Consider the following 144,179-nt stretch of genomic DNA (forward strand, 5'->3'; position numbering starts at 1 on the left):
ACACAAACACGTGCGCGCGTATCCACACGAGCGCGCGCGCCCCCTACGAACAGGCGCGCGCGCATCCACAAGCACGCCCCCCACACGTGCGCGCGCGCATCCACAAGCACGCGCGCGCGCGCCCCCGCGGCCCTCCCCCCCCCCAGCAGCTGCTGCAGGAGGAGGAGGAGGAGGAGGATCCCGATCCCGGGAGTTTTCCCGCCCCGTTCCCACCCACCTGTCCCGCCCCGCCCCGCCCCGCCCCACCCCACCCCGCAGCCTCCCTCCTGCAACTTCCCTCCTCAGACCTCCGGCCCGCAACTCCCCTCCCGCAGCCTCCCTATTGCAACTTCCCTCCAACAGCCTCCCTCCTGCAACTTCCCTCCTGCGACTCCCGTCCTGCAGCCTGCCTCCTGTAACTCCCCTCCTACAGCCTCCCTATTGCAACTTCCCTCCAACAGCCTCCCTCCTGCAACTTCCCTCCTGCGACTCCCGTCCTGCAGCCTGCCTCCTGTAACTCCCCTCCTACAGCCTCCCTATTGCAACCTCCCTCCTGCAACTTCCCTCCTACAGCCTCCCCCCTGCAGCTTCCCTCCTACAGCCTCCCTATTGCAACCTCCCTCCCGCAGCCTCCCTATTGCAACCTCCCTCCGACAGCCTCCCTCCTGCAACTTCCCTCCTGCGACTCCCGTCCTGCAGCCTGCCTCCTGTAACTCCCCTCCTACAGCCTCCCTATTGCAACCTCCCCCCTGCAGCTTCCCTCCTACAGCCTCCCTCTTGCAACCTCCCCCCTGCAGCTTCCCTCCTACAGTCTCCCTATTGCAACCTCCCCCCTGCAGCTTCCCTCCTACAGCCTCCCTATTGCAACCTCCCTCCTGCAGCTCCCCTCCTACAGCCTCCCTCCCGCAACTCCCCTCCTGCAACCTCCCTCCCGCAACTCCCCTCCTGCAGCCTCCCTATTGCAACCTCCCTCCCGCAGCCTCCCTCCTGCAACTTCCCTCCTAAAGCCTCCCTCCTGCAACTTCCCTCCCGCAGCTTCCCACCTTCAACCTCCCTATTGCAACCTCCCACCTGCAGCCTCCCTCCTGCAACCTCCCCCTTGCAACCTCCCTATTGCAACTTCTCTCCCGCAACCTTCCCCCTGCAGCTCCCCTCTTGCAACCTTCCCTCCCGCAGTTTCCCTCCCGCAGCCTCCCTATTGCAACTTCTCTCCCGCAGCCTTCCCGCTGCACCTTCCCACCTGCAGCCTCCCTCCTGCGGCCTCCCTCTTGCAGCCTCCGGCATGGACTGGTTTTGGAGCTTAGTGGTCGCCTCCTCGCTCGTCCTGGAAGCTGCCGGAGACTTCGACGGCAGGTAAGCCGACCCTCATTCATTCATATCCAGTTGTATTTATTGAGCGCCTACGGTGTGCAGAGCACTCTCCTGCACATGTACATATATACTCCCTCCAGGACTGGAAGCTCCTTGCCTATTTATTGAGCGCCTACGGTGTGCGGACCACATTTCTACACCGTGAGCCCGTCGTTGGGTGAGGATCGGCTCTGCTTGTTGCCGAATTGTACTTTCCAAGCGCTCAGTCCAGTGCTCTGCACGCCGGAGGTGCTCAATAAAGAGGATTGAGTGAATGAATGTACTAAGCGCTTGGAAAGTACAATACTGCTATGAAGAGTGACCATCGCTGCCCGCAACGAGCTCGGATTCTAGACGGGGTGAGATAGGCATCAGTATAAATAAATATATATATATATATATATATACATACAGATATATGTATATACATATTATTACTACTATATATATACACATATTATATATGCATATAGAAGAAATACTCAAGGAGCTTCCAGTCCTGGAGGGAGTATATCTATATGTATCTATATCTATGCATATCTATAGATAGATAGACATATCTATATCTATCTATATAGTTATATATCTATGTATATGTATATCTATGTATGTATTATATACAGCTATATGTATGCATGTTATTATTATTATATATGCATATTATATATATTATATATAATAAATACGCAAGGAGCTTCCAGTCCTTGAGGGAGTATATCTATATGTATATATATCTTTCTATGTATCTATCTCGATCTATGTATATCTACATATAGATAGATATAGATATCTCTGTATATGTATATCTGTGTATGTATATATAGATAGATATACATATAGATATACTCCCTCCAGGACTGGAAGCTCTTTGAGTATTTCTTCTATATGCATATATAATATGTATATATAGTAGTAATAATATGTATATACATATATCTGTGTATATATATATTTATTTATTTAGCACCTACGGTGTGCAGAGCACTCTTCTACACCGTGAGCCCGTCGTTGGGTGAGGAGCGTCTCTACTTGCGGACGAATTGTACTTCCCAAGCGCTTAGTACAGTGCCCCGCACACAGTAAGCGCCCAATAGATATGATTGAATGAATGAATGAATGCTCTGCACACCGTAGGCGCTCAATAAAGAGGATTGAGTGGATGAATGTACTAAGCGCTTGGAAAGTACAATACTGCTGTAAAGAGTGACAATCTCTGCCCACAACGGGCTCGGATTGTATTTATTTATATTAATGTCCATCTCCCCCCTAGACTGTGAGTTCGTTGTGGCAGGGAATATGTCTGATGTTGTACTCTCCCAAGCGCTCAGTACAGTGTTTTGCACATGGTAAGCGCTCAATAAATACAATTAACAATAGGATGGAGCAATGTAGAGGTCAAGCCTCGCTCCTTCCCTGTTATATGAAAGGTAGACCCGTCTCAGCTGTGCGTGCTTCCACAGGTCTGAACAGGTCTGAATATGTTGCCAACTTGTACTTCCCAAGCGCTTAGTACAGTGCTCTGCACACAGTAAGCGCTCAGTAAATACGATTGATTGATTGAACAGCTTCCCTCTCCAACTCTGCAGTCACCCAGCTGCACCTGAAATGGCCAAATAGGCCCTTTCCTCATTTTTCAGGTGGGGGTTGTGTATGATACACCTAACTCACACACACGGGATTGATTTGAAGTTGAGGAGGGAAACCTTTGCACTTTTCAGATCCACCTTAATAATAATAATAATGGCATTTATTAAGGGCTTACTATGCGCAAAGCACTGTTCTAAGCACTGGGGAGGTTACAAGGTGATTGGGTTGTCCCACGGGGGGGCTCACAGTTTTAATCCCCATTTTATAGATGAGGTCACTGAGGCCCAGAGAAGTTAAGTGACTTGCCCAAAGCCACGCAGCTGACAAGTGGCAGAGTGGGATTTGAACCCATGACCTCTGACTCCAAAGCCCGGGCTCTTTCCACTGAGCCACGCTGCTTCTTTAATTAATTAATTAATTAATGATGGCATTTATTAAGCGCTTACTATGTGCAAAGCACTGTTCTAACCGCTGGTGAGGTTACAAGGTGATCAGGTTGTCCCAAGGGGGGCTCACAGTCTTTATCCCCATTTTACAGATGAGGTAACTGAGGCCCAGAGAAATGAAGTGACTTGCCCAAAGTCACATAGCTGACAATTGGTGGAGCCGGGATTTGAATCCATGACCTCTGAATCCAAAGCCCATGCTCTTTCTACTGAGCCATGCTGCTTCCCTAACAACTTCTCTGTGCCTCAGTTCCCTCATCTATAGAATGGGGATTGACTGTGAGCCCCCCGTGGGACAACCTGATCACCTTGTATCCCCCCAGCGCTGAGAACAGTGCTTTGCACATAGTAACCGCTTAATAAATGCCATCATTATTATTATTGTGTTATTTTTCAAGTGCCAGTTGTGTGCTGAGCACTTTACCGTGGAGCCGGGATTTGAATCCATGACCTCTGAATCCAAAGCCCATGCTCTTTCTACTGAGCCATGCTGCTTCCCTAACAACTTCTCTGTGCCTCAGTTCCCTCATCTATAGAATGGGGATTGACTGTGAGCCCCCCGTGGGACAACCTGATCACCTTGTATCCCCCCAGCGCTGAGAACAGTGCTTTGCACATAGTAACCGCTTAATAAATGCCATCATTATTATTATTGTGTTATTTTTCAAGTGCCAGTTGTGTGCTGAGCACTTTACCGGAGCGCTGGGGATTTGATGCAGTCCCTGGCCCTCGGGGGGGGGGTTCACAACCTAATAATTAAAAAAGGAGAGGAGTCCGGGGATTTTTCCTTAAGGAAAAATGGAACAAAAAGACGATAGCAACGTAAGATGAGGACAAGTACCCAAAATAATCCTTCTCTACCCTGCCCCCAAAGAAGAAAAAAAAAACAGGTAGTGTGGCCAGAGGAGTCTGTAAACTAATTGTGGAGCGGGAATGTGTCTGCTTATTGTTATATTGTACTCTCCCAAGCGCTTAGTACAGTGCTCTACACAGTAAGCGCTCAATAAGTACGATTGAATGAATGCCAATTTTGACCACCAAACTTGACTAAGCCCTTTATAAGTACTCTCCTTGGGCTTGACAGTGTGTGTTTACGTGTGTAATTTAAATGCAGTTATCTGAACCAGTTCATGCAGTCGTATTTATTGAGCGCTTACTGTGTGCAGAGCACTGTACTAAGCGCTTGGGAAGAACAAGTTGGCAACCTATAGAGACGGTCCCAACCCAACAGCGGACTCACAGTCTAGAAGGGGGAGACAGACAACAAAACAAAACGTGTGGACAGGTGAAAACAGTTCCATTTAAGAAGCCATCATATTCACACCTGCATAAAATGCCCAAAATTGTCTTTGTTTTCTTTTATGATCAGAAACTGACAGTTTAAATTTGAGCCAAAAAGAGGAGCTCTGCCCCCAATCAGTCTCTTTAAATCGTCAAAAAGTGGTGCGATATTTGGAATGTATTATTTCTTTATTTTCTTTGAAGAGAGAGATTTAATGGGGATTGTTTATGGCATGAGCGTACTTTAAACCACATCTTAATTTTTTTCCAGTATATAACAGATGTTTCTAGTTACATTTTGGGATTTTTTTTCCTGGTTCCAAGTTCTTAGTACTTTCGCTGGGGGCTGGGGGGGAGAATCTCTTTTAAGGAGACATGCTCTAATACTTAAGCTCCCAATTCAAATCTACTTTGTTCTACCAACCCAGAGGAAAGCTATTAACGTCCTCCCTTTCTTCTGTGCCTTTGAAAGATCCATGAAAGTCTTCTTTTACTTTGCAAGGATTCATTTCTCAATGATGTTTTTATTGTGCAGAGTGTAATATTGATATCAATATTTTGACGGCAGGTAATATCGAAATACGTATTAGGAATTTCATTCATTTCAGGCTTTCACAGCCGGCCTGCCCGTGGCGGCAGTTAGCAGCCCAGACCACCAAGCTGCCGCTTTTCCACTTTTCAAAAACATCATCTTTGTTATTTTAAGTTTTTAAAGGGATCCTCGAGTTGAGGGCATTTGTGTCTTAGGCCGTCGAGTCGTCTCCGACCCATAGCGACTCCACGGACACGTCTCTCCCAGAACGCCCCGTCTCCCTCTGCCATCATCCTGGAAGTGGATCCAGGGAGTTTTCTTAGTAAAAAATACGGAAGCGGTTTACCATTGCCTTCTTCCGCGCGGTAAACTTGAGTCTCCGCCTTCGACCCTCTCCCGTGTTATTGTTGTTGGTATTTGTTAAGCGCTTACTATGTGTCGAGCACTGTTCTAAGCGCTGGGGTGGATACAGGGTAATCAGGTTGTCCCACGTAGGGCTCACCGTCTTAATCCCCATTTTACAGATGAGGTAACTGAGGCACCAAGAAGTTACGTGACTTGCCCAGTCACACAGCTGACGAGTGGCGGAGGTGGGATTAATAATAATAATAATGGCATTTATTAAACGCTTACTATGTGCAAAGCACTGTTCTAAGCACTGGGGAAATTACAGGGTGATCAGGTTGTCCCACGGGGGGCTCACAGTCTTAATCCCCATTTGACAGATGAGGTAACTGAGGCACAGAGAAGTTAAGTGACTTGCCCCAAGTCACACAGCTGACAAGTGGCGGAGGTGGGATTAGAAACCACGACCTCTGACTCCGTAGCCCGGGCTCTTTCCACTAATCAATCAATCGTATTTATTGAGCGCTTACTGTGTGCAGAGCACTGTACTAAGCGCTTGGGAAGCACAAGTTGGCAACACATAGAGACGGTCCCTACCCAGCAGCGGGCTCACAGTCTAGAAGGGACACTAAGCCATGTCCCGGCCAGACAGGGGGTAGTAGTAGCAGCAGCACTTTATCGAACGACTGCTTTGCGTGGGACACTGTACTAGCTGCTTGGGAAGCAAAGAGTAAAGAAGCGACACGTTTCTTGCCCACAAGGAGCTTCTGTAGACCGATGGACCATTGGAAACCCTCCAGGTGCGATCCGGCGAAGGGCGAGGGCATTTACCACTTGGAAATTTCTTTTTTGTAGGTGGCCCAGGCAAATGGTGACCTCCATTGGACTCTGTCGCTATGGGAGTCGAATTGACTGCTGCTGGGGTTGGGCGCGCCAGTCGTGGGGACAGTGTCAGCGTGAGTATCACCACCGCTGAGGCTTCTAGCCACTTAGGAGACGGGGCTTGACACAGATATTAATGGCTTTCGCTCCACAAAGAGCAGGGCTACTTTTGACGGGCCCGACGTTTGAGGTGTCGTTCACAGCCTAGAACCATTAAGCACCCTGGTGAAGGGGCCAGCTTCGTGCCTTGCAAGGAGTCACCCAGGAGCGGATTTCCCTTTTCATATTTGCACCCTTTATCTCACCCCTTTGCTTTCCCATCAGACGGGTTTCTTGTTGCTCCGGGCTGTGAGGTAGAAATGGGGCGAGATAATGGGTCTAGACTGTAGGCTGTATTTACATTAAACAAACTCTAAATCCCGGGCTCTTGTAAAACCTCTGCCACTGCTGATCCGCAGGGAGGCTCATTTTGAAGGCACACTGTATGTTAACTATGGCCTGTTCTAAGAGACCACCCAGACTTAATCAAATAATTTGTTTTGGCTACAAAAAAAAATTTGGAACGAGTAGTGAACTGATGAGCGATTACCGTACAGGTGTCCAGTGCTTTTGACAGAAATTTTTCCTAATCACAGTCGAACGCTCAAAAACCCGCTGTTGGGTAGGGACCGCCTCTATATGTTGCCAACTTGTACTTCCCAAGCGCTTAGTACAGTGCTCTGCACACAGTAAGCGCTCAATCAATACGATTGAATGAATGAAAAAGGGAGATTACCGGAGCTGAGAACGTTTTTTGGCTTTCTTTGAATAGCAAAGCTTACAGCGCTATTTGGGTTTCCACACCCCATTTTCTGAGAAGGGCACGGGAGAGTGGAGACTAAAGGCATTTGACCCTGGAAGCCGCAGTTCAAAGGACCTTCAAGCCACAGACGGAAGGAACTGCTAACTCTGTGTCTGCCACTGTTAGCCCAGAGTTCAGTAGCCCATCCTTTCACTTCCCCCACCAGGATCTTAGAAACCACGTAGATTGGTGGGGAGATCGCGGGTAGGGAGCAGAGGTAAATTGTGAAGAAAGTTCAGCTGGGGAGCTAGACTATGAAATCAGTTATCGATGTATAGGGAAGCAGTGCGGTCTAGCGGTTAGAGCCAATGGCCTGGGAGCCAAAAGGACCTGGGTTCTAATTCCGGCTCTGCCACTTGTCTACTGTGTGACTTTGGATGGGTTACTTTATCTGTGCCTCAGTTATCTTATCTGTAAAGTGGGGGTTAATACTGGGAGCCCATGTGGGTCAGAGACTGTGTCCAACCCGATTAGCTTTGTGTCTGTCCAGTGCTTAATAGAGTGCCTGGCACATAGTAAGTGCTTAACAAATACCATTAAAAATTAGGGGAAAGGACTGAATATGAGCCTATGTACATAGATGCTCCAGGGACAGACTGTTGATTGTAAGCTCGATGCGGGCAAGAAACGTGTCTACCGACTTTGTTATATTGTACACTCCCAGGTGCTTAGTACAGTGCTGTGCACACAGTATGCACTCAGTAAGTATCTCTGACTGGACGGTATCCAAATGCTTAGGGAGCACAGACTTAAGTGCACAGGCAGCGCAGAAGGGAGGGATAATAGAGTGGGAAGTTGAGAGGTTAGTTGGGGAATTTATTCATTCAATCATATTTACTGAGTGCTTACTAAGCGCCTGGGAGTGTACAATATAACAGTAAACAGACACATTCCCTGCCCACAGTGAGCGTAAAGTCAGGAGCGGGAAACAAACATTGATATAAATGAGTAAATTACAGATATGTACATAAATTCTGTGGGGCTGGGAGGGGAGAGGAATAACGGGAGCAAGTCAGGGTGATGCAGAAGGGAGTGGGAGAGGAGAAAAGGAGGGCTTAGCCAGGGAAGGCCTCCTGGAGGTGATGTGCCTTCTTCATCAAGACTTGGAAATGGGGGAGAGTAATTATCTGCCACATATGAGGAGGGAGGGCGGTCCACTTGGGCGAGAGGTCGGTGGAGAGATAGACGAGACAGAGGTATAGTGAGAAGATTAGCATTAGAGAAGTGAAGTGTGTTGGCTGGGTTGTAGTAAGAGAGTAGTGAGGTGAGGTAGGAGGGGGCAAGATGACTGATTACTTTCAAGCCAATGGTGAGGAGTTTTTGTTTGAAGTGGAGGTTAATGGGCAGGGAAACATGGCCTGAACGTTTTTGCAGAAAAGTGATCCGGGCAGCAGAGTGAAGTATAGACTGGATTAGGGAGAGATAGGAGGCAGGGAGGTCAGCATATGGCTCATATGGTAATCAAGGCAGGATAGGATAAGTGATCATATTAACGTGGTAGCCATTTGGATGGAGAGTAAAGAGCAGATTTTAGCGATGTTGTGAAAGTTGAACCAACAGGATTTAATGGTGGATTTAATATGTGGGTTGAATGAGAGAGAGGAGTCAAGAATAACTCCAAGCTTATGGGTTTGTGAGGCAGGAAGGATGGTGATACCGTCTACAATAATGGGAAAGTCAAGGGGAGGTTGGGGTTTGGGTGGAAAGATAAGAAGTTGTGTTTTAGACCTATTAAGTTTGAGGTGACCGGAGGACATCAAGATCTCTTGAAGGCAGGAGGAAATGCGAGACTGCAGATTGGGAGAGAGAGAGACCAGGACTGGATATGTAGATATAAGAGAACTCCTGGAGGAGATACTCTAGACAGTAAAACTAGAGTTTTCCCCTGTCACTCAGTATTTCAGAAGAATTGGGCTCTGTTTCTCTCCTAGTCCCTGATCCTGGGTGAGTAACAGTTCGCAGGATTGAAAACTGAGAAGGAGGTGACTCTAGAGTGCTATCACATCCGACTAGAACAGGGATTGGCAAACTTTTTTTTAACTTGAAGAGTCAAACAAAACAAAGTCCTGGAGAAGCAGGGGTGCAAACACCCATGCAATGTATGTTCCCCTATGTGACATGGGACAACATTAGGAAGAGAAGGGAGAGGGCAGAGAAGAGGGAAGTTAGGGGTAGGGAAGGATGGTTGGAGTCAGGATGAGGTAGCTCCTCAGAGTACCTGTCAGCAGTAGGCAACTCAAAGGTTACTGTTCTGGTCCCCCCTGCATCTCAGAAGCCAGGAAAACTCAGGAAACCCTGGAGCAAAGACTCGTGCCCGCTCTGGTGGGAAAATCCCCTTCCAGGAAAGGAATTTAGACTCTTCTTCTCAGTTGGAGAGCAAAATTCCCCCCGGCAACACACATGTGCCCCGAATCCTCCCGTGCACCTCGATAGTTTTTCAGGCATCCCTCGTCCCTGCCCCTCCTCCCATCCTGCCTGTGCAGCCCCCCTATTTTCCCCGCCCCCTGCCTCCAAAGACGCTGTAGAGACAGGTGTTCTGGCCCCACCCTAGGCCCAGAGGAAACCCTCTGGACACCAGTAAGAGAAGCTTCATGAGGAAAGGACAGTGAGATTGATAGACTGGCATTTGTCTTTGCTGACAAGAGGACTTAGGAGAGGGAAAGAGAGACTAGGACTTATATTTGGCTGTTTTCTTCCTCCTCCCTGGTCATAGTTGCTGACCCCAAGGCTGCTACTTAACTCTCAGAGGGCCCCGCGATCAGTTCCTGGCCTGGAGGCTGGGCCACTCCCTGCCAGTTTTTTAATCCGGGCAAGGCCACTCTCAGGGCTCCCCGGTGTCCAGCGGCTGGGCCCGTGCTCCTTGCCCAGCTTTTAGCCTGGTCACGGCCACTCAGGTCGCCTTGCCTCCAGTCCCGGGCCCGGGTCTGCCGCTTGTAGTTCCTGGGGAGATGAGCAGCCTCCTTCTTGGGCTAGCGTGACTAGTTGCCGTGGCACTGCTGCTGTTGATGAGTAGTTCATGGAGGAAGAAGTGGGGAGGGACGAAGAGTGAGCGGGAGGGGCCCAAGATGATCAAGCTCATCCTGCCCCCGCCCCCCCCCCCCCCCCCCGACGGGCCATCGAGTCCCACATTTTGGCTCCCTTTTGACCCCTTAATGACTCAAAAGGGTGTTTCCTGCCCAGCCTGCTACCTAGCTTTCTGCTGTGATGGCCCAGCTAATGGTTTTCACGACCATGGTCCATGGGCTCGAGACCCATGTTTGATTTTGAGAAGAGCCACAGGTTCCTACCCTAGGACAAGTAGAGGCACGTGTGGTCACCTCTTTGAGGAGAGATGGCTAAAAGGCAAGTTGTTCGGTGACACTGACGTGCCCTCGTATCTGGCCGTGTGCTGGGCTCTAGAGGGACACTGAGGGAGTGAAGCTGGAGAGGAGATCCAGGGAAGAGAAGATCCTTAGAGGTGGAGGGCTCGGAGTGGACAGGGCATTCTCTCTGTCATTTCCCCGGCTCTCTGGTGTAACTGCCATCGGGAAAAGGGAGAGTGTTTTTGACTCTTCTCTGAAGCCGGCGTGATCTCTAGTGGTAACACAGTCCTGGGAGTCAGAGGGCATAGCTCTTCTGGCGCAAATCTATCCATTCTTCCTCAGTCCAATCTATTTCGCCGCTGACCCCTCGCTCACATCCTGCCTCTGGCCTGGAATTCCCTCCCCCTTTATACCTGACAGTCACCACCTTCAACATTTTATTACAATCCCATCTCCTGTCAGAGGCCTTCCCCGATGAAGCCCTTATTTCCTGTACTCCCTCACCATTCTGCATCACCCTTGTATTTGGGTTTGCCCCCTTTATTCACTCTACCATCAACCCCACCAAATTTATGTCCAGATCTGTAATTTATGTAAATGCCTGTCTCCTCCTCTAGACCGTAAGCTCTCTGTGGGCAGGGAACTTTTATATTTTACTCTCCCAAGTGCATAGTAGAGTGTTCTGTACACGGTAAGCGCTCAATAAATATGATTATTGATGATATCCAGCGTTCTAATCCTGGTTCCGTCACTTGCCTGCTATGTGACCTGAGGTCAGTCATTGAAACAATCCATACCTCAGTTTTCTCATTTGTAAAACGGGGATTAGATACCAGTTCTCCCTCCACCTTAGACTCTGAACAGTTGGTCAGTCAATCATTTATTTAGTGCCGACTGTGTGCAGACCACTCTCCTAGGCGCTTGGGAGAATACAGTACAACATTCATTCATTCAATCGTATTTATTGAGCGCTTGCTGTGTGCAGAGCACTGGACTAAGCGCTTGGGAAGTACAAGCTGGCAACATATAGAGACGGTCCCTACCCAACAACAGTCTAGAAAGGGGAGACAGACAACAAAACAAAACATGTAGACAGGTGTCCAAGTCGTCAGAACAAATAGAATTAAAGCTATGTGCACATCATTAACAAAATGAATAGAACCGTAAATATGTACAAGTAAAATAGAGTAATAAATCTGTACAAACATATATACAGGTGCTGTGGTGGGGGGAAGGAGGTAGGGCGGGAGGGATGGGGAGGAGGAGAGGAAAAAGGGGGCTCAGTCTGGGAAGGCCTCCCGAAGGAGGTGAGATCTCAGTAGGGCTTTGAAGGGAGGAAGAGTGCTAGCTTGGCAGATGTGCGGAGGGAGGGAATTCCAGGCCAGGGGGAGGACGTGGGCCGGGGGTCGACGTCGGGACGGGCGAGAACGAGGTACAGTGAGGAGGTTAGCGGCAGAGGAGCGGAGGGTGCAGGCTGGGCTTATCGCTGGACACTTTCCCTGCCCACATTGAGCTTACAATCTAGAGGGGGAATGGCTGGCCCAATTATCTTGTCGCTACTCCAGTTAGCACAGTGCTTGGCTTTAGTAAGTGCTATATTATTATTCTCTTCCATCATCGGGAAATTTCCCAAATGAATCGCTCCAGTGACTGCAGGCAGCCCACAGGCTGCAGTGGGGCAAACCCCCTCGCCCAGTCACTGGTTTACCAATGGAGGGCATGGCCCCCTTAGGCGAAGTGCCAGGGTGACCATGGACGAATCCTCACCCCGCTCTCCATGTGCTCTCATTGTACTTTAGCTTTCCCGAGTTGCCCTGACTCACTGGGGTCTCTAACCTTGGTATTTGTATCCTTGCAGTTCTCCTAAATCTTCAGGCCCTGGGACATTTTAAAATGTTTTCAGGTGAGCAGTTGCACGCTGCTTAAAGTCCCCAGCTGCGGAGTTAGTGTACAGTGCTCTGCACACAGTCAGCGCTCAATAAATACGATTGAATGAATGAATATACTAAAACCGTGGCCACGTCCTTGGCAGGTCTCTGCCTCCGGGACCCACAGTGTTGACAAGGAAAAGCCAGAAGGACGGCCTCTTGCAGCTCTTTCCCATGGGAGCTTATTTGTCCCAACTGTTTTCTTTTTTTTTTTTCAAACAGTATTTTTAAGTGCTTACTATGTGCCGGGACTTGTACTAAGCGCTGGGGTAGATACAAGCTAATCAGGTTGGACATGGTTTGTGTCCCACATGGGGCTTGCAGTCTTAATTCCCCATTTTATAGATGAGGTAACTGAGACAGAGAAGTGACTTGCCCAAGGTCACACAGCAGACAAGCGGTGGAGCTGGGATTAGAACCCAGGCCCACATAGTACTCTGCTTTTCCTGCCCTTCTGTAAATAGTTTATAGCAGTCCCAGATCACACGTTAACATTCATCAGTCATCTGGCTTGGGATGTGGCTGTCAAGGGAATTTGAATATAATATTGAATAAATCCCTGCTCTGCCAATTGTCAGCTGTGTGACTTTGGGCAAGTCACTTAACTTCTCTGTGCCTCAGTTACCTCATCTGTAAAATGGGGATTAAGACTGTGAGCCCCCTGTGGGACAACCTGATTGCCTTGTAACCTCCCCAGCGCTTAGAACAGTGCTTTGCACATAGTAAGCGCTTAATGCCATCATTATTATTATTAATAGTGTTTAATGAACACTAACTGTGCTGAGAACTGGAGTAAGCTCTGGGAGAGAATGCACAGTGGAAATTAGACACAGTCCCTGTCCCTCAGGGGCTCACAACCTAAGAGTTTGAGGGGAGAAGAGATTGGAGAGAGAAGCATCCAGTTTGACAACGGTAAAACACAAAACAAATACGCAAAATAGGCTCCAATTCTCTGTGGGGATGGAGGGGTCTGAGAGTGAGCGGGAGCAGTTTTTATCTCCAGCTCAGCGGGCACGGAGCCTGCTCAGAGCAGGGGCCCTCGAGGGTGGGAGGAAAGGTGAAAGCATAAAGATGTGGCATAATGGATAGAGCCCAGGCTTGGGAGTTGGAAAGTTGTGGGTTCTAATCCTGGGTCTGCCACTTGTCTGCCGTGTGGCCTTGGGTAAGTCACTTCAGCCCTCTATGCCTTGTGTGTCCCTGCTTATATCCTAGACTATATTCTAGACTGTGAGCCCATTGTTGGGTAGGGACCGTCTCTATATGCTGCCAACTTGTACTTCCCAAGCGCTAAGGACAGTGCTCTGCACACAGTAAGCGCTCAATAAATACGATTGAATGAATGAATATCCCCCCGGGGCTTAGTACAGTGCCTAGCACATAGTAAGCGCTTAACAAATACCACAGTTATTAGGTTACCACGGTGCATTTCTTGGCTACAGTGGAGAGCTTTGCAGTGATTCATTCATTCAGTTGTATTTATTGAGCACTTACTGTGTGCAAAGCACTGTACTAAGCGCTTGGGAAGTACAAATTGGCAGCATATAGAGATGGTCCCTACCTAACAATGGGCTCACAATCTAGAAGGGGGAGACAACGAAACAGGTAGACAGGTGATGAGTCTATAAGCAACCTCTCTAAGCAACCAGGCGTGGTGGGAGCCTAAAAAATGACCATTAGTAAGATCATTTCTGAGTATTAAATGTATTTTATAAATATGCGCTCATCACTATATGCCTTCACCAGCCTGTTAGGACCTTATGTCCACAGATTTCTGAGTCTCTTCTTGCCTTGCTTTGGGCCAGGCTAGCAGTGGGATGGAAAACTACCCAAACTTGGTGGGCGCCAACACCCTACCTGGAATCAGGGGACTGAACCAGATGAACTCAAGGTTACTTCCAGTTGAATGAAATTTGTGTGGAGCTTGAGAAATTAGTCTTTCTCTAAAGGGGGAAAAAGAAAATCTCTGGAAACTGAGACCAGGGACTCCAGGTCTACAGATATAGATATTTCAGAAAACAAAAACCTTTCCATCTGGATAACTGAGGCCAAAACGTTTCTTGGGGACCTGAATTGTCCAGATAATTGGCATGCAAAGACACAGCCAGGAACAGGGGGAATAAATGATCATATCTACATCTAAAATACTCTAGAAAGTATAGAATCTAACTTTTAGGCTTTTCTGGAAAAAGTTCCACAACCTCCTCCCTGCAAAGCCTCGCCTTTTTGAGCTTTCCCATTATTCATCATTTCAAATGATTTGTATTGAGACCTAATGTAACAAAGAAACTGTCCAGTCTCTTGTACGCACACATACACAAATCCACCCTCATCTCTCAGGCTGTAATGGCCGTTTTACAGTTTAATAATTCATGGCACTATGGGCAGAACCTGTTCAGGTAGAAAACAAAATTTATCACTAAATAACAAACCCAGGGGAAAAGAGCAGAATTTTTCCAGGTCACTTTTCTTTCAGCTCTCTACCTAACCTTGGAAATGGCTCTGAGATTCCCTGTGTTGCTTCCAGCGAGTGAAACCATTTCAATCCATCAGTGGTATTTATTGAACATTTATTATGTGCAGAGCACTGAGCTAAGTACATTAGAGTCGGAGTATGTAGAGTCGTAGGGAAAAAGGGAAAAATAGTCCCTGACAGGAATGAAACTGGTTCTGCTTTTAAAAATTATTTTTTTTCTTTTGGGCTTTCAGTAAGGATCTCAGGTTGCTTTGCAGGTGTTACTAGCCTGAGTACAAAACTAATGTATTTGTTGGTCAGGGTAGAACAGGGACCGAAGAAGTTTGAATTTAGTCTGGAAGGTCACCATCTAAAGAAGATTCATTCATTCAATCGTATTTATTGAGCGCTTTCTGTGTGCAGAGCACTGTACTAAGCGCTTGGGAAGTACAAGTTGGCAACATATAGAGACGGTCCCTACCCAACAACGGGCTCACAGTCTAGAAGATATCACCGAACTGGGAGCCAGAAGCCCTGGGTTCTAGCCCTAGTAGTCCTACTACCTTAGCAGTATTGAGAAATTCCCTTTCTTTTCTCTATCTGTAAAATGGGTGTATAGTAATTATTATCTATCCTCACAACTGTAGTACAAGCACTGGCCCAATGGAAAGGGCACGAACTTGGGAGTCAAAGGGCCTGGGTTCTGACTCTGCCAGATGCCTGCTGGATGACCTTGGACAAGTCACTTAACTTCTCTGTGCCTCAGTTACCTCATCTGTTAAATGGGAATAAAATGCCTGTCCCCCTTCCTACTTAGATTCTGAGCCCTGTATAGGACGAGGACTGTCTGACTTGATTATCTTCTATAGTCCCCTGTGCTTAGAACAGAACTTGGCTCGTATTGCGTGCTTCACAAGTACCACAATTAGCCAAATACCACAATTGTGAGGACACAATGCATAGTTGTTCTCTCCCAACCACTTAGATCAGTTCTCTATACACCAGAAAGCGCTCAATAAATACCATTGATTAATATCTGGAAAATCACATTTGATACTATCTCTTCTCACAGTGTTGTTATACTTGCTGATCAGTGGGTCACATTTATTGAGTGCTTCCTGGATGCAGAACACTGTACTAAGCGCTGGGGTAGATACAAGTTAATCATTTAAGCTAATTGAAAATCCCTAAAGCATCGTAAAACAATGGACTCCAGAAGTTGAAAGTTTCTAGTAGAATATTAGGAAATGGATTAAAAAGTAAAACAGATCTTGCACCAAGCTCTAAAAAATAACCAACTGTGAGGATGGGATTTGGGGCATCGGGTTTAAGTGATAAAGTCAATCTTTGGTAATCTACCCCAGACCTGTTCCTTCAAGATTCAGTCTGGACATCTTTGTGTGTGGTGCTCAACTAATTCTAACTTGTCTGCTGTGTGACCTTGGGCAAGTTACTTAATTTCTCTGTGCCTCAGTTACCTCATCTGTAAAATGGGGATTGAGACTGTGAGCCCCACCTGGGACAACCTGATTACCTTGTATCTACTCAGCGCTTAGAACATTCATTCAGTCATACTTACTGAGCGCTTACTGTGTGCAAAGCACTGTATTAAGCGCTTGGTAAGTACAAGTTGGCAACATGTAGAGATGGTCCCTACCCAACAACAGGCTCACAGTCTAGAAGGGGGAGACAGACAAAACAAAGCATGTGGACAGGTGTCAAGTCATCAGAAGTGCTTGGCACATTGTAAGGACTTAAATACCATTATTATTCATTGTCACTGTTGGTTTTAGGAGTTTGGATTCTGATGTTCTTACTGGGGTTTTTTGTTGATTTTTTTTCTTTTTAATTATATTTGTTCAACGCTTACTGTGCCATTCACTGTACTAAGCACTGGGGTGCAAGCTAATCAGGTCCCACATGGGGCCTTAATCCCCTTGTTACAGATGAGGCCTAGAGAATTAAGTGACTTGCCCACGGTCACACAGCAGACACGTGGCAGACTCGGAATTAGATCCCAGATCCTCCATCTCCCAATGCCCGTGCTCTTTCACTGAGCCAAGTCGCTTCATGTGGTTGAGCTTATGGTTGCTTTCCACAGCCCAAAAAAGCCTGTATCACCAAATTCTCACATTTCAACATGAATTCTAGTCCCCTCTCCCCTACACAGAAATGCAAGCCTGGAACCTGGTGGCCGAAACTCTCTCTCGCCAATTCTCTACTCTCTTCTGTGAACACACAGGTGCTTAACTCTCTGCCTGGCTCCTCCTTATCTCCCATTTCCTCAGAAACTGAGAAGCAGGTGAAGGAAAGGAAGGGAAAGGCTGTCTTTGTTGGCACATTGAGAGAGATGGTCAAGACTCCTGCTTCCTGCCATAATTTTTCTTTAGGATCCTGGTTTTTTTTTTCTTATTTCCTTCTTTCTCCCTTTTTCCTCTCAGGACCCACCACAGAGGGGGTAGACAGATTGTGTTCTCCCACTTTGGAAAAGCTAAAGGAACTGATCATATTTTCCCCCTCTACACTGTAAGCTTGTTGTGAGCAGGGAACGTGTCTGCCAACTCTGTTCTCTTATAGTCTCCCAAGGGCTTAGTACAGTGCTGTGCACACAGTAAGCGCCCAATAAATATGGTTTTCTCTTTTTCAGATACTTTCACATTTTATGTCTTTGATTCATATGATTCTATAATATGAGCTCATCATACAGCAAGCACTATAACTTAATTAAAATATCAAAATACTTGGAGATTTCAATTGTCATAATAATAATAATAAGGGCATTTATTAAGTGCTTACTATGTGCAAAGCACTATTGTAAGTGCTGGGGAGGTTACAAGGTGATCAGGTTGTCCCGCGTGGGGCTCACCAGTCTTAATCCCCATTTTACAGATGAGGTAACTGAGGCACAGAGAAGTTAAGTGACTTGCCCAAAGTCACAGAGCTGACAATTGACAGAGCCGGGATTTGACATGCTTCTTATTAGTTGTACATTCAAATCACAGGATATCCCTTCTGCCCGTTTAAAGCTTCTCAGGAGCATGGAAAACAATTCATTTCAATTGAAATAGTAATCTCTCCTCATCCTGCCTGCAAATGGAAACCTTGGGCAAATATCCTTGGAGATTATATTATTTATTGAACTACTAAAATATATTAACTAGAAATCTATTTTCCTTGGACAGCTTTATAAATGGGCCCTGGGAATTGAATGACTTCTGGAGTTTTTGGAAAAGTAGAGCAGAATATAATTAATACATCTATTATGATCATTTGAGAACAGGTTTGTCCTTGCTGTTTTTACTATATATCTTATTTGAGAAAGTAGTACTTCTAAGTTGAACTGCTATAAAGAAACAATTCAGAGCGAAAGGTGTTCTCAGTTCCAAGAAAGGGATCCATTTCCTGGATTTGGGTAGCAAGTGAGCAATTTGTGGTTTTCAGAGGAAGTTATGCGGAATGGAGTGGTATTTTCTACTCAAAACTAGGCATTTTATTTGCATTTCACTTGGAGATTTTAGCTAGACTTTTCATCCAAAACATGATGGAACTGTTCGATTTGAGGTTTTGCCTCACACAGCCAAATACAGAATCCACAGGAGAATGCTGTTAACGCTTAGTACAGTGCTCTGCACACAGTAAATGTTCAATAAATATGATTGAATGAATTAATGAAGTTGGGTCAGCTTTGATGCCAATAGTAGAGTACAACAGTGATACTCTTCACCCATTACTTTCTCAAACTTGCCAGACCTTTCACATTGGTGGATAGGTTGATATAGAAGTCCAACTAAGGTTTCCCCCTTTTGATTTCTCCATTTGAATTTTGCAGAATTTTAAAGAAGCATATAATGCTATTTTTAATTTCCCATAGAAATGTCACTTTTGCTAAAAGTGTAATCTTCCACCTGATTTTTTTTTATAGCAACATCATAACCCCCCAATTTTTTCTACTTCATCTATGCGCTTGGATCTGTGACCTTTGGGCATTTGATATTCTATCCACCCTCAATCCCACAGCATTTATGTACTGATATATAAATTATGTATCAGAAATTATTTACGTATATTAACGTCTCTCTCCCCCTTTAGACTGTAAGCTCGTTGTGGGCAGGGAATGTGTCTGTCAACTCTGCTGTCCATCCGTGTTCTGCACCCAGTAAGCACTCAATAAATAACATTGATGATGATGACTACTATTTTTCTAATGAAGGCAGGAAAGACTGGACCATCGTATATCAAGGAGCTGCTGGATGGTGTGTACATGTACTTCCCAAGCACTATGTACAGCGCATTGGTCCAGCTGGATGCTCATTAAATATTAACACTACTCCTCTTGAGGCTGAATGAAAGGAAAATCTCAGTGGTGGCCACCTTCTTGCTAGATCTGCCCTCAACCCCCGGCCACAAAGATGTGCTGCTTGAGAAATGCAGTAATACTGACACCAGAGGGGCATTCCTGGCCTCAGGGAGAAGGGGGAGAATGGGAAACTTTTGAAACCTTTCCCAAAATGCAGTTGTGCTGATTTTTTTTTTTTTTGGTCCTAGTGTGACGAGTGGAATGAGCAATATTTTCCTTTCATTCACTGCTGTTTATCCCCTTATTTTCCATTACACTTACTTTTGATAGATGAACCAAGACTTATAAACCATATTATTGAGAAGTAACCCTGGCAGACCGACCAACTTGGCCTGGAGGCATCAGAAATGGGGTGGATTTTCATGAACAGAAACGTCGGGCAGACTTTGAGCCTAATGACGATGTCGATCGCTTCTGTAGCTACAAACCAAAGGATAATCTGTACGTGGGCACACATAACAAAAGGGACATTTTAGAGGTCTCTGAACATAGGGATCATAGCCAGTAAAGTTATTTTTCCATACATCCATTGATTCAACAGTCATGGCTCTCTGTTGGGCTCCTTTTATGTGGCAGACACTTCAAAACATTGGATAGATACACTGGTCAGATCAGACACAGTCCCTAAGGGGCTCACACCCCAAGAAGAAGAGAGAATACGACTTTCACTTTTTCTCCTTCCCCTCCCTTCTTGACTCACTACAGTCAAGAAGTCCACTGAAAATTCACTCTCCAAGACAAGCAATTACTTTATGCTTGCCAAATCGAATGGGCTCTACCCCATGTTAATCAATGGTATTTATCAAGTGCTTACTATGTGCAGAACCCTATACTAAGTGCTTGGGAGAGTCCAGTACAACAGGGCCAGCAGACACGCTCCCTGCCCACAACGAGCTTACAGTCTCTAATCCCCTCGACTGCTCATCCACCTTTATCACTGTGCCCCCTTCTTTCTGGAAGGTCTTTCCACCCGAGGTTTACTTTCCGCGCTCTCTTCTGATTCCCGCCTCTACCTCTCTCACTTCTCAGTCTTATTTTTTGACTCTTCTTCTCACGTCCCACCTAACTTTCCCCTTCCTGTCTCTGAAATCCGCAAACTTGAGGTGATCCTTGAACTCTTGAACGAAGAAGCAGTGTGGCCTACTGGATAGAGCACGGGCCTGGGAGTTAGAAGGACCTGGGCTTCTCCACTTTTCTGCTGGGTGACTTTGGGAAAGTCACTTCACTTCTCTGTGCCTAAATTACCTCATCTGAAAAGTGGGGATTAAGACTGTGAGCCCCAACTGGGACAACCTGATTGCCTTGTATCTACCCAGTGCTTAAAACAGTACTTGGCACATAGTAAGCGCTTAACAAATACTAAAATTATTATTATTGTTATTACTTTGTATCTACCCCGGTTCTTAGAACAGTGCCTGGCATATAATAAATGCTTAACCAATACCATAAAAAAAGCCAAAAATCTTTCAGTCTTTAATCTGCCACATTCAATCTGTCTCTGCTGTTTTCCTCCACGACATTTTCCGAACCTACCGTTCCCTTTCATCCACACAACAGCCACCTAGTCCAGACAGTTATCATATCCCTGTTAGATGAATGCAGCAGTCGCTTCTCCCTTCTCTTCTTGTCCAGACTTCATTCTGCTGCTAGGATCATTTTTCTAAAATGTCATTCTATATATGTCTCTCCACTCCCCAACCATCTCTGATGGTGACCCATTCCTCTCTGCCTCAAGCCGGAACACCTGACCATTGTCTCGAAGACATATTTACTATTCTATTTATTTTGTTAATGTGCATTTAGCTTTATTTACATTTATTCTTATGACTTGACACCTGCCCACATGTTTTGTTGTCTGTCTCCCCCTTCTAGACTGTGAGCCTGTTGTTGAGTAGGGACCATCTCTATATGTTGCCAACTTGTACTTCCCAAGTGCTTAATACAGTGCTCTGCACACAGTAAGCGCTCAAATACGATTGAATGAATGAATTCCATCAGCTTTTCCACTTCATCAGCTGTCTGCCATGTTACCTCAGTTTGCCCTCTTTTTTTCCTCACAAGCCGACTTTTTCGCTGTGCCTCATTCTCGACTCTCCCACCTCTGTTTCCTTGCCTGCATCCTTCGTCCTACCTGAAACTCCCTTCCCTATTAAGTCCATCAGGCGACAGATTTCCCCATCCTCTTGAAAACACACTTCTCCAGGAGGCCTTCCCTGATCGAAACTCCATCCGTCCACTCAGGTTGCATTCAGCCTTCCTTAATTCTTATGCATAGTCTTGGCTTAGTTTAATATGCACATTTCTATTTATCCCGCCATATGTTTCCTATCAGTGGCCATAGTGTTTGTGAATAATTTGTGTTTGTCAGCGTCTTGCTTAATTTTACAGGGCATTGGATGGTAACCAATAGTGTATTTTAAAACTTTTATCCCTGTATAATCTCCTTAGTGTATGTTTCTGTTATGGCCTGCCACAAGTGGGAAGTGCTTTGTCAGGTATTTTGTCTTTCACAACCTCCCCTTTGAGGTAGGAATTATGATGCCCACAGTTGGGTGAATTGAAGCTTAGAGAGAGAACTGACTTGCAGGCCATATGGCTTAGCTGGAACTACCAAATTCATGCCTTCCGAATCCTAGACCGAGGACTGTTTCATTAGACGGTGCTACTCATCATTGTCCCTATTGGGAATCATCGGGGAATCCCCGGGTCTTGAAAACATCCTCGATGATGGCCATTTGAACTGGTTGGGAGGGAATAGATGATAGGAAGTTAAGAGGAAACAAGAGAACTAAATGCCAGAGAAATCTGGCAGTATTCTCAAACACCTGTCAGTGTTCATTGCAGAACCTCAACTGCAGCTGGGCTTCTGGGGCAGGAGAATCTCAGAAAATCTTCCAGGAATGTGGTCAAGGCCTCTGTGCCGACGGTTAATGAGTTCTTAGCAAAAACAAACTCCTTTTTACATACTTACAGAAACTAATTTAGGTTCAGCTGACTTATTACAGGCATAAAAACTTTGCCATTTTTGCCTCTACTTACAAAGTGGCAAAAATAGAGCTGAAAATTGACTTTTGCTATTTGTATTTTACTTGACTTTTGTATCCACCTTGGTGAGTATCATTTTTTCTGGCTCTGTGGTGTCCCAGGCTCAAACAGGTCGGTGTTCCCTAATTCCTTAACAATATTCAGGCCAAAACATTAGGTGAAAACATGTACTCTGGCATGTATCTGGTATTTTGATGCAATCTACCTTTTCTATCTCCATATTTAGTTAACGGACTGAAATAGATCCACACGAATACAGCCAGTTCTCCAGTAACACAGGGATTGGGTTTTTGCCGAATTCCACATTAAGCAGTATTCATGTTGTCACACTTCGTGTCCAACACTGTGTGAATGCAGCACACAAACATTTTTTTCTGGCACTGCATCATATTGAATCCAGATGAATTTTCACTAATTTTTGTCATATTCAAACCAAAATACATAGCCAAAACACATATTTTGGCAGAACATTATGGGTTATTTGATTGTGATCCAAAAAGGCAGCACAGTTGCAAGAAACACCAAAGAAGCACTAATATTTTCTGAGTATGGGTATATGGGTCTGAGAAGGTGGTAAGAGAAGTGGCAGAGCCGGGATTAGAATCCAGATCCTCCGACTCCCAAGCCCGGGCTCTTTCCACTAAGTCACGCGCACCTCGCTGGGGGGACACATCAAAATAAATTACTGGCAGGGAGAATCAACTGAGTGTTAAGATATATCCGTAAGTGCTTTTGGGGGGACAGGATGGGGTAAGTTCTTAAGTGCCTAGAGGTGTCTTTGGAGACCAGAGACTCTCCTCACCCCTAAATGTTTAACCTCCAGACATTTAAACATCCAGACATTTAACTCTCTCTTCAAATCCCCGACCATCCACTTGCCCCATCCCTTTCCCCCAGTGACCCCCCCACCTGCTTTATTAAGAAAATTGACATTATCGGGTGTGATCTCCCTAAAACCTCCCCTGCCCCTCCTCAGTCCCTCCCCATTCCTGCCCCTTTTTCAACTCTCCCATCACTCCCAGCAATATCTTAAGAGGAAATTGCCTGCTTTTTCTCAAAATCCACCCCCTCCACCTGTGCATTCATTCATTCAATCGTATTTATTGAGTGCTTACTGTGTGCAGAGCACCGTATTGAGTGCTTGGAAAGTACAATTTGACAACAGATAGAGACAGTCCCTAACCAATAATGGGCTCCCAGGAGTAGGGTTGTGCATCCAACCCCATTCCTTCATACCTTCATACCTTATCAAAGCACTTGCCCCCTCCTTTCTTCCCTCCCTAACTGCCACGTTCAACTGTTTCCTCTCCAATGGCTTCTTCCCCACTGCTTTCAAACATGCCCATGTCTCCCCATCCTAGAAAAACCCTCCCTTCACTGCACAGCTCCCTTCAGGTATCGCCCCATCTCCCTCCTACCATTCCTTTCCAAACTCCTTGAACGAGCCGTTCACACCCGCTGTCTCAAGTTCCTCTCCTCCAGTTCTCTCCTTGACCCCCTCCAATCTGGCTTCCGTCCCCTTCACTCCACAGAAACCACCCTCTCAAAGGTTACCAGTGATCTCCTTCTTGACAAATCCAATGACCTCTACTCCATCCTAATCCTCCTTGATCTCTCAGCTGCTTTTGACACTGTCGACCACCCCTTCTCTTGGAAACATTATTCAGCCTCAGCTTCATTGACACTGTCCTCTCTCAGTTCTTCTCCTATCTCTCTGGCCACTTATTCTCAGTCTCTTCGCCAGCTCCTTCTCTCCCTCCCACCCCCTAAGTGTGAGTTTTTCTCTGAGTTCAGTTCTGGGCCCCCTTCTATTCTCCATCTACACCCACGCCCTTGGAGAACTCATTTGCTCCCATGACTTCAACTACCACCTCTATAATAATAATAATAATAATAATAATAATAATGGCATTTATTAAGCGCTTACTATGTGCAGAGCACTGTTCTAAGCTCTATGTGGATGATACCCAAAACTCTCTCTCCATCCCTGATCTTTCGCCCTCTCTTTAAGTTCACATTTCCTCTTTTCCTTCAAGACATCTCTTCTTGGATGTCCTCTTGTCATCTCAAACTTAACAGATCGTTTTATCTTCCTATCTAAACCCTGTCCTCCCCCTGACTCTCCCATCACTGTAGACAGCACCACTGACCTTCCTGTCTCACAAGCCCGTGACCTTGGCGTTATCCTTCTTCTCTTCCATTCAACCCACATATTCAGCCCATCTCTAAATCTTTTCGGTTCCACCTTCCCGACACTGTTAAAATCTGTCCCTTCCTTTCCGTCCAAACGGCTACAACGTTAATCCATTGACTATATGAATATGTGAATATATGAACCCTGGGGTAGATAGAAGATAATCAAATCAAACATAGTCCCTGTCCTACATAGTGTCCCACATTTATTTATTTATATTAATGTTGGTCTCCCCCTTCGACTGTAAGCTTGTTGTGTGCAGGGAGTGTGTCTACCAACCCTGTCATACTGTACTCTGTCCCAAGCGGTTAGTACAGCGTTCTGCGCACAGAAAAGAATGTGACTGCCAGCTCTGTTGTACTGTACTCTCCCAAGATCACATTGTAAGGGCTCTTACAACCAGTGATGGCAAGTCCTCAATAAATATGATTGATTGATTGACTGACTGATGGAGTGCAGATTAATAGGGAGGGAGGGAGAAAAGGTATTTTATCCCCATTTTACAGATTCATTCATTCAGTCGTATTTATTGAGCGCTTACTGTGTGCAGGGCACCGTACTAAGTGCTTACAGATGGGGAAAGTGAGATGAGAAAAGTTAAGTGACTCGCCCAAAGTCACCCAGTAGGCAAGTAGTCATCATCATCAATCGTATTTATTGAGCGCTTACTGTGTGCAAAGCACTGTACTAAGCGCTTGGGAAGTACAAGTACAAGTAGTGAGACAAGGCTCTTTTTATTCCTACTCTGTGCTTTTTCCACGGGGCCATTCCACCTCTCAGTTCATTAATTTGTGCAGTCAGAATTGTTCGTCGAGTACTTACTGTTTGCAGACCATTGAACTGAGCACTAGGGGAGAGTAGACTAGAAAAATTAAACAGGATCCTTGGCCCACAGTGGGTTCACTATCTAAAAGCTGAGGAAGAACTAACCAAAATAAAAACAATATTAAAATACAAAAAGAGATCACTGTGGCTGAAGGAGCCATTTTCAAGTTTCTTTCTCCTTGGGCAGGACTGTCCAGAATCCAGGAGCCACAACCATCCCAATCAATCACTGATATTTATTGAGCGTTTCCTAAGTGTAGAGCACTGTACCAAGGTCTTGGGAGAGCACAATGCAACAGAATTAGCGGAAATGTGCCCAGCCCATGACGAGCCAACAGCGTACAGTGTCCTGAAGGGTGGGAGAATATATTGTGGCTCCAACTTCTCTCTGCCAGGCTAGGGCAGAGTAGGATGGTGGGAGCCGGGGGATGGAGGGGGTCGTTCAGGTGATGGGCCTCAGAGGTCCTAAGGCTATATTCACTGGAGAAGCGTCAAGGATGCAGGAGAGCTGGAAGTGGAGTTAGACAAGTGGATGTAGATATGGTGGCCTCATTTTTCAGACACCCACATGCCTGAGGGTGGCCATTCTTCCAGCTTTCTGCCTCTCTGTCCTTTGTCCGGCATCGATAGGACTGCGTCTCAGTAGGTAGATTGGCAGATGTGCCCACTAATCATCTCCTGTCTGGGGTATCCAATCAGAGGAAGCAGTCTGTGGGTGGCCAATAAAACAATGCTTTTAACTGGAGGAATACGATCAAAAAAGATCGCCAGAAATCTTAGCAAGCTCCAATACCTTGGAGTTGATTGGATTCACAAGGTTGGCGTGTACCCAGTAATAGTTATGGGGTTTATTAAGCACTTACTAAGTGCCAGGCTGGGTTGGGTACGAGCAAATCGGGTTGAAAACTGCCCCTGTCCATTGTGAGCCTCACAGCCTCAAGCCCCATTTTACAGCTGAGGGAACTGAGGCACAGAGAAGTGAAGTGATTTGCCCAGGGTTACACTGCGGAGCCAGGATTAGAACCCATGACTCCCACTGCTGTGCTCCATCCACTACGCTAGAGGAGAAGCAGCGTTGCTCAGGGGAAAGAGCCCGGGCTTTGGAGTCAGAAGTCATGGGTTCAAATCCCAGCTCCGCCAATTGTCAGCTGTGTGACTTTGGGCAAGTCACTTCTTTGTGCCTCAGTTACCTCATCTGAAAATGGGGATTAAGACTGTGAGCCCCCCGTGGGACAACCCGATCACCTTGTAACCTCCCCAGCGCTTTGAACAGTGCTTTGCACATAGCACTTAATAAATGCCATTATTATTATTATTACTATTATTATTATTATTATTATTATTATTATATTACGCCATGCTGCTTCCCAACCGGATAACTTTATAGCCGAACCTTTCCTTTTAAAGCCTCAGTCAATGTCAGTGGCATTTATTGAATGCCTACTGTGTGGAGCGCTGTACTAAGTGTTTGAAGGACAGAACAATATAAAAGAGCTGATTGACATGTTCCCTGCTCTTGAGTCTAGAAGCGGGGAGATAGATATGAAAATAAATTACAGATAGGAACATAAGTGCAGTGGAGCTGAGGGGAGGTGACTAACAAGTGCTTAAGGGGAACAGATCCAAATGCATTTAGGTGATGTCGAAGGGAGAAGGAGTAGAAGAAACGATGGCTTAGTTGGGGAAGGCTTCTTGGAGGAGGTGTGATTTTTGTGGGGCTTTGAAAGTAGGTCTGGTCTGTCGTATGGGAAGCGGGAGGGAGTCCCAGGCTGGAGGGCTAATAGGGACAAGGGGTCAGCAGTGACATCAAAGCACAATGAGTAGGTGGGCATTGGAGGAGCGAAGCATACGGGCTGAGATGTTATTGGACATCAGGGTGAGATAGGAGGGTGGCGAGCCTTTAGAGTGCTTTAAAGGCAGTGGAAAGACGTTTGTTACATCAAATGATCATTCATTCGATCGTGTTTATTGAGCGCTTACTTTGTGCAGAGCACTGTACTGAGCACTTGGAAAATACAGTACAGCAATAGAGAGAGACAGTCCCTGCCCACAACGGGCTTACAGTCTAGAAGGGGGGAGACAGACATCAATACAAATAATCAGGCATCAGTGTAAAAAAATAAAATTACAGATATGTGCTGTGGAGCGGGGAGGAGGGTAAGACCAAAAGGAGGGAGTCGTGGTGACGTGGAAGCGGGGGGGAGCTGAGGAAAAGGGGGCTTAGTCTGGGAATCTTATTCTGAGTCCTGGTGCTTGGAAGAGACTGCTGTGTTTATGAGGATCTGGGACGGGATTGCGCAGTCTCTGGAACAAGGGGGAAAGGGTTTGGGATTTTCTGAGGAGACAGCCTGTGTTTCACATATTTCCACAAAGAATCCTTTTCATGAGTCCTTATAATAATAATGATGATGATAATAATAATAATAATAATAATAATAATAATAATAATAATAATAATAAGCACTGGGGAGGTTACAAGGTGATCAGGTTGTCCCAAGGGGGGCTCACAGTCTTAATCCCCATTTTACAGATGAGGTAACTGAGGTCCAGAGAAGTTAAGTGACCTGCCCAAAGTCACACAGCTGACAATTGGCAGAGCCGGGATTTGAAACCATGACCTCTGACTCCAAATCCCGTCTCTTTTCCACTGAGCCACGGTGCCTTATGTCATTTTTATGTTGTGTGTGATATGGATGTTCCATAACACACGGCTGCCACTTCTGGGTTGGCAGTGCGATGGCCGGGTCCTCTGACTTGGGCCTTGTGGGCAAGCTACTTAACTTCGCTGTGCCTCAGTTACCTCATCTGTAAAATGAGGATTAAAACTGTGAGCCCCACGAGGGACAACCTGATTACCTTGTATCTACCCCAGTGCTTAGAACAGTGCTTTGCACATAGTAAGCACTTTAAAAAATACCATAATTATAATTATTATTATTATTGCTTGGGCCCAGACCACGTTAGCCAAGCCCTTTATAATATAATCAGTAGTTCTGCATCCAGATCTTGGCAAAAAGAGAGGCAGGATGTCCAAAATGTTCCCAAGCAATTTCCAAATGGAGCAAGAAAGTTCATGGCCAGCGGAATTATAGTAAGCTGAATTCCTTTCTCTGAATCTACTGAGTGGGTCATCATAGACAGACATTTACAGGTCTCTAAGTCAGAGGACATGGGTTCTAATCCCCGGTCTGCCACTTGCCCGCTGTGTGACCTTCGGCAAGTCACTTGACTTCTCTGGGCCTCAGCTTCCTCATCTGTAAAATGAGGATTCAGTATCTCTTCTCCTTCCCACTTAGACTCTGAGCTCCATGTGGGAAGAGACTGAGTCTAACCTTTAATTTATATCTACCCCAGCTCTTAGAACAGTGCTTGGCACGTTATAGGCACTTAGTAAATAACAAAACTATGCATTATCCTCCTGCTCCTTCTTCTGTTATTATTAGTCATAGGTTCCTGATGAAATAATTAAGGCAGGGCAAAAGTTCTCTTACCTTGGGCTCTTTTTTGCGGTTTGTGATTGGAGCAAGACCAAGAGTATTCTCTAAGGAGTCTTAACTGGGGAAGAAGTATCATACAGAGTATGTTTTACTCTCCCAAGCGCTTAGTACAGTGCTTTGCACACAGTAAGCGCTCAATACAATTTAATAAATGACACATGAACAGTTTCAGTAGGAATCCCTTTTTGAAATGTCTCCCTTTCCCATCAAAACAAGGCATTTTATTTGGTTTCTATAATTTTAAATTAAAATCTAAGTCAAGGAATGCATGATTTTCCTCTTGCAGTTGAGACCATGTCCGTAAACTTGGTCTGTAAAATACTGTTTCTGACCAGTTTGCCGTACATTTGAATATGTGTGAAAGTGTTATAATAATAATGATGATGGTGGTATTTGTTAAGCGTTATCTGCCAAGCGCTGGGGTAGATACAAGGTAATTAGGTTGCCCCACTTGGGGCTCACAGTCTTAATCCCCATTTTACAGATGAGGTAACTGAGGCACAGAGAAGTTAAGTGACTTGCCCCAAGTCACCCAGCAGACAAGTGGCAGAGCCAGGATTAGAACCCACAACCTCTGACTCCCAATCAGAAAATAGTGCAAACCAGGTGAATGCTCCGCAGCTTTGGTACGGTTGCCTCAGTTACCAGTTCATGAGTCCTCAGTTCATGAGAAACAGCATGGCTTAGTAGAAAGAGCCCGGGCTTTGGAGTCAGAGGTTGTGGGTTCTAATCCCTTCCGCCACTTTGCAGCTGTGTGACTTTGGGCAAGTCACTTAACTTCTCTGTGCTTCAGGTACCTCATCTGTAAAATGGGGATTAAGACTAGGAGCCCCATGTGGGACAACCTGATTACCTTGTATCTCCCCCAGCGCTTAGAACAGTGTTTGGCACATAGTTTGTGCTTAACAGATACCATTATTATTATTATTATTATAACTAATATTATTATTATTATTATCAGTTTAGCAGCACAGATGGGACTTTGAGTGGTGCAGCAGGGATTTGAGTGATTAGAGTTCTCTCTTCCAGCTTCGGCATTGCCAATATCAGATGATAGTGGCTGGGTGTGAGTTTTCGAGAAAAGAGAAATGACATATGTAAGGACCTAGAGTGCTTGTTTTTAGAGATGGGTGGATTGTAGAAAAGGATCTCTTTCTCGTCTCTGTGTCTGGGGAGTATTCAAGTTGTGTTTACCAATATATTTATGTCAGGAAGGGGTGTTTGAGAATCTCTGCCACTAGTAAACTGGGCAAACTTTTGTGGCCCAGAAAGGGTTGAGAAAATGTACCTTTTCAAAAGGAAAGGTTTCGTTTGCATACTTTAGTAGGGGCGTTTTTAAGATCCTGACAATGAATTCAGTCAAAAACCTCAAGACAGGTGAATTTTCAAACAGCATGGGGATGTGATGTTATACATCATTTAGCTTGGCCCGCTCTTCACTGGCTGTGAGTAGCAATAATCCCACATTTCTCCAGTTAAAAGGACAGGAGCAAAATCATCCCTGCACAAGCCATTCTCCAGAGTTTAAAAAATATGGAGCTTTGGTCACTCTTAAGAACAGGCTTGCCATTTTTAGCTGTGCCTTGCAAACTGCATGTCATTCTCGAAGACTTTTAGATCAGTAATATTGGGGTTTCCATGAGCTTTCGTAACAGTAGCCTTGCAACTAACCTAATGGCTTTACTGGCAATATTGCATGCTTCTGCCATTGTGCCATTGTAGAAAAAAAAGATGCTTCTGCTTTTGTGTTGAAACATGTATTAATGAAAGGAAATGGTTCATTTTCTTCTCTGCGTTATACTAATCATGTTTCGATCTTTAAAATGCATATAAAAGGGGTTTATGTGCCAAGAAATGCATGCAAAGGCGCTGGAAAATTCATTTGGTCGCTAGCTTCCATGCTGGAGCATAGTTACCAGCAAAAACCTCTTCATGCACTGATTGAAAATAGACCTCTCAGGTTGCCTGGAAATATTTTGGCTGTGACTGCTTTGACTTGGAATACAATTCTGTATAGTTTTAAACGCTGTAATGCCAACTATAAATAGTTACATATTTCCTATTTTTATTTGTGAAGATCTGTCGACATCGTCAGATTCACTGAACTTGCTTCTGTTGTGACTGAAGCATGTGTTCAGAAGAGTGAATATTATTCAACTTGATTAAAAAGAAAATTAGCTATACAGAATTGATAAACCACTTGGATATCGATGGGCAAAATGATCGATGTATGCTATATTTTTTGAATTGCTTTCGTTTGTTTTAAAACATATTGTATAAGTTTTCCAAAACAGATTAAGTTAACTCAAAAAGTAGTGTTGAAGAAACAGTATCCTTTTATGGTGCTGCCTCTAGCACATATAACCCCTTCCCTTTTCCTTAGCGAAGCCCATTTTCCCTAGTAATTACATTTTTCTCTTTACGCCATTCTACGACCGAGAACTGGCTTGACGTAGCCACTGATCAGTTAGGTAGTTATGGGGAACCGTGTGCCCTACGCTCTGGGAGAAGAAAATAAAGTCCTGAAGGGATTTTTCAGATTTCTCCCCTCCCGCCAGCTCTCCCTGTATAACAACCATGGTATTTGTTAAGTGCTTACTATGTGCCAGGCTCTGTGCAAAGCACTGGGGTGGATACAAGCAAATCAAGATGGACACAGCCCCATTCCCATGTGGGGCTTACGGTTTCAAATCCCCATTTTACAGATGAGGTAACTGAGGCACAGAGAAGTAAAGCAACGTGCCCAGGGTCACACGAGACAAGTGGCAGAGCCAAGATTAGGCTACGCTGTCCGTTTGCCTTCTCCTCTCCCTTTCCCTCCCTTGACCACTGCCACCCTCCCTACGGCAGTAGGGCCTGAAGGAGCTGAAGGGTTATTTTTTTGATTTGTCTCCTTTGCCAATGTCAGTCAGTCGTGTTTATTGAGCACTTACTGTGTGCAGAGCACTGTACTAAACGCTTGGGAGAATACAAGGAGAAATGGAGTGGGGAAGGGAGCTCTCCCCTCTACAGACCCCTACTATTTCTTTCATGGACCCTGCAAAGACCCCAGAAATCCTTTCCCAAATGGGATGTCTTGCCATTGTTACCAATTATCTTTAAAAAAAAAAAAAAGTTTGTTAAGCCCTTACTGTGTGCCAGGCACTGTACTAAGCGCAGGGGTAGATAGAAAATAATCAGGTTGGACACAGTCAAGGGGGATTCAAACTAGGATTGTGACCATTGCCAGGTTGGATCCCCTTTTGAACAGTGCTATTGAAAAAATCAGTGCGTCTCATCTGCTTCTTTGAATTTTCATTCGGTAGAAGCAAGAAAGATGGCTATGCATTTTTGCCTGCCAAAATGTGACTTGTTTCCCTGGGTTTCTGAAAATTGGAAATGATTTTAAAGCCATTTAAGTTTTAATCAACTACATTAAAACTGATCTGTGAGCGCAGTTCTCAAGATGCAAAAATTCTTCCCAGGGACCGAATTTTTAGAATTTTTGTCGGCTGAATTCCAGGCATCAGCAGTCCCTGGTCTGTTCAAAAGGGTAACCTAGGCAGTCCATCAGCCAGTCGTATTTATTGAGCACTTACTGTGGGCAAAGCACTGTACTAAGCGGTTGGGAGAGTACGGCAACGTTGATTCTGTGCCATTTTTGCTGCTGCACTTTTGTGTTCTACCCCCAGACCACCGCCACTAAACGACCCTTTACAGAGCAGCTCAGTGATGCTGAGATAGCTTTGGCCAAACTGTAGCCATTTTGGGATTCTCAGTCCTCCAGTTTCCCCCCTTCCTTTCTCCCGGCCTCCACCTGAAGCAGCACACCAGTAGATAAGTAAAAGGGTACTGTCTCTAAGAAAACACAGGCTGAAAATTGGACTTTAGGGCTTTCAATTGAGGAAGCTGCTAAAATGTGACACCTAATTACAGAAGAAAAGCATAACTACAATTCTTTGGTCTTGTTTATGCCACAAATTATATCTGACTCATAACAAAATAGCGACTAAGATTACCAGTTTAAAATATGTCCTAGTGTTTTTTGTTGTTGTTTCAGAGCACAGAATGTGTGTGAGAATCCGGAAATGTAGCGTGTTGACAAACACCCAAAGCCAGCCTCCTTTCAGGACAAAAAAACCAAAAATTTAAAAAGATCTGGAATTTCTTTTTTTGGACATTTGTTTTGCAGCTTTCTACGTCTTAAGGCAGAGAATAGCCAGGATAAGGTGCCAGCTCAAAGGTTAGAAGAACGTGTTTTTTCAAATAATTTTGGCAAGTATATATCTTGGAAGGCATGCCCTCTAAATAATAAGTTTACAGAACTACAAATCAATTCTTAACATTAGAAATGCTTTCCATTTTCTTGGGATAAATGCACAATCTAAAGATGCTCTCGTTTCATTCACCGTTCTTCTCTCTAAAATAAATTTAACTCAAATAATACTTACAACTTTTTCCTTCCAATCCACGCATAAATTTCATACTGTTCTGCCAATCTAATAAATTGAATTCCACCTTACCTTAAAGGACAGTTCAGATTCTCTAATGCATAAAGAAGCAAATAAATAATTTCTCAAACACGAGGTTACTAACACCAGCCTATCATTAACTTGATGATTTATAATTCAAATTCAGAAATTCTCCATGAAAATATTCAGGTAAGAAATGTCTTTGTTGTCTAAAATACAAAAGTAATATTTTATTTTGAATTAAAACTCTCTGTACTTTTTTTGTGGGTCTGTCTGTGTAGATTGAGAGGAACTATCTGTAAAAGACAATGTTTTGGAAATCATGCCTCTCTTATGGGTTACTGAAATGGGCCTAGTCTCTGAAAACAGTATAGGCGATTACCAGGTGATCAGGTTGCCCCATGGGGGGGCTCACAGTCTTCATCCCCATTTTACAGATGAGGTAACTGAGGCCCAGAGAAGTTAAATGACTTATTCATTCAATTGTATTTATTGAGCGCTTACTGTGTGCAGAGCACTGTACTAAGCACTTGGGAAGTACAGTTTGGCAACATACAGAGACAGTCCCTACCCAACAACAGGCTCACAGTCTAGAAGGGGGAAACAGACAACAAAACAAAACACGTGGACAGGTGTCAAGTCATTAGAGCAAATAGACTTGCCCAAAGTCACACAGCTGACAAGTGGCAGAGTCAGGATTTGAACCCATGACCTCTGACTCCAAAGCCTGTGCTCTTTCCACTGAGCCACACTGCTTCCCTAAAATAAAAAAAAAGAGGACCTGCAAAAATTGCCTTCAGTTTCTCCATTACTGTTCTCCACGGAAATCTTTAGTAAAAGGCGAAAGAGAGCATATGTAATTTGCATATACATTTAGAAGTTCTGAGGATATTTATAGACAAGTCCATAAATGCTAGAGATGGCTGATGAGGTCTATGAGACTATTCTCTTCATCCGAAATGGTGAACAGGAAAAAGAGGAATTAGGAGTGGTGATAATAGATCAGTCCAGTACACCTCATAGAATTAGGCATTCATTCTAGATGTGCTTACCCCGAATAGACGCATTTGCAAGTCTGCTCTAGGACACAGCTGGGAATATAAAATACGCACCCAAGACCTGACGTATCTTGACCTACAATAGTTTTCAGTCTTTCAAAGAGTATGTTAGCATTTTTGCCTGTCTTCTGTTTCTCCTCAGTAAATACTATTGATTGATTCTTCTATGTCCGTGCACTTTTTGGGTAATGTCTGTGTAAGGTAGCAGAATTTCTCCTATGTCCATGCACTTTTGGGTGATGTCTGTGTAAGGTAGCAGAATTCCGTACTAAGCTTTTGGACTGGTACAAATCAAAGAATCCACATAGAACTTGTCCGTTGGAAGTTATACTCCTATACACATAAGAAACAATGTAAATCAATGGAATAACAATAATTGTTGTATTTAATAATAATATAATAATGATGGCATTTATTAAATGCTTACTATGTGCAAACCACTGTTCTAAGCACTTGGGAGGTTACAAGGTGATTGGGTTGTCCCACGGAGGGCTCACAGTCTTAATCCTCATTTTACAGATGAGGTAACTGAGGCACAGAGAGGAGAAGTGACTTGCCCAAAGTCACACAGCTGAAGTGGCGGAGCCGGGATTTGAACCCCTGACCTCTGACTCCAAAGCCCGTGCTCTTTCCACTGAGTGCTGCTTCCCTAAGTGCTTACTATGTACCAACCACTGTACTGGATGCTGGGGAGTTGTTATGGTATAAGCAGATGTCCACAGGTCCTGTCCCACATAGGGCTCATAGTCTAAAACGGAGGGAGGACACACATTTTATCCCCATTTTTCAGATGAGGAAATTGAGGCACAGAGAACTTAAGTGACTTGCCTAAAGACATGCAGCAGGTGGCCAAGCCGGGATTGGAACAGTACTTTACACATAGTAAGCGCTTAATAAATGCCATCATTATTATTACGTGTGTCTATCACCACTACCCCTACCCCAGGATCCTTCCTCCTTGGCCCCTCTGACTTTTTATTTTTTAACAGTACTTGTTAAACCCTTACTGTGTGCCAGGCGTTGTACTAAGCGCTCGGGTAAATAAAATACAGTTAAGTTGGACTCAATCCTTTTCCCATAGGAGCTTAGCTTAGTGGAAAGAGCCCAGGTTTGGGAGTCAGAGGTCATGGGTTCTGATCCCAGCTCTGCCACTTGTCAGCTGTGTGACTTTGGGCAAGTCACTTCACTTCTCTGTGCCTCAGTTGCCTCATCTGTCAAATGGGGATTGACTGTGAGCCCCGCGTGGGACAACCTGATTACCTTGTATCTACCTCAGCGCTTAGAACAGTGCTTGACACATAGTAAGCGCTTAACAAATACCATTATTATTATTATTATTATTAGAACCCTGGACCTCTGACTCCGTGGTCTGTGCTCTCTCCTGGCTACGCTGAGTCAGAGGTCGTGGGTTCAAATCCCGGCTCCGCCAATTGTCAGCTGTGTGACTTTGGGCAAGTCACTTCACTTCTCTGGGCCTCAGTTGCCTCATCTGTAAAATGGGGCTTAAGATTGTGAGCCCCACGTGGGACAACCTGATCACCTTGTATTTCCCCCAGCGCTTAGAACAGTGCTTGGCACATAGTAAGTGCTTAACAAATACTATTATTATTATTCTGACTTCCCCAGCTTGATAGTGAGTGCTCCTAGGTGGTGTGAAGCCCTTCACAGGCTGCTACTGTTGCTCACTGTCACATGACTTCCACTCAGGGAAGGAATGTCTTGCTTCAGGGAAGTTTTAGTTGTACATGTGCACTCTGCCACACCTGGTTGGTTTCCCTGGCTACTATTAATGTTGACACCTGCCGGCTATTTCCTGTTCTTGGTAATTGTGTGGCCGTGATATCTAGGTTAATATCTTCACTTTGTAACCCAGTCTATGCGAGGAGAGTATGAGTAATTTTCATTTTGGGAGTGATGCCTGCATTTTGAATGGATACAGTAACATTTGAAGCAACTACAGGTGTGCTCAGTGAAGAAACTGCAAATATTACATATAATTTAAATGTAGGTCGTATCATTGTAAGGTATTTCGAATATGCAATAATCCTCATGGATTATTTCTACCTGACAGTGCTGCTTCTCAACGACCTGCTCAGGGAGGACTCGGGGAGAACTGCTGGCTTCCCGGCTCTCCCAAGTGCGCTATCGCAGGCCCGCGTGGCCTCGGAATTTCTTAAAGCGGGACATGTTTACATAAGCGTCCGGCATCCGAACGCAAATCTTTCTGTCTTCTGCAAAGCGGATTTACAAGGTCAGAAAGAGGGTGACTGTTCCGTTAGGTTTTTCTCCCCAGAGACCACCAGTCCCAGAATGATCTCAACAGGAAGATTTTTTTTTTTGATGCCATTTATTAAGCACTTACTATGGGCACTGTTCTAAGCACCGGGGAGGTTACAAGGTGATCAGTTTGTCCCACATGGGGCTCACAGTCTTAATCCCCATTTTACAGATGAGATAACTGAGGCGCAGAGAAGTGAAGTGACTTGCCCAAAGTCACACAGCTGACAAGTGGTGGAGCCGGGATTTGAACCCATGACCACTGACTCCAAAGCCCGTGCTTTTTCCACAGAGCCACATTGCTTCTCCCAAGTGGGTAGCCCTCCCACCCAGCTCACCCCGCATCAGCCTGGCTGGGAGCAACGGCTAGGAGAGGAAAGGAAGGCTTAGGGAAGGTCTCTAAAATACACAAGTGCTTCCCAGATTGAATTAATCCAAGGAGACATCTTGGAGGAGGGGGGGGGGGAAGTGTTCAGGAAGACTGGAGGTGGGAGAGCTGTTATCTGGATGATCGGAAGTGGGGGTTCCGGATAGGAATAATAATGCGAGTGAAGGGTTGTAGGTGGGAAAGCTGAAAGTGTGAAACAGCTTGAGAGGAGCAAAAAACTGTGAGCTGGGCAGTAGTGGGTAAGGAGGGCTAATACATAAGATGAAGAGAGCTGATGAGGAGGTTTGCAGCCAGTGGTAAGGAATTTCTGCTCGAAACAGAGAGTGATGGGTAACCATGGGAGGTTTCTGAGGAGTTAAGAGACGTGGATTCGGCAATACTGCAAGAAGTTGATTTGTGCCTCAGCATTGAGTATCTGATGGTAGAGAGTTGTATTATACTCTCCCAAGCAGTTAGTGCAGTGCTCTGCACACAGTAAATGCTCAATAAACACTGTTAATGATGATAATGATGACGACCGAGGCAGAAGACCGAGTTTCCCCATCCAAGTTTGATCCTCTCATGGACCAAAGCAGTCAGGGAGAAAAGAACAGAGGCTGATACAGCAGATAAACTTTAATATAGCAAGAGCTTGGATAATAATAATAATGGCATTTGTTAATCACTTACTATGCGCAAAGCACTGTTCTAAGCGCTGGGGAGGATACAAAGTGATCAGATTGTCCCACGTGGGGCTCACAGTCTTCATCCCCATTTTCCAAATGGACATGGTAGCTGTTTGAGCAGAGAGGATGGGATGGATCTGGGAAACGTTTTGGTGGAATAAATGGGAAGATTTAGTCATTGACTGATTCTGAGGTCCGAAAGACATTGGAGCAGTTAAAAAATGTCACCAAGATTGTAGGATCTTGAGGCAGGGAGGAGATGGGGTTATCCATAGAGTTAGGAAAGCTGGGAGGAAGACCGTGTTTATGAGGGAAGTTGAGAACTTCCGTTTGGGAAATGTTGAATTTGAGGTATAGGTGGGACGTCAGTATGGATGTGTCGTGCCCATAGTAAGCACTCCCTAAATATGATTGAAAGAATGAGTGGAAGCAAGAGGAAGTATGGGATTGTAGTAGATGGGATTTCAGAAAGATGTTGAAGATGGGGAGAACAGTGTTCTGGATGTGAAGGGACATTGAGTTCTGGGAAAAAGGGAAGGAGAAGGAGTGATCAGAAATAAGCAGCGAGAGAAATGAGAATAAAAGTTGGTTAACTTGAGAGGAACAAAGTGTGTGATCTGGGGTGTAGTGGGAGAGGAAAAAGGATGGGAAGCCGTGTGGCTTTGTGGAAAAAGTACAGGCCTGAAGTCAGAAAACTTGCTGAGCGACCATGGGCAAGTCACATCACTTCTCGGTTTCCTCAACTTTAAAATGGGGATTCAGAACCTGTTCTCCCTCCTACTTAGACTGCTGCTTCCAAGTGGGACAGGGACTGTGTCCGACGTGATTAACTTGTATCCACTCCAGCGCTTAGAACAATGCTTGACACATACTAAGTGCTTAACAAATCCATTTTTTTAAAAAAAGGATAAGCAGGGGTGGGGGAGACCTGATGGAGTGTCTTAAGTAATACCTTGATTTTTATATGGTGCTTTTGTTCCCCAAGTGCTCTCATCTTGCTGTTTCATTTTTGCCCTCACAATAATTCTGTGAAGTAGGGAGAAAGGCAGATATTATTATCCCCATTTGACAGATAATAATAATAATAATAATGGCATTTATTTAGCGCTTACTATGTGCAAAGCACTGTTCTAAGCGCTGGGGGTATACAAGGTGATCAGGTTGTCTCACTTGGGGCTCACAGTCTTAATCCCCATTTTACAGATGAGGTAACTGAGGCACAGAGAAGTTAAGTGACAGATGAGGAAACTGCTCAAGGTCACCCAGAAGACTCATAGCAGAGGATGGACGCAAACCTGGTATCTCCCACTTCCATCCGACGATCTTCCCACTACACCCCAAAGCCTTCCCTGAAAGCCAGTGGTCGCGGGTTAATGCTTAATGCAGACCGTGATGAGCAATCACTGGAGGTTTTTGAGGATGGGGGAGACATGCACAGAATGATGTTTTAGATTAATTATCCAGGCAGAAAATGAATTATGGACTGGAGTGGGAAGAGACAGGAGGCTGGGAGGTCAGCAAGGAAGCTGGTATAATAGTCAAGTCAGGATAGGGTAAGTGCTTGGATTAACGTGGTAGTAGTTTGGATGGAAAGGAAAGGGTGGATTTTAGCAAGATTGTGCAGGGTGAACCAACAAGGTTTTGTGACATTGAATGAGCCCCATGTGGGACAACCTGATTACCTTGTATCACCCCCAGGGCTTAGAACAGTGCTTGGCAAATAGCACTTAACAAATACCATCGTCATTATTATTATTATTATTATTATTATATATGGGTTGAATGAAAGAAATGAATAAGGTTACAGGCTTATGAGACAGGAAGGGGTGGTAGTGCTGTCTACAGTGACGGGAAAGTCAAGGGGAGGACAGGGTTTGGTTGGAAAGATGAGGGGCACTGTTTTGGACCTGTTAGGTTTGAGGTGTCGGTGGGACATCGATGTAGAGATGTCTGGAAGACGGGAAGAAATGCTAGACTGCCGAGAAGGAGAGAGATCAGGGCTGGAGATGTAGATTTGGGAATCATTAGCATAGAGGAGGTCGTTGAAGCCATGTGAGCGAATGAGTTCTCCAAGGGATTTGATGGAGATGGAGAATAGAAGGAGACTCAGAACATCTCCATATGGCTCATGAATTTCTCACCAGCCCCGTAAGTTCAATATGTCTAAAACTGAACTCCTCATCATCCTTCGCAAATCTACTCCACCTCGTTTTCTCATCACAGTTGACAGTATCACCATCCTCCCTGATTCTGAAACCCACAGTTCTTGAATTCAAACTTTCAACACGCACAACCAATCTGTTGCTAAATCCTGATGGGTTTTCCTCCACAACATTCTCTGGATTCTCCTCTTTGTCCCTGTCCCCCTTTCTCCCCGCCCCCACAAACAGCCACTACTAGTTCAGGGGGCTCATCACATCCTGGCAAGATTAGTAGATGTTTTTTCACTGGTCTCCCTGTCTCTGGTACCAAATTTTTCGCTCCCCAGCTCATTTTTGAAAAACATCATTCTGCACACTTCTTCCCACACACCTCAAAAACCTCCAGTGATTACCCATTCCTCTCCATATTAATCAGAAACTCCTGACCACTGGCTTTCAGTCTTTCATTCGACCTCTCTTCACCTTATTTATCCACTCTTCTCCATCGCTATGCTTGTACAGTCTTCTTTCCTCCCAAGCAGTGGAATATACCGAGTGTTTACTATGTGCAGAACACTCTGCAAAGCTGTAGGAAAAGGTTGTGTCATTGGAGTGTGCCGTTCTCCGTTTTATCTTTCAGTTTCTACCCAAAGACCCCTCTAGTCCAATTTTTAGCTATTTTTCTCATTGGCCAAGCTGTAGTCATTGAATGTTTGAAAATAGCCTCCACCTCATCTCCTCCCCTTTAAATGAGCTCTTCAAAGTCTATTTTCATTGACATGTATTACCTGCAGTGATATTTTTATTTTGGTCTGTTTCCTTTCAAGAGTCCTCTCTTCTTCCCCTCCTCTCCCTCACTCTGAGCCTGTAGAACTCTTGACTATAGTAAATGGTTTGGAGTTTTTTAATGGTATTTGTTAAGCAATTACTATGTGCCAGGCACTGTGCTAAGCGCTGGTGTAGATACAAGCTAATCAGGTTCATTCATTCATTCAGTTGTATTTATTGAGTGCTTACTGTGTGCAGAGCACTGTACTAAGCGCTTGGGAAGTACAAATTGGCAACATCTAGAGACAGTCCCTACCCAACATTGGGCTCACAGGCTAGAAGGGGGAGACAGAGAACAAAACAAAACATGTAGACAGGTGTCAAGTTGTCAGAACAAAGAGAATTAAAGCTAAATGCACAGCTGAACACAGTCCCTGTCCCACATGGGTTCATAGTCTCAATCCTTATTTTACAGATGAAATAACTGAGGCGGAGGGAAGTTAAGTTACTTTCCCAATATCACACAGCAGATAAGTGGGGGATTCAGAATTAGAACCCGGGTCTTTTGACTCTCAGGCCCCGTGCTGTTTCAGCTAGGCCACACTGCTTCCCATTGGCCTTTGGTAAAGTGCCAGACCAAGATGCAATAATGTGCGGAGTATGAAAGTTGAAATGATCATCACAACTCCAAGAATAATATTTTTTGGAATGAAGTCGTTTCTGTTTGTTGCAGTGAACTCTTGGGCCCGTGTAGTATTTTTCTCTATCTCTTTCCTATCAATCCTTTTAAGCATCGTGTTTTAGTTTGAGGTTTCCAATACGTTAACATTTGACTTGTAGGGCACATAGAGTCATAAAGCTGACTTTATAGATCCAGTGGATTTTTCCCCTTTATCAGAGAGATCAGTATTTGGCTTTTCAGAAGCAGAAATCTGTCCAAGTCTGTTCACCCCAGCTATGTCGGCTTGGCTGCTCTCACAGAAGTAAACGTTTGGGGAGCAAACTAGCCTGAAGTGGTCCAGAAATGTGTCACGTTAAAGAGCTGCGTTTGTTTTTTGCCTTAGTATTGTTGAAACTCTATCTTTTTCCCAATGAAAAAGGAATACTTTTCAGTAGAGAGAGGGGCACCAGATAGCTTCTAGAATAATAATTCCACATAAGATATGTGTGAAATCAACAGTCATCAAATGGGTTCCATGTGATACCAAGTGTGATGCCAATGGAATAAGTCAAATTGTGATTTAGGGAAAGACCTCAAAACATCAGCGTTTAGTTGGCGTGGGCTGGTCACACCACTGTATTCATTCATTCAATCGTATTTATCAAATGCTTACTGTGTGCAGAGCACTCTATTAAGCAGTATGGCTTAGTGGAAAGAGCACAGGAGTCCAAGGTCGTGGGTTCTAATTCCGGCTCCTCCACTTGTCAGCTGTGTGACTTGGGCGAGCTACTTAACTTCTCTGGGCCTAAGTTACCTCATCTGTAAAATGGGGATTAAGACTGTGAGCCCCACCTGGGACAACCTGATCGCCTTGTATCTACCCCTGCACATAGAACAGTGCTTGGCACATAGTAAGTGCTTAACAGATACCACTGCATTGTACGTGATGTCACTGCTAACGATGAAGGGGTCTCCTGTCGGGAACAATGGAGGAACCTCAGTCCTGAGATTTCAGGACCAGGATTTCTAGACTGTGAGCCCACTGTTGGGTAGGGACCATCTCTATATGTTGCCAACTTGTACTTCCCAAGCGCTTAGTACAGTGCTCTGCACACAGTAAGTGCTCAATAAATACGATTGAATGAATGAATGAATGAAAAGCCTGTTTGAAGAAATTGATTCTAGGGGTAGGGATTTATCCGGTACCCCATTCTCACTCTCTGTGTCTTGCCAGTCATATCCCCACTGGCACGGGGAATGCCCTTGAGGAGCCTTAAGGCCAGAGAATCAACAGTTGGTATTCCCAGGTTTCTAGACAAGAGAGACAGCCCCTCCCTCCCTTTCCTGTCGGATGCGTTGGAGCAGTCTCCCTGACTCCATGACTAGCGATAGAATGGTGGCAAGTCTGATAACCTTCTCCACTCTAGCTTTCGTGTCATCTGGTTCTTCTCCTAGTCTTTCTATTTACTCTTCTTTTTTAAAAATGACATTTAAGCACTTTCTGTGTGTCAAGCTCGGTTCTAAGCTCTACACAGATACAAGTTAATCAGGCTGGACATAGTCCCTGTCCCTCATGGAGCTTCTAGTCTAAGTAGGAGGGAGAACAAGCGTTGACTCCTCATTTTACTGAACTGTAGAGTAGCTCAGTGGAAAGAGCTCGGGCTTTGGAGTCGACAATCGGCTCCACCGATTGTCAGCTGTGTGACTTTGGGCAAGTCACTTAACTTATCTGTGACTCAGTTACCTCATCTGGAAAATGGGGATGAAGACTGTGAGCCCCAGGTGGGACAACCTGATCACCTTGTAACCTCTCCAGCGTTTAGAACAGTGCTTTGCACAGAGTAAGTGCTTAATAAATGCCATTATTGTTATTATTAATTATTTTACAGTTAAGGAAATTGAGGCACAGAGAATGTTAATAATAATGATAATTGCGGTATTTAAGCACTTACTATGTACCAGGCACTTCACTAAATTGATGCAGATAATTGAGTTGGACACAGTCCCTATCCCACGTTGGGCCCTGAGTCTTAATCCCCATTTTACCGATGAGGAAACTGAGGCACAGAGAAGTTAATTGCCTTGCCCAAGGTCTCACAGCAGGCGAGTGGTGGAGCTTAGATTAGAACCCAGGTCCTCTGACTCCCAAGCCTCTGTGTCTTCCACTAGGCCGCGCTTCTTCCCCTTTATGGGTAGAGACTAGAGTTGGGAGAGGTACTGCTCTACTTTGGTGTTATTATAACTATAGTGGACCAAAAGAGTATTTTTTTCCTCTTAATGACTTGTTTTCAGTAATAATAATAATGGTGGTATTTGTTAAGCCCTTACTATATGTGTAGCACTACTCTAAGCACCAGGATAGATACAAGGTTATCAGATTGTTTCAAGTGAGTCTTAATCCCCATTTTCCAGATGCGGTAACTGAGGCACAGAGAAGTTAAGTGACGTGCATTAGAGCCCACGACCTCTGACCCCCAAGCTCTTTCATACTAAGCCATGCTTTTTTTCCCCATAAGCAATGGTGGAAACTGAAAAACCCCATAAAATGACATGGAATCCCATTTAGAAATGCTGTAACAGGCTGGCAGCTACAGAGGGTTCTTTGTGGAACCCTTTTCCCTAAATTGTACTAAATACTTGACGCCACAACACATTAGTTAAAAATGGATCTTACTCTTTGCTTGTGTCAAATCATAACTACAAGTTGCTGCTTTATAGTGGTTATAAGGAGAAAGCCTTGGAACAAAAAACATTAGAGTGGGTTTTCGTGGTGTTGGTTATCCATCAAAATAACAACAATCAATGCTCAAGGGGAAAGATCCTGAATTTATTTCACTTCTGCCCTAACACCATCCAGGAGGGCTGGGAGGTTGAAGAGCTAAACAACGTCCTTATTCTCTTCCTCCAGTTGTGGAAAGTAGGGAGGAGACATAAAAGAACCCAAATGTGGGATTATGTAAGAACAGGCTATTCTTTGATAATCTTTCATACCAATGTTTTTTTTCTTTTTATGCTGACAACTTAAAAAAACAAACATAACAGTTCGTATTAATAGAATTCCTTTTTTCCCCACTTTCCTCTTTATCGTATCTCTCTGCTTTCTCTGTCTCCCTCCCCTCCCTGCAATTTGCTATCATTTTTAATAGCAAAAGTGAAATTGTCCCTATCCAACCTTTTTTAGTTAAAATGCCAGCCTGTTTATGGATTTAAGCAGTTGAGTGGGTTATTTCATTCGTTATGTTTTTGGTGAATGTCAGTCGAAGCATACTATTTTAATTCATGAATACTGAAGAAAACTTGGCCAAATCAAGTTTGTCTGACAAATGACACAAACAAAATAAACCAAGGAGGTCTCAGAACTTTAGGTGCAAATCATATGGGTGAGTCAGTCAGTCGTATTTATTGAGCGCTTACTGTGTGCAGAGCACTGTACTAAGCGCTTGGGAGAGTCCAGTACAATATAGCAGATACATTCCCTACCCACAATGAGCTTACAGTCTAGAGGGGGAGACAGACATTAATATAAATGAATAAAATTACAGCTATGTACAATGCTGTGGGGCTGGGAAGGGGATTGAATAAAAGGAGCAAGTCAAGGTGTTGCACAAGCTAGGAGGAAAGAGGAAAGGAGGGCTTAATCAGAGTATTTATTAAACGCTTTTTATGGGCTTACTATACTAAGCACTTCAGTGTATTTTTCTACCTTGCAAAGGTGAGCTAGATCCCAAACCAGTTAAAGGTGCATTCTTATGGGGAAGCACATGTTATACATGATTCAGAAAGGCGTTTGGAAACTTGGCTGTTAATTTTAAACTAAAGTGGCTACTTTCACATCCAGGAACAGTGCCCATTTAAAAGGATTTAATCCAATGAGTGTTCCTGATTTCTTTTCTCAAGGGACCCCTTCAGAGAATTCGTATTACCTGGTAACGTGAGCTGTAGCGCTTAGAAAATCAGGAAAATCCAGTGGTTGAAATTGACTGGGGAGTGTGCTTCTGGGAACTACAGTTTCCATCATTCAACAGTAAGAGCAATTGCGTATTAATATAGTTTGAGTTCCTGGAGTGACTCACTACTTGTCCAGACCTGACCAAGTTCCATTCATACGACTTCAGTTTGGTTTGGGTTTCACATATTGCTTCAACTGACAGTTCCAAATCTAAGTATCTTAAACACATGCAATTTGAAGTTAACAGTGGGTATGTTTAATATTAAAACATTAAACCATTAACTTTAGGAGCCATCTGTTATCTTTTGAAGGCCCCCGAGGGATCTCTCAACCTTTTTAATTATAACAGGAAATTGTATTCGGCAAGGTGAAATGAGCTTAATTTAACTCTACTTTTGGATTATGTTGACAGTTCATTCAGTTGTGTTTACTGAGTGCTTACTGTGTGCAGAGCACTGTACTAAGCGCTTAGCAGCATCATCCTCCAAATCCTAGAAGAAGGCAATCTTGGTGTCATCCTCAATTCTACGTTGAAATTCTACCTATATTTTTGAGCTCCTACCGAGTACTTAAACGTATGGATAAGTTCAACAAAATGACATATTCCGTGTCCACCAGGAACTTATAGTCTAATGAGGGTGACAGACAAAGATGATATATAGTAGTGGCACAAGAGAAGAACAACATATAATAAATAGGCAGCAGTATGGAATATGTCAGGATGAAATACCAGAATAAGTGAAGACTGTACAGCTGAATAAACATACGTAAGTGCTACTTATGTACACTCCCAAGTGCTTAATATAGTACTCAGGACTCAGGTGCTAAGTAAATACCATTAATTGATGTTTAAAAGGATATTGAAATCATTCTATATTTAAACATCAGATAGCACTTTTACTCAACTTTAACAGGATTCTAGACAGAGTTAGGAGGCGAAGGAATGCACCTTTTGTGGGTCAGATAATAACTAACGTGGTGCATCTTATACATTGTTTATTCACATTGAAGTCTGTCTCCCCTTTAGACTGTATGCTCGTTGTGGGCAGGGAAAGCGTCTGCCAACTCAGTTGAACTGTACTCTCCCAAGCGCTTAGTACAGTGCTCTGCACACAGGAAGCACCCAATAGATACTATTGATGATGACGATTGAGGATCCAAAAAGTTGGATACCTTCCCAAGTGCTTAGTACAGTGCTAGGCACACAGCGCTCAATAAATACGATTGAATGAATCGATTGCCACTTCAACAGCCTTGGTGCTTGGTGGTATTTCTGTCTGCCGATTGTGACTTCTTAGTTTTTTAACCTACAACACGGTGTTTGTCATCCAAAACCGTCTCCCTGTAGCCAGTTTTGCAACTTTTTGTTTTACTTTTTAACAACAATTTTCAAATACTGGGGAGGATTCACATTTGTTTTAGGGGAAAACAACTGAAAAGAATTGTAATATTTCAGCCACACTCTTCAAGTACTTAACTTGCATTAGAGAGGAACTTCTGTTGTTGGTTTCTGACACTGCCTCTAAAGTTTAGGAAAGCCAGGTTGACGTACTATATATGGATGAAACATAAACTCCCCAGAAAATTACCAGTGTTTGAATTTATATGTGTATTTTCCTGAAGACAAGTGTATGCTTTGTAAGTCAGTGCTGCATTTGGACACAAAGCTCTGAAAAAAAGCACTTCAGCTCCCCAGTACCCCATGCATATATATATTCATGAAGTTAGTGGGGAGTTCACAAATGCTGATTTCGCGAATATTCTTTCTTAAGAACGCCTCAGTACGAACTAGAGAGTCTTGTTATTTTCCCTGAAATAATGTTTCATGTGCTCATTGACTTACAAATAACACATATTCTTTTTTCACAGCCATATGCCAACCTAGATGTAAACATGGTGAATGTATAGGACCAAATAAATGCAAGTGTCACCCTGGTTACACGGGAAAAACCTGCAACCAAGGTAAGCGAACCATCTTAAATAGGTAAATCAATAATACAAACTACCTCATGCCTCAGCCAAGATATCCCAATTTTCATCCAGCCATAAAACTGTAGGAATTCATTGCTACTGTGGCAGCAACTTTTGGGTTTTGATTATTGCAAGGTGTCTGTCTTGTTGACTTGATGAAAGTGTGAATATTACCTTACAATGGGACTGTTTCAAGTTTATAACAGGCCAATGAACCAATTCCATTTGTTCCCTGTTTCCTTCTTTTCTGAAGCTAACTTTGAAACATTCTTTGGAAGGCTTGCTCTAAAGGACTTAGACTTGGTGCTCCTGACTACCTGAAATGGAAGCGTAAGAAATGAGATGCTGAACTTTGGGCCCCTGGAGAGTCTCCACTTGCCCATAAAGTCGTTTGGTAGCTCTCAGCTGGCTGAACATCTTGTTCCATATCCCAAACTCAAGGTGTCCTTAGGTAGGAACCAAAAACAGGTCTCGAAGACCACCTTATATATGAAGTCAAGTTGAGGGTGAGAGGAGAAAGCAGACAGGATCATTTCATGGGTCTAGAGATATTCCAGGAGGATGAGACAGAATTCCTTGAAGACCCTGCACAGAAGATCGGAGTCCTCAAAAAGACTCCAGTTTAAACCCATTTCTCCAGGATCCCCAAGCGGAGAGAAAACTTGTTTCTAGACTGTGGCAGGGAATGTGTCTCTCCCAAGCGCTTTGCAGCACACAGTAAGAGCTCTAAACGCCATTGTTCAATTGATTGATTGATTGAGAATCAGCTCATCTTAGACCCCCGAATAACTATGTGGCTCCTATCTAAAACCCCCTGGTAGTGCTAAGTGCACCTGAAAGACTCTGAGGCAGTGGACGGGAGGGAATCCTCTCAGCTCTAGCCGTGGACCTTGGTAAGCTCCTTCTTTCCTTTATATTTCTCTGTGATTAACACAAAGAAATACAGTCGGGACACAAATGGCCTCTGAGGATGATCCTTTTTGGCAGTAATGAACCCAGTTTACTTCGCTGGCAGGTTATAGACTCATTGGAGAAAATATTTCCAGAATACGGTCACCTTTTCGATATTGGGAAACTTGTTGAAAAGAGTGACGAAGCCTTTGTTGTGGGCTTAACGTTTTGCGTAAACGGTTCATTGGATACAAGAATCTTAATGGAGCTCATTTAGATGTTGTCAAAAGCAGTAGCTAAGACATAGAGAATCAGTGAGTCCATTTTCCCTCTATTGTATTGTAGTATTGGGTAATATTTCGTGTTTCCGTGATCTTGTTGGAACTTACTTTGGGAAGAGGCTGATTTGGTCGGTTTTGCAGCAGTGATCACTTACCTCTGTCCCAGATCCTTCATTTCTGTGATACTTAATGAAATTAGTGATTTCAGTTCACAGTGGCCACCACCACTGCGGTCATTGCATTCAAAGGTGATGTTTAATCAGGGCAGCGTTTACTGAAAAGCCAGATGAAGGTATTGTAGGAAATCTGACAGTTTCAGGATCAGTGCAACATGCTGAACTCCCAGAATAATAATAATAAAATTGATGGTATATGTTTACTGTGTGCCAAACACTGTTCTAAATGCTGGGGTAGATGCAAGGCAATCAGGTTGTCCCATTTGGGGCTCACAGTCTTAATCCCTATTTTACATATGAGGTAACTGAGGCACAGAGAAGTTACCCAAAGTCACACAGCTGATAAGTGGCGGAGCAGGGATTAGAACTCATGACCTCTGATTCCCAAGCTCGGGCTATTTCCACTAAGGCAAGCTGCTTCTCTGATGATTCCTTTGGGATTGATTTTCAAATACATTCAAGTTCTGCCAGAGTATGGATTTTCGTTATGCATTTTGAATAGAAGGGAATAGCAGAATTCTTCCAGCAGTTTGCATCTGGCTTGCTACAACACAACATGGTATTGGACGAAGTGGTTGTGTAGAGGTTGTGAGAAGCAGTGTGGCCTAGAAGATAGAGCACAGGCCTGGGTGACAGAAGGACCTGGGTTCTAATCCTGGCTCCTCCACTTGTCTGCTGTGTGTGAAGTTGGAATTCTCTGTGCCTCAGTTACCTCATTTTTGAAAATGGGGATTAAGACTGTGAGCCCCATGAGGAACAGGGACTGTGTCCAACCTGATTAGCTCATATGCTAAGACCAGCGCTTGACACATAGAAAGTGCTTAACGAATATTATTATTATTATTATTATTATTATTATCGTCGTCATTGCAGGCACATGGTGTCACCCAGTGTGAATGCTACAGGGTGAGTTTTCCTTAACCTAGGTCTCTAAAATAACCAAGTCGCTATGCTGTAGGAGAGCTGGGTGTGTAAATATATATATATGTATTATTATTATTGTTATCACAGGCACATGATGTCACCCAGGGTGAATGCTACAGGGTGAGTTTTCCTTAACCTAGGTCTCTAAAAGAACCAAGTTGCTATGCTGTAGGAGAGCTGGGTGTATACATATATATATATATATATATATATATATATATATATATATATATATATATATATATATATATATATATGTATGTATATATTTTAAGTCTTATAAAAGCATTCTCTATTGCTAGTCTTTTCTGGGCAGAATCAGGGGAAAAAGTTATTTTGGATCTTAATTTTTTTTTTCCTCTATAAATCTGTCTAGCACTGGTGTTGGTCAGTCAATCAGTATTTATTGAGCACTCATTCTGGTTGAAACAGCTCTTGGAGTCAGGAAACGTGAGTTCTGATCCTGGCTCCACAAGCAAGGGATTGCTTTCTTGGACTTTACCTTCAGGAATGAGAATTTCCAGCCCAAAAGTTGTCCATGGCTTCTGTCTGTGAAGTGGAGAGGTCCAGTGGACATTCTAATAAATAGTAATAATTATGGTACTTGTTTAGTGCTTACTATGTGCCAAGCCCTGTTCTTAGTGCTGGGGTGGATACAAGGTTATTGAGCTGGACACAATCCCTGTCCCACATCGAGCTCATAGTCTTAATCCCCATTTTACGGACAAAGAAACTGAGGCCCAGAGAAGTGAAGCGACTTGCCCAAGGCCACGCAGCAGACAAGTGGTGGAGCCAGGATTAGAACTCAGGTCCTTCTGACTCCAGACTTATGTTCTATCCACTTAGCCATGCTGCTTCTCAAATAGTAGACCCATGGGGATGGTGAAGACTGCAGCAATGATCAAGGCAACTGTCTGTGGGGCTGTGGCACTAGGGAAAAGCCTTGGCATTGTGCTGAGGTCACTTGGACTGGAAATGAACCCTGCTGACCCCTGCTCACCCATTTCTCTGAGCTTCTTGGCTTGACACATGCCTGGCTGGGTTTCCCAAGGCTCAGAACAGTTGTTCTACTGCATCAATGGTAATCCACCCCTGGGACACATACAGCTAATGCTAAAGCAAGTGCTTAAGAAGTACCATAATTATTATTATTGTTAACTACCAAGCAGGGTATTGAATTAGTTGGTGATGGTGTTTGTTAAGTGCTTACTAAATGTCAAGCACTGTTCTAAGTGCTGGATTAGATACAGTTGAATCAGATTGGACACAGCCCCTGTCCCACATGGGGCTCACACTCTTAATCCCCATTTTCCCAATGAGGTAACTGAGGCACAGAGAAAAGTGACTTGCTCAAGGTTCTTCTGACTCTCACGCTGGTGCTCTCTCCACTAAGCCATACTTCCCTTGAAAGTGTTTTCAAATTTGCTTGGAAGTCAACCCTGAACATTTAAAAAAGGTACTTTCAAATTGCCCAGGGGCTTTGTATTGCCAAAGCACACTTCTTCCTGTCTATATTCATAGAAATAAATGTGTAAAAGGCTTTGTGACTAAGCGATTCTTGTTTTACTTCATATGCTATTAGAAGGGCTAGTTCTAATCACTGCCGCTTGTCTGCTGTGTGGACCTGGGCAAGTCACTTAATTTCTTTGTGCCTCAGTTACCTCATCTGTCAAATGGGGATGAAGACTGTGAGCCCCATGTGGGACAGGGACTTTGTCCAACCTGATTTGTTTGTATCCACCCCAGCACTTTAGTACAATGCCTGTCACATAGTAAGAGCTTATCATATACCACAGTTAATTAATTAATCACTGCACCTTTTGGGCTGGGAGAGGAAAAGTTCACATACCTCAACCGCTTAATGCTAGTGTAGAGTGCTGGGGTCAATTACTTGTTGAAGTGGTGAATGTCTTTACTCTTAGGGCTGGCCCCCAGTTTTTTTCAGTAGTATTCAAGTGCTTACTATGTGCCGGGCACTGTACTAAGCGCTGGTTGGACACAGTCCCTGTCCCACATGGGGCTCACATTCTTCATCCCCATTTTACAGATAAGGTAGCGGAGGCACAGAGAAGTGACTTGCCCAAGGTCACACAGCAGACAACTGCAGAGCAGAATTAAATCCCAGGTCCATGCTCTTTCCACTAGGCTACGATACTTCTCTGGTAACAAGAGGTGCTAGACTTGAAAAAGTGCCTCCCGTGCAACCCAAAACTCACTTTTCTCTCTCTCCTTACAAATCATCTTTGCTTCTTGCTTTCTAACCTAATTGTTGGGGACTATGGCTAGAGAAGCTAAGGGAAATCTGAACGGCAGGGCAGAAAATGTGCTATTTCCTCTGTGCTCTATCAAGCCCCTGTTGATCTCTGTGGGCTGCCCTGCCTTAAAGATGCATATGCAGGGGACCTAAAGCATCCCATCCTTGCCTTCATCATAGACCCCTCCCCTTCAGAGTCCCCCAAATCCAGGGTCACCCTAATCCCTGTCACCTTTCCCTGTTTTTTTCTTGGAAAGTTGTAAGCTCCTTGAGGGCAAGGGTCAGGTGTTCTGACTCTGGTATATTCTCCAAAGTACTCAGTAGACAGTCTTGTCTTGTCTTATGCCTTGGAGTCGTTTCCAACCCATAGCGACACCACGGACACATCTCTCCCGGAACGCCCTGGGGTGCTCTCCATCTGCGATCATTCTGGTAATGGATCCATAGAGTTTTCCAGGCCCTCACTTAACCTGATTAGTGGGTCGACTGAAACCCAAGCTGTAACACAGGAATAGTTCTTGCCTCTTCCATTGTTCAGACAAACATCTTGGCTTTTTCCCAATGCCTCTCCCTTTGCCCTCATTTGCAATGCAGGTATGCTGTCTTGAAAAATCTCCCTACATCTCCACATAAGCAAAATGTATTCTCAGTGGAGTTAGAAAATAGGGGGCAATAACACATTGATTTCAGAGTTTTAGAAAAAATTGCAGAGCCTGGGAAAGAACTTTGCCCACCAGTTTGGGTAGCATAAAGGAGGCGTATATCAGCGGTGCATTTAAGGAACAATTAGCAGAGAATCTGGCAGGATCGACCACAGGAGTAAATTGTTTGGACTGCAGAAGGATCCAGCGTACTCCATGTTTGGCCGTTCTTCCCAATAGCTTAATTTAACCATCCTGTTCCAGGCCCATAGCTGACATGCTTGCCCAAGTTCTGGGATGCTTTGATTCCTCCTCCCTGAATTCCTCCTGTCATTTCAGTTGAGCAATTTTTTCCCCACTTGGTCTCCAATAAATGCTTCTGTGGAATGGTGTTTGGAATATGAAATGATGTCATTCCAGATGGCTCCATTTCAAGGAGTAAAGGCGGGAGCCCAATGACTACATAGATATTACAAGCTTGAAGTTCTTGTGGATGAAAGAAGACGCATAAATGTAAATCATTATCTTTATTATTGTGATAGAGTTTTATGTTCCCTCTGCCCAATTCTTTCCTACCGAGAAAAGAATCAGCACCTGGCATCTCAAGATCAGACAGTGAACTTTGGCTGACTGGTTTTGTCTTAGACATTTCTTCTTCTGGATTGCTTTGGTAGTTCAAGAATGTGACTACATTTCATTGGTGCCTTAGGTGTCTGTAGCAGGGGAGTAACCTGTATTGAAAGATAAACTACAGTAATTGCATTACTGCAATAAACTACAATTAATTAATTGTAGCAAGGATATCTTATTGCACTTTTTTTCTCCTCTGCTTTTTAACATTTAGGTAAGTTTAGGAGAGTTATTTATTTAAAGTTTCTGTTCAGCATGTTATATTAACTTGCATAATTTCCCCTACTTCTTCATTTCCTGTCTCTCCTCCCCACCCCATAATTTTGGAGGAGGAAATAAAAAGGGTTTTTTCGTGGTAAGCAGTGTTGGCAACGCACATCGGAGTAGAAAGAAAATTAGGGTCTGCACTCCCAGATACAGACTCAAGCCATGGAAGTTTCCCTTCTGAAAAGTGAACTGGGCTAGAAAGAGAAGGGAGGAGGAGAAATCGTAATTCAAAAACTTGGGGTAAATATTAAAGTAAATATAATAATAATAAAAATGATGGTATTTGTGAAAGTGCTTACTATGTGCCAAGCACTGTACTAAGCGCTGGAGTGGATACAAGCAAATAGGGTTGGACACAGTCCCTGTCCCTCATGGGGCTCACAGTCTGAATCCCCAGTTTGCAGATGAGGTAACTGAGGCACAGAGAAGTGACATGACTTGCCCAAGGCCACACAGCAGACAAGGGGCAGAGCCGGGATTAGAACCCATGACCTTCTAACTCTCAGGCCCATGCTCTAGCCACTACGCCATGCTGCTTCTCATTATATATGATAAATACAAATACATAAAAATATATAAAATATGATATTTTAAGATATCCTAAATGTAAGGCGACCTTTCGAGATTTAAGGAAGCAAAAAGAAAGGTATTTTCAAATACTTTACATTGCCTATGATATTTTTTTCAACACAAAACATTTTAGAAATTGTGAGTGAATTCAGAACACCAAATAACCCGGAAATGGAAACCCTTGCTACCCAATGCTCAAATACTAAGTTCTCAGACTTAGTTTGTTAATAAGAAATAGGTCTAAAGAGATGTCATTGTTGGCTATCAAGGATCCGTGCCAGCGTTTTATTTGACATGAAGGAGTGAACGGGCGGTGGTGTTGTAAGGATAGGAAGAGGCAAGGTGGAGTCTGAGAGCTAACAGGTCAGAGAGATCTGATTTGGGGTCTTTTAAGCCCCTGCTCAGAAACACTTAACCCCTCTCTCTCTCAGGAGTTTTCCTCAGGAGTTCTCAGGTCTTGTCCCTGGGATGAGCAAGGCTGGTTAGAGCCCCTGCAAGTAAGCCAAGATTATCTCTCAACTCAGGGGTGTCAGCATTTGATTTGGGGCCTGGGATGAAGTTGGGGTGGGGCGTTCAGAGGACAGGGGTTGGAGGGGTGAGGGAGAAAATTAGGGAGCAAGGAAAAAATGAGGGGGAGGGAGAAAAGGCAGAGGAATAAAAGGAAGAGAGGTGGAAGGGAGAGGAAGTTGAGAAGGCATCTGAGACTCTTATTGCTCATATTATCCCCCCCAAAGGCCTAGTTCAGTGCTCTGTGCACAGTAGATACTCAGTGAGAGGACTTCCCAGTTGCATGGCGACTGTGTCCCCCTCTTTCAGTACCCCCAAAGCCGCTGGCCAGGCTGTGGAGCTGAGCCTGCTGAACTGGAGCCACGAGGGTTCAGTTTCGAAGGTGGCTCCAACTGGGCTGGTCTGCCCCAGCCCCATGGATGCTGTTTATTGATGGCAGGCAGTGACACCAGGAAGGAATGTGAAGAACAGAGCCTGGTGATCTGTGGGAGCTTGTTTTCACCGGGGCCGGGGTGAGAGGAGCCCTTGAGGACGGATGGAACCGTCAGGTCCTGGGACCGGGCTGGGCTGGGCCGGGGGCAGCTGCCATCTTGACTCCTGTCCGTCCCCTTCACTCCACAGAAACCGCTCTCTCAAAGGTCACCAATGATCTCCTTTTTGCCAAATCCAACAGCTTCTCCTTCATTCTACTCCTCCTCGACCTCTCAGCTGCCTTTGACACTGCCTCTGACCCCCTTCTCCTGGAAACATTATCCAACCTCGGCTTCACCGACACTGTCCTCTCATGGTTCTCCTTCTATCTCTCTGGCCACTCATCTCAGTCTCTCTCACGGGTCTCACATTAATCCAGTTACTTATTCTATATCACCTTAATTACTGTATCAGCCTTCTTGCTGACCTCCCTGCCTCCTATCTCTCCCTACTCCAGTCCATACTTAACTCTGCTGCCTGGATCATTTTTCTATAAAAACGTTCAGGACATGTTTCCCCACTCCTCAAGGAACTCCAATGATTGCCCATCCACCTCCGCATCAAACAAAAATTCCTCACGATTGGCTTTAAAGCACTCAATCACTTTGCTCCCTCCTACCTCATCTCACTACTCTCCTACTACAATCCAGCCCGTGTACTTCACTCCTGAAACGCCAACGTTTTCACTGTACTTTGATCTCTTCTATGTCACTGTCGACCCCTGGCCCATTTCCTGCCTCTGGCCTGGAACATATTCCCGACTCAAATCCAACAGACAGTTAGTCTTCCCACTTTCCAAAGCTATTGAAGGCATATCTCCAAGAGGCCTTCACTGACTAAGCCCTCCTTTCCACTTCTATTCCCTTCTGCATCACCCTGACTTGCTTCTTTTCTTCACCCATCCCTCAGCCCCACAGCACTTATGTGCATATCCGTAATTTATTATATTAATGTTTGTCTCTCCTCAAGACTGTAAGCTCGTTGTGGGCAGGGAATGTGTCTGTTTATTGTTATAGTGTACTCTCCCAAACGCTTATTCCAGTGCTGTACACACAGTAAGCTCTCAGCAAATTATGATTGAATTAATGAATGAAAGGGGCAGATTGGCTATATTCCGCCCAAAACACTGTGTGTTGTGGGGAAGCTTATAGTATCAGTCCCACAGTGTTTCACCCACGAGGACGGTTGTCCCCATCTGCCCCATGGAGTCAGGGCTTACTATTATCTCAGTATTGTTTTATTGTTGTTTCATACTCTCCCAAGTGCTTAGTCTAGTGCTCCGCACACAGTAAGAACGCAATAAATATGATTGAATGAATAAACGAATCCTCAATTGAGGAGAACAGACTTGGGGGTTATGGCCTATACAGTCAGTTCTGAATTTGAGCATCCTGACTCTTAAGGTAGGAAAGGGCTAATTAAAGGATGCTTTAATGCTTTAATGCTTAAGCAACTGGGATTTTTTTCAGGCAGCCATGGCAGACTTTTCAGATAAATTATCTAAACCTATCCAACCTGGCAGGCGAAGATGGAGAAGAACAGCAACCCGTTTCTTAAATTTATCGAGGCGTGAAAATGCTTCATGGTTAAAAATATTCTAGCATAGAGAAAATCTGAGAGTGCAAACCAGGTTGCAATTGAAATTTTCATTTACTTGTGGATAAAAGTTACACTTCATACCGTCCTCTGCATTGCCACAACTCCAAGGGCACAGCTGGCTACTCTTTCTGCCCATAATAAAGTGCTCTATAAATTTGGGTGTCTGATTAAAGGGTTCTCCTCTTTGGAGAGGTGAGTTCTGTTTTGTTTTTCAAATTCTGCAGGGATGAAAGTATTATTAGACCTTTCACCAGTAGGCAATAGTTTATTGTAGAAGTACCATGCAAAATAGGGCTGATGGGGTTCAGAAAAAAAAGTAAACTGGCATTCTTCTAAAAAACAAAGGAAAGAACGAAGTATTCTCTTTTGCCTGGAGAGGTATGTCAAGAGGATCTCTCGAGACTAAAGGGGTAAGAGCAAGGCTGAAAATTCCTTGGTTCGTCCATCTTTGCAACTGCTCTGTGACTCTTACCCCCTTTTCATGTCATTGGCAAACTTTCCAATAGGAAGGATCTGCGGGGAGGTGATGAAAGTTTCTATGCAACGTTGTTGTTGTTTTTTAACCTTTATGATCTTCTTCCTGATGTGAAGAGGAACACCTTTCTCCAATCCCTCTTCACCAGTTCAGTGGCCAGCTTCCTTTCTACCCCCTGGATCGTCACGCCACGAGTTTCCCATCAAGGGGTGAGAAAGACCTTTATTCATCAGGTGGTCTCGCTTCTCCCACCCGCACGGCTTCTCCACGGCCCTCTAACCGCCTGCCTTTGTAACGAAGATGGCCTCATCACTGAGAAAGCGGACTGGCAGAATCATCAGCATGCAGAGCTCATTTGATGCCACCTTTCCGTGCTCCGACAAGGCTCCAGACTCAGCTCTCCTTTCCGCTCGTCGGCATCTTTGCTTTTCTCTTTACTTTTCCTTCAGGACTTGGCAGTGTTTTCCAAGTCCTATCTGAAGAAAGGACGAGTTTGCCATCTTTCTCAGGTTCCGGAGAAAGAGGCATACTACAGAAATGGACCGGGAATTAGAAAAGGGTTATGGTTGGGAAGGGTTTGAGGGTGATTCTGTAGCACCTGATTTTGTCAGATGCTTGGAAGGGAGCAATCAGTGGTATTTATCAAGTGTTTAGTACAGTGTTCTGCACACAGTAAGCGCTCAATAAATACGATTGAATGAATGAATTGAACGCTTACTTATGAACCGAACACTGTGTTAAGTGCTTGGGAGAGTACACTATTAACAGAGTTGATAGACACATTCCCTGCACATTTCCTTTTCCTTGAAGACCTCCCCCCCGACCCCAGCAGATTAAGCGATTTACAGATTTTGAACTGGGTTGGCAGTAGATCTTTAAATAGATATTGCCCTTATATAATGGCGCTGTGACTTCTGTCCTTGTAGCCACAGTTGTTGAGATGAGGAAAATGTACAAAAACTTTCCGATTTTGAGATACAGAAGTAGCGTGTACCTAACCATACTTGGCTTCCTGACAGTGACTACTATTGGAGCTCATTTAGAGCACGGTTAAAATTCTCTCCCTCCTTAAATGTGTTCCTAAGCCAAGTAGGAAGCTAGAAAAAGAGTGGGCTCTATGCCTTTGTTGAATTCCCTGTAGAGACTTATTAAAGATATGAGACACTGGCCAAGTCTGGTTAAAATTTGTAGAATGTACATTTCTTAACGGGGAATATGATCAGAACCTAAGAAAAGAGGAATTTGCTATTCATACCATGTGCTCCATTGTAGCATAACGGCTGAAAGATAGTTGGGCAAATTCCTTCCATCAGGGTTTATTTCCGCAAATTGCATCCTTTAACTCGGTTCTTGATCATACCGAAAGCCTCCGGCATAATGCTGTTGAATGTTTTCCCTTCTAGTATACTCAGGTTTTTTTCTTAGTAAACATCACTGTTGTTATTATTATTATTATTATTATTATTATTATTATTACAACAGTGGGATGATATTAGCAATAATTCCCTCTAGGCTGTAATCTTCTTGCATGGAACACATCTACCAACTCTGTTATATTGGACTCTCCTGGACACAGTACAGGGCTTGGCACACAATAAGTCCTCAGTAAATATGATCGATTGGTTAATAGTAGTGGTATTTGTTAAGTGCTTACTAAGTTCCCAGCACTGTACTAAGTGCTGAGAAAGAGACAAGATAATCAAGTCGGACACAATCTCTGTCCTACATGGGGTTCATAGACTAAATAGGCGAGAGAACAGGTAGTGAATACCTTTTTTCTAGCTGAGGAAACTGAGGCACTGAGAAATGAAGTGACTTGCCCAAGGTCACACAGCAGACGTATGGCAGATCCAGGGTTAGAACCCAGGTTGTCCGATTCCCTAGCCAGGATCTTTGTGCTAGGCTACACTGCAGATCCTTAAAGCGGTATCTGTTGCACCTGCTGAATTCACATCAGCTAGTTTCTTTGTCCACCACTGGTTGTTTTTTCCACAATGGTCTGCTCGTTCCTTTTCCTCCGCTTCCTTTTCTGAAATGTAGCCATCCGACTCTGCCGCCTGCGCTTAGTTCTGGGCTGGCTTCCTTCTTAAGCTCCTAAAACTACCTGCATCATTATACGTGCATCATTTTTGAGAGTTATCTGTGGTTGCGAGTGCTATTTTTGTATTGTTTTGGGGTAATTGCTCCATTTGGATTTGTAGTTTAGTGGTAAAATTCTCTACTTCAACGTTATTAATGAGCCATTCACTCAGCAGCGTGGTGGAAAGTCTTTAAGCACTTCTTACTGAAGGTACTTCTTGTAATTTAATTTCAACTACATGTGATGGAAGAAGCAAAGAGAATGAGGGTAATGTTTTAAAAACTGTGAATTAGAATCCTTTTCAGCTTTTGTCTCAGAGAAAATGTCAACATAATGATATTCTTTTCCTTTCCTGACAGACCCTCATTCAGTCCATATCTGTAAATCCTTTGGCTCAAAGCAGAATGAGAAGGAGAACAGCCTAGTGGATATAGCACGGCCTGGGAATCAGAAGGACCTGGGTTCTAATCCTGGCTCTGCCATTTGTCTGCTGTGTGACCTCGGGCAAGTCGCTTCAGTTCTCAGTGCCTCAGTTACCCTATCTGTAAAATGGAGATTAAGATTGTAAACCTTACCTGGGACAGGGACTCTGTCGAATCTGGTTGTCTTTTGTCTATCCCAGTGCTTAGTACAGTGCCTTGCATCAGAGTAAGCACTTAATAAGTACCATAAAAAAAGTTCAGAAGTGCTACGGTGTTTGTAATTCTGAAGATCTTGCCTTGACATGAATATAATAATGCCTCACAATTCTTTAGTCCAGCAGACACTGAGAGTGAATCAGCACTGTGGCCAATGCGGCTCATATTAACCTGAAGCTGAACTTATAAACAGATCTGTTTTAAACAACCCAAAGACTTTAAATAACCTCCATTTTTTCCTTGTACTGATTCAGTCTTTGGATTGCTTTAGACCCAAGGTCCCTTGTGAACGGGGAATGTGTCTAATAATAATAGTAATAATAATAATGGTATTTGTTAAGCACTTACTATGTGCCAAGCACCATTCTAAGTGCTGGGGTAGATACGAGGTAATCAGGTTGTCCCACGTGGGGCTCACAGTCTTCATCCCCATTTTACAGATGAGGAAACTGAGGCACAGAGAAGTTAAGTGACTTGCCCGAGGTCACACAGCTGATAAGTGGCGGAGCTAGGATTAGAACCCACAACCTCTGACTCCCAAGCCCGGGCTCTTTCCACTAAGCCATGCCACTTCTACCAATTCTGTGCTGTATTGTGTTCTCCTAAGGACGTAGTACGGTGCTCTGCACTATGTGCTCAATAAATACCATTGATTGCTTCAGTCATCTTAGAATGATTGAGTAAAGGCTGTTGTGTAGACAGTAGGCTGTTGCTTTCGCCATCCCACGTCTCCCCTTGATTTGCAGAAATAGCAGGAAGACCAATCCTCTTTGCAAAGGTTTAATTTGAAAAGAAACAAAAATCCCTCATGAAAAGAAGGAAAAACTGGAGGAAACACTGACCTGTGTGATTCACACACACTACTGTGTATTGGGGGCAAAAGGTCTCCTTCATTGATTCATTCATTCATTCATATATTGAGTGCTTACCATGTGCAGAGCACTGTACTAAATACTTGGGAGAGTACAGCATAGCAATAAACAGGCACATTTCCTGCCCACAACAAGCTTCCAGTCTAGAGAGGGAGACAGACATTAATATAAATAAATGAAAGATATGTACATAAGGGCTCTGCCCACTTCCAGTGCTTAGAACAGTGTCTGGGACATAGTAAATGCTTAACAAATGCCATAATTATTTTGTACGCCCTTTAGTGAGAGGTTTAGGAAAGATAATTTTTTTAAGTGTGAAGGCACCTGTTGTTTAACTCCCGCATGCGGACCTAATCTTCTGTTTGAAAGTCACCTAGTGAAGTAAATCAAATATATCTGGGTTGCTAATGGAAGATCCTTGCACCATGCTTATAGAATGAAGAACCTCAAATGAATCACAAGCAAGACAAAGTAGAAGAGGTACAGTTTCACTGGTTGTGTTTGAATTAGTTGGGCACTTGACCTTCATTTTCATTACCCCTCAAGTGAACCCCGTTGGAGTTTTTTAAAAAGATCGAAAGCAACAACTCTACTCTTCCTTTTAGAACAGATTTTGTGGCCAATCCAATTAATCTGTGGGTATGGTAGTTTTGTGGGATTATCTCCTTCAAGTTTTTAGCCCCTCGGGAATACAATTTCAACACTGTGGCATGCTGTCTGGAGTGCAAAGAATTTATGACAAAATTGTGGGCTTTTTCAGGATTCAGTCTCCGTCATTTAGAATACATAGAGGTGAATTTGGTGTTTAACTTGACATCACCTACTTTTTAGCAGTCTCTTCTACATTTTTTAATGGAATTTGTTAAATCTTAACTATGAGGCAGGCACTGTACTAAGCACTGGGGTGGTACAGTGCTTAGAACAGTGCTTGGCACATAGCACTTAACAAATACCGTAGTAATTATTGTTATTATTATTATACAAGCTAATCAGTTTGGACACAGTCCGTGTACCACGAGGGACTCACATTTTTAATCGCCTTTTTACAGATGAGATAACTGAGGCAATCGAGAAGTTACATGACTTATCCAAGGTCACACAACAGATAAGTGGCAGAGCCAGGATTAGAATCCAGATCCTGTGACTCCCAGGACTGTATTCTTTCCACAAGACCAAGCTGCCTGTCTTCTCCTACCCCTTCCCCCCACTCTCCCAGCACTATGGTTTAGAATTACTTTTTGTATTCAGTAACTAATGTAGTTCTTTTTTAAAAAAGATCCTTTTCTTATACTCATCTCTTAAACTCAAATGCACTGTGTAATGTTTTATCTTATATACTATTTAACGTATTTTTCCTAGTTGAAAACAGTTGTGAAATCCCCAGGTTATATTATTTCTGATCAGAATGGGTTCTAAGTTATCATGAAGAATAACAGAAACATTCAGTGCAGGTCAGGAAAGGGGGAAAATTTAGTCGGTTAGGTTCTTGAGGACGGGGAGTTGTGTCTACCAGTTCTGTTGTAATCTTCCAAGTGCTTATAAAGTTATCTGCATACAGTAATCGCTCGATAAATACTGTTGAATGATTGACTGATTGAAGTTTTCAGTCATTTAAATAGAAGGTAATTACTAGGTTGTGTATTTTGGCAGAGATATTATTATCATATTGTCTTACGCTGGCAAGTCGTCTCCGACCCATGGCGAAGCTAGGGACACATCTCTCCCAGAACGCCCCACCTCCATCTGCAATCGTTCTGGTAGTGGATCCAAAGAGTTTTCTTGGTAAAAATTCGGAAGAGGTTTACGACTGCTTCCTTCCATGAAGTAAACTTCAGTTTCCACCCTAGAGTCCCTCCCATGTCATTGCTGCCCAGCACAGGTGGGTTTTGACTTGTAGCAAATTGCCTTCTCCGCGCTAATCACTGCCCAAGGTAGGAATGGAATGGGTAGGTCTCTGCTTGACTCTCCCTCCCGTAATCGAGACTGATAGAGGACTGGAAACTCTCCAGGTGTGACCCTGAGAGGGGATTATTATCATTTAGACTCTAAAAACTTAAGAAAATTATCTCCTAAAATTCATCTTGTATCAATCTCTCCCCCCTCCTTTCACTTTTCTCACCACCAGATATAACGGGAGATTTTACTTCTAGATTGATTTTGGCTTGAGTCCCTTTGGCTTTGTGCAGGAGACAGGAAGAAGAGAGAAGCTCAAAACTGACTGTGGTATAGGAGGCTGTGAAATTGCTAGGTTTAAAATGTTTTCCCTTTTCACCCAAGTCCTACCCTAAGAAGGTTTATAAGTGAATAAGGCTTAACTTTCACAACCGTGGGGGCGAATGGGGTGAGGAAAGAAAAACAGATTTAGGGAAAAAAAAGATTGTTTTTGTTAAGTGCTTACTATGTGCCAGACACTGTTCTAAGCACTGGGGTAGATACAAGATAAATCAAGTGGGACACAGTCCCTGTCCCACATAGGGCTCACAGTCTTAATCCCTGTTTTACAGGTGAGGGAACTGAGGCCCAGAGAAGTTGTGATTTTACCCAAGGTTACACAGCAGACAAGTGGCAGAGCTAAGATTAGAAACCAGGTCCTTCTGATTCCCAAGCCCATGCTGTATCCACTAAACCATGGGACCTAAAGAATTCTGAAGGATCATTCAGAAATCTAGGTGATTAAATGTTCAAAACGGAACGATCATTTCACTAAATAAAATATAGAAACCTATAATTAATTATAAACTCGTTCCACAGTTTTCAAGGTCATATCCAAACTAAATTTGCCGCACGAAGAGTGATTGCACTGTATTTTGATTCTCTTCTTTTGGGTTCCTGATTGTAACCAGGAAAACTGAGAATGCCCAGGTTGTATGTAACATGACAAATAACCATATTCCCACGCTTTCTTAGTGCAGCCAACATTCCTGGCATTGATATCTTCATGATTATTTCCATTCTGAGCTTTATGTCCATTGGAGGCAAGATTTCGAGTGGAACATTTTCCTAATGTACAATTCATGAATTCATTATGTGTTCATATTTAAACCAATAAACCTGAAATGGAGAATGCTCGGTTAATCTTTAACATCTAAATTAGCAGAGCCTTGCTCCCATTTCAAGTTATTGGTGAAAATATAACTTGTTGAGGGCTTTTTAATAAATACCTGATGCTCTTTTTTAGTGATTAATACTGTGGAAGGCTTCAGAACATCATAAACCCCTTCTTTAAATGCAAGTCAGGTTTATGGTAGGGTAATAAAACAGCAAAAGCAATAATTATATTATTCTAGAAAATTTTCTCTGAAGATGTAATCAGTCTGATATTTATTAAATGCTTACTGGGTGTAGAGTACTTAACTAAAGCACTTGGCAGTGTATAGTAGAGTTAGTAGATATGATCCGTGCCCCCAAGGAGTTTACAATCTAGCCGCGGAGACAGACATTAAAATAAATTAAATTAATTCAAATAAATTACAGGTTGGGGGAAGCAGCAGTGTATCGGCAGGACTATCAAAAGGTTTAGGTATGGATTTAAGAGCGTGGGTGATTCAGTAGAGAGAGAATAGGGTAAGGAGTTGAGAAGTCGATCAGGGAAGGCTTTCTGAAAGAGATGTAATTTTGGAAGGGCTCTGAAGAAGGGCAGAGTGGCGATCTGTTTAAAAGTAATGATCCTTTCTATTAATATTTTTTTATCTTTGAGGAAACAGGGGCAAATTCATTCAGCCTTATTGAACGCTTACTGTGTGCAGAGCACTGTACTAAGCACTTGGAAAGTGCAATTCAGCAGGTGTCACCCCCATTTACAATTGGAGGAACTAACCCGAAGAGGAAAATGGCTTCCCCGAAATCATTAATTTGAGCAGGATTAGATTAGAATCCAGCAGGCCTTTTGACTCAAAGCCAGGGCTCTACACTCTAAACTTCTCAGTCCCCAAGAAATAGGAGGAATAGACTATATTATAAATTAGATGTTATCTCTCTACTTGTCACCTCTGTCTGACTTGCTCTTGGGAAAGCGTTCAGTTAGAATTGCTGAACAACCCATCAAAGAGCCACCGACTGCCTCCCGACAGGCAGAAGTCCAGAGTGGACAGAAGGTGGACAGGGACTCTGACCAAATCCCCCGTTTGATCCCAGCCCAGGTCGGAGCTCAGCGGCTTAAAGGAAGTTGCTCACTCTTGCCCTTTTGTCTCAAATTTCTTCCCGGGATCCCATCCCGCACTCTTTTTAGATCTGAACGAATGTGGACTAAAGCCCCGTCCGTGCAAATACCGGTGCATGAATACTTACGGCAGCTACAAGTGCTACTGTTTAAACGGATATATGCTTATGCCTGATGGCTCGTGTTCAGGTATGTCAAGAATCCTTAACTTTTCCTTAAAGTGCTCTTGGGTGATTTCTAGTGGTGCAAATAGACGACATCTAGGCAGACTGCCGAATGAAAGTGTCCCCTGCTATTCCTTGCTGGGGTGAGCGAGGGTAAGTACCTTTCGTTCAGAACAGATTTGTGTGGGAATGCGCTGGTGGGTGAGTGGGGTTTTTTATGGTATTTGTTAAGCGCTTTGCATCAAACACCGTTCTAATCGCTGAGGTAGTACAAGTTAATTAGTGGGGCACAGGCCCCTGTCCCGCATGGGACTCACAGTCCAAGTAGGAGGGAGAACTGGTACCTCCATTTTACAGTTGAGGAAACAGAGGGACAGAGAAGTTAAGTGACTTACCCAAGGTCACACAGCAGACCAGTGGCAGATCCGGGAATAGAACCCAGGTCCTTCTGATTTCCAGGCCCAGGCTCTATCCACTTGGCCACGTTGCTTCTCTGAATGTGTCCCATGCTCTCACTGACTTTAAATCAAAATTCGGAATGCTATCGTTCCAGAGTTGTGTGACATTCTTATTAAGGGGCCCGATTTAAAATTGATTTTTCATTTTTTTTGGCAGATGGTATTTAAGTGCTTGCTACATGCCAGGCACCATACTAAGCTCTGGTGTAGGTACAAATCAGGTTGGACATGGTTCCTGTCCCACATGGGGATCACAGTCTTATCCCCATTTGACAGATGAGGTAACTGAGGCACAGAGACCCTGCAAATAATGGGTGGGGCCTGGATTAGAATCCAGTTCCTCCGACTCTCAGGCCTATGCTCTTTCCGCTAGGTCTTGCTGCTTCTCGTGTCCATATGTTCCTAAAATCCTATGAGCATATCAATCAGTCAGTTATTATGTGTATTGAGCACTTAGTGCAGAGCACTATACTATGCACTTGGGAAAGTATGAAACAACAGAGTCGGTAGACCCGTTCCCTGTCCACAAGGAGCTTTTCGGTCTAGACGGGGAGACAGGCATGAAAATAAATTACCAATATGTGTGTAAGTGCTACGGGGCTGAGGGTGGAGTGAATATTAAAGTGCTGATGGGGTACAGGAAGAGAGAAAGGGGGGCTTAGTTGGTGAAGGCCTCTTGGAGGAGATCTGACTTTAATAAGGCCTTGATGGTGGGGAGAATGGTCATCTGTCAGATCTGAAGGGAGCGGGTGTTCCTGGCCAGAAGAAGGTCGTGGGAAAGGGGTTGGTGATGAGCTAGACGAGATCAAAGTACAGTGCAAGTTGAGCTGTAGTAGAAAATCAGCAAGGTAAAGTAGGAGGGGGTAAGGTGATGGAACGCAGAGGGTCTTGAGCGGGGAGATGTGGACTGAGCGTTTTTTTAGGAAAATGAAGCAGGGCAGCTGGGTGACATAATGACAGAAGTGGAGAGAGATAAAGGCAGGGAGGACAGCCAGGAGGTCGATGCGGTCAAAGGCGAGAAATGATAAGCGCTTGAATCAGCATAGTAGCAGTTTGGATGGAGAGGACACGGTGGATTTTAGCGATGTTTTAGAAGGTAGAGCTGACAGGATTTGGTGACCGATTGAATATGGGGGTTGAGTGAGAGAGGAGAGTTGAAGATCACGCTAAGATTATGAGCTTGTGAGACAAAAAGGATAGTGGTGTTGTCTCCAGTGTTGGGGAAGACGGGGGAAGGACAGGGTTTGGGTGGGAAAATGAGGAGTCATGTTTTGGACATATTAAGTTTGAGGTGTCGGTGGGACTCTCTAATAGAGATGTCCTGAAGGCAGGCAGAAATGTAAGACTGCAGAGAAGGAAAAAGATCGGGGTGGAGATGTAGATGTGGGAATCTCTTGCGTAGCGTTGTTAGTTGAAGCCGTGGGAATTAAATGAGTTTTTCAAGGGTGTGGGTGTAGATAGAGAATGAAGGGGACATGGAACTGAGCATTTTGGGATGCCCACAGTTAGGGGACGGGAGGCAGAGTGAGTTGTTTCATTTCAACTTAAAATACATAGCTTAAAACTCAATTTTAAGGTAGACTAAGGAATCCCCGGTGATAGTATAGGATGTCCCCTAAAACCCTCTATCCTTATAATAAATGCATTTGATTTTTTTTGTTGTTATAAGTGAAAAGCATCAGTGTGCTATTCTTGCTTAGGTCCAAGGAATCAGGGATAAAGGGATTTAGGGGGAGTGGTAAAGCAGATACAATCACATGTGAAATTGTTTGGGTGGCAGAGATGCAGGTGGAAGTAGGGAATGCTGATCCCTAATATGAGTTACCAAGATGGCTGGGACCTAAAATTCGTTCAGTGCCATACTGCGAATTTTACTGAGAGTGTGTTCAAAGATGAACAACCTGTAATTCTGTGGGGTGAGAGTCTAAAGAATTAGGGAATATTGGACTACCTTGGACTATTTCCCACTCCACCCCAGCCCACACTCTTCTTCCCCTCAATCTAACCTTCATTCGTTGAGCCCTTATTGTGTGCGGAGCACGGTACTAAGCAGTTGGGAGAATAAAATACAACTATAAACAGACACATTTTCTGCTGACAACAAGCGTACAGTCTAATATAACCTACTCACTATGCCTCATTCTCATCTCTTCCGGCAGTGGACTGTCGATTACACCCGCCCCTCTTCTTGGAAAGGCCACGGGTCTCTCAATTCCCAAATTTCACAAGTCTCCTACTACACCCTAGTTCAGACACGTTGCTCCTTTAACACAACTTATTCTCTGTTCCTTCATCTCACCCAGCTCACTGCAGACTCATCACCCACATCCTCCTTCTAGACTCTAGTAATAACAATAATAACGATAGTATTTGTTAAGCACTTTGTGCCAAGCACTGTTCACTGTGAGCAAGGAACATGTTTGTTATATTGTTATATTCTGTACCCTTCCCAGTGCTTACTACAGTGCTCTACACACAGTAGGTGCTCAATAAATACTGTTGATTGATATTTGGCTCTGTGATCATGTCTCCACTGGCAGAGAAAAATCAGAGACTCGAGGCAGTGACTCAGATAATGCAGGCAAAGAGGGTTTTTGTGCTCCAGTTTCTCATTTCTCTTTGCTAATGAAGACAGCAAAACCATCATGAGGCTGGATTTTTACATGCACAGCTGGAGCAAAAACCCTTTCTGCTAGAGTCAGCAGCTCCCCATTTCTCTCTAGGTGCCCTGTCTTGTTCCATGGCAAACTGTCAGTACGGCTGTGACGTCGTGAAAGGCGAGGTGCGATGTCATTGTCCTTCCCCGGGATTGCAGCTGAGCCCCGACGGGCGGACCTGCATGGGTAAGTTCTCAAGTCACATGTACAACGTACGGTCACGGAAGCGGGAAGAGAGCAGGAGGCGTTGGGGTGGTAACCAAGACAGCAGTCGTCCACTAAGTCACTTGGCTCTTCCTTTTGAGATCTAGAAAACAGAGCAAGGGACCGTATGGACAGGTTCTCTACCACCGTTCCATGGGAGCCATTAAGAAAGACTGCGTGGTCACAGTGAAAAGAAGTTCTGGCATGGATTTTTCTCCCTCTCCTGAAAATAGTGTACCTGGACTTCATATTTGTAAGAATACTCTTGTATCCCGAGGATACCCTGCTAATTCAAGCTCTCATCCTATCCCGTCTGGACTACTGCACTAGCCTTCTCTCTGATCTCCCATCCTCGTGTCTCTCTCCACTTCAATCCATACTTCATGCTGCTGCCCGGATTATCTTTGTCCAGAAACGCTCTGGACATATTACTCCCCTCCTCAAAAACCTCCAGTGGCTACCGATCAATCTGCGCATCAAGCAGAAACTCCTCACCCTGGGCTTCAAGGCTCTCCATCACCTCGCCCCCTCCTACCTCACCTCCCTTCTCTCCTTCTACTGCCCAGCCCGCACCCTCCGCTCCTCCACCACTAATCTCCTCACTGTACCTCGCTCTCGCCTGTCCCGCCATCGACCCCCGGCCCACGTCATCCCCCGGGCCTGGAATGGCCTCCCTCTGCCCATCCGCCAAGCTAGCTCTCTTCCTCCCTTCAAGGCCCTGCTGAGAGCTCACCTCCTCCAGGAGGCCTTCCCAGACTGAGCCCCTTCTTTCCTCTCCCCCTCGTCCCCCTCTCCATCCTCCCGTCTTACCTCCTTCCCTTCCCCACAGCACCTGTGTATATGTATATATGGTTGTACATATTTATTACTCTATTTATCTATTTATTTATTTATTTTACTTGTACATTTCTATCCTACTTATTTTATTTTGTTGGTATGTTTGGTTCTGTTCTCTGTCTCCCCCTTTTAGACTGTGAGCCCACTGTTGGGTAGGGACTGTCTCTATGTGATGCCAATTTGTACTTCCCAAGCGCTTAGTACAGTGCTCTGCACATAGTAAGCGCTCAATAAATACGATTGATTGATTGATTGAGGAAGAAATGGCTAAATATCATTTTCTAGCACCATTATCCTTTTGCAAAAACTGGACCGCACTTGTAAGATGTGGCGAGGGATAACCAGATATTTTTAAGCCATTATTCTACTTGAAATACAGAGTTGGAAATCAGAAGTTAAGGAAAAAGAAATTGCTTGCATATTAATTTGCCCCTCTCAAGGTTTTTGTTGGTTTGTTTTAAGAGTGTTTGTTATTAGTAACAATAATAATAATAATAATTTGTTAAGCGCTTACTGTATGTCAAGCACTGTTCTAAGCGCTGGGGGTGGGATACAAGGTAATCCGGTTGTCCCGCGTGGGGCCCACAGTATCGATCCCCATTTTGCAGATTAGGTAACTGAGGCACAGATAAATTAAGCAGCTAACCCAAAGTCACACAGCTGACAAGTGACTGTGAGCCCACTGTTGGGTAGGGACCGTCTCTATATGTTGCCAACTGTACTTCCCAAGTGCTTAGTACAGTGCTCTGCACACAGTAAGCGCTCAATGAATACGATTGAATGAATGGTGGAGCCGGGATTCGAACCCATGACCTCTGACTCCCAAGCCCGGGCTCTTTCCACTGAGCCACACTGCTTCTGTGTGTCAGACACTGCACTAAGCACTGGGGTAGATTAGATACCAGATAATGAGGTTGGACACAGGCCACATCCCACTTGGAGCTCACAGTCTTAATCCCCATTTTACAGATGAGGGAACTGAGGCACAGAGAAGTGAAATGACTTGCCCAAGGTCTCATAGCAGACGAATGGCAGGTGCAGGATTAGAACCCAGGTCATCTAACTCCCTGGACTGTGCTCTTTCCACTAAGCCACACAGCTTTTCATGTAGAGCTAAGATGAAAGGTGATAGGTGAACCATTTACATTGTAAAAGATCGACGTAGTCGAAATGTTATGGAGAAACTAAGCAAAAAGAAGAAACTGCCAAATTAATGACATGACCTTGTATAATAGTATCATCCTTTTAAGTCGTCAACTCTGGTGCAAAATCCATATCTTGTCATTCACTTGATGGAAACACATGATTGTAAACCAAGCATGTAAAACCAACTGAAGGGCAGAAATAAATCTGTGAAATGTCAATTAGCTATAGGAAGTTTAAACATACATACAGTGAAATTAAGATGATTCATGCCAACATAAACATTTGGGAAGCAGCGTGGCTCCGTGGAAAGAGCCCGGGCTTTGGAGTCAGAGGTCATGGGTTCAAATCCTGGCTCCGCCACTTGTCAGCTGTGTGACTTTGGGCAAGTCACTTCACTTCTCTGTGCCTCAGTTACTTCATCTGTAAAATGGGGATTGATTGTGAGCCCCACATGGGACAACCTGATCATCTTGTATCCTCCCCAGCGCTTAGAACAGTGCTTGGCACATAGTAAGCACTTAACAAATACCAAAATTATTATTATTATTATCAGTAATTAAGACCTGGGAAATGGGTAAACTGGGCACCTTCAGCTCCATAGAATCTTTTTGCTTTTCCTGAGCAGCCAGAACGTAAATCTCTGAGATTTTGCAGCGGTGAAAGTTGAAAACTATTCCCTTACGATTTCTCTAATGGTTTTTATTTCATTTGGTAGCACCACATCTGCCTAAAAGTAACTCACAGTTGGGAATTCAAGCTGCCGGTTCTTGGTGTGACACCTGATGTGTCCTCCTTCATTTTTCCAAACTCCGCTTCTCCTCTTGGGATCATTCTCAGGTTTGGGAGATTTCCCTTCAGGTCCACATTGATGCCAGCACATCACTGTTAACAGGTAGAGAAATTCCTGTTAAATGACACTAGGAAGTTCTTTGCAGGGGCCAGGCATGGAGTTCCCAGCCCCTGGCAAGTCGGGAAGCCACACGTTGGAGCCGGAAACTGAATCTGATTTCCTGCCTCTGGGCTCAGGATTTTTATCGAGATATCTTCCTCCTCCGATAGTCCAGGTTTCTTGGTTTGGATTTTGTTTTTTAATGGTGCCAATTTAAGGCTGCCCCTCATTTATTAAATTTAAATTGATTTTGATTTCTAGATGTGGATGAATGTACTACCGGAAGAGCTTCATGTCCTAGATTTAGGCAATGTGTCAACACTTTTGGAAGCTATATCTGCAAGTGCCACAAAGGCTTCAACCTCATGTATATTGGAGGCAAATACCAGTGCCACGGTAATTAAATGCCAGTATTTCCGTGTATCTTGCATTCCTCTCCCACCAGTGACTCTTTTTTCTGCAGTGATAGTGTTCTCAAACTACCAGTTGAAAATATGGAAACTCTGTGTTTTTTTCCCACCACAGTTGCTTTATTATCAGTTGTTTACAATTCTCTTGTAAACTTAAGTTGTTCATTTTGACACTCAGATTTATAGATTACACTTTGTTCTTATACTCTTCCTTGTATATAATAATCGTGCTGTTTTGTACTACAGACATAGACGAGTGCTCCGTCGGCCAATATCAGTGTGGTGGTTTTGCCCGATGTTATAATACACACGGATCCTATAAGTGTAAATGTAAAGACGGATACCAGTGGGATGGCATGAATTGCCTATGTGAGTAATGCTTCTCTTCTGGTCCTGAATTCCAGAGGGAAATCCACTGGAATTCAGAGATTACTTGATAATAAGAATAATAGTCATTCATTCATTCATTCAATCGTATTTATTGAGCGCTTACTGTGTGCAGAGCACTGTACTAAGCACTTGGGAAGTACAAGTTTTCAACAGTGGGTTCTAATTACTCAGTTTTTAAAAGTATTGGAAGTAGTTTGCTTGATGATGTTGAGAATTTTGAATTACTTGTGATCGAACGGGGAGCCCATCTTAACAGCTAAAATCAATCAATCAGTCGTATTTATTGAGCACTTACTGTGTGCAGAGCACTATACTAAGCGCTTGGGAAGTACAAGTCGGCAACATATAGAGACAGTCCCTACCCAACCGCGGGCTCACAGTCTAGTTGAGGTCTAAAATGACCTCAACTGTTTAAATTGAATTCATAAATGCCCAGATAGATGAGATTTGATCCTGTTTTTAAAATACCTGTTAGGAAGGGGATTCTGCAGCTTCTCTTGGAAACCATGTTCCAGACTGGTTAAAAGTACTGTGCAACTTTGAGCACTTTCACTTAAACTCTCAAAGAGTTTGGTCTGAATTTATAGCATTTTTAAAATTCTGGTTGTCTGTTCTGGTCCTAATCCTCACTCGGGCTGGGAGTGTGAAACACTCCCCTAAATTTTTCCCCTACCTCGTAGATCAATTTAGTCATGTTTTGTAATAACTAAGTATTATTTTTGATATTTATTGTAGCTGTTGGAAAAGGCGTCTTGCTTATATTTGGAATCAGTGTCTATGTTAACTTTTTTTATGGTTCTATGTGAAGTATAAAGCAAGAGTGCTTCAGAAATAGGAAAATTTTTCAATGAAAAATGTGTTTTCAGATATTAGTTATCATGCCATAAGTTTCCCTGATTTTAGAGGCATTAAATGATTGGTCATTTTCTTCTTTGGTACAGTGTCAGATGCTTTTGACATTTGAACCCTTAACCAAATGTACTGAAGCTCAGTTTCGGTGCTGCTAGCAAAGAGTGGGTGGGACGGGGGACTGAGACAGGCTGGGACCTTCCACTCACAGTGGAAGTGGCGGTGGCATCTCACACCCTGTCCTTCTCCTACGCGTCTCCTCTCGGAAAATCCTGTCCCCTCACCCCACCATCGCTGCCACCCTTGAAAGCCCCCCACCCCTACAGCTGACCTTACTGCATCAGATCTGGCAGATTTTCCCACCAAGCAGATTCTGCCCGAGGGAAGGTATCAGAGGAGGGCAGCATGTAAAGCAATATTTTAACCGATAGAATCTGACCGGCAAAGCTCACCAGGAAGCCGTTGTTTGTTGTGGCGAGTCAGAGTAATAACCCGGTAAACTTTCACGTACCTTTCAAACATAAGGAGGCCTTCCCAGACTAGGAGGCCTTCCCAGACTGAGCCCCTTCCCTCCTCTCCCCCTCGTCCCCCTCCTAATCCCCCCCATCTTACCTCCTTCCCTTCCCCACAGCACTTGTGTGTGTGTGTGTATATATATATATATATATATATATATATATATATATGTTTGTACATATTTATTACTCTATTTATTTATTTTACTTGTACATATCTATTCCATTTATTTTATTTTGTTACTATGTTTGGTTTTGTTCTCTGTCTCCCCCTTTTAGACTGTGAGCTCACTGTTGGGCAGGGACTGTCTCTATATGTTGCCAGTTTGTACTTCCCAAGCGCTTAGTACAGTGCTCTGCACACAGTAAGCGCTCAATAAATACGATTGATGATGATGATGATAAAGCATCAAGCATGATTGCTACCCAAATTGTGAGAATGATTTTAGGATGGGAGGCAGCATTATGCAAAAGCCATCCCTGACAGATGAGCTGACTGCTAAAAATGACCCTTGGGGAAAGAGATCTTAGAACCTTCCTAGAGACCTTGCCCTTGGCGTGTGCATTTTCTTTGTTATTTAAATGTTTTCCGGATATTATGTTCGTATTTGAAATTCATATTCAAGATCCGTAACAGTTTCCACATGCCTGTGATTGTATATATGTATATATGTTTGCACATATTTATTACTCTATCTTACTTGTACATATCTATTCTATTTTATTTTGTTAGTACGTTCGGTTTGGTTCTCTGTCTCCCCCTTTTAGACTGTGAGCCCACTGTTGGGTAGGGACTGTCTCTATATGTTGCCAACTTGTACTTCCCAAGCGCTTAGTACAGTGCTCTGCACACGGTAAGCGCTCAATAAATACAATTGATTGATTGTCTTCAGTTTTATGTACCATGATGCAATTATGAAAAAAAAAGGCTGCTTTGCAATATGACTTTGCTCTTAAAAGGGCAGGCTAAGTGAAGTTTTCCTAATTCTTGAAAAGCAAGTAGAGAAAGAACAAAACAATATTCAGTTTTTTAACTGAGTTAATAAATAAATAAAAATAAAGAGTGGTATTTGTTAAGCGCCTAACTATGTGCCAGGCACTGTACTAAGCGCTGGGGTGGATACAAGCAGATCGGATTGGACACAGAACCCGTCCCACGTGGGGCTCACAGTCTCAATCCCCATTTTACAGATGAGGTAACAGGCCCAGAGAAGTGAAGTGAGTTGCCCAAGGTCACACAGCAGACAGGCGGAATTAGAACCCATGACCTTCTGACTCCCACTGGACCACACTGCTTCCCTGCTACATGCTACTTTACATTTTGGGGGACAGTGTTTGCAGGCTAACTTAATTTAACCATTTTTACTTTTATATACCAGATATTCCAAAAGTTATGATTGATCCTTCGGGGCCGGGTCCCAACGGAGGACACATTAATGGGATTCCTGATATCGGAGGGACTCGTTGGCCTCCGAAGACACCGTATATCCCACCGCGTACCCCTACTGTCATCACTGCCAGGCCTACGCTAAGGCCGACACCAAAACCAACCACGAGACTTACACCCGCCCCTGCAACAAAACCTGAGCTTACTACAGCTTTGACAACTCCGCCACCTCCAACAACCACGGCCACGACAACAGAAGCTCCCAAAATGACCACGACAGACTCTTCCATTGTACTGGAAATACCAGTTGAAACTACACCTCCCGGAGAGATTACCGTTGACAACAGAATTCAGATAGAGCCTCAGAAACCCAGAGGGGATGTGTTTAGTAAGTAATATCAAAGCTACTTCTTTCATTTTTGTCTGTGATGGGAAGGGTAATGCTAAAATGGACTGTCGAGTGGTGTGAATCCGGTTCTTGATTTAATTTTTAACTGGGGCCTATGGGGTGTGAGAAAAACAACAGGAGAAATAGTTCTTTTCAGAAGGTTCAACTGAATTCTTTGTGAACCTGAGCAAGACCTTTTCCGAAGGTGTTTTGTCATTAGGCTTTTGTATAAGTAGATGCGGGGGGAGATCCAGTTGTTGGGAAATGTTTAAAGCACTTAAAAGTCTGTTCTGTATAGTGAAGCCAGTTATAACATTCCAAAACCAAGTGCTCACCCATCCTTTCTGGTCACACTTTGACATAATTTGATTATATTGTCTAGATTTCAGAATATTAGTAGTGCTGAATTCTTAACCCAGGAAATAGAAATTTGGAACCAAGAATAATTATCCTCATTTTTGATTCCTTAAAAGAGACAGAGTCTTGAACAAGGCAGGCTACGAATACATTAATCAGATAGCAAATAGAATTTTTTTTGTCAGGTGATTAAGTTTGAGGTGAGAATCGGTAGCGAAATATTGCAGCCCAACATTTTTGAGCTGAACTTGGTGACGTTTCTGATAGCAGCATACTGTATAAAGAATGGTATTTGTTAAGTGCTTAACTATGCAGGCACTGTACTAAGCGCTGGGGTGGATACAAGAAGATCAGATTGGATACAGAACCTGTCCCACGTGGGGCTCACAGTCTCAATCCCCATTTTACAGATGAGGTAACTGAGCCCCAGAGATGTGAAGTGATTTGCCCAAGGTCTGATGGGAGCATACTGTTTAAATCTCTAATTGTTTTCTACTAATAATCCTCATTTTTGATTCCTTAAAGAGACAAAAATCTTGAACTGGGCAGGCTACAGATACGTTAACCAGATAGTAAATAGAATTTTTTTTTTTGTCAAGCGATTAAGTTCGAAGTTAGAATCGGTAGCGAAATATTGCAGCCCAACATTTCTGAGCTGAACTTGGTGACGTTTATGATGGCAGCATAATTGTTTTCTAATTGTTTTCTAATAATAATCCTCATTTTTGATTCCTTAGACAAAATCTTGAACTGGGCAGGCTACAAATACATTAAGCAGATGGTAAATAGAATTTGTTTTGGTCAGGTGATTGTTTGAGTTTAGAATTGGTAGCAAAATATTGCAGCCCAACATTTTTGAGCTGAACTTGTGACATTTCTGATGGAAGCATACTGTATAAATCTCTGATTGTTTTCTCTGTTGAGTTTACATTCAGAAAGTGGTATTATATATATATATATATATATATATATATATATATATATATATACACACACATATACGTGTGGGTAGGTATATATGTATATATATATACACATTGTGTATATGTGCCGCCTTCCCTTTTTGGATGCATGCAGTCATATAAAATGCTCAGAAATGACACTGTTGATGAAGAGCCCACTGTGAAGAGCACATTCATCAAAGTGTGGCCCAAGGTTTAGGCCTATCATGCTTGACTGGTAATTCCTTTCCTACTGTGCCCCTATAAAGATCATATTTTTTGTCATCTTTTGCACTTGCTGTTTTCAGCCCTCATTCCTGCTTCATAGTCCCAGCCTCTTTCCAGAATCTTTGCTTATAGGAAACTTTCCATTCCCAATTGTTCTTTTTAGGCTGTCGTATAAGTAATCCCCATATAGGTTTTTTTAAAATATAATACACTTCTAGATTGATAGAAAATAAAGAAAGGCGGGGACCATAGCTTGGAAAAAAAGAAAGGGAACAGTGACAATAAATACCAGTTTCTAAAAACTCTGTTGAGACTGTAAGGTGAAATTCTGCAGTCTGGTTTCTGTCGAACAGAATGGCTACTTGAGAATTGTAAAGCGAAGTGCAGTTGAACCGCGCTTACTTGTGCGGAGTGCTGTACTGAGTGCTCGGGAGAGAAGCAGTGTGGCCTAGTGGAAGGAGCGCGGGATATGTTTGTACATATTTATTACTCTATTTATTTATTTATTTATTTTACTTGTACATATCTATTCTATTTATTTTATTTTGTTAGTATGTTTGGTTTTGTTCTCTGTCTCCCCCTTTTAGACTGTGAGCCCACTGTTGAGTAGGGACTGTCTCTATACGTTGCCAATTTGTACTTCCCACGCGCTTAGTACAGTGCTCTGCACATAGTAAGCGCTCAATAAATACGATTGATGATGATGGTGATGAGGGGATGTGGGTTCTGATCTTGGCTCCAACCCCTGTCTGCTGTGTGACCTGGGGCAAGTCCCTGAATTTCTTCTTAATTCCCTCTTCTATAAAATGGGAATTAAGAGTGTGAGCCCCATGTGGTGCAGGGACCATGCCTGACCTGTTAACCTGAGAACAGCACATATGTATATATCTGTCTAGATGTGTAATTTATTTATTTATGTTTGTATTTCTTTATATTAATGTCTGTGAGTCCGTTGTGGGCTGGAATGTTTCTGTTTGTTGTTATATTGTACTCTCCCAAGTGCTTAGTACAGTGCTTTGCGAGAAGTGCTCAATAAATATGATTAATAATAATAATGATAGTATTTGATAAGCACTTACTATGTGCCAAGCACCGTTCTAAATGCTGGGGGAGATACAAGGTAATCAGGTTGTCCCACATGGGGTTCACAGTCTTAATCCCCATTTTACAGGTGAGGTAACTGAGGCACAGAGAAGTGAAGTGACTTGCCAAAGTCACACAGCTGACAAGTGGCGGAGGCGGGATTAGAACCCATGATCTCTGACTCCCAAGCCCAGGCTCTTTCCACTAAGCCACGCTGCTTCTTCCACTTGTACTTACCCCAGCACTTAGCACATAGTAAGTGCCTAACAAATACTATTATTATTATTTTTATTGTTGTTGTTATTACAACAGAGTTGGTAGACACATTCCCTGCCCACAACGAGCTTACAGTGTGGAGGCCCCAAGGGGCCCCTGCCCTGCATCGCCAGAGTGGTGCTGGGCTGTCCCGGAGCGGCAGAAGAAGGATCAACAAATTTTAGGAAATGAGGAAGACTGTGGTTGTTGCAATTTGGGATTCTGGGCAACGGGAGGATCCGGGAAGCAGCACCTTCAGCGCAGTGGCCTGGAGCGCATTTTGGGCCTTATCGTTGTCCTTGTGTTCTCTTGTGATTTTTGTCTTTCTGTATTCAAGCTTTCCTCACAATGCTTAGTACCGTACTTTGCACCCAGGCATTCAGTACCATTGAATGGATGAATGATGACAAGGATGTCTGTAGTGACATAACTACAGAATCAATCAGTGCTATTGATTGAGCACTTATGTGCAGAGCACTGCACTAAGCACTTGGGAGAATACAACAATTACCAGACATGTTCCCTGCCCATAGTGAGCATGTCAATTTTATTAAGTGATATTGTTTATTCAGCATACACTTAGAGATGGTCCACTTGATGGTAAGCTTCTTGAGGGCAGAGATCATGTACACAGTGCTTGGCACATAGTAAGCGCTTAGCAAATACCATAATTATTATCATTATTATTATATTTTATTGTGCTCTCCCAAGTACTTTGTACAGTGCTCTGCACACAGTAAATGCTCAATAAATATCACTGATTGATTGATTGGGTCTCTCCGAGAAGCAGCATCCAACTATAGGCAAGAGAATTCAACTTCTGTCCTGGAGCAGTGGGGGCATAACTGGAGTTTCACCTCTGCTTGTCACTAATCCCTGGAAACCCAAACTCTAGCCCCCATATTTACCTCTGCTCACCCACAAACCCCACAAGATTTGATCTCTTGTCTGAGTTTATGGGACTTTATCCGGTCCATTGGGCCACAGTAATCTAAAGCTCTTGAGTAATCCCTAACGACAACCATGGGGCCAATTTATTTTGTGTCTGAGAACTAGTTTGTCTTAGTAGTTCACTGGAATTCAGCCTCTTGTTTGTAACAACAAGAAAGTTCAAGCCATTAAGTAAATTGGCAGGGTTACATGACAGATCAGTGGCAAAGTAAAGATGAAAACCTCATAAAACTCAGTGGCCTCCAATTCCTCCTTTCAGGCTCCCCGTCTAGCACGTCGGAACAAAAGACAATATACGCGATCGCGTTTTGAATCCAAAACGGACTCAGATGAAAGCTAGCTTTTGCCTCCGACAAGATATTAGCCAGCTGAATGAATTCTAGGATCTCTCTCCAATTTTGTAATGATAGTTGAGAAATTAAGGGAAATTAATGGCGCTGAAATTGGTTTAAAATGTTAGCACTTGAAACGATGAACCAGAAAAAGAATTTAATTCAGTTAATGAACTCATTTACTTGTGTTGGGCCCATCTGTAAGAAACCCTTATCAGTGGAATCCATTTTTCCATGTTTGGATTTGCTGTGTCTCAATAACACTGTCGAGAGGGTGTTGTAAGTTTCTGTTTGTTTCCGACTGTGTAAATCTGGAAAGTTCACAAGAGGAGACAGCAATACTGCTGATGCAGGAAACAGGCTATGTTTTCATTTATTTCATTTAGCTTTCCAAACATTGCAGTGTTTGACCCCCTGATCTTGTTTTTATTAGTAAGGATTAAAAAAAAGAGTTGATTAATATACCGAATTAAGTATTCACCCCTCCAGTGGGAGTATTTCCAGTGGAGACTTCAAGTTCATTTCTAATTTACCTCATTATCCAAGGAAGCCTGCATGCATATTTTCAATTTACTTTTGAACTGCGTTAATATTCAGTGTCTTTTGCCATTAGCTTTTGTGAATTGTCTTTCGAAGCCACAAATATTCCAGCAGCGCCGTCCCTTGACAATAATGCTGGACTTCAAACACCTTCTTGTCTTCAGAAAAAGAATGTTAACACCTTTGGTAAGAAGGGCCAATTAGCTAGGTCTTACAACCATCTGACTTCGAAAATTGTATTTGGATATCTAAATTTTAAGGCAGAGGGTCACCCTGGGGCATTTGAAGACACTTCATAGGTCTGTGAAATTTCATTAAAGAAAGGGCCGTGGAATTCTAAGCCCGCTTTCCAAATAAGATCTCAGTACCCATTTTCCACATTTGCTTTCTACCGGTTTCTTCAGTGCCGTACAATCTGGGTTTTTTCCCTCTTTATTGAAGTTGTCACAGATGTCTTCAGTGTCTGCCTTCTGACCAATTTTTTGTAGTATCTCTTCTACTGTGGCAATAATAAGGACAAGAAAATATTTCATTGTACAAAGTGGTGGAGAAAAATGCAAGGACAAAGATTCAGGCACTGTCCTGTGCCCACAGGGAGCTCACAGTCCAGAGGGAGGAAGGACAAACATGTAATGATAATAATAATAGGGGTATTTCTCAAGCGCTCACTACGTGCCAAGCACTGTAGTATGTGCTGGGGTAGATGCAAGCTAATCAGGTTGGACACAGTCCATATCCCACATGGGACTCACAGTCTTAATCCCCATTTTACAGATGAGGTAACTGAGGCACAGAGAAGTCAGTTGACTTGCCAAAATTCGCACGTGGCTCAGTGGAAAGAGCACAGGCTCTGGAGTCAGAGGTGATGGGTTCAGATCCCGGCTCCGCCAACTGTCAGCTGTGTGACTTCGGGCAAGTCACTTAACTTCTCTGTGCCTCAGTTACCTCATCTGTAAAATGGGGATTAAAACTGCAAACCCCCTGTGGGACAACCTGATCACCTTTGTGACCTCCCCAGTGCTTAGAACAGCACTTAACAAATACCATCAAAAAAAAAAAAAAGTGGCGGAGCTGGGGAAGAAGAGCAATAAATTCCACAAAAACTAACACAATAAGACTAGCAATTCATTATTCCCGGGATGGACTAGTCCCTGCGCTCCTCACTGTCTCCACAGTCAGTCTTCCCAATGTTCTAAAGTTCTAATAATAATGGTATTTGTTAAGCGCTTACTATGTGCAAAGCACTGTTCCAAGCTGCTGGGGATGAAACAAGATGATCAGGTTGCCCCACGTGGGGCTCACAGTCTTGATCCTCATTTAAGAGATGAGGTAACTGAGGCCCAGAGAAGTGAAGTGACTTGACCAAGGTCACACAGCAGACAGGTGGTAGAGTTGGGATTAGAACCCAGGACCTCTGACTCCCAAGCCCGGGTTCATGTTTCTGTATCTCTCTCTCTCCCAGTGATGGAGAGGATGTGTGGCTTCTGTGCCGGGCGGGGGGAGATCCAGTGGAGAGGAACCCGGCTTCTGCTCGCCTCTGCTCCTGCTGGAGTCTCCTAATCCATCTTTGTTGGTTTTGCTGTCAGCCGCTCCCGCCAGCTTGAAATGAAGTTTGGCCTTGGTGTGAAGTTTTGACACAATCATGGTCCTGATCCTTTTTCTATTCCTATTCTATTCCCTTGCCGGCTCCTCATCCACTGCTCACTTTTTAACCCCAGGTATCCCAACGGACTTCGTTCTTGGTCCTCTTGGCATAGCGGATAGAGCACGGGCCTGGGAATAAGGAGGTCATGGGTTCTAATCCTCACTCTGCCGGGCGACCTTGGATAAGTCACTTCACTTCTCTGTGCCTCAGTGATCTCCTTTATAAAATGGGGAGCCCCATATGGGACAGGGACTGTGGCCAACCGGATTTGCTTGTATCCCACCCCAGCGCTTAGTACAGTGTCTGGCACATAGTAAGCCCTTAACAAATGCCATGATGATGACGATGATACCTGTTGTTGGGTAGGGACCGTGTCTATATGTTGCCGACTTAGTACAGTGCTCTGCACACAGTAAGCGCTCAATAAATACGATTAAATGAATGATGATTACATTATGCATATCCTCAAAGGGAAGCTCTTCACCAGCAGTATCAATTACAACCTCTGTGAATGATATCCAAACTTCCAAATAGATTTATTCAGCTTTGACTTTTTTTCCCCTTCTCTCTAGTTTTTTGTTTCCTCCTATGTCTGGTGCGTCGCCTCTTGAATTTATTTTTTTTTTTTTTGGTATTTGCTAAGCATATATACCAGGCACTGTACTAAGCATTGGGGTAGATACCAGCGAATCAGATTGGACACAGTCCATGTCCCACATGGGGCTCACAGTCTTAGCCTTCATTTTACAGATGGTATCCAAGGCACAGGGAAGTGAAGTGACTTATCCAAGGTCACACAGCAGACAAGTGGCAGAGGCAGGATTAGAATTCAGTTCTCCCAGGCCCATAAACCACACTCTTCCCATGTATTATGGCCACCAGTATCACCTCAGAATGTGTAGGGCGCACCCAAGTTGTCATTTCAAGACTGTGAGCCCATTGTTGGGTAGGGACCGTCTCTATGTGTTGCCAACTTGTACTTCCCAAGCGCTTAGTGCAGTTCTCTGCACACAGTAAGCGCTCAATAAATACGACTGAATGAATGAATTTTGTTTTTAAATAATCCCTGGCTAGTTAATCTGATAATTTTAGTGCCATTCAAAACACAGGAATCCTTGAAACGTTTGCAGCCCGCCAATGGGTCATCTTTGTATTTCCACCGTCATTGAGAGTGAGAACGGAACCTTTCAATGCCACCCGGATATTTTAGGGTATGATCTCGACTGGATTCAATTCAAGGAAAACATTCTCCCTTCAAATAATGGCAGCATCTGTAGTCTTTTTTTTTTTTATAAACTTGGTCCAATTTCAGAGTCCAGTAACATAAAGTTGCATTACTGGGATTAGCAGCTTTTACGGATCTATAAACCTTGTCCCAATCCTCTGACCTTACGTTTTAAATTAAGCATCTGTTATAGTGCACGACAGTGTCATTCACAATTTTCTCATTCAAGTTAATTGGAATCATTTCCACTTCACAGGGCTTTAATTCGGGGGACATTGTATTCTTCATAGGGCTGTCCGTTGCCTTGAAGTGTGTACCTAGGAAGCGGTGGCTATATTTTAAAAAATATACTGGATCCTTCCCGTGACCTTTTTTAGCGTTTTTAGATGTTTTAAAGTCAGTTCTAAGTTTAAAACTTAAGACCCTGAAAAATGTTACAGCGTAAATCATTGGCGAGCAATGTTTATAAATCTTCGAGTGAAATGTAATTAAATATATTGGCTTCTCTGAGAGGCGAGCACTGCCCTGAGGCTTGCCTCTTCTGCCTCTCGTTAAAGGTAGCTTACTTCTTTATCCAGCATTTTCATTTTGTAAATGACTCTCTTTGGCAGTTCCACGTCATCCTGGAGTGAACAACGATCTGTTTGAAATGTTTGAAATCGAAAGAGGAATTAGTGCAGATGATGAAGTAAAGGATGATCCAGGTACTTTCCAACATTTCTATTTAGAATTGTGATTTTAGCAGTGTTCTCTGTATTGTTTTTCGGGGTTTTTTTTTTACCCTCCCACTTCTTCCTAAACTTTAACTTGGCTGGAATGATGCCTGCTGTCTATTCTATTTTACATCAGCTTTATTTCCTCTGAAGATAAAGCCGAGCCAAAAAGTGTGATTCATCGTTTTCGCTTTGATTTTTAATTTATTAAAGCAACACCTGCCCTGTGAGAAATTCATTTCCTACAACCGAGTCTGAAGCTCAGCCAGAATGTGTCAACACGTAGAGCTTCTATTTTTACAAATGCGAGTCCTGCACAAATGGATTGTCAAGTTTTATGTCATTTCCTTCCAATATCAAGGAAAGGAAAGAGAGTACAGCTGTTGCCTGGCAGAACCTACTAGTAGTTGTCAGTTGCAGCAATCACACCTTCCCAAGGGTCAGCGATGGTTGACTCCTCGGACTCTCTGATCTTTTCCCTGCAGGCGTTCTGATTCACAGCTGTAACTTTGACCATGGTCTTTGTGGATGGATCAGGGAAAAAGAAGATGACCTGCACTGGGAACCCGTCAGGGATTCGACAGGTAAAATCAGGTTGTCTATCCCACTCAAGACTCAATTTGCCTGTGTTTCAAGCAAAAACTCCTCACTCTCGGCTTCAAGGCTCTCCATCCATCACCTCGCCCCCTCCTACCTCACCTCCCTTCTCTCCCTCTCCAGCCCAGCCTGGAATATAATATAGTACCTGGACTATCTCCCCTCTTAGATTGGGAGTCCCACGTGGGACAGGGACCGTTTCTGACCTGATTATCTGTTGTATTTTACTCTCTCGAGTACTTAGTACGTTTTACACGCAGTAAGTGCTCAAATACCATCGATTATACGATGGTTACATTTTGATCATTACTATTATCCTAGGCAGTAGGGGGAATTTCCAAAAAAGTGTAACTCCTGGGCCCTGCTTTAAAGAAGCTTACACTTTTAATGGGGTTCAGCCAAAGAAAATGAGCAGAGTGACTGTTATAATGCTCTTTTCCTTATAAATAATGAAAAATAAAAATTAGATTAATCCTGTGCCCAATCACCTGGAAGTACTTTAGTGCAGGAAAAGACTTTTCAGCTAAAGTTCAGTTGAAGTTTCTTTCAGTTGAAGAATTATAAGGCCTCATTGGGAAGGTACTGATTTATTTTTAAAGGCTTCATTATTTATTATGATGTGTTAAGGAAAATGACAGTATTTACTCTTGATAGTCAAAACTGATATATAGGGTCAAAGATAGGGAATTCATATTTCCTGTTTTCCTGTTGGGATTGGTTTCAGATAACAACTTCTCTTGGGCTATCATTCCAACTTGGAAAACATTTTTTTTAGTCTAGCGTGAAGTAAGTCTTCCTGACACGGTTATAGCTTTTTTTCAAGGCCTAGGTAGATACATTTTAGCTGCGTGTATGCAACAGGATCATTTGGGGAATTTTCTAGATTTGCATGTTGTGTTGGTCCTTTTTATTAGCTTTTAGCATGTGGAAATTTGGAATTGCTGGTTTCCATTGCAAGAACTCAGGATAGTTGAAGATTTGGGGGGCATTAAAAATTGCATCGCAGCAGTAACTATAACTTTATTATGGTATTTGTTAAGCGCTTACCAGGCACCGTTCTAAGCGCTGGAGTATATACAAGTTAATCAGGTTAGACACAGTCCATGTCCCACATGGGGCTCACAGTCCTAATCCCCATTTTATAGATGAGGTAACTGAGGCACAGAGCATTTAAGTAACTTGTCCAAGGTCACACAGCAAACAAGTGGCAGACCTGGGATTAGAACCCAGGACCTTCTGAGATTCCCAAGCCTGGGATCTACCCTCTACGCCATGCCGCTTCTCTGACTTAACAGGTCAGACTATGCTAAACCCTCGTGGACATTCGAAAACTATAGTCCTAGCGACAACTTTTTATTTCCCTGTTAATACATCGATTTAAGAGATTCTTTTATCTATATTTTTTTCTTGACAGTTGTACGAGACACTGCCAGTACATTTCTGAACTTCTGGCTATGCTTCTCCAAAACATGCTTTATCTGAAGATCCTGCAACATTCCTTGCATTTTTGTGCCCCGAAGGGAGGGAAATACTAATATTTTCATGAAAAATAAAGGCTATTTTTATTACCATAGGAGCTGTACAAAGATTTTTGATTGAGCGGTATTGAATCAGAATTATATTTATTTAAATATTATTAAATAATAATATACTAAATACAAATAATATATAAATATATTAAATATATTAAATATAAATACTATATATATTTAGCAGCATGGCCTAATGAAAAGCAGTAAACCTGGCAGTCAAAGAACCAAGGTTCTAATTCCACCTCTGCTACTTGTCTGCCCTTGGACAAGTCAGTTAACTGCTCTCTGCCTCAGTTTCCTCATCTGTCAAATGGCGATTCAATACCTGTTCTCTCTCTGATTTAGACTGTGAGTCCCATGTGGGCCCCGATCGTCTTGTCCCTACTCTAGCTCTTAGTGCAGTGCTTTGCACATAGGAAGCACTTAAAAAATACCACAATTATTATATGCACAAATCTATGGAATCATGTACATATGGACTATATACATATATACTTACATGTATGTGTGTGTACGTAAACAAGAGCCAAAACAAACTGTGCTGAGAGCCTAAGAAAAGTAATCTAAAGTCATTTTACTGTGAAGAAAACCACCAGATGCTACTTGTAATTGCATTTTTAGTGGAACACTCTTTCCTTGACATTTCATTAAGCCTTGAAAGAGAAAAGAGCTTCTCTTGAATGACAGGAGAGGAAACATCTTTTGCAGGAGGAATTACTCTGAAACTGCCTGGGAACTCACTTTCTATAATTTCCCCTTGGCAACCTGGAATTGTTCCCTCCCAGCTTTAGAAACTTTCAGGCTGCCCTTAATAATAATAATAATAATAATAATAATAATTATGGGTTTTGTTAAGCATTTACTATGTGCCAGGCACTGTACTAAGAACTGGGGTGGGTACAAGCAAATTGGGTTGGACACAGTCCCAGTCCCACATGGGGCTCACAGTCTCAGTCCCCATTTTACAGATGAGCTGTGTGGCTTAGTGGAAAGAGCCCGAGCTTGGGAGTCAGAGGTCGTGGGTTCTAATCCTGGCTCCGCCACTTATCAGCTGTGGGACTTTGGACAAATCAGTTCACTTCTCTGTGCCTCAGTTACCTCATCTAGAAAATGGAGATTAAGACTGTGAGCCCCACGTGGGACAACCTGATTACCTCCTATCTACCCCAGTGCTTAGAACAGTGCTTGGCACATAGTAAGTGCTTAACAAATACCATCATTATTATCATGAGGTAACTGAGGACCAGAGAAGTGAAGTGTCTTGCCCAAGGTCACACAGCAGACAAGTGGCAGAGCTGGGATTAGAACCCACAACCTTCTAACTCTCAAGCTCATGTTCTGACTAGGCCATGCTGCTCCTCTCCCTCCTTTTGAGAGTCCCTAGATACATACCTGTAATTCATTTATTTATATTAATGTCTGTCTCCCCAACTAGACTGTAAGCTCATTTTGGGCAGGGAATGTGTGCAGTATATTATACTCTCCCAATCGTTCTGCACACAGCAACCACTCAATAAATACGATCGACTGACTGACTGACTGAAGAAACGTCACCTGCCTGCTTTTCCCATTCCAGGTGGACACTATCTGACCATCTCAGCACCTAAGAGTCCAGGGGGGAGAGTGGCCCGCCTGGTGCTTTCTCTCGGCCACCTGAGGCATCGGGGGAAATTGTGCCTTTCCTTCCGGCACAAGGTATCCGGGCTGCACTCCGGTGTGCTCCAGGTGTTTGTGAGAAAACACGGCACCCACGGAGCGGCCCTGTGGGGTAGAAACGGAGGCCACGGCTGGAGGCAAACACAGATTACCTTGCAAGGCTCAGATATGAAGAGCGTAAGTAGAACAGCACCAGCACTTAGAACAGTGCTTTGCACATAGTAGCGCTTAATAAATGCCATCATTATTATTAGAACCGCAAAGGCCCTAGCATTTACTACAGCGCTTTGCGGGTTCTCTGGTTTCCTGCCTCAAGGCAACTGAATGGGTGTAAGGATCTCATTTATACCAAGGTTGTCATTTTGCCTGGGCAGGAGGGGATTGGGTGGGTGTGGTGGGGAGGGTAACTGTGGATATTGGAAGATACAATGGTTTTACACTTTGAAGCCCCTTGGCCTATTTTCACCAGATGCGGTTTTAGTTCAAACCTGTGACAATACAGGGGGTCCTTGGATTTACGGCTGCATCTTAAGTCAAAATGTAAGTTGGAGCCAATTTTTTCATAGGGACAATGTCATAAATGGGGGTTCGATTCCTCAACTGAGATCGGATACAACTATCGTTACCAAAATTGAACTGATAATAGTGAGTTCAGTCTATTAGGGATGAGTAACATAGCCACATTAATGTGTTTACATTGCGCCTGAGAGATTCCAAAATAAGGGTAGCCGACTTTTACGTCTTCAAAAATAAAATGCGCACATCAGCTGTCCCTGGTAACTCCACCTGGAGATCAGATATCGTGATTGTCCCCCTTGTTTCCCCTCCCTCACCCTCTCTAAACGTCCCCCAGTTGCACCTTAAAAAATCCACATTTCCCAGTCACTCGTGTGCGTGTTGTAAAGCTGAAACGGGGTGTAGATTGAGAAACGATGCTAGGGCCATTTGTCGTAGCTCAGAATGTCGTAAGTCGAGGACTGCCCAGTTATTGCTAGAATAGGCAGTTGCTGTTTCATTAACCGTCTTCAAGTATCGAGCTTCTGCCAACAAGCAGACTTCCCCAGCTGACCAGGCTAAGGTCACACATATTGGCTCCAATCCTCCATTTTGCCGCAAAGCCACTGCAGATTTACTTCCTTCGAAAGGTTACTCCCGGGCCCCGCTTTGGCTAAGAACAAGAGTGTTAGTGAAATGGGAAGAGGGGAAGCTTGACTGTTGTGTGTGGTTTTTCTTTTTCCTTCTAGGTCATCTTCAAAGGTGAAAAGAGGCACGGGCATTCGGGGGAGATTGGATTGGACGATGTGAGCTTGAGAAGAGGTCACTGTTCTGAAGAACCTTAGAACCTGAGAACTAGAGGAAGAAGAGCCACTTTGTTCCTTTCCCTCTCCCCTCAGCTACTTCCCGTCCTCCCCTTCACCACACCTAGAAGATGGCTCTGGTTTACCTAAGGGTTCAGTTGGTTATTCACGTCTGGTTTGATTGTGTAGTGCCATCCCAGTGAACAGGGAAAGCCCCCTGGAAACCACAAGGACATTGATACTTCAAATCAGCAATGGATCCCCATCAATCTCAGCTTCAGGCCAGTGTGTACATATGTGTGTGTGAGAGAGAGAGACAACCAACCTCCTTCAGTGGAACTGCAGAATGAACTGCGAAGTAAAAGAGCAAAGTTATAGAAACGTTCAAAATATCCAGTGCATTGGCCAATTTACTAAGCGTTCAGTAGGAACCCGGTTGTATCCGTTTCACGGATGATCTGAGGTAATTGTAGGGTCAGTCCCTGTTCCTCATTTTAAGCCAGTAACAGCCTGGACCTGAACCTTGGCTCTTAACTGCCATTTTACCTTTTAAAAGAAGGGTGTGTAACATAGCTGCATTTAGTCTTACATTGTATCCATTTTAAAAAGGCAGTGCTGTAGATTAGGAACTGCATCTCTTAATATCAGTAGTGTGGTGTTTAGTGGAGATTTGTCATGGATAGTATGTATTTGTAGTGCAAGATGCAATGTCTCAGATACATATGTAAAATCCCGCTTCAGGCTTTGATTCGGTGTTGACGAGGCTAAGTAAGGGTGGTCATTTTGTTGAAATAGTACTGGTTATAAGACTTCGTATTGAGAGTAGCAACGATTGCTGTATAGATACGAGCACACATATGCACATCTAGTTCATAAACTCAGTTTTCTGTGACAACTTAAATGTCCACCATCCTCATCACTGCTTGAGCCAGTTTAAAAAGACACCAAACTGCCTTTTGGGGAATCTTTTAGCACCTTGTATAGGGGAATCAAGGAGCTGGTTTATAAAAATTATTTCCCCACAGGGAAGACTGTGGCCAAGACAAGTCTGTTGACATATTTAGAGCAGTTATATTAGCAGTTTATTTTTTTTTAATATAAAATTGGACCAGTGGTGTAAAAATCACCACTTGGGTGATAGAAACATATTGAACGTTAGAAACAAAAGGCACAGGAAGCGAGGAGGTGTTGATTAAAAAACTGCCTATAAAAACAAATTCACTTTCGGCATGAATTCTTCTATCAAATGTGTTCATGTTTCCAGAAATCCCAAGACTAGTCTTCCTCTGCCTTTCCTCCCCACCAGAACCCAGGCCACGAGGTGACTATATGGAGACTTCAGGCCAGTGAATTCTCCGGAGCTGCTGGGACAAAAAGGAGTCATTTTTTCTCCTCATTCTGACCTATGGGTGGGTCATTTAGGACAGGCCTAAAGAGATTCTGCATTTTGAAGCCAAAGTGCCCAAGGTTTTAAAATCTTTGCCACTTTGCTGCAGAATGCCATTCTCATGTTTGCCAGTGTAGAGTGGGCAGCAGATGGTGAAGGCAAACACAGTGGAAGTTGAAGAGGAGCGCGCCTAACTCTTTCTGCCTGATAGAGTTGGCATCCATTGCTAATAGTGTAAGCATGGTAGGGGGAGAGAAAGGGTTTCCTTGGCTTTAGGCCTCCTGCAACCTGGAATGAACACTAATCACACTCTTTGTGGTGATGTGTGGGAGTTAATGAGCAGCACTACCTAAAGCAGATTGTAGATTTAATCAATTCCAAACCATATTTACCCAGCACATTGCCCCCTTAATTTTTAGAGTACATTTGCTTCAATTTCCCCTGAAGTAAAATGGTTCTATCTTTCAAGACACATCCCTGAGACGTAAATCGACAATTGTGACAGAAATCACAAGATTACCAGGATCACAAAGACCATCAGAGGACTGGAAAAGGTAGAGGGAAAAGAACAAGGGTTATCCATGGAAGGTTGAGGGCGATTTAATAATGAGGCTTAAAGGTTTGAAACGTTTTTATTTCAAAGATGAGGCCAAGTTCCTCGGTCTCCTCTAATGGCAGAAGAGGAGGAAATGAATTTGAAGTGCAGCAGGAGGAATTGAGGTTAACTCTAAGGAAGAGTTTTCTGAAAGTGATGAGTAAGCACATTATGGGCAGGAAATATGTCTGCCAACTCTGTTGTATTAATCTCCCAAGTGCTTAGTTCATTCATTGCTCTGCACATAGTAAGTGCTCAAACACCATTAAAGATGATGAGTTTAATTGTGGTATTTAAGCGCTTACTGGGTGCCAGGCACTGTACTAAGCGTTGGGGTTGGGTTGGACACAATACCAGTCACACAGTCTCAATCCTCATTTTACAGATGAGGGAACTGAGGCGTAGAAAAGTGACTTGACCAAGGTCACGTGGCAGACAAGCGGCAGAGCCCAGATTGCAACCCACAACCTTCTGACTCCCAGCCCTGTGGTCTATTCTCTGTGCCTTGCTGAATTGCAGAGAGGCCAGAATAATCCCCACCCCTGAAGTCCTTAGCAGTAGGCCAGACTTTTCCCGTCATTGATGATTCAAATGTGGTCTTACCGGAAGAGGTAGCAGGAAGGGATGACTTTTCAGGGCCTCATCCAGATTCTGTTATTAGAGATCCTCATTCTGGGTAATTTTGAGTCAAGTCTGAGGTTTTTCAGGGTATCCTCTTGCCCTTCTGCTGGACTGACGTAACCTGATGACTGATTGACGTGTTCAGGAGAGAGCCAGTGAATTGATCAGCTGAGCCGCAGTACTACTGTACCATTGGGCAGCCATCTCTTTCCCCAAACGATAGCCAACAAGTGAAAAAAAGCCACTCACCCAGCTGAAGGCATTTGCCCCATGCAGGAGTGGAAGCATCCACAATCCCATCCTGTTCTGAGTGTCTTTGAACACAAAGGAGGACTTCTGGGGTGGGACAGAGCTGTTTTAACCTTCCTCAGAAAAAGTCCCTCAAAGTGGCATCAAAGCAGCAGTACTCTGAACGATGGACTCACAGACTGCCTTGCCCATCACGGGTGGGGGGGGAGTACAAACTCACTGCACCTTCTGTGAGAGGTCAGAGACCACAGCTTTGGATCGTTAATGTAAATCGATTTTTAGGTAGGTGTTTCCTTTCTGGTCAAATAACTGCACAACTGACTATAAGGGAAAAATTTTGAAAATCAAATATAAGGTGCCAATAAGATATTGCACTACACTGATGAAAGAAGTTATCAAATGTACTGTACAACATCTTACTGGTTTATTTAATGTTTTAAATAAAGTTAATGGTTTTCCAAAATGGCTGTAATTTTCTTTGTCAGTTATAAGCAATTTTTTGAATATTACTGATAATTATCGGTTCGTCTTTATTGTGGGAAAATACAGTGGCAGTGATCCAATATTTTCCTCAAGGGTTTTGTATCCCAATAGAATTTCCATAAGCTATGCCTCCAGCCACTTGATGTTGAAAAGTCTGATGTTTCCCCTAAAGCTCACGGCTCCTGGTGAACCAGAGTGACTCCACAAAGAATGGAGAAAGATTTTTTGCTGTCTCTTTCCTTCTTCCTCTGGCAGGTGAAAGAGCAACACTGGCTTAGTGGAAAGAGCCTGTTTCTAGACTGTGAACCCATTGTGGGCAGGGATTGTTTCTATCTGTTGCTGAATTGTACTTCCCAAGCACTTAGTACAGTGCACTGCACACTAATCGCTCAATAAGTACTATTGAATGAATGAATGAATGAAGAGCACAGGCCTGGGAATCAGAGCACCTGGGTTCTAATCCCAGCTCTGTCCCTTTTTAAAAAAAAATCTCTATTAAGCACTTTCTATGTGCCAGGCACTGTACTAAGTGCTGAGGTAGATAATAATAATAATAATTTTAATATTTGTGAAGCACTTACTATGTGCCAAGCATCGTTCTAAGCTCTGGGGGAGATACAAGGTGATCAGGTTGTCCCACATGGGGCTCACAGTCTTAATCCCCATTTTCCAGATGAGGTAACTGAGGCACAGAGAAGTGAAGGGATTAGAACCCATGACCTCTGACGCCCAAGCTCATGCTCTTTCCACTGAGCCACGCTGCTTCTCTACTTCTGTAGATACAAGGTTATCAGGACAAACACAGTCCCAGTCCCACAAGGGACTCACAGCCCTAATCCCCATTTTACAGATGAGGAACCGAGGCACAGAGAAGTCAAGTGACTTGCACAAGACACACAGCAGACAAGTGATGGAGTCAGGATTAGAACCCAGGTCCTTCTGACTCCATGGGCTGATTTCGATCCACTAGCCCACACTGCTTCTCATGTCTGCTGTGTGACCTCAGGCAAGTCATTTAACTTTTCTGTACCTCAGTTTCCTCCTCTGTAAAATGGGGATTGATACGTGTTCTCCCTCCTACTTAGAATGGGAGCCCTATGTGGGATGGGGACTGAGCAGATGACTTGTATTTACTTCAGTGCTTAGCACAAGTGCTTAAACACAAAACCATATCATTAATTCTCTGTTCCCTCTCTCCCTCTCTCTGACACACGCACACAAACACACACCTCTCCCCCAACTAACCCGTTCCAGGCTTAAACCCAGGGAGAGGCCATAAACATTATCCATGAATCCTCCCAAAATCTCGGAAGATGAAACTAACATGATGTGATTGGAGTCAGACAGAATCCAACATTTAGTAATAATAATAAAATAATGATGATGGTATTAAGTGCTTACTATGTACCAAGCACTGTTCTGAGTGCTGAGGTAGATACAAGATAATTAGGTTGTCCCATGTGGGGTTCGCAGTCTTTAATCCCCATTTTACAGATGAGGTAACTGAGGATCACAGAAGTTAAGTGACTTGACCAAAGTTACACAGCTGACAAGTGGTGGAGGCAGGATTAGAACCCACAACCTCCAATTCAACAGTGCTTGGCACATAGTAAGTGCTTAAATACCATTATTATTATTCCCAAGCCTGTGCTCTTTCCACTATGCCGTAATGCCAAGCGCTTATTATTATTATTTATTAATTATTGATTACATAATAATTAGAGAAGCAGCATGGCTCAGTGGAAAGAGCACAGGCTTTGGAGTCAGAGGTCATGGGATCAAATGCCAGCTCTGCCACTTGTCAGCTGTGTGACTTCGGGCAAGTCACTTCACTTCTCTGGGCCTCAGTTACCTCATCTGTAAAATGGTGATGAAGACTGGGAGCCCCATGAGGGACAACCTGATCACCTTGTAACCTCCCCAGCGCTTAGAACAGTGCTTTGCACATAGTAAGTGCTTAATAAATGCTATTATTATTACATAATCCAGGTAGGGAGGCAGTTTGCAAAATTGAGGATTTTTTCTTTGGTATTCTCATTACTACTCAAGGTATTCCCTAAGTGATAGCATTCATTCATTCAATTGTATTTATTGAGTGCTTACTGTGTGCAGAGCACTGTACTAAGCGCTCAGGAAGTACATGACCAGAGAGAAGAGAGACACACCAGAGAGGAGGCCAATGCTGTAGTCCAATTCTGATATAACAAGCGTAACACCTTTCCAAGATTCCCACAACACCAATAATAGAAAATACCTTTCTGATGACCAGGAATGCCAATTAATAGTTTCTGCTCCTCTCTTCTGCTTCAGATCTCTGGCTCTTGGCTCATATAGTAGCCCAGAGTGAGTAAATCTTCTGGGCCACGTGGAAAGTGAGGCTTGGGAGCCGTCAAGTGGAAAAGCCAAGCCGATGGGTCACACTCAGAACACGCTTCACCTGTGTGGAATGAGAAAATTGGTCTTTCCCAATGTCGTTATGAAAGTGGGAGGCCACAAATGCAGCTGAGTTCAGTTGAAAGTAAACTCTGCCTGCAGGAAATCGAATCACCATCCACCATGTTCTCAGTGATGGAGATAATAATGGTATTTGTTAAGCGCTTACTATGTGTCAAGCACTGTTCTAAGCGCTGAGATAGATATACAAGGTAATCAGGCAGTCCTGCAAGGGACTCACAGTCTTAAATCCATTTTACAGTTGAGGTAACTGAGTCCGTGAGAAGTGAAGCGACTTGCCCCGAATCACACAGCTGATAAGTGGTGGATTCGGGATTAGAATCCACGACCTCCGACTCCCAAACCCGGGCTCTTTCCACTGAACCGGGGCCGAATTCCCGTTTTACAGAGGAGGAAACTGAGAAGTTGTGGCTGTCCGAGAAAACCAAGCAGGTAAGTGGCAGAGCGAGGATTCAAACCCAAGCCTGTCGTTTTTTTTTGGCTCTCTCGCCTGTAGCATCAGCATAAGGCAATGACTAAAAACCTTAAATTATTTTTAATCATTTGAAAAAACGAACTTACGGTTTAGCGGTATTTACAGAGACGCGGCTTGGGCCCAGTAATCCTATCAAAGGGTGGATCTCTCCTATCTATAAGAATGCAGTCAAGTTTGGGTGTTTTCCTGATCAAATGCATTGTTATTCCTTTTTCCCAGTGGGGTGGATAAGAATGACTCACCCTGTTCAAGATAGTTGGAACATGCGTGGCAACCATTAGCATTTCAATCAATCCCTTCGCGTAGGTTGATGATAATAATGGTTCTTGTTGAGCGCCTACAATGTGCTGAGTACTATACTAATCTAGCTGGGGTAGATAAGATCATCAGTTGTAAGAGCACGGGCTCCGAGGGGTCACAGGCTGCCCCCCTTTAAAGCTTTACTCTCCCCCCGTTCAAAGTTTTACAGAAGGTGCATCTTCTCCAAGAGCCCCCCTTTCCTCCTTCCTTAATAATAATAATAATGGCATTTATTAAGCGCTTACTATGTACAAAGCACTGTTATGTTGCCAACTTGTACTTCCCAAGCGCTTAGTACAGTGCTCTGCACACAGTAAGCGCTCAATAAATACGATTGATTGATTCTAAGCGCTGGAGAGGTTACAAGGTGATCAGGTTGTCCCACGGGGGGCTCATAGTCTTCATCCCCATTTTACAGATGAGGGAACTGAGGCCCAGAGAAGTGAAGTGACTTCCCCAAAGTCACACAGCTGACAATTGGCAGAGCCGGGATTTGAACCCATGAACTCTAACTCCACAGCCCGGGCTCTATCCACTGAGTCACGCTGCTTCTCCTTCTTAGTCTCCTTGACTTGCTCCCTTAGTTCTTTCCCCAGCCCCAAGAAATATGTACATATCCGTCATTTACTTATTTATAATAATGTCTGTCTCCACCCTTCTAAGCTGTAGGTTCATTATGGGGTGAAAATGTGTGTGTCTATAGTTGTACCCTCCCAAGTGCTTAGTACAGTGCTCTGAATGCAGTAAGCAGTCAGTGAAAATGATTGAAGGAACCTTTGGAGAAACGCTGATAACCTGGGCACCAGTGGTGAGAGAGGCTGGAATGTCCCTGTATCCCAAGTCTTGTGACACTGAATCACTCGGATCAATCAAAAGTATAAAACAAACATTTCCTCTGTGCAGAACACTGTACCAAGCACTTGGGAGAGCACAATAAAATCAAGAGACAAGGTTCCTGCTCCAAAATTCAGCCATCTACCCTCAGCCCTTGGGGAAAACCTTAACCAGGGGGAAATCAAGTCCAGGAAAAAGTGACTGCTTAAGTATTCTCTTTCCTTTTGCCAGTCCAGCAAAGATGGGGCCCAGAGAGTCAAATGCAAAAACTGTCAAGGCAAGAATTAATCTGGATAGTGAGTCACTGTCTGAGTGACTTCAAAGCAGCTGCTCTTTGTTGGAAGGAAAAAGAGCTTAGTACAGTGCTCTGCACACAGCGCTCAATAAAGACGATTGAATGAATGAATGAAAAAGGTAGATGTTGCCTCCACAGCACCCATGAGTTGTGGAGAAATGCATTCATGATCAAGGGCAATTCCGGCAGTGATGGTTTCTTTGTACTTCAAAATGAGGCCTTTTTTCAGGCCGTGTGTCAAGTGGATGACTCTGACATCCTGAAGACAGGGAAAAACCTGTTCCTGGGGATCTCCTTTCCTGGAGAAACAAGTGGAGTACTGTTGCAATGTGGGACCAAGCACTTGGGTGTTGAAAGGATGTTGGTTGAATTCTCCACTTCATACTACCCAGTGCTTCCAAGATTCAGCCCTGGATACAAGTCCTAAATAATAATAATAATGACATTTGTTAAGTGCTTACTATGTGCAAAGCACTGTTCTAAGCACTGGAAAAGATCAGGGTATCTGTCTACCAACTCTGTTACAAATGCCATTATTATTATTATTCTTCCCAAGTGTTTAGTGCAGTGCTCAGCACACAGTAAGAGCTCAATAAATGCCATGGATGAAGGAAGGAAGGAGGGGGTCAGGGGACCACTGAAACTAGTGCATTTCAAATGGAACCTGTGTAGTGCATAAGCTTCTTTGGGGGAATTCTTTTTAACAATTTGAGAGAACAAGTGGTTGAATGAGGGAAGCAAATAGGGCATAAAGAATCTTGAATCCTCCCCTTCCCTCCTCCTCAGTTTTGCGTTAGGACATCAATTACTAAGTCCTCCTGTGGTCTGAGTGGAAAACCATGAAGTCAATGTTGTCCATGAAACGCTTTACTCATTCATGAGGGATAAAGATCAAATGAATGTGAAACATTAGTTCTGTTTGGGTTGGGTATAACTGAGCAAAAATTTCGCCGTTTCCCCATGTGAGAAATCCTAGATCTGTGTTAATGTTTCCATGGAATCAGGGCCCAATCTTGCTCTGAAGCGAACTGAGAGGGAAATAGGAATTACCTAACAGGGAAAGGGAGCTGACAAGAATTTTTTCTTCAGCGGTCACACCCTCGTGCCTGGAGGGCCATGTTGTTGTTTTTTTTTAAAGTTAATTCCCAAGGTATTTTTAAAATAGCCAAGGAGGAGGATGCTCTGTCAAACACATGCAGCTATTCTTACCACGTGTACACCCTTTTCTGTTGATCACCCAAATCCAAGATTAGCCAGCTGTCGAAAAATAAACTCCTTTTAAATGGAACTTCTAAATCCCCCCCGGGCAGGGCTGCAAGACTCTCTTCAGCTGCTCAATCCTGGCCCTACTCCAGAGCAGGGAGTCTCTGAGGGTGCAATGGTTTCTTGGGAGATTGGTTTCTGAGCAGCATGGCTCAGTGGAAAGAGCCCAGGTTTTGGAGTCAGAGGTCATGTGTTCAAATTCTGGCTCCGCCACTTTACAGCTGTGTGACTTTGGGCAAGTCACTTCACTTCTCTGTGCCTCAGTTACCTCATCTGTAAAATGGGGATGAAGACTGTGAGCCCCCTGTGGGACAACCTGATCACCTTGTAACCTCCCCAGCGCTTAGAATAGTGCTTTGCACATAGTAAGTGCTTAGTAAATGCTATCATTATTATTATGGCAGCACAAAATCACCAGTTGACACTGTATCACGTGACCTAAGCTTACAAGTGTAAGGTCCCCTCTGTTAATAATAATAATAATAATAATGGTATTTATGAAACACTGTTCTAAGCCCTGGGGGAGATCCAAGGTGATCAGGTTGTCCCATGTGTGGCTCACAGTCTTCATCCCCATTTTACAGATGAGGGAACTGAGGCCCAGAGAGGTGAAGTGACTTGCACAAAGTCACACAGCTGACAAGTGGCGGAGTTGGAATTAGAACCCATGACCTCTGACTCCCAAGCCCGGCCTCTTTTTCCACTGAACCACGGTGTTCTGGCCATGCTGCCTTTTGGGCTCTGAAATTCAAAGAGGGAATTCTCTCTCATTCCTGAAATACGGATAAACACCCACACTTCTCCCAAAGAGTAATTTCTGATAAGAAGAGAGGCACCTTATGCAGACTTTTAATGTTCCCTAATGTCTCATTTTGAATAACAACAATAGTGGTATTTGTGAAATGCTTATGGTGTGCCAAGCCCTGGGATGCTGGGGTAGATACCCTGAGTCCCTGTCTCATTTGGGCAAGTCAGTGTGACTTTGGGCAAGTCACTTGACTTCTCTGTGCCTCAGTTACCTCATCTGTAAAATGGCAATTAACCCATGTGGGCTCTCAGACTGAGCCCCCTCCTTCCTCTCTCCCTCCTCCCCCTCCCCCCTGCCTTACCTCCTTCCCCTCCCCACAGCACCTGTATATATGTGTATATATTCGTACACATTACTCTATTTTATTTGTACATATTTATTCTCTTTATTTTGTTAATGTTTTGTTTTGTTGCCTGTCTCCCCCTTCTAGACTGTGAGCCCACTGTTGGGTAGGGATCGTCTCTATATGTTGCCAACTTGTACTTCCCAAGCGCTTAGTACAGTGCTCTGCACACAGTAAGTGCTCAATAAATATGATTGAATGAGTGAATAACCTGATCACCGTATATCCTCCCCAGCGCTTAAAACAGTGCTTTGAACATGGTAAGTGCTTAACAGATGCCATTATTATTATTATTATTTTTATTTGGGGCTCACTCTCTGAGGGAAAACTGCTACTGAATCCCCATTTTACAGAGGAGGAAACTGAGATCCAGAGAAGTCAAGTAATTTTTCCCAAGGACACAAAACAGGAAAATGGTTCCCCAAAATGAGAACCGAGGTCCTCTGAGTCCTAGGTCCATGCTCTTTCCACTAGGTCACACTGCTTCTTTAGGGTTTTGAAGCTAGGGCTTTCCTTGCCCCATTTTTTTGGCCTGAGTGACTTTTAGGAATTCAACTGTAACCAATCAATCAATTGTATTTATTGAGCGCTTACTGTGTGCAGAGCACTGTACTAAGCACTTGGGAAGTACAAGTTGGCAACATGTAGAGACGGTCCCTACCCAACAGTGGGCTCACAGTCTAGAAGGGGGAGACAGAGAACAAAACAAAACATATTAACAAAATAAAATAAATAGAATAGATATGTACATGTAAAATAAATAGAGTAATAATAATTACTAAATTATTAATAATAACTGTAAGCCTGCTGGGGGCAGGGATTGTCTCTATTGCTTTATTGCACTTTCCAAGTGCTTGGTACAGTGTTCTGCACACAGTAAGTGCTCAATAAGTGTGATTGAATGAATGAACTGCCTTTGTGGTAGTGGCTCCACTCCCCGAAGAACGGGTTTATGAAAACAGTCAACGAGCTTTTCACCTCTGCGTCCTTTGCCTGTGATCCCACAATTCCCAACCCCCAAGGCCTGGTGGGTCCCTTCCATGGGATTGAGGCAGAGTCGGGTGGGAGGGTGGAGACCCTGGGATGGGCGTGGGGGAGGCTGCACTAGTGACCCAGTGGGCACAGCCAGGAAGACAGACAAAGGGCAGGATGTCCGGTCAAATGAGGGCACCTGGGAGAGGTGCCACAAAGCTGGAGACAGGATTTCCTGCTTTCAAGCCACGTCAGGATAAAAAAAAAAAAAAACAACCAAAGGTTCTGGGGGCCAGAAGCCAGGACAGAGGTAACTGCTGAAACCAGAGTAAAGTTCTGGGAGCCCAGGGGAAAAGGAAAGGGAGCTCTCGGCCCCCTCTGGAAAGGGGAAAGGGAGGATGGGAGAAGGAGGAATAAGGAGAGAGAGGGAAAAGACAGGGTGTGCAGGGGATGTGGTGAGAGAAAGATGGAGAGGGAAAGAGAGTGAGGGTGGGAGAAGGAGGAATAAGGAGAGAGGGAAAAGACGGTGTGCAGGGGATGTGGAGAGAGAAAGATGGAGAGGGAAAGAGAGTGAGGATGGGAGAAGGAGGAATAAGGAGAGAGAGGGAAGCAAAGTATGGGAGAGGGAAGAAAGAGCAGAGAGGGAAAAGACAGTGTGCAGGGGATGTGGAGGGAGAAAGAGAGAAGCAACGTGGCTTAAAGAAAATAGCACGGGCCAAGGAGTCAAGGAACCTTATCTTTAATCCCTTATCTACCACTTACCTGCTGTAGGACCTTGGGCAAGTCACTTAACATCTCTGGGAGAGAGAGAGAGCACTCTCAGTAGTAATTAATAATTAACAAGAATTATGGCCGTCTCTATATGTTGCCGACTTCGTTCATTCAATTGTATTTACTGAGCGCTTACTGTGTGCAGAGCACTGTACTAAGTGCTTGGGAAGTACAAGTTGACAACATATAGAGCGCTTAGTACAGTGCTCTGCACATAGTAAGCGCTCAATAAATACAATTGATATAGAGATGGTCCCTACCCAACAATGGGCTCACAGTCTAGAAGGGGGAGACACACAACAAAACAAAACATAACATGCAGTTAGGTGTCATCAGAATAAATAGAAGTAAAGCTAGATGGACATCATTGACTAGTACTTAGTACAGTGCTCTGCACACAGTAAGTGCTCAATAAATATGATTGAATGAATGAATGGCACTTGGTGAGCACTTAATATGTGCCAAACACTGTATTTAAAGTGCTGGGGTAGATACAAGTTATTCAGGTTATAATAATGGCATTTATTAAGCGCTTACTATGTGCAAAGCACTGTTCTAAGCACCGGGGGGGTTACAAGGTGATCAGGTTGTCCCACGGGGGGCTCACAGTCTTCATCCCCATTTTACAGATGAGGGAACTGAGGCTCAGAGAAGTTAAGTGACTTGCCCAAAGTCACACAGCTGACACTTGGCGGAGCCGGGATTTGAACCCACAACCTCTGACTCCAAAGCCCAGGCTCTTTCCATGGAGCCAGGCTGCCTCTCTACAGCAGATTTGCAACCCAAGGAAATCATCCCGGGCAAGTCTCTTCATAAAGCCACTAAGCCTCTGTCTACAGGAAGCAGGCAAGGACTCTCTTTTCAGAGGAGAAGAGACCATGATCTTGTGGTCCCTTTTTGAAACAAATGGGCAGCCTTTTGGCTGGTGAAAAGCCATGGTGCTTTCTGCAGGAGGAAGGGTTGAATCTCGGGGTTCTGGGCTTGGACATTCCCTTTCCTGAGAAGGCCATGTCACTGCTCTTTACTCAGGGGCAAAGAAGAAGGGGTGAGCTCTTTGGAGGACAAGAGGGGTGGCTTGGGGAGAAGGCACACTTTTAGAAAAGCCACGTGCGTACGGTCTGCAGAGTGTCTGGGAATGCAGCTGGAAGAAAGGAGATAGGAAAATGCAAAATGACATTGAGTGGAACATTCCACGGTGAAGCATTTTTCTCCAAGTAAGCAAAAAGGAGGCCAAGAAGTTTACAGACTTCTGATAGCAAGGGCATGGATTTTCACCTTTGGCGTGGGAGTCTTGAAATATATTACCTCAGTCCAAAGGCAGGGGAGATTAAACACTTTCTGAGATGCCTTGCAGTAGATTCCAGTCAAGCATGGACCATGGGGAGCTAAACAGATAGCAACCTTTAATTAAGCAACAGCTGTGAAGGTCTGAGAGATGGACTGGAAATTTTCCATGTGGTGTTACGATAAGAGTGGGTAGGATGAGGACAATATGTACTGAACCCAGAGGCGGGATGGATTGAAGTCAGACTTCAATGGCTAACCTCTCGTGGAGAAGCAAGGTGGCCTAGTGGAAAGAGCACACGCCTGGGGGAGGACCTGGGTTCTAATCCCAGCTCTGCTATTTACTTGCTGTGTGACTTTGGCCTTAACTTCTCCGTGCCTCAGTTCGTCATCTGCAAAATGGGGATTCAAAACCTATCCTCCCTCCCTACTTAGACCGTTAGCTCTATGTGGAACCTGATTGTCTTGTATCTACCCAGCATTTAATATAGTGCTTGGAACATAGTAAGTGCTTATTGAATACCACAATTATTATTATTATCATTATTATTTACCCACACTTTAGTTGTCCTCCCTCTACACCACATATGCATTTGGGTCCATACCCCTTAAGCACGTTGATATTCACCCCACAACACTTATGTAAATACTCTTATATTCTGCCGCTTCCCCTGTTTGTAATTTATTTTACCGTCCATCTCCCCCCTCTAAGTGATAAGATCCTTAAGGGCAGGGTTCATGTCTATCAACTGCATAAACTGTGAGCCCATTGTTGGGTAAGGACTGTCTCTATATGTTGACTATTTGTACTTCCCAAGTGCTTAGTACAGTGCTCTGCACACAGTAGGCGCTCAATAAATATGATTGAATGAATGAATGAATACTCTCCCAGGCGCTTAATATAGTGTCCTGCACACAGTAAGTTCTCAATAAATATCATTGATTTGATTGAACTGCCTAGATTGAAAAGCAACTAGTCATCATGTAGTCACGGAGAAGCAGCGTGGCTCAGTGGAAAGAGCCCAGGCTTTGGAGTCAGAGGTCATGGGTTCAAATACTGGCTCCGCCAACTGTCAGCTGTGTGACTTTGGGCAAGTCACTTAATAATAATAAGGATGGCATTTGTTAAGTGCTTACTATGTGCAAAGCACTGTTCTAAGCACTAGGGAGGTTACAAGGTGATCAGGTTGTCCCATGGGGGGGCTCACAGTTTCAATCCCCATTTTACAGATGAGGTAACTGAGGCACAGAGAAGTTAAGTGACTTGCCCAAAGTCACACAGCTGACAGTTGGTGGAGCCAGCATTTGAACCCATGACGTCTGACTCCAAAGCCCGTGCTCTTTCCACTGAGCCAGTTAACTTCTCCAGGCCTCAGCCCATCTGTAAAATGGGGATTAAGAGTGTGAGTCCCATGTGGGACAACCTGATCACCTTGTAATCTCCCCAGCACTCAGAACAGTGCTTTGCACATAGTAAGCACTTAATAAATGTGATTATTATTATTATTATTATTATTATTATTATTATTATTATTACTTAACTTCTCTGGGCCTCAGTTACCTCATCTGTAAAATGGGGATTAAAACTGTGAGCCCCCTGTGGGACAACTTGATCACCTTGTAATCTCCCCGGCGCTTAGAACAGTGCTTTGCACATAGCACTTAACAAATACCATCATTATTATTATTATTATTAGTCTTCCTCCAGTAACACCTCTTTGCCACCACCTTCTTCTTGTCTGACATCCTCTGGATCTGGGCCAAGAACAAGACAATCCCATTTTTAACTGAAATGGCCTTGGATAAAATGAAAGGGGAATACCGGGAAGTGATCATAAAAGGCATTGCTGACCGCCTTTCTCGTTTCAGAAACATCTAGTGATTTGATTTCTTGGCTTACTCTTTTCACCTATGTGAATGTACCTTTGACCGCCAACTTGCTCTGTCATATTTCAAAGCGTTACCTCAGTTTCCAAGGCAGATCAGAGTCATTTTTCAAGGAAAACAATGTTACATTGAATGAACTTTGGTAATACTGAGACAACCTGGTAGCCAGAATCCAGGTGCTAAAAGACAGATGAGCTCCCCTCATCTCAGTGTCTCCAGCTGGGTGCTTGAATTTAAACCATGAGTTGAGAGTACGTCGTCTGAATGCAGGACTGACTGCATTCAGAGTTTTGAGCCTTCCTTATGCAGGACTTGAAAAGGATCCTTGGGGACAAATAACTTCCAAAAGGCAAAACCCAGCTCCTTTCTAGAGTCAGAAGCACCTGAAGGGAGGGGAAATAGGAGCCGTCTTGTGGAATCTCTTCAGATCATTGACTTTCCCTGAAGGAAATTCTCAAACCATATGTTCCTGGAGACTGTAAGCTCATGGGCGGTGAACGTGTCTGCTAATTCTGTTGTACTGTACCCTCCTAAGCGGTGTTCTGAACATAGTAAGCGATCAATAAATACCATTGATTAATTGACTGGAGACATGTCTTTCTGCACCTCCTTGTATGTTAGGAGAGTCTTGGTGGGAGGACGGGCAGGACAAGAGAGACCCCAAAGTCTTCCTAAGCTCCCCCTCGCTTCCACATGGGAGCAGAGCGGGGGCAACTCTTCCCATGCCATCACACAGCTGGGAATCCAGCTACTGCTGAGATTGGGCAGTTCTCCAAGGCCAGCTGTCCCGGAGAACTTGGGAGGGACACAGAGAGAGGAAGCCTTCTCTCCCACCGGGCCCTGGGGAGAATTCCCAGCCCTTCCAGAACTTAACAGGATTAGAACCAGTGTGCTTTGCACATTCTTGAAGCAAGCAAATGGTTTTTCCTTGTCTCCAGACCATACCCTAGCTCCCAACATCCTAAGGGACAAGGAAGAAATTGGGTGTGGAAGTACTTTCGGTTATTAGCTGATTGCCTATGTGATTGTTAGCTAACCAGCCAGTTAGCATAATCAAGCCAACTGAATGTGTCCCGGTTCAGGACTGGTCCCTCTTTGGTCCAGCCTGAAAGCCACCTGGTCCATCTGAAGCCAGCGGCGAGTAGCCTCGGCTTTGGAGGTGGAAGCCGGGCAGAATTTTCAGTAGCCTGAACTCGGGGTTACTGCAAATAATAATAATAATGGAATTTATTACGTGCTTAATATGTGCAAAGCACTGATTACTCCCACTGTAGTAGTATTTTGGTCCAGCAGTCACCCAGAGAGCAATGAGTGAGAAGCGAGGGGAAGGAATTTGCAAAATCCAAAACCACTGACACCCACGCAGAGTCCCATACTGAGGTACTCTGGAAGCTGCGACCGAAACCACCCCCAGTCTCCTGTCCCCCATATCTCTCCCACCCCTCACCCGGCCCCCGCAACACACACGCTGCCCTGGACCCAGGCCACGATTGTGAGTTCCACCCCACCCAGTCTCTGCACTCCTCATTCTCCTCACATCACAGGCCCCCCTACTCTACCTCAGCCTCTCAGCCCGAGTCTCCATCCCCACTTCCTCTCACTCCTCAACTCCACCGACGTCCTGCTCCGCCCTTTCTTACCCAGTCACACCAACTAGGACACTCGCTCGATCTCATCATCTCCACTCATTGTGCAATCCATCCACTAAATCCAGTTGATTCGACCTTTGCAACACAGCTAAAATCAGCCTTTTCCTTTCCATCTGAACTGCTGCTACATTAATCCAATCATTTTATCTAATCCTGCCTTGATTAATGTATCAGCCTCCTTCCTGACCGCCCTGCCTCCTGTCTCCCCATTCCAGTCTATATTTCACTCTGCTGCCTGGATCATTTTTCTACAAAAACATTCAGGACATGTTTCCCCGCTCCTCAGAAAACTCCAGTGGTTGCCCATCTATCTCCACATCAAACAAAAACTCCTCACCACTGGCTTTAAAGCAGTCCATCACCTTGCCCCCTCCTCTCTCACCTCACTACTCTCATACTATAACCCTGCCCTCACACTTCGCTCCTCTTAATACTAACCTTCTCCCTGTACCTCGATCCCATCTATCTGCCCACCGACCTCTAGCCCACATCCTACGTCTGGCCTGGAATGCCCTCCCTCCTCGAATCCATCAGACAACTACTCTCTCCTCCTTCGAAGCCTTATTAAAAGCGTATCTCCTCCAAGGGGCCCTCCCTCACTAAGCCCTCTTTTCCTCTTCCCTCTCTCCCTTCCACATCACCCTGACTTGCTCCCTTCATTCATCCCCCTCTCCCAGCCCCTCAGCACTTAGGTACTTATCTGTAATTATTTATATTAACATCTATCTCCCACTCTAGACTGTAAGCTTGTTGTGGGTAAGGAATGTCTTTATTATTGTAGTGTACTCTCTCAAGTGCTAAGGACAATGCCCCCCACATAGTAAACACTCAATAAATATGATTGAATGAACAATCTCCACCTCACCACCTCTGAAATTCCACTCTCCAGCAAAGCCTCCTGAGCTGTGCTCTCCAAAACACAGACTCCCTACACATCTTTCTTGCTCTGTATCTCACTTCCACCCACTTCTCTCCACAGAAACTGCCTTCTCTAAAGTCACCGATGATCTCCTTCTTGCCAAATCCAAAGGCCTCAACTCCATCCCAACCCTCCTTGATCTTTCTGCTGCCTTTGACACTGCGGACCACCCCCTTACTCCTGGAAACATCATTCAACCTTGGCTTCACTGACACTGTCCTCTCCTGGTTCTCCTCCTGTCTCTGACCACTCCTCAATCTCTTTCACTGGCTCCTCCTCTGCCTCCCACCCTCTAACTGTGGCGGAGCCTCAAGGCTCAACTATGGGTCTCCTATTCTCCATGTACACCCACTCCCTTGGAAAACTCACTCGCTCCCACAGTTTCAACTACCCTCTGTGGGCTTGATCTCTGTCCTCCACTGCAGTCTTACATTTATTCATCCAATCTTATTTATTGAGTGCTTACTGTATGCAGAGCACTGTACTAAGTGCTTGGGAAAGTACAATGCAATAATAAACTGTGGCATTCCCTGCCCACAATGAGCTTATGGTCTAGAGGGTGGGAGACAGACATCAATACTAAAATGACAGAGCAGCATGGTTCAGTGGAAAGAGCACGGGCTTTGGAGTCCGAGATCATGGGTTCGAATCCGACTCCACCAATGATCAGCTGTGTGACTGTGGGCAAGTCAATTCTCTGTGCCTCAGTTCCCTCATCTGTAAAATGAGGATTGACTGTGAGCCCCCCATGGGACAACCTGATCACCTTGTAACCTCCCCAGTGCTTAGAACAGTGCTTGGCACATAGTAAGTGCTTAATAAATGCCATTATTATTATAAATACAGTGAGGCTGGGAGGGGCGAAGAGTAAAGGGAGCCAGTCAGGGCGATGCAGAAGGGAGTGGGAGTTGAGGAAAAGTGGGGCTTAGTCTAGGAAGGCCTTTTGGAGGAGATGTGCCTTCAGTAAGGCTTTAAAGTTGGGGAGAGTGGTTGTCTGGTGGATTTGAGGAGTGAAGGCATTCCAGACCAGAGGCAGGATGTGGGTTACCAGATGGCGGTGAGGCAAGGGAGAGCGAGGCAAAGTGAGAAGGTTCATTCACTCATTCAATCATATTTACTGAGCTCTGACTGTGTGCAGAGCACTCTACTAAGTTTAGCACTAGAGGAGCGAAGCTTGCAGACTGGGTTGTAGAAAGAGAGGAGTGAGGTGGGAGGGGGCAAAGTGATGGAGTGCTTTAAAGCCAATGGTGAGGAGTTTGTTTGATACGGAGGTGGATGGGCAACCACTGGAGTTTTTGGAGAAGTGGGGTGCCATATCCTAACGTTCTTCTAAAAAAATGATCTGGGGAGCAGAGTGAAGTATGGACTGGAGTGGGGAGAGACAGGAGGCAGGGAGGTCAGCAAGGAGGCTGATGTAGTAATCCAGCTAGGAGAGGACTCCTTCCTCTCTTCAGGATATCTCTTCTTGGATGTCCCACCAGCACTTTAAACTTAACATATCCAAAATAGAACTCCTCATCTTCCCATCCAAATCTTATCGTCCCCCTGACTTTCCTAAAGCTGTAGAAAAACACCACCATTCTTCCTGTCCTACAATCCCACAACCTTGGTATAATCCTCTACTCAATCTTTTTTTTAATGGTATCTGTTAAGTGTCACTATATTCTAGGCACTGTACTAAGAACTGGGGTAGATCCAAGCCAATCAGGTTGGGCGCAGTTCATGCCCCACATGGGACTCACAGTATTAATCTCCATTTTACAGATGAGGTAACTGAGGCACAGAGAAGTTAAGTGACTTCCCCTAGGTCACACAGTAGACAAATGGTGTAGCCAGGATTAGAACCCAGGTCTTCTGACTTTCCACTAGGCCACACTGCTTCTCAACCAACCGGGCCATTCAATCCGTCACTAAATCCTGCTGGATCTTCCTTCACAACAATGCCAAAATCCTCTCTTTCCTCTCCACCCAAACTACTACCACGCTGAATTAAGCACTCATCATTCCTCACCTTCATGGCTGTGTCAGCCTCCTCTCTGACCTTCTTGTTTCCTGTCTCTCTCATGTCTAGACCACACTTCACTTTGCTGCTCTGATCACTTTTCTGAAAACAAAACAAAACAAAAAGCATTCAGTTCATATCTCCCCACTCCTCAGGAGCCCCAGTGGTTGCCCATCCACCTCCACACCAAATAGAAACTTCTTACCATCAGTTTTTACACATTCAATCACCTTTCCCTCTCTGATCTTACCTTCCTGATTTCCTACTCCAGCCCAGTTTACATACTTCGCTCCCATTTAGCGGGCTCCACCTAATTAGAGCTCTCCAATCGGACAATGATGGGCTCTTTTTCAGATTTAGGGTCAGCCTGGGCTTGGGGGCCTTCCCAGATGGTCTGCAAAGCAAAGTCCAGGAAGGGGCAGGGTTGCCCTGTGCCCAGTCAGGATTTTCCCCAAGGCATCGGCCTGTAGGACTTCCGGACTGCCCCTCCCTGCCAGGCACACTTGTGGCAAGGGGCAGACTTGGCCCTGATTTTTAGTCAAAAAAAGGCTAATGCCATTGTCTATATAATAATAATGATGGCATTTATTAAGCGCTTCCTATGTGCAAAGCACTATTCTAAGCGTTGGAGAGGTTACAAGGTGATCAGGGTATCCCATGTAGGGCTCACGGTCTTCATCCCCATTTTATAGATGAGGTAACTGAGGCACAGAGAAGTGAAGTGACTTGCCCAAAGTCCCACAGCTAAGTGGTAGAGCTGGGATCTGAACCCATGACCTCTGACTCCAAAGCCCATGCTCTTTCCACTGAGCCACGCTGCTTCTCTGAGCCACGCTGCTTCTCTTGCTATTGACACTGAGGTGCAACCATTTGGTCAAGTATAGCTGAAAAGACAGATTCAGGGTAGACAGACCCTTCCCAAATTGTTTTCAAGTACAAGTCCTGGTCGCCCTGGTGGAATTGCTCCCATCTGGCCTGCCCTTTTGTCGCAAAACGCTTGTCCGGGGAAACAACCTCTCTCTCCTTTTCTGTCTGCCGGGCTAATCTTTCTGCCGCAGCAGTCTCTTAAGAGTCCACAGCTATGTGGTGGCCCTTAGACCTCACCACATTTTTCTCTGCTCTTTGTGGTTGGGTGTGCCTTCTTTCAATTCCCTGTAGAGCAGTTGCCTGGATATCCTGCTGTTATCCCTCTTGTCTCTCCCCACTCCAGTCTATACTTAACTCTGCTGCCTGGATTATTTTTCTACAAAAACCTTGAGTCCATGTTTCTTATCGAAGGCACATCTCCTCTGAAAGGCCTTCCCTGACTAATCTTCCTTTCTTCTTCTCCCACTTCCTTCTGCATCGCCCTGACTTGCTCCCTTTATTCACTGTGGGCAGGGATTGTCTCTATTTGTTGTTGAATAGTACTTCCCAAATACAGTGCTCTGCACACAGTAAGCGCTTAATAGATACGATTCCCTCCCCACCCCATAGCACTGATGTACATATCTATAATTGTATTTATTTATATTAACATCTGCCTCCCACTCTAGACCTTAAGCTCTTTGTGGACACAGGATGTATCTGTTATAGTGTTACAGAGTACTCTTTCAAGCACTTAGTACAGTGCTCTGCACACAGTTAGTGCTCAATAAATACGATTGACTCCTCCTGCTCTGTCTCACCAAACAAAGCCGTCCTGCTGTAAGCATTGCCGTCAAACACGTCAGCCGACTGTGTTTTAGGGGCTCATAGTTGGCAATCTAGTCCTGCCAATTGATCTTGAGTTGGGTCCATTGGTGGAGAGGCTGCTCCAGGAGCCGAGTGTGTCTCACAGGCTTACAGGAGGTTGGGTGCCCCAACGGCCTTCTAGAGCTCCAACTCATTATGAAGCCGAAAGACGGTGAGAAGAAGCAGGGTGGTCCGGTCCTGGGAATCCAGAGGATCTGGATTCTAATCCCAGCTCCTCCACATCCCTGCTGGGTGACCTTGGGCAAGTCTTTTCACTTCTCTGAGCATCAATTTCCTCATCTGCAAAATGGAGATTGTGAGCTCTGCGTGGGGCACTAACTGTGCCTGATTAATAATCTCGTCTTCCAGACTATAAACTCTTTGTGGGCAGGGAATGTGTCTGTTTATTGTTATATTGTACTCTCCCAAGCGCTAAGTTAAGTGTTCTGCACACAGTAAGCATTCAATAAATATGATTGAATGAATTATCTATCTTCCCCAGAATTTAGAACAGAGCTTAACACACAGGGCTTAACCAATACCCCAATATTATTTATAACTTTTTTTGTGTGTGTGGTAAAGGGCTTTGAGAGGCCATGAATGTGAAGAAGATGGGGAACATCTTCCCGAGAAGCAGCGTGGCTCAGTGGAAAGAGCATGGGCTTTGGAGTCAGAAGTCATGGGTTTAAATCCCAGCTCTGCCATTCATTCATTCATTCATTCAATCGTATTTATTGAGTGCTTACTGTGTGCAGAGCACTGTACTAAGCACTTGGGAAGTATAAGTTGGCAACACATAGAGATGGTACCTACCCAACAGCGGCCAATTGTCAGCTGTGTGACTTTGGGTAAGTCACTTCACTTCTTTGGGCCTCAGTTCCCTCATCTGGAAAAGTGGATTAAGACTGTGAGCCCCCTGTGGGACAACCTAATCACCTTGTAACCTCCCCAGCGCTTAGAACAGTGCTTTGCACATAGTAAGCACTTAATAAGTGCCATTATTATTATTATGGGTGACATCACCTGCCAGAAAGTGGGAGACCTTCAGAATCAGATCCAGTTTTACAGGAGAAGGAAACTGTAGCTCTAACTAGGTCAGAGAGCCCCGCACGTGCAGCTGAGACCAAATCTCTAGAGACTCAGCTTCCCTAGTGAATCATCCTCTATCCTGCGACTTTGAAGTTATGCTCCCTTCAAAGCCCATTCTCCTTAGTTCATTTCCCCCGACATGGAAAATCACAACGTGATAGGCTCAGAGGATTAGCATCTTGGCCTTGGCAGTGTGTACATACACAGCAGCTAGACAGTGCTGTCACTCCTGGTAACCTAACTGCTGGGTATTAGGAAACTGGTAAATAAATAAGCCTTTCCGTTCCAGGTCAATACACTGAGCCTCCAACAATGAATGATGGTTTGTAATTCAAAGTTAAACTTTAATGAAGTGTTCCCCAAATCAGTGGTAACACTGGAATTTCAGGAGGAAATGACTGAGTCATAGCCTTTCCCCTAAAATGAAAACCAATATAGATGAAATGATTAAAGAGCTATAGTCTGAAAGCTGGAAAGTGGGCTTAAAATTGAGTATTTCTGCTACCTGTAAGATTTTCCATTCATTATCAGCACAACCTTTGAAGGATCGACTTTGGTGAGATGCTACATAACGTTAGTACCGTGCCTGTCACATAGTAAGTGCTTAACAAATACCATTATCATCGTCATCATCATAAGTCCTGAATGGGAAATGTCCTTTTCCTTCCCCTGTCACTTTCCTTAGCCTTTCCTTTCCTCCCAACTTTGCAGTGTCAAGTCCCGGGGCTAAGATGGGTGTGTGTTTCTGTTAGTTACACTTCTAAAGCCATCAGTGGTATTTATCGACCACTTACTGTGTGCAGAGTATTGTACAGAACACGTGGGAAAGTCCAATACGAATCAGTTGTCATGATCCCTGATCTCCAGGAGCTCACAGCCTAGTAGGGGAAGACAGCCATTAAAATCAATTAAACATAGAGGAAAGCAAAAGACTATCAGAAAGTACATGGAGGGGGGAGGGTGAGGACCTAGGATGTAGCTACCTGGTGTTTCATTCTACCGATCAGCTGTGCCTTAGGATAAGTACCGAGAGTGGATTCATTCTTACGGTATCCTGTAGCCTATATCCATGGGGTCAATGATGTCTGGGAAGACTTCCTTGGGAAACAGCCAGGTGTTCCTGCAGCTGAACAAACCCCGCTGACCCTGCCAGATGGAACCTGAAAGTAAAGGGACTAAGGAAGGAAAAAATGACAAAAAACCCCCAACGACCTCTTTCAGTTCCTGTCAGTGCCCACACTGTCCACCCCAGGATAAATGTCCAGGGGGAGAGCAGGGCCTTAGGAAGAAAGGAAAAGCAATTTACTGACTTCTTTGGGCCTCAGTTTCCTCTGCTGATGGGAATATTAAAACCTGATCCTATTTAGCAGGGCTGGTGAGAGGAGGCATAAGGCGACTTACGAAAAAGGTTTAAATTTATTGAAACTCAAGATACCATTCTATTCCGAGAAGCTGTTACCATTTAGATTATCTGTGACCAGATGAGACTCCTCTGGTAACAAAACCACTGGAGCCACAAACTACAACTTTCATTTGTAGTCCACAGTGCCATAACAGTTTCTCCTCCATCAACTTCTCTCTCATTATCCATTGCCTATTGCCATCGCGTTCCCATTCCTGATTTAGAAACCCTCCAAAAAAAGTAGAACGTTAGCCTTCAGTCTCCTACTCAGAATTTCAAGCATTTAGGGATGAAATCACTGCATTTCTCATTTTAAGCCATAACCTCTCTGAGTCACCAGGTTCAACTCATTTATAATCCTCCTTTTCCGACCTGCCACTCTTAGTTGCTTGTTTTTTTTTTAACGAGAAAACTGAAATGAGTTTTGACCTCCAAAGCCGTTTAATTGCTATGTGACTGTGATCGTGATTCACCAGGTAGGAATGAAACACGTCTCGTGGAAAAATCTGTAGTTATTTGGAGCCCTTTTCTCTCTCCTGCCACTCCATTCTTGGAGACATCGAACTCAGCGACTTGGCTGAGGGCATCCTCCGCCCTCCTGAGGCATAGTCATCATTTCACTCCTCCCTGAGAAAACTGTGGAACAAAATGCTCCCTTCAGGGAATGCCCCCAAATTATGGGGGTGACTAATTCCTACAACTTTCACAGACCGAAGGCGGTTCTATCATTTTGGCTTTATTCACCCAATGCATTTCCCATGCTAGAGAAGTAGCATGGCTCAATGGAAAGAGCACGGGCTTGAGAATTCAAATCCCGGCTCTGCCGATTGTCAGCTGTGTGACTTTGGGCAAGTCACTTAACTTCTCTGTGCCTCAGTTACCTCATCTGTAAAATGGGGATGAAGACTGTGAGCCCCACGTGGGACAATCTGATCACCTTGTATCCTCCCCAGCGCTTAGAACAGTGATTTGCACATGGTAAGCGCTTAACAAATGCCATCAGCATCATTCCCATGTTCTCTGAGGCCCAGCTAGGCCTTGATATCTGGGATACTTTAAAAACCGTGATGATGATGATAATTGTGCGGCTCAGTGGAAAGAACCCGGGCTTTGGAGTCAGAGGTCATGGGTTCAGATTCCGGCTCCGCCAACTGTCAGCTGTGTGACTTTGGGCAAGTCACTTCACTTCTCTGTGCCTCAGTTCCCTCATCTGTAAAATGGGGATTAAAACTGTGAGCCCCCCGGGGACAACCTGATCACCTTGTCACCTCCCCAGTGCTTAGAACAGTGCTTTGCACATAGTAAGCACTTAATAAATGCCATTATTATTATTAATTGTGGTATTTGCTAAGTGCTCACTATGTGCTGAGCCCTGTAAGGAAGCACTGGAGTAGCTACAAGACAAAGACAAAATTTTTATTCAAGCAGGGGTCTTCCTTGAGCTGAGGTGAAGAATGTCAGTGCCATCCTGGAATGGTAAGCAGGAGGGCAGCTTAAGGCTGAGGTGGGAGAAAATTTGCTGCCCCTCTCCAGCCCTCCTTGATGCCCATGACGCATGGCGCGTGATGTACCGGCGTCCAATGGAATATTTTGCAAAAGTCTGCTAAATCCATCCCAACCTATGCCAAGGATATTACAGTAGTGAACATGTGATGGATGTTCACTGATCACTGCTAGAATTCCAAGGTTCTGAGCAGATAATCCTCTCAGAGTTATGACGCTTCCCCGCTGTCATCCACTGCCCCACCGATGGTGTTCCCAGAGGTGATGGTGGTGGTAGTAGCGTGGCTCAGTGGAAAGAACACGGGCTTTGGAGTCAGAGGTCATGGGTTCAAATCCCGGCCCCGCCACTTGTCAGCTGGGTGACTTTGGGCAAGTCACTTAACTTCTCTGTGCCTCAGTTACCTCATCTGTAAAATGGGGATGAAGACTGTGAGCCCCCCGTGGGACAACCTGATCACCTTGTAACCTCCCCAGTGCTTAGAACAGTGCTTTGCACATAGTAAGCACTTAATAAATGCCATCATTATTATTATTAATAACAGCAGTATTCATTCATTCAATCGTATTTATTGAGTGCTGTTAGTAATAATGTTAATAATGTTGGTATTTGTTAAGCGCTTACTATGTGCAAAGCACTGTTCTAAGCGCTGGGGGGGATACAAGGTGATCAGATTGTCCCACGTGGGGCTTACAGTCTTAATCCCCATTTTACAGAGGAGGTAACTGAGGCACAGGGAAGTGAAGTGACTTGCCCAAGGTCACACAGCAGACAGATGGCGGAGCCGGGATTAGAACCCATGTCCTCTTGACTCCCAAGCCTGTAGCAGTAGTAGCAGCAGTAATGGCAATTATTAAGTACTTACTGTGGGCAGAGCATTGTTGTAAGTGCTGGGAGAGTCTACACAGGAGGGAGTTATAATAATGGCATTTATTAAGCACTTACTATGTGCAAAGCGCTGTTCTATAATGCCTGTCTCTTGGGGGGGGTCACAATTAGTCAATCATACATGCAGAGCACTGTCCTAAGCATTCCCTGCCCACCATGAGCTCACAGTCTAGAGGGGGAGACAGACATGAATATAAATGAATTACATATATGTATGTAAGTAGAGACCAAAGTGCACAGTTGACACAGAAGGGAAAGCAAATGAGAGGTTAGTCGCGGAATATACATGATCTTAGCCTTCTATCATTTAGGAAAGAGAAGCAGAGTGGCTTAGTGGATACAGCACGGGCCTGGGAATCAGAAGGACCTGGGTTCCAATTCTGGCTCTGCCACATGTCTGCTGGGTGACCTTGGGCAAGTCACTTCACTTCTCTGGGCCTCAGTTACCTCATCTGTAAAATGGGGATAACGAGTGTGAGCCCCATGTGGGACAGGCACTGTGTCCAATCCAGAGCAGTGCTTGGCACATTGTAAGCACTTAACAAGTACCGTTATTATTATTGTTGTTTTTAATAAATATGACAGTGGCCCCCAGGCACTGCGGCCTCATTTCTAGGTTTTTCTAAGCCCCCTTACAAAGCAGCAGTGACATTAAAGTGGGGAGCGGGCAGTGTGGATTTTTCCTTTCAACCTCTGTTCACAACCTGATCAGTTTGCCCCAGACAGCACACTCGCTGCCCAGGTCAGCCGTAGTTAAGAAAGAAGCCCTGATCATCTCCAGATGGTGACCCTGTGACAAAAAGGGAGCTGGAAAGCAAATCATTTACGGAGCCCGTCCCTCCGGGGCTCTGAACGAGAAAATCTCTCCCGCACCGCCTCGGTTAGGCGCAAAATTGACCTCTAAATGAGAGGCCATTGTACGGTTCAGGTTTTACGGTAACCGGAGAAGGCTTCTTCGGGTCATATTTGCTAAGGAAGCTGTCCCGTCTTTGGGGAGCATTTCCGAATCCTTGAGGGAAGATATAGACTTTCTGATAAGCCGCTTCCTGTGATCGAAATAGCTGGCGTGAGCTGGTATCGACTGGAAAGCCCCGTGTTTTGGGAACATGAAAAGACCTTTCTTTGGGAGAGCCCAGAAACATTAACCAACAAATCTGGGCTAATGCTGAACTTGTTGATAACGTTTTTTTGCCTCTTTGCCCACATGTAGATAAAGGATGAAAGCTGCTTTTTACCTAGATTCTGTGCCTTCTCCTCCTGTTAAATACAGCTCTCTTAAAGAAATAAATATGACAAAAAGAAAGACCACTGTACCCGACTCCTTTAGGTCTCATTTTGCTCATCCTCGATATTCATCATTAGACTGAGGTTAGTTACAGTGATGCTAGGGTGGTAATTGAAGCAGCGTGGCTTAATAATAATAATGATGGTATTTGTTAAGCGCTTACTATGTGCAATGAACTGTTCTAAGCACTGGGGAGGTTACAAGGTGATCAGGTCGTCCCACGGAGGGCTCACAGTCTTAATCCCCATTTTACAGATGAGGGAACTGAGGCACAGAGAAGTGAAGTGACCTGCCCAGAGTCACACAGCTGACAGTTGGCGGAGCCGGAATTTGAACCCATGACCTCTGACTCCAAAGCCCGATAGAGCACAGGCCTGAGAGTCAGCAGGACCTGGGTTCTAATCCCGGCTCTGCCACATGTCTATTGTGGGATTTTGGGCAGGTCACTTATATTCTCTGGGCCTCAGTTACCTCATCTGTAAAAGGGGGATTTAGACTGTGAGCCCCATGTGGGGCGAGGGACTGCATCAGCAGCATGGCACAGTGGATAGAGCGTGGGTCTGGGTGTCAGAAGGTCATGGGTTCTAATCTTGGCTCCGGCACTTGTCTTCTGTGTGACCTCGGGCAAGTCACTTCACTTCTCAGTGCCTCAGTTACCTCACCTGCAAAATAATAATAATAATAATGATGGCATTTATTAAGCATTTACTATGTGCAAAGCACTCTTCTAAGCACTGGGGAAATTACAAGGTGATCAGGTTGTCCCCCGGGGGCTCACAGTCTTAATCCCCATTTTACAGATGAGGTAACTGAGGCACAGAGAAGTGAAGTGACTTGCCCAAAGTCACACAGTTGACAATTGGTGAAGCTGGGATTTGAACCCATGACCAATGACTCCAAAGCCCGGGCTCTTTCCACTGAGCCACGAGACAGTGAGCCCCACATGGGACAGGGAATGTGTCCAACCTAATCTGTCTGTATCTACCTCAGTACTTAGAACAGTGCCCGGCACATAGTAAGTGCTTAACAAATACCATTATTATTACTATTATTATCATCCAACCTGATTAACTTGTATCTCTCCCAGTGCTTAGAGCAGTGCTTGGCACATAGTAAGTGCTAAACAAGTACTATAAGTATTATAATGCCTATTATTAAGTGTCAAGCACTCTGAGGCCCTGGGGTAGATACAAATGGGCTTCCAGTCTAAGTAGGAGGAAGAACAGTTATTTCATCCCCATTCATTCATTCATTCATTCATTCAATCATATTTATTGAGCGCTTACTGTGTGCAGAGCGCTGTACTAAGCGCTTGGGAAGTACAAGTTGGCAACATATAGAGACGGTCCCTACCCAACAGGGGGCTCACAGTCTAGAAGGGGGAGACAGACAACAAAACAAAACATATTAACAAAATAAAATAAAATAAATAGAACATATTAACCAAATAAAATGAATAGGTTGTCCCCCTACAACTTTTCCGAAAGTTCCCAAGATCCCTCATGACTCATGTCGTGTGTGCGTGTGTGTTTATGCCCTTAATTCATCTTCCCCTTGTCCTGAGAGCATATTTGAAAGCCTTGAAGGGAAGGCGCAGAGGAGAGGACTTTCACAGTTCACTGCCGTTTACCTCAACAGCTCTTCAGATGCCTGCAGGTTCAGTCCCTGCTCCTACAGAGCCCCAGGCCCTTAAGAAGCGTGCAGAGACTAATTTTCCCCCAGTGACTATCTCTCTTTCCAGAGCCTGAGATTTAGTGCCACCGCCAGGCTTTTAAAAGCCTCATCTTACTCAGGGGAAGGAATCAATGCGATCCTTTATGAGCCTCCCCGTCCAGTCCGGGACCGCCAGAGAGAAACTTCACACCCTCTCATTAAGGAGACGGACGAAACCCAGCCCAAAACTCTGTTACCCAGCATTCGCAATTTCTTAATCAAAAGCCAATTGTTCAACTTTAAGACTCATCAGAGGAAATCAGAGATACTCTGGGGCATAGAAGTGATAACAAGATAGAAATCTTGTCTTACCAACACAGAGGAAGTAGCTCAGCTTCCCCTCATTATTGCCTAAACTACATAACCGCGTTCTCAAAGCCAGCATCATTTTACTCGGAAGCTTGCCGTGCGGAAAGAACATGGAACTTGAAGCCAGGAGACCTAAAATCTAGTCCTGGCTCCTTCTCTGGTCCCCCGTGACTTCAAGGCCAATCAGTTCATTCATTCGATCGTATTTATTGAGCGCTTACTGTGTGCAGAGCACTGTACTAAGCGCTTGGGAAGTACAAGTCAGCAACAGATAGAGACGGTCCCTAGTGGCTAGGTCACAGGCCTGAGAGTCAGAAGGACATGAGTTCTAATCCAGTCTCTTCCATTTGCTGTGGGAACTTGGGGAAGTCACTTCACTTCTCTGTGCTTCAGTTACCTCACCTGCAAAATGGGGATAAATACTGTGGGTCCCACATGGGACATGGACTTGTATCCACCCTAGCACTTAGAACAGTACTTGGTTAAAAAAATACCACAGTTGTTGTTATTACAGTCTCCCAAGCACTTAGTACAGTGCTCTGCACATAGTAAGTGCTCAGTAAATACCATTGATTGATTTTTAAACTCACCTCACCTGTAAAAAAGGGATAAGATACCTGCTCTCCTCCCCTCTTAGACTGTGAATTCTGTGTGGTCAGTGACTTTGTCCCATCTGATTCTCTTGCAACTACCCCAGCACTTAGCATGTATTAGGAGCTTAATAAATACCATAATAATTGTTACGAGAGTATTAGAACCACATCTAGATATGTTTCAACTGTTATCTTATGTATTAAGTAGAAGAAAGACTGTAAATTCATTGTAGGCAGGGAATGTGTCTGTTTATTGTACTCTTCCAAGCACTTAATACGGTCCTGTGCATACAGTAAGTGCTCAGTAACTATGATTGAATGAATAAATGAATTCAGCATCGCCACTTCTCCACCTATGCTTCCTACAATCTCCCTATCCAGCAAGGCTGAAACACGGGATCAATATCAATAGAAATGCTTGTACTTCCCAAGCACTTAGTACAGTGCTCTGCACACAGTAAGTGCTCAATAAATACGATTGAATGAATTGACTTCAGGAGAGGAATGAAAGGAAGTAATTATACTTGTCACTGCAGCCTCACGGACCATCAGTCTCATCTGCTGTGGGACCTTGGGCAAGTCACATAACTTCTCTGTGGCCCAGCTACCTCATCTGTAAAATGGGGATTAAATACCAGTTATTTCATTCATTTACAGTCTGAGTCTCATATTCGATGGGAAATCAATCGATCAATCAATTAATGGTACTTACTGAGTGCTAACTACGTGCAGAGCACTGTAGCGTTTGGGAGAATGCAACGCAGTGGAGTTGGTAGACATATTCCCTGATCTTAAGGTGCTTACAGTCTACAAGGGGAGGCAGGTGCTAAAATGAATTAATACACACCGAGAAGGCTCAAAGTCTATGGAGGAGGAGTCCGAGAGTGCACGGAAGCAGCTTTTATCTCCAGCCCAGTGGGCACAGAGCAGGCCAGGGGCCCTACGTGATGGGAGGAAAGGAATCCGTTACAACAGTGCTTCTCAGGAATGGACCTAAACTGATTACCTTCTATCTACACCCCCCACCCCACCCCTGTTAGTTCAGTGTTTGGCACATAGTAAGCAATTAACAAAGCCCGTGGAAAGAGCACGGGCTTTGGAGTCAGAGGTCATGGGTTCAAATCCCAGCTCCTCCACTTGTCGGCTCTGTGACCTTGGGCAAGTCACTTCTCTGTGCCTCAGTTACCTCATCTGTAAAATGGGGATGAAGATTGTGAGCCCTCCGTGGGACAACCTGATCACCTTGTAACCTCCCCAGTGCTTAGAACAGTGCTTTGCACATAGTAAGCACTGAATAAATGCCATTCTTCTTCTTATTATTGTTAGGTCAAAGATGAAAAATTAAGCTCTAACAAGGGAGGACTGCCAACTGTTTAGGGGAAACAAACCATCAGCAATGGCTTAGTGGATAGAGCATGGGTCTAGGAGTTAGAAGGACGTGGGTTCTAATCCTGGTTTTGCCACTTGTCTGCTGTGTGACCTTGGACAAGTCACTTCATTTCTCTGAGCTTCAGTTACCTCATCTGGAAAATGGGGATTAGGACTGTGAGCCCCATGTGAGACAGGGACTGTGTCCAACCTGATTAGCTCGTCTCTACCTCAGTTCTTAGAACAGTGCTTGACACATGGTAAGCACTTAACCAATACCATTATTATTATTATTATTATTAATTCCCCCAAACAGGAGGGGAAGCTGGGTGCTAGATGGATAAGGTGTGAGCTCACTGTTGGGTAGGAACCGTCTCTATATGTTGCCAACTTGTACTTCCCAAGCGCTTAGTACAGTGCTCTGCACACAGTAAGCGCTCAATAAATACAATTGAATGAATGAATAAGGTGTCATTTCCATCTCTTACAACAGTTTGGGCTCTGGAGTTACGGGGTCCAAAGCCATAGTGGGCGGCAAAGTCGGAGACCAAAATTCCCTGCCTTGCAACTGAATCCTGACTGGCTGGAGGCCTGGGATTGGCCACTGTGGTTTTTATGGAATTCGTATGTGGGAAAACCAAGCTTCTGCAAATGGGTCCACAAAGTGGTACTCTCCCAAGTGCTTAGTACAGTGCTCTGCATATAGTAAATGCTCAATAAATACCATTGATTGATTGGTAGTTCTTAGTGGACATGGTGGGTTGGACCTCATTTGCCCAGAAGGGACTGAGGAGGCTACAGGAGTGTGGAAAAGGGCAACAGAGCTGGTTGTTTTGGGATTCCATTGCTGGCCTTAGCAGTATACCTCGTGTACACAGTTCAGAGTACTTGAGTCAGAGACAGGAATGGGGATAGAGTTTCTCTTCTCCCAGGCAATATGGGCACAAAAATAAATGCGAGGGTCTTTTGGAATCCAAATCCCGAACAAAGACGTTAAGAATATACACATGTTTCCAAGTTTGCCCTTTGTGGGGTGCTTGACTGGGAAAGGGGTTACCCGATTGCTTTTTTGCTTACTCCCACTGGTCACAGAGAAATCCGTGAGGTTGGGTAATCAGATCAGACCTGCCCGTCAAGCAGTGACTAGACAGCACCCCAGCTGAGAAGCCAAAGCAGCTTTTTTCTTATCACAGACAAGGAGGGAATGCTGAGACCACAATCCCACGGCGGTGAAGTTCATTCCTTAGAAACATCAGGCCTATCAGTTGACGTCTCTGACACGGATACCCAGAACGGGGCTCTTTTCAGCTGTGTGGTAAACATCCGAGCCTCCGGAAATGAGGCACAGGATTCTTTCTGCTTGGCATGGACAGTAAAACCCATTTGTTAGAAGGGAAACCTCCCCTGTTGTCCTTGGCCAGGCCTCTGGGACTCAGACCGTAAGCCCAACTATCCCCTTCCACCCTCGGTCGTAGCCACCCTAAGAAAAGTTCAAGCTGTTTACCTCGATACCTGAGGAGCAGGAGCTTATCTCAATACCTGACACCAAAAGGGGACAATAAGGAAGCTCATTCAAGGGGAGATGGAAGATTTGGCTTTCTTCTGTTTCTTTCCAGTTAGAGGCAGAGGCTGGGAGGCAAAACAGAGGAAAAAGGGACTATCCTATCCAAAGAGAGGGAATCTGTAGTGGACCCGAGAGCCCCAGAGGAATCATTCTTTGCAACTTTTCTAGACTGTGAGCCCGTTGTTGGGTAGGGACCGTCTCTATATGTTGCTGACTTGTACTTCCCAAGTGCTTAGTACAGTGCTCTGCAAACAGTAAGCGCTCAATAAATACGAATGAATGAATGAACTCGGTTAGACCAGGCCACAAATATATTCCTGCAGCAGAATTACTGCAACCAGTCTCCACCCAAAGAGAACATCAATGGCACTCATGTCTCTCGGGTCTCCCCTGCATCGCAGAAGAATTTAGTGGAAATGAGTGGAAATGGAAGTTCATTCAGTTCTCCCAGAGTGCATCTTCCCTTCACATGCTCTGGCTAGATTGTAACGACGGGTGGGTCGGTTTGCATGTAGAGAGACGTGGTGCTGGAAGAAACTGCTCTAGTGGAAAAAAGCATGGGCTTGAGAGTCAGAGGACCTGGGTTCTAATCACCACTCCTCCCCTTGCTTGTGCTGTGTGACCTTGGACAAGTCACTTACCTTCTCTGGGCCTCAGTTCTCTCCTCTGCAAAATGAGGATTCAGTACCTGTTCTCACTCCTACTTAGACTCTGAGCCCCACTTGGGACCTAACTATCTTCTATCTACCCCAGCACTTAGTGCTTAACACATACCATAGTTATATTATTATTATTATTAATGAGATGCTGGTCACAGACTTGGCATTACAATGTTTGTTTTTCTCAAAGGACTTTTGCAAAAATGCAACAGACAGCTAGAGGAGGAGGCCCAAGTGTTCTGGCTTTATCCAGTAGGAGAATGATGAGGTCTCAAACACTTCATGCCTTGCAAAATGCTTTCTCCAACCTCTTTGACTTTTCCAGGGAATCCTCAGTGAGTCTGAAAATGATTATCCAAATTGTAGGTCAACTTTCTCCCTCTCTGCCTGCCTTTGAGGCATTGTGTTTCTCATCAGGGCCTCCAGAGTGAACAAACAGGGCAAACGAAGTTGAAATTCTAACAGATCCACTGTGAATCTGAGGAGCACCTCTGACAAACTTTGGTCCAGAACGGATTCATCCTATCAGGCCCAATTCAACTGTGGGCTGTTTGAGGACTGAAGTTATCCATGCTCCCTATATCTTCCATGACCACAAAGCGTTCCTGCTCAATTTTCTTTTGCACTTCAGAGTTTCTTGTTTTGGGCTTTGTTTTTGTTCTGAGTAAAGTATTGTAGACTGGGTAGATTATGCTTGCGGCTTCGGGTGGGGAGGTTAAGGGAGGATAATTAGACACTTGGAAATGTTTCAGACATTTGTTTCCATTCCTGTGATCCCACCTCTTAGAGAAGCTATCCAATTCCATCCATCTTCTTTTTCTCTTTTCCTTCTTTTGTGTGGTTTGGCTACCTTACTGATTTGTGTTACTCTGGATCTTGTGCATGTCAGAAAGTAAGACCACACAGTGGCATTTAGTTAGCACCGTATACAACGATCCAACTGGGGCATCTGGTCAGTAGCCAACTCCTTTCATGGTTTAGCTACTCCCTAGCCTGGCATCAGAGGTCTTCAGGGGGATGATTATTCCAAGCTCCATAGGAAGCTATCCTGGCAACTGATCAGGATGCCTGATTCTTCTGCCAACGCTTTCTTCTTTGGGGGCTAGAGAAAGAGACCAGTAATAGTTTCAGTCACCTGTCGCAGTGGTCAGGGAAGGAAAACCCGAGATGTCTGATCTTGGCTTCCGACTCTTCGGCGGAGGTGCACTCCGAATCCTTGATCCATCCATATGGAAAACCGTGATGCAGTGGATAGAACTCAGGCCTGGGAGACAGAAGGTCATTAGTTCTAATCCTGACTCTGCCACTTGTCTGCTGTGTGACCTTGGGCAAATCGCTTCACTTCTCTAGGCCTCAGTTTTCTCAACTGTAAAATGGGGATTGAAACTGTGAGCCCCATATGGGACAGGGACAGTGTCCAACCCGATTTGCTTGTATCCACCACAGCACTTAGTACAGTGCCTGGCACATAGTAAGTGCTTAACAAATGCCGTAATAATAATCACTACTATTATGAGAGAAGCAGCATGGCTCAGTGGAAAGAGCATGGGCTTGAAAGCCAGAGGTCATGGGTTCTAATCCCAGCTCCGCCACACGTCTGCTGTGTGACCTTGGGCAAGTCACTTAACTTCCCTGAACCTCAATTACCTCATCTGTAAAATGGGGATTGATTGTGAGACCCCCGTGGGACAACCTGATCACCTTATATCCCCCCAGTGCTTAGAACAGTGCTTTGCACATAGTAAGCGCTTAACAAATGCCACCATCATCATCATTATTATTATTATTGTGGCCAGAAAGGAGAGGTGGACGTGGAGGGAGGCTGATAGAAAGAGGAATATATGTGGCTGGAGAGATGGGAAATTGTTGTGGAGGGACAGGGGCTTCTTCAAGCCAGTCAGGGTACAGCATGGGCTGGGTGATGTCATAATTAGAATAATAATAATGACATTTGTTAAGCGCTTACTATGTGCAAAGCACTGTTTTAAGCACTGGGGAGGATACAAGGTGATCAGGTTGTCCCACGGGGGCTCACAGTCTTAATCCCCATTTTACAGATAAGCGAACAGAGGCCCAGAGAAGTTAAGTGACTTGCCCAAAGTCACACAGGTGACAATTGGTGGAGCTGGGATGTGAACTCATGACCCCTGACACCCAAGCCCGGGCTCTTGCCATTGAGCCACGCTGCTTCTCGCAGCTCACGCTCAAGCAGTCATTACACTGCGCTGCCCGCATGGCAGAACCCGGAGCACTTTCTGGGATCCTTCTGGCTCATCCCAGATGGCCCCGTCTTGGGCAACACCTGGCTGTCGGAGAGGATAGGGCGGGTGGCTTAAGGTAGAGGAAGTCTGGTGTGAGGGTAGATGGCAGGGCAGCCGATCGGCCACCTGATCAATTGGAGATGGGGCTGGGAAGGGAAGGTAGCAACTGTGTTTCCATTGTGAACCCCGCTCCCTGGGATTCCCAGCCTCTCCCAGGCGGTCTGGCTCAGCTCACCAACTCTACTTAATGGTGGCATTTGTTCACCTGTCCACATGTTTTGCACGCAGTAAGCGCTCAATAAATACGGTTGAATGAATGAATGCTTTGCTGTCTGTCTCCCCCTTCTAGACTGTGAGCCCGTTGTTGGGTGGTAGGGACCGTCTCTGTATGTTGCCAACTTGTACTTCCCAAGCGCTTAGTATCCAGCAAGGCTGAAACACGGGCTCAATATCAATAGAAGTGTTTGTACTTCCCAAGCACTTAGTACAGTGCTCTGCACACAGTAAGCGCTCAATAAATACAATTGAAAGAATGAATGCATCAAGCACTGTTCTAAGCGCTGGGCTAGATACAAGCTCATCAGGTTGGACACAGTCCCCGTCCCACGTGGAGATCGCAGTCTTTAATCCCCATTTAACAGCCGAGGGAACTGAGGCCCAGAGAAGTCAACTGACTGCTCAACGTCACACAGCAGACAAGTGGCGGAGCCGGGATTAGAACCCAGGTCCTTCTGACTCTCCTAGGCCTGGGATCTATCCACTAGGCCACAAGGCTTCCCTGCTCCCTGGTTCACACCCTTCACCCTGTCTGAAACTCTTTCCCCCTTCCAATACTGGTAGGCCTCAGTGCTCCCTGCCTTTAAAGCCCTCCTGAAATCCACCCCTCCTCCAGAAAGCCTGTCTAATTGATTCTCTTCCATCTCAGGTTACATGAAGCACTTAGTTCAATGCTCTGCACACAGTAAACGCTCAATAAATGCAATTGAATGAATGAATCTGCCCAACTATCCCATCAAAACCTTTGCACTCACAACTTCTTGTCTAGATTCTTTATTACATAAGCATTTCTTTCTCCTTTCTGCAAGTTACTACGTACCTGTCTCTCCCGTCAGATCATAAGCTCCTTGTAGACAGGGATCACGTCTCCTACATCTATTGGATTCTTCCAAACCCTTAGTTTGGTGATTTGCTCTCAGTAGGCCCCTCTCTCTAGACTGTGAGCTTGCTGCGGGCAGGGAACGTGTCTGTTTATTGTTGTATTGTACTCTCCAACCGCTTAAGTACAGTGCTCGGCACACACTAAGCACTCAATAAAAATCGAATGAATGAATAAATAGGCTCCCAATTCATCTGATGGATTGATTTAGGGTGCTATTTGGTGCTTGGGATACGATCATTTAGCACAGAATCCAGAAAGAGTTCATTTGCTTGGATAATGTTTCTGCAGAACTCGGTCCATACATTCAGTTCTATACAACAGGAAAAGAAGCAATGTGGAGTTTAAGAAAAGCACTAACGAGATGGACAAAGTTCCACAGCCCCAGAAAAAAAAACAGGCAGCTGATGCCAAGGGGTCACCAGCAATTTTGTGCACCACAAATAAGAGGGCAATTACCAATTTTCCAGATTTCCTCCGTAAAACCGACAAGTCACAAGATGGTACAGTAGACAAAGCAGGAAGGAAGATCATGGCATGCCAACCTTTCCGGAATCCTGATGCCGGGAAAGGGTGGACTAGTGTAACCCCAGGAAGACTTGTCAGAAACCTGATATCTGTTTCGTGACAGCTTGGGGGACAAACTGTCTACCACTGTGTTAGAAGAGCTATTTCCAGGCACTGAAGCTCCCTAGAAATCCATGAATGGGGCTTTTATTTACCCTGGGGTTGAATTGGAGGGGCTTTGAATTGGGGATTGACAGGCAGACGGGCAGGCCGGCTTTCAGTGGCAGTCAAAATACCCTGGGCAATTACTCACTCACTGTCGTGCCACAGACCAGGGAACATGCTGAGGGCATCTTGAGCCTTCCTACTCAACGTTCGTCTGCAGTTCATGAGCTACGTTTGCCACTAAATAATAATAATAATGTTGGTATTTGTTAAGCGCTTACTATGTGCCAAGCACTGTTCTAAGTGCTGGGGGGATACAAGGTAATCAAGTTTGTCCCATGGGGGGCTCGCAGCCTTAATTCCCAATTTACAGATGGGAGGGAAGTGAGGCACAGAGAAGTGAAGTGACTTGCCCAAAGTCACACAGTTGACAAGTGGCGGAGCTGGGATTAGAACCCATGACCTCTAACTCCCAAGCCCGGGCTCTTTCCACTGAGCCACGCTGCTTCTCATCAGAGAGACCAAAAACCTCAGCTCAGAGCAGCCCCTCAAACTAGGCTCCTATAGTAATAATAATAACAAATAATAAGAACATTTGCTAAGAGCTATCCTTGTGCCAAGCACTCTACTAAGCAGTAAAGTGGATTTAATAATAATGATTCATTCATTCAGTCAATCATATTAGTGCTTACTGTGCGCAGAGCACTATACTAAGCACTTGGGAAAGTAAAATATAATAATAAACAGTGACATGCCCTGCCTACAATGAGCTCACAGACTAGAGGACTATAATACTATAATGATGATGATAATAATGGTATTTTTAAGGGCTAAATATGTGCCAAGCAGTTTTCTCAGCACAGGAGTAGATAATAATAATGATAATGGCATTTATTAAGCGCTTACTATGTGCAAAGCACTGTTCTAAGTGCTGGGGAGGTTACAAGCTGATCAGGTTGTCCCACGGGGGGCTCACAGTCTTAATCCCCATTTTACAGATGAGGTAACTGAGGCACAGAGAAGTTGTGCCTTGCCTAAAGTCACATAGCTGAAAATTGGTGGAGCCAGGATTTGAACCCCTCACCTCTGACTCCAAAGCCTGGGCTCTTTCATTCATTCATTCAATCATATTTATTGAGCACTTACTGTGTGCAGAGCACTGTACTAAGTGCTTGAGAAGTACAAGTTGGCAACATATAACAATGGAGAAGTAGCATGGCCAAGAGAAATGAGCACAGGCCTGAGAGTCAGAGGACCTGAGTTCCAATCCCATCTCTGCCAATTGCCTGTTGTGTGACCTTGGGCAAGTCACTTCCCTTCTCTGTGTCTCAGTTTCCTCAGCTGTAAAATGGGGATTCAATATCTGTCTCCCTCCTACTTCAGACTGTGTGCTCCATGCGGGACGGAGACCGTGTCCAACCTAATTGACCTGTATCTACCCCAGCACTTAGAACAGTGTTTAATAATAATAATAATGATGGCATTTATTAAGTGCTTTCTATGTGCAAAGCACTGTTCTAAGCACTGGGGAGGTTATAAGGTGATCAGGTTGTCTCAAAGGGGGCTCACAGTTTTAATCCCCATTTTACAGATGAGGGAACTGAGGCACAGAGAAGTGAAGTGACTTGCCCAATGTCACACAGCTAAGTGGTGGAGCTAGGATTTGAACCCATGGCCTCTGACTCCAAAGCCTGGGCTCTTTCCACTGAGCTACGCTGCTTCTCTATGTCTGTTTGACACATAGTAAGTATTTAACAAATACCATAAACAAACAAGAATGACATTTGTTAAGTGCTTACTAAAGTACTGTAAGTAATGGGGTAGGAACAAGTTATTCAGATAATAAAAATAATAATAATAATGATGGCATTTGTTAAGTGCTTACTATGCGCCAAGCACTGTTCTAAGCACTGGGTGGATACAAGGTGATCAGGTTGTCCCACATGGGGCTCACAGTCTTAATCCCTGTCCCACATGGGGCTCACAGTCTTAATCCCCATTTTACAGATGAGGTAACTGAGGCCCAGAGAAGTTAAGTGACTTGCCCAAAGTCACACAGCTGACAAGTGGCGGAGCCGGGATTAGAATCCATGACTTCTGGCTCCCAAGCCCGTGCTCTTTCCACTGAGCCACGCTGCTTCTTTGTCCCCACATGGGGCTCACTATCTAAGAGGTGGGGAGGGAGAACAGGTATGTAATTCCCATTTTGCAGATAAGGAAATAAGACACCGAGAAGTCAAATGAGCTGTCCCAAATCCCAGAATAGGCAGGTGATGGAGTTGTATTCAAAGCCACAACTCCTGACTCTTAAACCTGCTCTTTCTGCTAGGTTACACTATTTTCAGTGGAAATTCAATCATTCAGTTGTATTTATTGAACCTCCCCAGCGCTTAGAACAGTGTTTTGCACATAGTAAATGCTTAACAAATGCCATCATCATTATTATTATTATTGAGCGCCTACTGTGTGCAGAGCACTGTGCTTAGCACTTAGAGGCCATGTGTTCAAATCCCAGCTCTGCCAATTGTCAGTTGTATGATTTTGGGCAGGTCACTTAACTTCTCTGTGCCTCAGTTACCCCATCTGTAAAATGGGGATTAAGACCGTGAGCCCCCCATGGGACAACCTGATCACCTCGTAACCTCTCCAGCGCTTAGAACAGTGCTTTGCACATAGTAAGCGCTTAATAAATGCCATCATTCATTCACTTGAGAAAGTACAATGCCACAATAAACAGACCCATTCCCTGCCCACAAGGAGTTTACAGTCTAAAAGGGGGAGTCAGACGTCAATAGAAATAAATAAAATGACAGATATGAACACAAGTGCTATGGGGCTGGGGCAGGGGAAAGATTAAAGGGAGCAAGTCAGAGCCATGCAGAAGGGAGGGGGAGATGACGAAACGTGGGGCTGAATCTAGGAAGGCCTCTTGGAGGAGGTGGGCCTTCAATAAGGCTTTGAAGGAGGGGAGAGGAATTGTTGGGTTAGAGGAGGGAGGGCGGTCGAGGCCGGAGGCAGGATGTGGCCAGGGGTCAGCAGCGAGAGAGGCGAGACCGAAACACAGTGAAAAGGTTAGTACCAGAGGAGGGAAGTGAGGTGGGAGTGGGTAAGGTGATAGAGTGTTTCAAAGCCAATGGTGAGGAGTTTTTGTTTGATGCAGAGGTGGATGGGCAACCACTGGAGGTTTTTGAGGAGCAGGGTGATGTGTTCTGCATGTTTTTGTAGAAAAATGGTCCAGGCCCCAGAGTGAGGTATGGTCTGGAGTGAGGAGAAGCAGAAGGCTAGAAGGTCAGCAAGGAGGCCGTAATCCAGGCAGGAGAGAAGGAGTGATTGTATTAATGTGGTAGCTGTTTGGATGGCGAGGAAAAGGGGGATTTTAGTGATGTTGTGAAGGTGGGGCCGATAAGATTCAGTGAGGGATAGGATATGTGAGTTGAACGAGAGAGAGGAGTCCAGGATAACAACAAGGTTACGGGCTTGTGAGACAGGAAGGATGGTGGTGCCGTCTACAGTGACGGGAAAGTCCAGGAAAGGACGGGATTTGGGTGGGCAGATAAGGAGCTCTGTTTTGGGCATGTTAAGTCTGAGGTGACGGGAGGATATCCAAGTTAGAGATATCTGGAAGGCAAGAGGAAATGTGAGGCTGCAGAGAGTAGTGGTCAGAATAAGGAGCTCTGTTTTGGGCATGTTAAGGCTGAGGTGACGGGAGGATATCCAAGTTAGAGATATCTTGAAGGCAAGAGGAAATGCGAGGCTGCAGAGAGTAGTGGTCAGAATAAGGAGCTCTGTTTTGGATGTGTTAAGCCTGAGGTGATGAGAGAACTCCCAAGTGGAGATACCTGGAAGGCAAGAGGAAACACAAGACTGCAGAGAGGGAGAGGGATCAGGGCTGGAGATGTAGATTGGGGAATCACCTACATAGAGTTTGTAGTTGGAGCCAAGAGATCAAATGAGTTCTCCAAGGGAGTGAGTGTGGATGGAGAATAGGAGACCCAGAACTGAACCTTGAGGGATCCCCACAGTTAGGCGGTGGGAGGCCGAGGAGGAGCTCACGAAGGAAACTGAAAATGAATGGCCAGAGAGTTAAGAGGGGCACCAGGAGGGAACAGTGTCAGTGAAGCCAAGGTTGGATAACATTTCCAGGAGAAGGGGGTGGTCCACAGTGTTGAAGGCAGCTGAGAGGTTGAGAAGGATTAAGATTAGAGAAGCAGCATGGCTCAGTGGAAAGAGCACGGGCTTTGGAGTCAGAGGTCCAAATCTCGGCTCTGCCACTTGTCAGCTGTGTGACTTTGGGCAAGTCACTTAACTTCTCTGTGCCTCAGTTCCCTCGTCTGGAAAATGGGGATTAAGACTGTGAGGCCCACGTGGGACAACCTGATCACCTTGTATTCCCCCCCTCCCCAGCGCTTAGAAAAGTGCTTTGCACATAGTAAGCGCTTAAATGCCATTATTATTATTTTATTATTATTAGGATGGAGTAGAGGCTGCTGGATTTGGTGAGGAGGAGATCACTGGTGACCTTTGGGAGAGTGGTTTCTGTGGAGTGAAGGGGATAGAAGCCAGATTGGAAGGGGTAAAGGAGAGAATTGGAGAAGAGGAATTTGAGACAGCAGGTGTAGAGAACTTGCTCAAGGAGTTTGGAGAAGAATAATAGGAGGAAAATGGGACGGTAACTGAAGAGAGTCACGGGATGAGGGGAGGAACTGGAAATATACTACTCAGGAAATCTGAGTACCTTATTAAGCAAGTTAAATCTCATCCACAGTCTCATTACTCCTTCTAAAGCAACCACTCCTGGCTAGGGCTCAACCAATATTTGACTGTAGGGTAACAGGAAAGTTCAGGCCCCCTGATGATGCCATCCTGGGGCAGTTTCTTCCCCAGTTGTATCATCATCATCATCAATTGTATTTATTGAGAGCTTACTGTGTGCAGAGCACTGTACTAAGCGCTTGGGAAGTACAAGTTGGCAACATATAGAGACAGTTGTATATTTGCTAGGATTCTGGAAACTGGCTCTGTGATCTGGGAGGTGATTGGCACTGAGTCCGAAGTTTGGTTCTCACCACGGAACTATGAAAAGAGTTCGCACGTTCTCTGTCATCTCTGAAGGGGCTGTGGAATTCTGATTTGTTTTTGTAAATGGAAAGTGATTTTTTGTTTTATGGTATTTATTAAATTCTTAATACGTGTCAGGCACGGTATTAAGCAAAGGTTTGGGTGGGTTCTCCCCACAGATTGTCCCTGTGGCAGCAACTCTACTGGAAAACTTCCTAGGAAGCTGTTTTTCATTCACAAAAACACTTCTGAAATCTGCAACCTCCCCCTGTCTTGTTTGCTCTGCTCTGGGAGGACAGAGCTAAGTATCTTCTTTAGGGGATACTTCTGTGCCTCTTCAGACTTTCTCTGCCTTCATTATGAACAGCATTATAGTATCTGCTCTACCTTATGCTGATCAAAAGCCTTTGAAAGGAGCAAAATGTTAAAATCCTTTTAAGGGGTTTCACACAGTTTATTAATCAGTCAATCAATGGTATTTGTTGAGTGCATATTGTATGCAGAACACTGTACAATCCTATATGTTAAGCACTTGCTATTTTCCAAGTACTGATGTAAATCCCATACAGTCAGATCAGAACAGTCCCTGACCCAAGCAGTTCCCAGCCTAAGGGAAAATAATAATAATAATAATGTTGGTATTTGTTAAGCACTTACTATGTGCAAAGCACTGTTCTAAGCGCTGGGGTAGATACAAGGTAATCAGGTTGTCCCACGTGGGGCTCACAATCTTCATCCCCATTTTAAAAATGAGGGAACTGAGGCCCAGAGAAGTTAAGTGACTTGCCCAAAGTCACACAGCTGACAAGTGGTGGAGCCGGGATTTGAACGCATGACCTCTGACTCCAAAGCCTGTGCTCTTTCCACAAGAAAGAACAGGTACTGAATCCCTATTTTACAGATGCGGAAGAGAAATTAATTGATTTGCCCAAGGTCAAACAGCAGGAAAGACTTAGTTTGGTTTTCACTTGTAGGGAGTCACACCAGAATAGGGCAACACAGGATTCTTGGAAAGCTACGGACGCCCTCGCCATTACCCTTCAATTGCTCCATGATAAGCCCACATCAAAAAGCTTACCTACTCTCCTAAACAGCTCAGAGTAACATGAAGTGAAGGAGTTTTGGCCTGCTCTGAGCAATAAGTACTTATGCCAGGACAGTTCAAAGCCCCAACATCTTTGGGATTAGCGGTTCATTGTCCTGGCACCCCTGGTATTACCATTAGTTATGAAAACCAAAGTAGAATCTGAGTTTCCAATTTGTAAATTGCTTGCATTAAAATAGTCCCTCTCAGGATTGCATCTGGAGAGTTTCCAGTCCTCTACGTCTCGACTACGGGAGGGAGGCTCAAGCAGAGGCCTACCCATTCTATTCCTAGCTTGGCCAGTGGCTAGCGAGTGGAAGGCAATCGGCTACAAGTCTAAACTCACCTGTGCTGGACAGCAGCAGCATGGGAGGGAGTCTAGGGCGGAGACTTGCTTATTATTATTATTATTAATAATAATAATAATAATAATGATGGTATTTAAGTGCTTGCTATGTGCCAAGCACTGTTCTAAGCACTGGGATAGATGCAAGGTTATCAGGTTGTCCCACGTGGGGCTCACAGTCCTAATCCTAATTTTACCAATGAGGTAATTGAGGCAAAGAGAAGTTAAGTGACATGCTGAAAGTCACACAGCTGACAAGTGGCAGAGCTGGGATTAGAACCCACGACCTTTGACTCCCAAGCCCGGGCTCTTTACACTAAGCCACACTTCCTACTGTGTGGAAGGAGGCAGTGGTAAGCTATTTCCATATTTTTACTAAGAAAACTCTATGGATACACTACCAGAACAATGATAATGATGATGGTATTTATTAAGCACTTACTAGGTGCCAAGTGTTGTTCTAAGCACTGGGATAGATACAAGGCTATCAGGTTGTCCCACGGGGGGCTCACAGCCTTAATCCCCATTTGACAGATGAGGTAACTGAGGCATAGAGAAGTTAAGTGACTTGCCCAAAGTCACACAGGAGACAAGTGGCGGAGCCGGGATTAAAACCCACGACCTCTGAATCCCAAGCGCGGGCTCTTTCCACTAAGCCACACTGCTTCCCAAAATAGTGATGGTATTTGTTAAGCGCTTACTATGTGCCAAGCACTGTTCTAAGCACTGGGGTAGATACAACATAATCAGGTTGTACAACATGGGGCTCACAGTCTTAATCCCCATTTTACAGATGAGATAACAAGCCCAGAGAAGTAAGTGACTTGCCCAAGGTCACACAGCAGACAAGCGGTGGAGCGGAGATTAGAACCCATGACCTTCTGATGCCCGGGCTCTATCCACTAAGCCATACTGCTGCACACAATCCCTGTCCTCCATTGGGGCCTTGTCTCTACGTTGTCCCTGTCAGTGATTGCAGGTGGAGGTGGGGCTTTCTGGGAGAGATGTGCCCATGATATCGCTATGGGTCGGAGACGACCTGACAGCATAATAATAATAATGATGGTATTTGTTAAGTGCTTACTATGTGCCAAACACTGTTCTAAGCACACTCAAATAACACCTGCTCTTCTTAGTTCTTAGATTGTGAGCCCCATGAGGGACAGAGACTGTGTTTCATCTGATCATCTTCTACCTACTCCCAGAACTTAGCACAGTGCTTGACACACTATTCTTGATTATTACTACTGCTGCACTACACTAAACACACTCCTTACTTGCCCACACGTGCAGTCTCTCTCCTGCTCACTTCCTGAAGGCTCAGGAATACAGAAAAAAGGCAAACCTGCTAACTGTATCAGGACAAGGGTCAGTTTTGCTGACTGGAACAGTGGGGTTCTCGGAGGAACAGCATATTGGCTATCCTTCTCTGTACATTTATCCTGCCAGACTGTTTTTTCTCTGCATCCCACTACAGCACACCCTCTTCAATCTGCTACCTGACAGTCTGGAATAATACACTCCAAATGTTTACCATCTGCTGTGTGAAGAAGTGTTCCCTTTTGTTGAGTTCTTCAGGTTTTAATGAGTTCTCCCTCCCCCGTGAGTGGTGCAGTTTAGTGAAAAATAATTTTGTGATCATCCTATCTAGACCATTGTGGGCAGGGAATGTGTCTACCAACTCTGTACTCTCCCAAGTGCTTAATACAGGTGATATACCCAGTAAGCGCTCAGTAAACACAATTGATTGATTCCCTTTAAGATTTTGTAGGCTTTAATCTTATCTCCTTTCAGCCTTCTTCATTGCAGACTGAAGATCCTAATCTTTTCAGTATCTTTCTTTCATTCAATCATTTATTGAGTGCCTGTTGTGTGCAGAGCACTGTACTAAGCCTTTGGGAAGTACAATTCAGCAACAATCACTGCCCACAATGGGCTCACAGTCTGCAAGGGGTGAGACAGACTTCAAAGCAAGTAAACAGGCATCAGTAGCATTATTATAAATAAAAAGAATTACTGAAACTTTCTTCATCCCCCTGAGCATCTTGGTGACCCTTATCTGTACCTTCTTCAGCTCTATTATGTCCAATTTATGTTGCAGGAGGAAAGTAGACTGGTTATGGCAAACTGTACATTAAAAGTATAATAAACAAAATAACTTAAAAAGCCCCTGAGTAGATTCCCCACCGACACGTCTTCCTCTTTCTGAGGGACTGTGAGCTCCTTTAGCAGAATCTTTCAGAGGATGGTGGAAAATAACCATTTCTCACATGGTAAAGTAAAATAAATTCCACGGAATTTCTGGGATTTGTAATAGACTTGTTGAGATTCAATTATTTTAAATTCTCAGAGGTGCAAAAATCAAATTAAAGATTCCAAGGGAATATTAATAATAATTATAGTATCTGTTAAGCACATAGTATGTGCCAAGGACTAGGGTTGATACAGTTCTTGCTTCAGATGGAGAGCATAGCCTAAGAGGGAGGCGGGGAGAACTGGTATTTTATCCCCATTCTGCAAATGATGTAACTGAGGCACAGAGGAGTGAAGTGACTTGTCTAAAGTCAAACAGCAGGCAAGTGGCAGGGCCGGGATTAGAACCCAGGATCTTCTGATTTCCAGGTCTATGCTGTTTCCACGAGTCCATGCTGTCTGATATTCTTTCAGGACTAGGAATTAGTCTGAAGGTATTATTTCAAGGAGAAACTCTAGAGGAGATGCTCCAAGGTGGGTTCAATTCCCAACCTGTTCACCTAGCAGTGTCCATGAACCAAGAGAGTTGGAAAAACAAAGCTATAACTAATATCAACAGTTACTCAGAAGAAGAAAGATTTATCATGCTACTTTTGTGTTCAGTGGCGCCAGAATTATGTACTAATCCAAGCAACGAGATAAAACTCCCCCAGTGAAGTGCCGGGGAAGACGTGCAGTTATGACCCCCTTGGCAGTGAACTAGATGTGCCTCGGCAAGGTGAAGTCATATTAAGGACAAAAGCAGTTCCTTCAGCAGTGTTTGAATTGCCCAAGGCAAAAAGGGAAAGTCAGCTCCTTTTTACCCCCTTGGGATAGAACACAGGGCCACAGAAGGTAGCTTACACAAGTAATTGGAACGCAACAGAAAGAATTACTTTTGAAACAAATACAAGCAACTCTTGAATCTCAAAGCCACTTAACCTTAAACCAGAGAACGTGAATTATCTTCATTTTATGTTTAGGGAAAAAACACAGACTCTGCCAGGCTTGCTATTCTGCAGCCCTTTCCGTGATAAATGGATTTTGCATGCACATTTGTTGTTGACGGTATTTAAGCACTTACTATGTGCCCGGCACTGCACCCAAGTGCTGGGGTAGAGACAAGCTAATCGGGTTGGGTACAGTCCATGTCCCACATCATCATCATCATCATCATCAATCGTATTTATTGAGCGCTTACTATGTGCAGAGCACTGTACTAAGCACTTGGGAGGTACAAATTGGCAATATATAGAGACAGTCCCTACCCAACAGTGGGCTCCCAGTCTAAAAGACTGTGACATGAAGCTCCCAGTCTTCATCCCCAATTTGTAGGTGAGGGAACCGAGGTCCAGAGCGGTGAGGTGCCCAAGGCCCCACAGCAGACAACACTTACATGCGTTTCACCCCTTTCACCTGGTACGCTGGGTCCCAAGAGGAACACCACTGGCAGGGAAAGAGAGACTGTTAATCGCTCTGTGCAAACCTTCGGCATTAAAATCCATTCCTTCAAGGCTCACGGTCCCAGTGCTTTTGTGACTGGACCGAAGCTCGGCCGTCAGTTACGACCGGAGACCCCATTATCGTGTTCGCACAGTCCTCGTCCTCCCAGTAGAGGAAACACTAGCCAGGAAGGCCGTAAAGAAAGAGTCCCTGTGAAACTGCTTTAAAATAATCCTGCAGCATTACTACCACTTGACAAACGAGGAGGCAGGGAGGAATAAATGAACTGCCTTGATTTGCTGAGAGTGTGACAGGCCAAGATTGGGTCCACTGGCAAGACAGAGTCACAAACGATGAGAAGCAGCGTGGCCTAGTGGATAGAGCACGGGCCTGGGAACCAGAAAGACCCAGGTTCTAATCCTGACTCTGCCACCTATCTGCTGTGTGACTTTGGGTAAGTCACTTGACTTATCTGTGCCTCAATTACCTCATCTTTAAAATGGGGGTTAAGACTATGAGAAGCAGCGTGGCTTAGTGGAAAGAGCCCGGGCTTGGGAGTCAGAGGTCGTGGGTTCTAATCCCGCCTCTACCCCTTGTCAGCTGTGTGACTTTGGGCAAGTCACTTCACTTCTCTGGGCCTCAGTTCCCTCATCTGTAAAAAGTCTGTGAACCTCACATGGGACAACCTGATTACTTCGTATCTACCCCAGTGCTTAGAACAAACAGTGGCACATAGCGCTTAACAAATACCATTATTATTATTATTATGAGCCCCATGTGGGTCAGAGACTGTGTCCCACCTGATTAATTTGTATCTACCCCAGCGCTTAATACAGTGCCTGGCACATAGTAAGCGCTTAACAAATACCTTAAAGAAAAGTCCTAGAAAGCTGTCAGGCTACAAGCACCGAAACCATGTTTGTCACCCCACCCAGAGAAGGGGTGCTAAGTGGGAGTGGACACACACTATCCCAACTCCCATCTTTGGGGACTTCAAATGGGGTAACCGTAAACTGGGCGGACAGAAAAACATCAAAAGAGACAGTGACCAGTAATGTCAAATGTTGTGCCAAGACAGGGGACCGTGCGGGGAGAGAGAGAGAGGTGTCAGTTCAGCCTGATGGGAAGCAATCAAAAATGGAATAGTCGTTTTGGAGCCAAGATTGTGGGAGATTGTGACCCAAGAGGGAGAAATGCAAATGCACCATGAAATGCAACAGTGCAAGAAGGGCTAATCAGTTAATCAATCAATCAATCAATGGTATTTATTGAGTGCTTACTGTGAAGAGCAGCGTGCCTCAGTGCGAAAGAGCACGGGCTTTGGAGTCAGAGATCATGGGTTCAAATCCTGGCTCCGCCGATCGTCAGCTGTGTGACTTTGGGCAAGTCACTTAACTTCTCTGGGCCTCAGTGACCTCCTCTGTAAAATGGGCATTAAGACTGTGAGCCCCTTGTGGGACAACCTGTTCACCTTGTAACCTCCCCAGCGCTTAGAACAGTGCTTGGCACATATTAAGTGCTTAATGAATGCCATAAAAAAGAGAGCATGCTACTAAGCGCTTGGAAGAGTACAAGTACAAATAGAAATGAGAGATGGAGTTTCACGTGCCCTACCTTTCTTATCCATCTCCCCTCCTTTCCTCTTTTTCTTCTTTTTTCTTCTAGAACAAATTTTTACCTGATTCATGTAATAGCCTCACCTCTGTTTTAATGTTTAAAAAATTTTGCCAAATGTGGGGCAATTTTAATGGACTAAATTTGACATATCAGAAATAATGCAACTATTGCTCCTAGAAGAATGAACTCTTTTCCCAAGCCCGTAGGTCTCCAACAATCTAGACTGGTTTACCATTCATAAAAGAGGGAGTTTGGGGCTATATTATGAAATCGGTGTCTACTCAGAGGTCGTGGGTTCTAATCCCTGCACTGCCACTTGCCAGCTGTGTGACTTTGGGCAAGTCACTTCACTTCTCTGGGCCTCAGTTAACTCATCTGTAAAATGGGGATTAGGACTGTGAGCCCCATGTGGGGACAACTGATCACCTTGTATCTACCCCAGTGCTTTGAACAGTGCTTGGCACATAGTAAGTGCTTAGCAAATACCATCATTATGATCAGAAACAAGAGGAGAGGTCTTGCAAGTGGAAAAGAGCATGGGCTTGGGAGTCAGAGGTCACGGGTTCTAATCCTGGCTCCGCCACTTGTCAGCTGTGTGACTTTGGGCAAGCCACTTAACTTCTCTGTGCCTCAGTTACCTCATCGGTAAAATGGGGATTAAGACTGTGAGCCCCACGTGGGACAACCTGATTCGCACCTAGTAAGCGCTTAACAAATACCATTACTATTATTATTGGTATTATTAAAAGGCCCCAGCAAAGAAAAGAACTATGTTTACTGGCATCCAGCGGGGGAAAGATGGCTATACATGAATCCAACTTTTCAGCCATACTAACCTAATCCGGTCAGATACAGTCCCTGGCCCACCTCAGGCTCACAGCCTGAAGGGGAGAGAGAACAGATCATTAAACCCCATTTTTCACCGATGAGGAAACTGAGGCCCACCCAAAGAAGTTAAGTAATATACCCACAGTCACACAGCAGACAAATGGCTGATTCCTGCCGTTAATGCAGCTGCATTACGAGGTGATCCAAATGCTTCAAAATGTGTGGCCGTATTTTCCCTTATGTTTCTGTTTTGGTACTTCAATCTCTTTTCTGTGGGACAGGGAAAATAGTTGAGCCCTCCCACGGCTTCTCTAAGTAGGCTGACCCTCGACAGACTGAGATAAACATAGCTAAAGAGACATTCCTATCTGCTTTTCATCTCTTATCCACTGATTTTCTGCCAGGCAACAGCAAAGCTGCTGTGAAATCTTAGAGAGAGACTAAGGGGTGGGGCTAATAAGACTATAGGAAGAAGTGGATTTTGAAAAAAAACTAATCTCTGCCATCTAGATTGAGATGTTTACTGGCAAAGCTGAAACAGTTTGATCTTTATCACTGGATAATCAGATTAATAAAAGGGCTTTGGCAGTAGCCATGCACAGTTAGTGATGGGAAAGGCAGCTGCAATCTGGAAATGAATGGCATTTATCGGAATCATCTGAAACTGACTTATTTCTTATATAATAGGCCCCTTGTGAACTATCTGAATTTTCCCTGCCGTCTTCCACTTTAAAAAAAAAATGGTATTCATTCAGCATTTATTATGTACCAGGCACTATACTAAGCACTGGGTTTGGACCCAGTCCATGACCCACTTGGGGCTCACAGTCTTAATTCCCATTTTACAGATGAGGTAACTGAGGTGCGGAGAAGTGAAGTGACTTGCCCAAGGTTATACAGCTGACAGGTACCAGAGCTGAGATTAGAATCCAGGTCCTCTGACTCTCATGCTCATTAGAGAAGCAGCTTGGCTCAGTGGAAAGAGCCCGGGCTTTGGAGTCAGAGGTCATGGGTTCAAATCCCGGCTCCGCCACGTTTCTGCTGTGTGACCTTGGGCAAGTCACTTAACCTCTCTGAGCCTCAGTTACCTCATCTGTAAAATGGGGATTGACTGTGAGCCCCCACGTGGGACAACCTGATCACTGTGTATCCCCCCCAGTGCTTAGAGCAGTGCTTTGCACATAGTAAGTGCTTAACAAATGCCATTATTATTATTAGTATTATTCCACTAGGCTATGCTGCTTCCCAATTCCAGTTCAGAATTCCTCTACATCTCACAAAAACCAAAACAAACCCCAAAACCTAGTTGCTGCATTTTTCACATTGTTCTTCACATTGTCCAAAACATAAAGTTACCCCTGACTGACTATTTAAAATTCAAGCCTCTGTTTACAGTCTCCATCCGCATATACACAGGGCAAAAATCAATGAACAACATCAAGCCCGGAGCGTGATTTTTTAATTTTAACGGCCCAAATGGCAGCAGACTTGTTTTCAATAAAAGAAGAGGAAGATTAGAACAGTGCTTTGCTCATAGTAAGCGCTTAACAAATGCCATCATTATTATTATTATTATAAGATTTTGTGGAAGCACAATGGTCAAGGTCCTGGATTTGTCCACCTTTCTCTCTGTCAAGCGCTTAGTACAGTGCTCTGCACACAGTAAGTGCTGAATAAATATGATTGAATGAATGAACGAATGACCTTTCCCTATGCCTGATGGGTTGATTGATTCCCAGCTTGGTTGCTTGATTCAATCAAGTCAAGCCCAATAGTTTGATTTACTCAAACTACCTGGTTACTTGATTTACTCAAAGCCAAGCCCAGTCAATCAATCAATCAATCAATCGTATTTATTGAGCACCTACTGTGTGCAGAGCACTGTATTAAGCACTTGGGAAGTACAAGTTGGGGGAAGTACAAGTTGACAGACTCCAATAACTTGGGTGACTCAAATAACTTGGTTTCATGATTGAGTAGCTAAGCTCCATTCATTCATTCATTCATTCAATCGTATTTATTGAGCACTTACTGTGTGCACAGCACTGTACTAAGTGCTCAGGAAGGGGAATAATAATAATAATAATAATGGCATTTATTAAGCGCTTACTATGTGCAAAACCATGTTCTAAGTGCTGGGGAAGTTACAAGGTGATCAGGTTGTCCCACGGGGGGCTCACAGTCGTAATCCCCATTTTACAGATGAGCTGACTGAGGCACAGAGCTGACAATTGGCGGAGTAGAGATTTGAACCCATGACCTCTGACTCCAAAGCCCGTGCTCTTTCCACTGAGCCACGCTGCTTCTAAGTACAAGTTGGCAACATCTAGAGACGGTCCCTACCCAACAACGGGCTCGCAGTCTTAGAAGGGGGAGACAGACAACAAAACAAAACATGTAGACAGTTGTCATAATCGTCAGAATAAATATCTGAGGCAAGCAAATTCCGACATGGTAAAACCCCTTTCTTGAACTAATCAAGCTCCTGGCCCTATTTGGCACCTAGAACAAAGCAGGAAAAGGGCCCAGGAACTTACTGCTTTCTATCCTAAAGTAATTCTCTAGTGTTGTATTCTTCTGATCCTTATGAATGCTGTACTTGTACTTCCCAAGCGCTTAGTACAGTGCTCTGCACACAGTAAGCGCTCAATAAATACGATTGAATGATTGAATGAATGCTCTACTAAAGGGATATAAAGAAACTCTGTACGGCTTGTAGTTGAGCTGGCCTTGACTAGCAGTTTAGTAGTAATAAACTTACCTCCGACATACCCTTTTCTGAACGCAACGCAGAGTCTGCGAATTTTTTCTTCTGCACTTTGCAGCTGGTTTATACTTTTGTACTTTTTTGAATTTGCTGAAATGGCTCCTCGCTCTCATGCGATTTACAGGAGATTGCACTGTAGTTCTTGATGGCCTCTGCTCTTGGAAGATGCTGATGTCTTATTTGTTCAGCCGATCAAATGGCACTTATTGGGTCATTGCTGTATGTAGAGCACTGCACTAGGTGTTTAGGAATGTACAGTATAATAATAATAAAATAATAAACATAAATATGTTCCCAACTTGTACTATATGTTCCCAACTTGTACTTCCCAAGCGCTTAGTACAGTGCTCTGCACACAGTAAGTGCTCAATAAATACGATTGAATGAATGATGGCATCCGTTAAACGCTTACTATGTCCAAAGCACTGTTCTAAGCTCTGGGGAGGATACCGGGTGATCAGGTTGTCCCACGTGGAGCTGGCAGTCTTAATCCCCATTTTACAGATGAGGTAACCGAGGTACAGAGAAGTTAAGTGACTTGCTGGGATTTGAACCCATGACCTCTGACTCCCAAGCCCGTGCTCTTTCCATTGAGCCACGCTGCTTCTCTTACAGTCTGAAAGAGTTGAATAATAACCGTGGTATTTGTTAAGCACTTACGGCGTACCAGGCACTGTACCAAGAGCTGGGGTGGATGCAAGTAAATTGGGCTCACGGTCTTAATCCCCACTTTACGGATGAGGTAACTGAGGCGCAGAGAAGTGAAGTGACTCCTCCAAGGTCAAACAGCAGACAAGTTGATGAGCCACAGTCTTCCAGTGAGCCAGCTTTGAGGCTGGTGAGGCCAGAAATATTTAGGGATTCTCTTCCTGCCTCTGTGCTATTTTTCAGGGGACCTATAAGGCCCTAAAATAGGGCTGTTCAGGTGAGGACTCCAGGGTGCTGCTGAGCAATAATATCCCGGGCCTCGTTCGGGGCAGGGGGGTATTCTAACCTGGATAGAACCAATGTGGAGTTGTTTTGCCGATAGTGGTGATGCACATTCTCCATGCTGCTCCTGCTGCGTAGATCATCTTCCTGAAGAATCCCATGGCCTTCATCTCTCCTCAAACCCTCCTCTTCAAATAAGAACTCCTCATAGCTTCAAAGCTTTCTCCTATCAGACCTCGCGTTACCTAGCTGCTCTCTTCACCTGCTATTATTAGTCCTCAGCTTGCTGTCTTCCTTCTTCCCAATCAATCAATCAGTCAATCGTATTTATTGAGCGCTTACTGGGTGCAGAGCACTGTACTAAGCGCTTGGGAAGTACAAGTTGGCAACATATAGAGACAGTCCTTACCCAACAGTGGGCTCACAGTCTAAAGCCAACGTTCTCATTGCACCTCATTCTTGACTCGCTCATCCCCATCCTATATTCACGCTCTTCTCAATCAATCAATCAATCACTCAATCAATCGTATTTATTGAGCGCTTACTGTGTGCAGAGCACTGTACTAAGCGCTTGGGAAGTACAAGTTGGCAACATAGTTCCCAGCTTGGAACTCTCTCTCTCCCCATAACAGACAGATCACAACTCGCCCCACATTCATTCATTCATTCATTCATTCATTCATTCAATCGTATTTATTGAGCACTTACTGTGTGCAGAGCACTGTACTAAGCATTGAAAATCCTACTTCCTCCAACAAACTTTTCCCAGGGAATTTCCCAGCACCCTGAGCTATATCGTCTCTTCAATCAACTCTAGCACCAAAGACCTTATTCATTCATTCATGCAATCGTATTTATTGAGCGCTTACTGTGTGCAGAGCACTGTACTACTACTACTACTACTACTAATGATGGCATTTATTAAGCACTTACTATGTGCAAAGCACTGTACTACTACTACTACTAATAATGATGGCATTTATTAAGTGCTTACTACGTGCAAAGCACTGTTCTAAGCACTGGGGAGGTTACAAGGTGATCAAGTTGTCCCGGGGGGGCTCACAGTCTTAATCCCCATTTTATAGATGAGGTAACTGAGGCACAGAGAAGTTTAGTGATTTGCCCAAAGTCACACAGCTGACAATTGGCGGAGCTGGGATTAGAACCCATGGGACGAGTCGAGCGTCGGCCCGGGGGCGGGGGAAGGGGCCCGGCCATTCAATAGTATTTATTGAGCGCTTACTGTGTGCATTCATTCCATCGTATTTATTGAGCGCTTACTGTGTGCGTTCATTTTAGACTGGGAGCCCACTGTTGGGTAGGGGCTGTCTCTATCTGTTGCCAATGTGTACTTCCCAAGTGCTTAGTACAGTGCTCTGCACATAGTAATGTCCTCCCTCTGCCCATCCGCCAAGCTAGCTCTCTTCCTCCCTTCAAGGCCCTGCTGAGAGCTCACCTCCTCCAGGAGGCCTTCCCACACTGAGCCCCTTCATCATCATCAATCGTATTTGTTGAGCGCTTACTGTGTGCAGAGCACTGTGCTGGGCGCTTGGGAAGTACAGATTGGCAACATGGAGAGATGGTCCCTACCCAACAGTGGGCTCACAGTCTAAAAGCCCCTTCCTTCCTCTCCCCCTCATCCCCCTCTCCATCCCCACCATCTTACCTCCTTCCCTTCCCCACAGCACCTGTATAGATGTATATATGTTTGTACATATTAATTACTCTATTTATTTATTTATTTTATTTGTACATATCTATTCTATTTATTTTATTTTGTTAGTATGTTTGGTTTTGTTCTCTGTCTCCCCCTTTTAGACTGTGAGCCCACTGTTGGGTAGGGACTGTCTCTATAT

The 144,179-nt window shown here is 44.4% G+C and overlaps 1 protein-coding gene across 4 annotated transcripts; it reads left to right on the top strand.

Moving 5' to 3' along the window:
• Window positions 1-563: 563 nt before the first annotated feature.
• NPNT (nephronectin) lies at window positions 564-90,237 on the top strand. 4 transcript variants are annotated; one of them, XM_038755255.1, is made up of 14 exons: window positions 564-1,332; window positions 6,376-6,476; window positions 33,015-33,065; window positions 47,071-47,163; window positions 56,975-57,067; window positions 64,677-64,796; window positions 67,953-68,072; window positions 71,224-71,358; window positions 71,619-71,741; window positions 74,506-74,901; window positions 83,070-83,162; window positions 83,657-83,755; window positions 86,877-87,133; window positions 88,201-90,237. In XM_038755255.1, the coding sequence occupies exons 1-14, from the start codon at window positions 1,262-1,264 to the stop codon at window positions 88,294-88,296; spliced, it is 1,848 nt and encodes a 615-aa protein (XP_038611183.1). In that variant the 5' UTR covers window positions 564-1,261; the 3' UTR covers window positions 88,297-90,237. The 4 variants fall into 4 exon arrangements, with proteins under 4 accessions (XP_038611183.1, XP_038611185.1, XP_038611184.1 ...); XM_038755257.1 differs by lacking the exon at window positions 56,975-57,067 and having other exon boundaries at window positions 565-1,332; XM_038755256.1 differs by lacking the exon at window positions 33,015-33,065 and having other exon boundaries at window positions 565-1,332.
• The last annotated feature ends 53,942 nt before the right edge of the window (window positions 90,238-144,179 follow it).

Source organism: Tachyglossus aculeatus, chromosome 12, assembly GCF_015852505.1.
Source record: "Tachyglossus aculeatus isolate mTacAcu1 chromosome 12, mTacAcu1.pri, whole genome shotgun sequence".
NCBI classification, from domain to species: Eukaryota; Metazoa; Chordata; class Mammalia; order Monotremata; family Tachyglossidae; genus Tachyglossus; species Tachyglossus aculeatus.

Coding starts and splice junctions, on each gene's coding strand:
- NPNT (XM_038755255.1), top strand. CDS start 1,262: ATGGACTGGTTTTGGAGCTTAGTGGTCGCCTCCTCGCTCGTCCTGGAA. Junction 71,359..71,618: donor AGGCAAATACCAGTGCCACG/GTAATTAAATGC, acceptor TTTGTACTACAG/ACATAGACGAGTGCTCCGTC. Junction 87,134..88,200: donor AAGGCTCAGATATGAAGAGC/GTAAGTAGAACA, acceptor TTTTCCTTCTAG/GTCATCTTCAAAGGTGAAAA.